The sequence below is a fragment of the Podarcis cretensis genome (genome assembly GCF_951804945.1).
Source record: "Podarcis cretensis genome assembly, chromosome: 4".
NCBI classification, from domain to species: domain Eukaryota; kingdom Metazoa; phylum Chordata; class Lepidosauria; order Squamata; family Lacertidae; genus Podarcis; species Podarcis cretensis.
Window position 1 is genome coordinate 10,181,777 of NC_137173.1, and position 115,454 is coordinate 10,297,230.

At 46.5% G+C, this 115,454-nt stretch overlaps 4 protein-coding genes and 2 pseudogenes across 12 annotated transcripts; 2 read left to right on the plus strand and 4 right to left on the minus strand.

Moving 5' to 3' along the window:
- Window positions 1–3,487: 3,487 nt before the first annotated feature.
- Window positions 3,488–5,125, minus strand: LOC307215083 (mid1-interacting protein 1-B pseudogene; annotated as a pseudogene). Its single transcript, XR_013843989.1, has 2 exons — window positions 4,597–5,125; window positions 3,488–3,847 (listed from the first exon to the last, which is right to left on the minus strand). The product of XR_013843989.1 is annotated as a mid1-interacting protein 1-B pseudogene (transcript).
- A 14,098-nt stretch (window positions 5,126–19,223) lies between these two features.
- Window positions 19,224–20,836, plus strand: LOC307214021 (mid1-interacting protein 1-B pseudogene; annotated as a pseudogene). The gene is made up of 2 exons (XR_013843990.1): window positions 19,224–19,748; window positions 20,502–20,836. The product of XR_013843990.1 is annotated as a mid1-interacting protein 1-B pseudogene (transcript).
- Window positions 20,837–28,127: 7,291 nt separating this feature from the next.
- NDUFC2 (NADH:ubiquinone oxidoreductase subunit C2) lies at window positions 28,128–32,601 on the minus strand. Its single transcript, XM_079974256.1, has 3 exons — window positions 32,340–32,601; window positions 31,189–31,332; window positions 28,128–28,337 (listed from the first exon to the last, which is right to left on the minus strand). The coding sequence occupies exons 1-3, from the start codon at window positions 32,491–32,493 to the stop codon at window positions 28,288–28,290; spliced, it is 348 nt and encodes a 115-aa protein (XP_079830382.1). The 5' UTR covers window positions 32,494–32,601; the 3' UTR covers window positions 28,128–28,287.
- Window positions 32,602–42,333: 9,732 nt separating this feature from the next.
- On the minus strand, window positions 42,334–55,205 carry ALG8 (ALG8 alpha-1,3-glucosyltransferase). Of its 3 annotated transcripts, none has more exons than XM_079973847.1 (13): window positions 55,099–55,205; window positions 51,241–51,319; window positions 50,607–50,800; window positions 50,172–50,281; window positions 49,849–49,916; window positions 49,568–49,694; window positions 49,195–49,298; window positions 48,018–48,138; window positions 46,190–46,329; window positions 45,027–45,166; window positions 44,332–44,429; window positions 43,299–43,371; window positions 42,334–42,739 (listed from the first exon to the last, which is right to left on the minus strand). In XM_079973847.1, the coding sequence occupies exons 1-13, from the start codon at window positions 55,182–55,184 to the stop codon at window positions 42,508–42,510; spliced, it is 1,572 nt and encodes a 523-aa protein (XP_079829973.1). In that variant the 5' UTR covers window positions 55,185–55,205; the 3' UTR covers window positions 42,334–42,507. The 3 variants fall into 3 exon arrangements, with proteins under 3 accessions (XP_079829973.1, XP_079829974.1, XP_079829975.1); XM_079973848.1 differs by having other exon boundaries at window positions 49,195–49,276; window positions 49,564–49,694; XM_079973849.1 differs by having other exon boundaries at window positions 51,241–51,308; window positions 55,099–55,156.
- Window positions 55,206–61,708: 6,503 nt separating this feature from the next.
- On the minus strand, window positions 61,709–73,813 carry KCTD21 (potassium channel tetramerization domain containing 21; the record flags this gene model as incomplete). Its single annotated transcript, XM_079973981.1, is given in 4 exon segments — window positions 61,709–62,990; window positions 73,446–73,569; window positions 73,572–73,786; window positions 73,789–73,813. Coding segments are annotated over 4 exon segments (1,176 nt in total). The 3' UTR covers window positions 61,709–62,178.
- On the plus strand, window positions 64,763–114,197 carry USP35 (ubiquitin specific peptidase 35). 5 transcript variants are annotated; one of them, XM_079973481.1, is made up of 12 exons: window positions 74,636–74,784; window positions 76,095–76,240; window positions 87,687–88,386; window positions 93,635–93,770; window positions 97,203–97,332; window positions 98,801–98,902; window positions 100,114–100,272; window positions 100,509–100,702; window positions 103,441–103,534; window positions 105,845–105,951; window positions 108,796–110,026; window positions 112,810–114,197. In XM_079973481.1, exons 3-12 carry the CDS (start codon window positions 87,705–87,707, stop codon window positions 112,972–112,974), a joined length of 3,000 nt encoding a protein of 999 aa, XP_079829607.1. In that variant the 5' UTR covers window positions 74,636–74,784; window positions 76,095–76,240; window positions 87,687–87,704; the 3' UTR covers window positions 112,975–114,197. The 5 variants fall into 5 exon arrangements, with proteins under 5 accessions (XP_079829605.1, XP_079829604.1, XP_079829608.1 ...); XM_079973479.1 differs by lacking the exons at window positions 74,636–74,784; window positions 76,095–76,240 and adding an exon at window positions 64,763–65,401; XM_079973478.1 differs by lacking the exons at window positions 74,636–74,784; window positions 76,095–76,240 and adding an exon at window positions 71,612–72,472.
- Window positions 114,198–115,454: the final 1,257 nt, after the last annotated feature.

Here is a 115,454-nt window from a genome sequence, read left to right on the forward strand (position 1 = left end):
AAGAGCTGAAGGGAAATGCTGACCCTATATCCCTTCCCAGCTCTTGCCACCAGGTGCAGTGAGTTACCAATCGGCCTCACCTGTGTGGCCGTGCCTTGCCTCTTCAGAATAAACTTAGGAAGGCCCCGGTCCTGCAAAGTCCTATTGGTCACAGGGCCTGGCTCCTGCATAAACACCTAGCAGGTTTGAATCCTACCGTCCAGAGCGGGAGAAAACAAGCTTGCTCCCTCCTCCATGTGACAGCCCTTCAGATATTTGAAGATGGCTATCCTATCTCTGCAGATGGTGACAGCAGCCACAAAATTAGAAGACGCCTGCTTCTTGGGAGAAAAGCAATGACAAACCTAGACAGCATCTTAAAAAGCAGAGACATCACCTTGCCAACAAAGTTTGCTTAGCTTTTTCGGCAGCCTGTCCTACCTGCTTTCTGTGAGATTATGAAGGTTAAAAAATAAAAAAAGTTCAATATAATCTATTTCATCTTCTAAGGTTAGAAGATGTCAGCAAGGTGATATCTCTTAAAAAGCAGAGACATCACCTTGCCAACAAAGGTCCGCATAGTTAAAGCTATGGTTTTCCCAGTAGTGATGTATGGAAGTGAGAGCTGGACCATAAAGAAGGCTGATCGCCGAAGAATGGATGCTTTTGAATTGTGGTGCTGGAGGAGACTCTTGAGAGTCCCATGGACTGCAAGAAGATCAAACCTATCCATTCTGAGGGAAATCAGCCCTGAGTGCTCACTGGAAGGACAGATCTGAAGCTGAGGCTCCAATACTTTGGCCACCTCATGAGAAGAGAAGACTCCCTGGAAAATACCCTGATGCTGGGAATGATGGAGGGCACAAGGAGAAGGGGAGGACAGAGGACGAGATGGTTGGACAGTGTTCTTGAAGCTACCAGCATGAGTTTGACCAAACTGCGGGAGGCAGTGGAAGACAGGAGTGCCTGGCGTGCTCTGGTCCATGGGGTCACGAAGAGTCGGACACGACTAAACAACTAAACAACAACAACAACAACATCTTATCTCCTTTCAGTCTCTTTTCCAGGCTAAACATACCCAGCTCTTTCAAGCGCTCCTTAGAAGCAGTGCTGTAGGATAGCCACCTCTGAATATCAGCATATCAGTTTCTACCTCCTCTCTTTCAAAAGACTGTGATTATTATTTTTTAAAGTTGTGGAATGGGAAGGAAGGGAACAGAGAACACCGCTGCATGCCCACTGTTATGTACCGAAGTTCTCACTCTGGGCCACCAGGGGGATACTGTAGATAGTTTTCACTCAGGTCCACGTCAGTTATTTTAGGCGGGAAACCCTGGGTTGTTGTTGCTACAATGTTGACAGCCGGCTGCCCATAAAAGCAGGCCGGCTGAGCTGTTTGCTGTTCAGTTCTGGTCCAGCTTACAAATAAAGAGCTGCTCTGGAGAAATCACTGTGTTGTCTGCTCTGTTCGCCCACAACTTAACACCCACATTGTTATGTGCAAAAGTGCACTGGGAGATAAAGGACCTCTGTTTATTTCAAATTATATGTGTGTGCACAGCCTAAATCGGTAGTGAGAGGGCTACGAGATCTGTCACACCATTGATCTCCAGGGTTCATCCGGCTATGCCATAGTCAATGAGTATAGCCCACAAAGCAGAGGAGCCTTCAGAAATTAATGAGAGCGTATCGGGGCATTGCACAGTGCTTATTGTTCAAACAGGGCTGTTACGAGCTATTTCCAACTGTGAAATGTTGGAAGGGGCAGGGACAACTACATGGCTAAGGCAGCAATCTTAGAATCAGGGACTTGAACAATGCTGGATTTACATATAAATTAAACAAGGTATACTCTCTTGGGGCCCCCCCAAAATTTAAAGAAAATAAAGGACTGGATGTATATTTCCAAAATATAAGATAAACAAATAAAATAAAACCTACATACAGCAACAGTGTTTTGTGTTATGTAGGCTCCTATGATGTAAGTCATGGGTTCCGCCTGCTAGCCTGCTCCCTAAAATATCACTGGTTTGTTCATTTCTATATATAAGGTGCTACATTCTGCATGTGCAATTGGCTTGAGATACCTATTAGGTCCATAAATTACAATACAGCATATATTCAATACAAAAAAAAAGTGACAATTTGTTGTTGACAAAGGACAGCTGGACATATAAAGGGCCCCATTACTTTCAGTAGCTTAGGGCCTCATCAAACCTAAATCCAGCCCTGGACGTGAATCCCGAACAGGGACAGACTCAACATGATGTTATGGGAAGGTGTTCTAGCATTTCTGGAAGACACACAGCTCTGTGGTATTACATGTGTTTTCCATGCAGGAGGTCCCAGAATTGATGCCTAGTACAGAGGTACCTCGGGTTACATACGCTTCAGGTTACAGACTCTGCTAACCCAGAAATAGTACATTGGGTTAAGAACTTTGCTTCAGGATGAGAACAGAAATCGTGCTCCGGCGGCACAGCGGCAGTGGGAGGCCCCATTAGCTAAAGTGGTGCTTCAGGTTAAGAACAGTTTCAGGTTAAGAACAGACCTCCGAAACGAATTAAGTACTTAACCCGAGGTACCACGGTATCTCCAGGCAGGGCTGGGAAGAACTCTGAAATCCTGGAGAGCACCTTGGCAAAATACCCTCTTGGGGGACCTTTCCTGACAGGCAAGGAGCAGTCCTCCTGTGAGGGAGCCATTTTGATTTATGCCCCTAACATGAAGTTGCTCCATGGAAAATTAAAAGGGCTGCCTCTAACTTAGGGCCCGTTCACTCTTTGCTTGTTCTGGGATTTTTCTAGTCACGGGTCTGAGAGGTTTTTGTCCCTTCACTTAAGCAGGGAAAACCCATTTGATGCTTGTTCCAATTCAGCAGTAAACAGCAGATTTTCCCAGTTAAAAACAGTGGGGTGGGGGAGAAATTGCTCAGACCCATGACTAGAAACCAGGTAGGGTTGCAATATTTGAAAAAGTGAAAATCTGGACACAAAAGCGATTTATTTTTTATTTTATTTTTGGCAAAGTTGGCAAGCTTTTTTGTTTGTTTGTTTTCTATTGGCCAAAGTTGTTGAGTTTTATTGGCAAATTCTAATATTTATTTTTTTTTAAAAAAAAAGTTTTTGAGCTTTTTTTTTTAGGAAATTCGCCAAAAAACCCCCACTTCTGATACAGGCTGCCATACGCCTGGATTTTCCAGAACATCTTAAAGGATTTCTGAAAATTGCGCCAGGACGCTGTTTTCAGCAGAAAGTGTGGATGTGCCCTTAATCACATAGCAAGACACACACAAAAAGGCTGAATTGTGGGCAGGGTACTGATGTGGGCCAGGGCACTGATGCCCTTCATTTCCTCACAGGTGCCATGTGGTGGCACAGAGCTTATCTCCAGTGAAAATGATTTCACATAGCAAGCATAATAGGCAAAGAATCTGGATGAGAGCCATTACCTGTCAGGGTTGTTGACAACTACAGGACTAGATGAAACAGTGGTCTAGGCAGCTTCAAACAATGCAAAGTGCTTTATTAGTCTGAACTAAAAGCAATATTTAAACACCAGAAAGCAATGGAAACCCAAGGCATACGTTTGCCATGGAGTTTATAGATATCCATAAATACCGTACAGATAGCCTTTTGGTCACAAATATAATATAGATAGCAATTACGTTCACAAATATAATATAGATAGCAATTACGTTCACAAATATCAGTGCTTGGCTTATTCAAGTAAAGTCCATGCTACACAATGTTGTGGGGTAGATGCTGCAGTCAAGGTCTCTAGAATGTCCATTGAGAGCCTTCTTTGCATGGCCTCAGACAGAGGACCCAAGTTGTACACATGTGCAGGTTCAGAAATTCAGGTTGTCCTGTAAAACGGAAAATGGAAAAGGTGTTAACAAGGTGGGTTGTGTCTTAATTTAAACCAAGGGTCCCTGTGACTCAGCTCCAGAACTTTACTGATAGCCAACTTGGGGTTCTCCTGGTGTTATTGGGGTACTACAACTCCCATATTCCCGGTCAACATGACCAGTGGTCAGTGATGATGGGAGTTCTAGTTCAGCAATATTGGAAAGACATCACGTTGGGTACCTGGAGCCTAAAGAAAGATATGTGAGCCCTCAGTGCTATAACATTGTTAACAGTGCCTGGATATGACCCCACTGAGAGCCCTGCTCTAAGCTTTCCATAGAATAAATAGTCTGTGTTCCAAAGCTAAGCCATGCAAGATGAGTGAAGAAAGAGAAGAAAGAGTACCTCTGAGACTATGCAGAGGTCCCAACCCTCACTTCTAGGCCTGCCAAATCAGAAAATGCCATTTCATCAGCCAGCCTACCCCAACCTGGTGGCCGCCAAATGTTCAGGACTACAACTCCCATCAGTTACAGGCAAGCTGGCCAAGAAATCTCTTCTGTGCAAATGAACCAGGAAGGAAGGAAGAGTCTGCAAGCATATTTTAAAAAGCTCTTTGACTCTGTTAACAGGCAGTGCAGCAACAGGAGACTACAAACGTAGAGGGAAAGGAGAATGTTTGTTGTAGAAAACCAAGCTGTTCCCACCAGATCTTATGGACCATGGCTCCCATAGTCATGGTGGCTGGGCTGAGTCAATAACTCACCTTTGGTGTCCTTGGCGTGTGTCTCACCAGCGGAGAGAGATTTCGTTCTGGTTGATCTGCCCCATGATTTCATTATATTTCGAAGTCACAGCGTTGGCCCTCCTCGTCAGCTGGGTGAGGACGCGGTGCAAGCCCGACACGTGGTAATGGAAGAGATCTTCCAGATCTTTGCTCTCCTCTTCCTTGAGGCTTGGATTCTGGAAGTCAAGGGGTGCTAAGCCACTCTCTGCCCTCCCCTTGATGGATTTTAGCAGAGTGTAATCTTCATACAGGTCTCTCTCGCTGGAGTCTCCGTTGCTCGAGTTGGTCTCGAATGTTTCAGCCTGGTCTTCCAAGGAGACTCCGAGGAGGAGGCTGGGAAACATCACCGTTTGCTCCATCTTGCGGACGGCAGAGACGTATCTTTCCATGGCGATGGGTCGAGAGGGATTCTCCGGATCTGAATTTGACTTCTTTTTCAGGGTCCCAATCTGCGCTGTGCAGGAAAGGTGAGATATGTTAGGTTTCAGCCTTGCTGGTGGCAATTTATATAGCAATCTTGGTCACTTTCAGAAAGCCTGAGTGGGATAGTTCCATGCCAGTTCCAGACCCTCCTTTCCCAGGGAGCCAATCCCAGCTTCCCGTGAATTGCAATAATTTGGCACTGACTCCTCTGTGGCTTGCAATGTGATTTTATTTACAATCTGGATTCTTTCCCAAACTCTTTTGCCCATATCAGCGACTTGGCATAAAGTTGGACGCTTGCGTGTTCAGGTTGTCTTTTTTCTCCCCCCACCCCATAATGAAAGAAAGAGAGACCTAAATTAAGCAATACTGGTACTAAATTAAACAGCTTTTGGCAAGCCACATTGCTGTGAAACCACAGAAAGACTGCCTTGGTTGGCACTGCATAATTTGCACTCAGTTTGTGATAGCTGGTTCACGCCACCATCTTGCTGCGGGGCACGGGAAGCAGAGATCTTGCAGACTGTTTTAAAACCACAGGGCCAGAAAAAGATGTTTGGCAAGCAACCTAAGTCTGGGAATCCATGTACCGTCTGAACATCTATACAGGGTCAAGGGCTGGGCACGAGTCTTTAGTCCAGTCTCCACTCTGTTTAGACTTCTAATTTCAGGGACTTGGGCAGAGGTCTGTCTTGCCACCCGCAACATGAAGATGCCAGATGGAAGCAATATTTACTGGCTAATCTCAGTAGTGATGTACAGAAGTGAGAGCTGGACTATAAAGAAGGCTGATCGCCGAAGAATTGATGCTTTTGAATTATGGAGCTGGAGGAGACTCTTGAGAGTCCCATCGACTGCAAGAAGATCAAACCTATCCATTCTGAAGGAAATCAGCCCTGAGTGCTCACTGGAAGGACAGATCCTGAAGCTGAGGCTCCAATATTTTGGCCACCTCATGAGAAGAGAAGACTCCCTGGAAAAGACCCTGATGTTGGGAAAGATGGAGGGCACAAGGAGAAGGGGACGACAGAGGACGAGATGGTGGGACAGTGTTCTCGAAGCTACCAGCATGAGTTTGACCAAACTGCAGGAGGCAGTGGAAGACAGGAGTGCCTGGCGTGCTCTGGTCCATGGGGTCACGAAGAGTCGGACATGACTAAACGACTAAACAACAACAACAATAATAATTTATTATTTGTACCCCGCCCATCTGTCTGGGTTTCCCCAGCCACTCTGGGCAGCTTCCAACAAAGATTAAAAATATGTCAAAATGTCACACATTAAAAACTTCCCTGAACAGGGCTGCCTTCAGATGTCTTCTAAATGTCATATAGTTGTTTATCTCTTTGACATCTGATGGGAGGGCATTCCACAGAGCGGGCGCCACCACCGAGAAGGCCCTCTGTCTGGTTCCCTGTAACCTCACTTCTCGCAGGGACGGAACCACCAGAAGGCCCTCGGCGCTGGACCTCAGTGTCTGGGCTGAACGATGGGGGTGGAGATGCTCCTTCAGGTCTACTGGGCCAAGGCCGTTTAGGGCTTTAAAGGTCAGCACCAACAAACTGCTTAGGAATGTAGGAAGCTAACTTATAGAGAGTAATTGAATTGGTTCATCTAGCTCCCACGGCAAGTGCTCTCAAGCTGATCGGCAAGGGGTCTCAGGAGTTTCAAGCAGGGTCATTGGACGAGAGACCTTGGGTATAATATACAGTGGTACCTTGGTTCTCACACTTAATCCATTCCAGAAGTCCGTTCCAAAACCAAAGCATTTCAAAAGGCACACTTTCCCATAGAAAGTAATGCAAAACAGATTAATCCATTCCAGACTTTTAAAAACAACCCCTAAAACAGCAATTTAACATGAATTTTACTTTCTAACAAGACAATTGATCCATAAAATGAAAGCAATAATCAATGTACTGTACTATAAAATAAATAAGTCAGTATTGTAAATGATAAAAAAAAAATTAAAAAAAATTCTTACCTGCACTGATGATAGTCATTGTTTGGATGGGGGTATTTTATCCATTTACACACAATCAATCAATCGGTAGCTGAACTGGGTTCCACACAGTCACAAAAACAAATTAACCGAAAAAGCCTCAAAAACAAAATAAATAGCAAAAACAAAAGTGCCAAACTTAATCCATTACGGAAGTCCATAAGACTTCCAAAATGTTCAAAAACCAAGGCACGGCTTCTGATTGGTGCAGGTGCCCCTGAAACAATAACCGACAGCTGCATCGGACATTTAGCTTCCGAAAAATGTTCGAAAACCGGAACACTTACTTCTGAGTTTTTGGTGTTTGGGAACCAAAGCGTTTGAGAACCAAGGCGTTTGAGAACCGAGGTACCACTGTACAACTTACAGCATCGGAGAAGTTATGGAACTGGGATTTGAAATTCACAGCATGTTACACTTTGAAAGAAAACTATATGAAAATGATGTTGGTATTTAACTCCTAGTAAATTAGCAAAAGATGTATAAAACAGGGTCAAATATATGCTGGAAATGTAAGGAAAAAGAAGGCACCTTTTATCATATGTGGTGGAATGTAAGGAAGTAAAAAAAACGGGGAATGATACATAATGAATGGGGGGGGGGAATGTTTAAAAAAAACCCAAAGCCTTTCTTTTAGGAATTCTAGGTGCCAAAATCCCAATGGAGCAGAAAAGACTTTTTATGTATGTGACCACAGCTGCTCGGATATTAATGGTCCAGAGATGGAAATAAGGCAAAGTCCTGGCCGGAGAAGAATGGCAGATTAATTTGATGGACTATGCTGAAATGGCAAAATTGACCGGAAGAATCAGAAATCAGGAAGACCAAAATTTTAGTAAGGAATGGGGGAAATTTATAATTTATCTTAAAAACCTTTGAAAACGGCTAAAAATCATTAGTAGGCTTGGAATAACACTGGTAGTTTAGTGTTGAAGTTTGGATATAACGGAGATGAAAAAGAATTAGCAAGGTAAAGGGACCCCTGACCATTAGGTCCAGTCGTGGTCGACTCTGGGGTTGCGGCACTCATCTCACTTTATTGGCCAAGAGAGCCAGCGTACAGCTTCCGGGTCATGTGGCCAGCATGACTAAGCCGCTTCTGGAGAACCAGAGCAGCGCACGGAAGCGCCGTTTAGCTTCCCGCCGGAGCGGTACCTATTGATCTACTTGCACTTTGACATGCTTTCGAACTGCTAAGTTGGCAGGAGCAGGGACCGAGCAACTGTGAGCTCACCCCGTCACGGGGATTCGAACCGCTGACCTTCTGATCAGCAAGTCCTAGGCTCTGTGGTTTAACCCACAGCGCCGATGCAGGAGGAAATATTCAACAAAAGGACCCACAAAGGGGGAAGGTCAGGAGATTCTTTGGAACCTTGTTTTGATGTTGGTTGTTGATAACTGACTGTAAAACTTTAGACTTAAAAACTAAATACGGTAATTAATTTTTTTTAAAAAAAGAGAGTTTCAACTTTTGTGGGTTTATTTACAATGCTGGAGCATGCCTTATCACTTCTTAGCCAGCTGCCTCTTAATAGGTAAAGGTAAAGGTACCCCTGCCCGTACGGGCCAGTCTTGACAGACTCTGGGGTTGTGCGCCCATCTCACTTAAGAGGCCAGGGGCCAGCGCTGTCCGGAGACACTTCCGGGTCACGTGGCCAGCGTGACATCGCTGCTCTGGCGAGCCAGAGCCGCACACGGAAACGCCGTTTACCTTCCCGCTGGTAAGCGGTCCCTATTTATCTACTTGCACCCGGAGGTGCTTTCGAACTGCTAGGTTGGCAGGCGCTGGGACCGAGCAGCGGGAGCGCACCCCGTCGCAGGGATTCGAACCGCCGACCTTTCGATCAGCAAGTCCTAGGCGCTGAGGCTTTAACCCACAGCGCCACCTGCGTCCCTCTTAATGGTCAGCAGCAAACAACAACCAGACAGACATAGACCCAGAATAGAATGTAAATACTTTTGGATGCTTGACCCCATCAAAACAGTCTTTGAGCACTGATGTTGTCTTTCAACGGACGAATGAGAAAGAGAGAAAGGGATGTTCTCTGTTTTGGGATGTGTCTCCTGAGCAGTTCATGGCAGGCCAGGTACACAAATGGCTGTCTAGCCAAACAGCCTGGGCTGACAAGTGGGGTGATAACTTGGGCAAAGGGTTTGTGCCACCTGCCCCAGACTGAGTGAGCATGTGTTTGCTGGATGATCATCACCCAACCAGACACCAATTGTCAAAGGGAACGCACAAGGTTTGGGAAAAGTTCAGGGATCTTTGTTGCATTTCTTACACCAGACAAACACCAGCCTTTGGGGACCTGGAATTCAGGGTTGTCTAGTGAGTGGATTGGCAGCAGGTACAGGTGTCAAATATAGACTTGATAGGTACAGGTAAAGGACCCCTGAACGGTTAAGTCCAGTCAAAGGTGACTATGGGGTTGCGACACTCATCTCACTTTCAGGTCGAGGGAGCTGGCGTAATTAAGGACTACACTGCCTTGCAGTGGTTTTATTAGGGAGTTAGAGAAATTCATGTAGGGAAGTCAATAGTACCAGGCCAAAGAGAACCTTGCCTGTAATGACCAGTGGGACGATACTTGGTGTTGGTGTTGATCTTTAAAGCCCTAAATGGCAGCGGTCCTGTATACCTGAAGGAGCATCCCCACCCTCATTGTTCTGCCCGGACGCTGAGGTCCAGCGCCGAGGGCCTTCTGGCGGTTCCCTCACTGCGAGAAGCAAAGCTACAAGAGGGCCTTCTCGGTAGTGGCGCCCGCCCTGTGGAACGCCCTCCCATCAGATGTCAAAGAGATAAACAACTACCTGATATTTATTTATTTATTTATTTATTTATAAATAATTTTTATTAAATTTTCCATTTTAACAATCCAATCAAATCACATTAAGTATTCCAAATTATACAAATACATACCATATAGTCCAAATATTCTGCCAAATTATAAATTTTTGTTGGGGCTTCCCACGCTTCAAGTTCAGTGGGGTTCCAATCATCTTATGTTTCTACTGCCTCGAGTTTCCAATAGTTCCTTCTTTAAATCTTCCTGTTGTTATCCTTCCTTCTTTTGTGGCCTCTGAGCTGTTTCCACAGGCGAGTTGAATTAAACAATAATGTGCTTCTGTGTGAAATTACTACCTGACAATTTAGAAGACATCTGAAGGCAGCCCTGTTCGGGGAAGTTTTTAATGTGTGACATTTTGATGTATTTTTAATCCTAGTTGGAAGCCAGCCAGAGTGGCTGGGGAAACCCAGCCAGATGGGTGGGGTCCAAATTATTATTATTATTATTATTATTATTATTATTATTATTATTATTATTAGACATGTCTCTGGTGGCAGGTAATCGAGCCAGACAGCTCCAGAAGGGGAACTGTGTCCATTTATTGCAGCAAGGAACAGCATTGTGCTACTTGGGGTGGTTGACAAGATGTCATGGACTGGCTGGATTGCAGAGGGTTAGGTGAAAGCCAGATGGCTAGTGCCAGCTTGCCAAATGGGAAAATTCCTGCCTGGCCCCAAATATGGCGGCCGACTTAGTCCATAGAAAAGTCAAAATGCCAGTAAAAGCAATCAAATTCAGGGTGGATAGGTGGGAGATCGGACAAAAGAGCAGGGAAGACTACCGGGCAGGCCACAATTTAACAACCCCTGGGCGTGGGCCCACGGGTCCCCATTAGCTGGTTGTGCCCACCGTCAGAGGAAAGCTCATTCAAGGTCTACTGGCATTGGCCAATAGCCAGCAGCTGGGCGATCCCAGCTGCCATTCACTGGATCACTTGTGCAGCCTGAGGCCTGGACATGACACCGCCCACCACAGAAGGTGAGTGGATATCCTCTAACTCCATTTTCCAGACTAAACCTGCCTAGCTCCTTCAACCATTCCTCATCAGACCTGGTTTCCAGACCCTTGATGATCTTGGTTGCCCTCCTCTGCACATGTTCCAGCTTGTCAATATCCTTCTTAAATTGATCCTTATTATTGAAATGTTTGCCGCCTTGTTTCCTTCAGGAGGAAGGGTGGAATATAAATTAAAATAATACTAAAATAATAATGGGACGCAGGTGGCGCTGTGGGTTAAAGCCTCAGCGCCTAGGGCTTGCCGATCGAAAGGTCGGCGGTTCGAATCCCTGCGGCGGGGTGCGCTCCCGCTGCTCGGTCCCAGCGCCTGTCAACCTAGCAGTTCGAAAGCACCTCCGGGTGCAAGTAGATAAATAGGGACCGCTTACCAGCGGGAAGGTAAACGGCGTTTCCGTGTGCGACTCTGGCTCTGGCCAGAGCAGCGATGTCACGCTGGCCACGTGACCCGGAAGTGTCTCCGGACAGCGCTGGCCCCTGGCCTCTTAAGTGAGATGGGCGCACAACCCCAGAGTCTGTCAAGACTGGCCTGTACGGGCAGGGGTACCTTTACCTTTAAAATAATAATATTAATAGGCCCAGCTGCAGGAAGAAGGAGCCCTCTAGTTTTCCCATTATGAACGCAGGACTTGCTTGTCTCTTTCAGCTTTAGGAACAAAAACCCTGCAGAGGGACATCCCAAATGGTATTCTTATATAGAACAGCTGCAGCTCGGATTTGGGTGGCAAAGGGGTGGAAGGAAGAAGTCCCAACAATAACGGACTGGCATAACAAGCTGCAAGAATTTGCTGAAATGGCGCAGTTGACAAATAGCCTGGGAGGCAATTCAAAGCAAAAATTTATGGAAAAGTGGGATAGATATAAGATATATATTCAAAGAATACAGTAAAGGTTCGCTATCTATGCTAGCATTCGATTGATGTTGGAGAGAGACTGAGTCGAGAAATAAGACCAAGGGTACATAACGATATAGGAATGTATTAGATAAAATGTAAAGAAATATACACTAATAAGAGTACAATCACTTGTAAAAAAGGAATATACAACGGGATAGACAGGAAGTCCAAAGTGTTGGTACATATATGATTTTGGAATAGTTTTTTGTCCCTGTTTCTTTTTCTTTTAGTATATAAACTTTGTATACATGCTGAAAATTATAGTATAATAAGCCTTGTGACGTAATATGAGAATGTTTACCGAGGTAACATAAGAACTTTAATAAATAAAAAAAAAATTTTTGACCTCACCGGGAGAATCCGCGACCAGAAAGAAGAGGAACATCAAGAAGACTGGAAGAAATTTAAAGACTATTTGAATAAATATTGTAATATTAAAGATATGTAACCACTTGAAAGAAACAATTAGGCCTAGGATTAAAATGGAATTAAATTTGTAAATAAGAAAATGTGTGATAAGGTAAGCTATGTAATATGATTAGGACTGTGATATGGTCTTTTGAAACTCTGATATTGGAAACTGCTACATATAATTACTAAGAAATTTGGTTGGAAGAGATTCGAGGAAGTCAAATACTATGTTTATGAAGATGGATGATACTTAATTTTCATTAATTAAGTGGTAGTATGTTGTATGTATCTTTTCTCTTTTTTTGCCTTTTCTCCTATTTTTTGTTTGTCTTTATTATTGTTAATCTGTTCTTTTTTTACTATGTTTATCTACTGAAAATAATAAATATTATTTGAAAAAAAATAAAATATTTTTTTTTTAAAAAAAGGAACAAAAACCCTGCAGAGATGAAATCTCCCTTCACCTTATTTTCCTGGCCTTACATCAGCTGTCTTCCAGTGCCCTATGGTCTGTTGGCAATGAAGAACTGCAGGCACAGCTGAACACTTCATGTTCTGGCAGAAGGGTTTCCAAAGTGTTTGGCCCATTCAATGCTGAGCGCTGCTTGGGCCAAAACGAATGGGTCAAAAGGAATTGGCTACATGCAACTTTTTAATTGTCGAGACAAATTTCCCCATCTCTGCATGCTTGCTCTGTTTGCTGCAAAGTGGCAGACGATTTCGCCAGCGCTCATCCTAACGCCCAGCACAGCTCTTGTCTATTGTCGAGCATTTGCAAAATTGTGTGGCCTTGCTGAGTCCCAGTGAAAGGGTCAAAGCAGTAGGCACAGTTCAGTTCTATTTTGGGGAGATCTGTAAATAAAGCCACATTGTTAGCTGCCAAGAAAGGAAACAGTTGCCTCATATGTTCAAGGATAAAGGTTGCGATTGCCTAAAACGGTGCTAGACTAGAGTCTTTTTATTGGCACTGAACCCGTCCTGATCACTCGTTGGGTGACTGAGCTCCATCCAGTCTTCGTTTCTTTTTTGAAAATAATTTATTTTGGGTTCTACAAATTTAAGATTATAATCATACCACATCAAATCCACAGTTAAAAGATTCCTCCGAATCTCTGGACTTCCCACCTTCCCCTCCTTGGGTTCTGTTGTTACCCCTTTTCTCCTGCATCTTTTCCTCATAAGCCAAGTTTTTTGTAACTCCATTATATCCCTAGTTTTCATTACAGTGGTACCTCGAGTTACAGACGCTTCAGGTTACAGAAGCTTCAGGTTACAGACTCCGCTAACCCAGAAATAGTACCTCAGGTTAAGAACTTTACCTCAGGATGAGAACAGAAATTGTGTGGCAGCAGCGGGAGGCCCCATTAGCTAAAGTGGTGCTTCAGGTTAAGAACAGTTTCAGGTTAAGAACAGACCTCCGGAATGAATTAAGTTCTTAACCCGAGGTACCACTGTACATTACATGTGTTATTGCAGTCCTGCTAGTGTTTTCAGCTGTTTATAGTGGTCTTCCAGGTAAATTATAATTTCCCCCCATTCCTTATTAAAGTTTTGGTCTTCCTGGTTTCTGAGCTTCCCAATCAATTTTGTCATAATCCATCAACACGATCTGCCATTTTTCTATGGTAGGGACTTTATCTTCTTTCCATCTCTGGGCTAACAGCATCCATGCAGCTGTCGTCACATACATAAGAAGTCTTTTCTGCTCCCTTGGAATTTCAGCACCTACAATTCCTAATAGAAAAGCCTCTGGGGTTTTTTTTGAATAAAAGTTATTTTAAACATTTTTTTCAATTCCTTATATATCATTTCCCAGAATGCTTTTATTACCTTACACGTCCACCACATTGGATAAAAGGTACCTTCTTTCTCTTTACATTTCCAGCAGATATTTGTACCTGTCTTGTACATTTTTGCTAACTTAAAAAGTAAAGGGACCCCTGACAGTTAAATCCAGTCGCGAACGACTCGGGGGTTGCGGCACTCATCTCGCTTTACAGGCAGAGGGAGCCAGCATTTGTCTGCAGGCTGTTTTTCCAGGTCATGTGGCTAACATGGCTAAGCTGCTTCTGGCAAAACCAGAGCAGTGCACGGAAATGCCGTTTACCTTCCCACCGGAGTGGTACTTATTTATCTACTTGCACTTTTTGGCGTGCTTTCAAACTGCTATGTTGGCAGGAGCAGGGACCGAGCAACGGGAGCTCACCCCATCGTGGGGATTCGAACCGCCAACCTACTGATCGGCAAGCCCAAGAGGCTCAGTGCTTTAGACCACAGCGCCACCCGTGTCCCATAAATACCAACAGTACATCATTTTCATGTAATTTTCTTTCAACGTACAGCATGCTGAGAATGTCAAATCTGTATTCTTTAACCTCTCCCAAGATGAGAGTTGGATATTATGTCCCAAATCCCTCACCCAGTGTATCATTACAGATTTAACCTGTTCAACCTTTGTGTGCCATTTCAAAATCTATCTTCTATACAGTCTTGCTGCATACATTGTCCTCAATAAGACTTGAAGATTTAACTACTCTCACCACTTACAGCCCACCTTGAATTGCATTTGGCACCTCAAGATACCTGTAAGCTGTAGACCAGGGGTCGGCAACCTAAAGCCCACGGGCCGGAAGCGGCCCATGGAGGCCGTGTAACCGGCCCCTGAGCCACCCCCAAACTGAGCCTCACGCTCGGCGAGTCCCCGCGCAATGCGCTAAACCAGCACAGCGCAGCGTGGGGACTCTCTTCTGTGGCTCCGGAAATTGCTTCTGCGCATGCCCAGACGCCAGAAATCGCATCTGCACATGTCCGTGGTGCCAGAAATCGCTTCTGCGCTATGGCCAGACACCGAAAATCGCTTCTGTGCAGGCACAATTTTCGGCATCTGGGTATGCGCAGAAGCGATTTCCGGTGCCATGGACATGCGCAGACGTGATTTCCGGCGTCACACTGTGCCAGCCCGGCCCACAGAGGATCTCCGCGGGAGTGATCTGGCCCATGCACTTGCTGTAGACGCAGGGAAAATCTCACCACCTAGCTATGGGAGGTAGATGGAGTACCTTCAGAAGAGCCAGACGGCACATTTGAAGCTGATTCTGATGGTGGCCAAAAGGGACGCGGGTGGCGCTGTGGATTAAACCACAGAGCCTAGGACTTGCCGATCAGAAGGTCGGCGGGTGAGCTCCCATTGCTCAGTCCCTGCTCATGCCAACCAAGCAGTTCAAAAGCATGTCAAAGTGCAGGTGAAATCCACGAATCAGTCAGCAGAAGACATTCACGAGGGGTTCAAAAACCAGGAAGCTGTTTTGTGCTGCTGTGAGGTCCTCCATCTTATACTCAGGTTGCATATAGGTGTTTCTTTCTGCTGCTGGTTTCCGTGGCATCTTCGGGGAGGGGCAAGATGTTGCAGGTGACCTCTGCCCCAGGCCCTGAAGAGGCAATGGACGTGCCAGTAAGAATACATGGAACCGGGCTAGATGAACATGTTGCTTGATCTGGGGCTAAGGCATCTTCCATTGCATCTTCCAACCCTTTGCCCTGACCCTGACCATGTATCAGTGTTCAGAGGGGAGCTGGATTTCCAGACTGAAGCCATTGCCAAACATCTTTGCCCACAAAATCTCTGCTTCTCATGACCCCCGCAAAATGGTAGTATGAACCAGCTATCACAAACGAAGCCCAAATTATGCAGTCATTCTCCTGGCACCCTTCCTGTGCTTGCTGAAGGCCAGGAAAGTGCCTTGCCAAACGTTGTTAGGAAATTTCCATTCAGTGCAAGCCCAGATGATAGCTTGATTTAGATTTCTCTGCCTCTCTCTGATTATTGGTCAGTCAAAAGACAATCTGAGCTCTCAAAAGCCCTAATAGAATCACAGAATTGTGGAGATGGAAGGGACCTTAAGAACCTTCTAGTTTAGCTCTTACCACCAGAAAGTTCCTCTTGATGTTTAGCGGACTCTCCGTTCTTGTAACCTGAATTCATTGGTTTGAGTCCCACCATCCAGAGCAGGAGGAAACCAGCTTGCTCCAACTTCCATGTGACAGCCTTTCGGATATTTGAAGAAGGCTGTCATATCTCCTCTCAGTTTCCTCTTTTTCCAGGCTAAACACACCCAGCTCCTTCAACCGTTCCTCATAAAGCTTGGTTTCCAGATCCTTCATCATCTTGGTTGCCCTCCTCTGCACACGTTCCAGCTTGTCAACATCCTTCTTAAATTGTGGTGCCCAGAAATGGACACAGTACTCTATGTGTGGTCTGACCAAGGCAGAATAGAGTGGGACTATTTCTTCCCTAGATCTGGACACTAGACCTTTTGATGTAGCCTAGAATAGCATTATGGGACGCAGGTGGCGCTGTGGGTTAAAGCCTCAGCACCTAGGACTTGCCGATCGAAAGGTCGTCGGTTCGAATCCCTGCGGCGGGGTGCGCTCCCGCTGCTCGGTCCCAGCGCCTGCCAACCTAGCAGTTCGAAAGCACCTCCGGGTGCAAGTAGATAAATAGGGACCGCTTACCAGTGGGAAGGTAAACGGCGTTTCCGTGTGCGGCTCTGGCTCGCCAGAGCAGCGATGTCATGCTGGCCACGTGACCCGGAAGTGTCTTCGGACAGTGCTGGCCCCTGGCCTCTTAAGTGAGATGGGCACACAACCCCAGAGTCTGTCAAGACTGGCCCGTACGGGCAGGGGTACCTTTACCTTTACCTTTAGAATAGCATTAGCTCTTTTTGCTGTTGCATTACACTGTTGACTCATGCTAAGCTTGTAGTTCACCAATAATGATGATGATGATGATGATGATAATAATAATAATAATATTAATATAAAATAATTTATTTATACCCCGCCCTCCCCAGCCAAGATCGGGCTCAGGGCGGCTAACACCAGATATAAAAACAATTGATTAAAATACAACTTAAAAACAAGATTAAAATACAAGATTAAGATGCAGCCTCATTTCAGTAGAAACTCAAATAAAAAACTTTTGGGGGATGAAAACCTCAAATCTTCACGAAGGCCAACTATCCAGACTGGTCCTACGTGGGCCAGAAAAAAGCCAGGGAAGTCCCCAAATAGGAGTTTCATCACAGAAGGAGAAAGGAAAAAGGAAAGAGGGGGAGGGGATCAAGTTGATTCCAAGCCAAAGGCCAGGCGGAACAACTCTGTCTTACAGGCCCCTAGATCCCTTTCACATGTACTGCTTGCGAGGCAGATGTTCCCCATCATAAATTTCTGCAGTTGATTATTCCTGCCTTACATTTGTCCCTGTAGAAATTCATTTTGTTAGTTTTGGCCCAATTCTCCAATCTGTTAAGGTCAGCTTGAACCCTGATTCTGTCTTCTGCAGCATTAGCTACCCCTCCCATTTTGGTGTCATCTGCAAATTTGATGAGCATCCCCTCCGTTCCTTTGTCCAAGTAATTTAAAATGAGGTTGAACAACCATTCATCACGGCACAACACTCACCACTTATTTCTAGGATGATAAGGAACCATTAGGGGGACGCAGGTGGCGCTGTGGGTTAAAGCCTCAGCGCCTAGGGCTTGCCGATCGAAAGGTCGTCGTTCGAATCCCTGCGGTGGGGTGCGCTCCCGCTGCTCGGTCCCAGCGCCTGCCAACCTAGCAGTTCGAAAGCACCTCCGGGTGCAAGTAGATAAATAGGGACCGCTTACCAGCGGGAAGGTAAACGGTATTTCCGTGTGCGGCTCTGGCTCGCCAGAGCAGCGATGTCACGCTGGCCACGTGACCCGGAAGTGTCTCCGGACAGCGCTGGCCCCTGGCCTCTTAAGTGAGATGGGCGCACAACCCCAGAGTCTGTCAAGACTGGCCCCTACGGGCAGGGGTACCTTTACCTTTACCTTAAGGAACCATTAATGAGTACTCTTTGGGTTTGGTCAGTCAACAAGCTACAAATCCACCTAAAAGTTACCTCATCCAGCCCACAATTTACCCACTTCTCTGGGTTATCATGGGAGACCTTACTGAAATTAAGATACAGTGGTACCTCTGGTTAAGTACTTAATTCGTTCCGGAGGTCCGTTCTTAACCTGAAACTGTTCTTAACCTGAAGCACCACTTTAGCTAATGGGGCCTCCCACTGCCGCTGCGCCACCGCTGCACGATTTCTGTTCTCATCCTGAAGCAAAGTTCTTAACCCGAGGTAATATTTCTGGGTTAGCGGAGTCTGTAACCTGAAGCGTATGTAACCCAACATGTCTGTAACCCGAGGAACCACTGTATACAATTGGATCGACAGTAGTCTGGCAGACGTTTTGGACTATGGGTGGCTTCCTACTCAAGAGTAGGGCACACTGAAATTTCAGTGGGTTAAACTTAGTTGGGTTCCCCTTTCATTGCTGGGCTGATCAGAGATGTGGTTTGAAACAGATGGAGGGTACAAAGTTGGGGATTAGGATCTCAGGCAGCCTGGGTTTATGGGGGGCGGGGTGCCCATAAAATGAACACATGCACAATGGGGCCTCCCACTGCCGCTGTGCCGCCGCTGCACGATTTCTGTTCTCATCCTGAAGCAAAATTCTTAACCTGAGGTAATATTTCTGGGTTAGTAGAGTCTGTAACCTGAAGCGTATGTAACCTGAAGCATATGTAACCCGAGATACCACTGTACATTATGTCCACTGCGTCCCCCTGATCCACCAGTTTGTAACTCTATCAAACAAAAAAGTGAGATTTGTCTGACATGACTTGTTTTTGAAAAACCTGTGCTGGGTCTTGGTAATCACAGCATCCATTTTGAAGCGTGCTCAGACTGACTGTTTAATTATCTGTTCAAGGACCCTGGTGGCAAGTAGCTGATAGAGGCAAGAGGGTTTGGGAAAGAATCTGGGAAAGAATCCAAACTGTAAATAAAATCACATTGCAACCCACAGAGGAGTCACTGCCAAATTCTTGCAATTCACGGGAAGCTGGGATTGGCTCCCTGGGAAAGGAGGGTCTGGAACTGGCATGGAACTATCCCACTCAGGCTTTCTGAAAGTGACCAAGATTGCTATATAAATTGCCACCAGCAAGGCTGAAACCTAACATATCTCACCTTTCCTGCACAGCGCAGATTGGGACCCTGAAAAAGAAGTCAAATTCAGATCCGGAGAATCCCTCTCGACCCATCGCCATGGAAAGATACGTCTCTGCCGTCCGCAAGATGGAGCAAACGGTGATGTTTCCCAGCCTCCTCCTCGGGGTCTCCTTGGAAGACCAGGCTGAAACATTCGAGACCAACTCGAGCAACGGAGACTCCAGTGAGAGAGACCTGTATGAAGATTACACTCTGCTAAAATCCATCAAGGGGAGGGCAGAGAGTGGCTTAGCACCCCTTGACTTCCAGAATCCCAGCCTCAAGGAAGAGGAGAGCAAAGATCTGGAAGATCTCTTCCATTACCACGTGTCTGGCTTGCACCGCGTCCTCACCCAGCTGACAAGGAGGGCCAACGCTGTCACTTCGAAATATAATGAAATCATGGGGCAGATCAACCAGAACGAAATCTCTCTCCGCTGGTGAGACACACGCCAAGGACACCAAAGGTGAGTTATTGACTCAGCCCAGCCACCATGACTATGGGAGCCATGGTCCATAAGATCTGGTGGGAACAGCTTGGTTTTCTACAACAAACATTCTCCTTTCCCTCTACGTTTGTAGTCTCCTGTTGCTGCACTGCCTGTTAACAGAGTCAAAGAGCTTTTTAAAATATGCTTGCAGACTCTCCCTTCCTTCCTTCCTGGTTCATTTGCACAGAAGAGATTTCTTGGCCAGCTTGCCTGTAACTGACGGTAGTTGTAGTCCTGAACATTTGGCAGCCACCAGGTTGGGATAGGCTGGCCGATGGAATGGCATTTTCTGATTTGGCAGGCCTAGAAGTGAGGGTTGGGACCTCTGCATATTCTCAGAGGTACTCTTTCTTCTCTTTCTTCACTCATCTTGCATGGCTTAGCTTTGGAACACAGACTATTTATTCTATGGAAAGCTTAGAGCAGGGCTCTCAGTGGGGTCATATCCAGGCACTGTTAACAATGTTATAGCACTGAGGGCTCACATATCTTTCTTTAGGCTCCAGGTACCCAACGTGATGTCTTTCCAATATTGCTGAACTAGAACTCCCATCATCCTTGACCACTGGTCATGTTGACCGGGAATATGGGAGTTGTAGTACCCCAATAACACCAGGAGAACCGCATGTTGGCTATCAGTAAAGTTCTGGATCTGAGTCACAGGGACCCTTGGTTTAAATTAAGACACAACCCACCTTGTTAACACCTTTTCCATTTTCCATTTTACAGGACAACCTGAATTTCTGAATCTGCACATGTGTACAACTTGGGTCCTCTGTCTGAGGCCATGCAAAGAAGGCTCTCAATGGACATTCTAGAGACCTTGACTGCAGCATCTACCCCACAACATTGTGTAGCATGGACTTTACTTGAATAAGCCAAGCACTGATATTTGAGAACGTAATTGCTATCTATATTATATTTTTGAACGTAATTGCTATCTGTACGGTATTTATGGATATCTATAAACTCCATGGCAAACGTATGCCTTGGGTTTCCATTGCTTTCTGCTGTTTAAATATTGCTTTTAGTTCAGACTAATAAAGCACTTTGCATTGTTTGAAGCTGCCTAGACCATTGTTTCATCTAGTCCTGTAGTTGTCAACAACCCTGACAGGTAATGGCTCTCATCCAGATTCTTTGCCTATTATGCTTGCTATGTGAAATCATTTTCACTGGAGATAAGCTCTGTGCCACCACATGGCACCTGTGAGGAAATGAAGGGCATCAGTGCCCTGGCAGGACCCACAATTCAACTTTCTCTCTTTCTCTCTCTCCCTCTGTGTTGGTTTACTGAGTCTAGGGGCCGCCATTTTCCATGGAGTGATGTCATCATAGGGGCATACATTAGAATGGCAGCTGCAAGCGAGAGCTGCTATTGGCTGTCCCTGCTAGGAGGCCCCACCCCCCACTATAGTATTTTGCTAAGGGATTCTTCCAACCTGGAACTGGCCAGGATTTCAGATTTGGATCCCTTCCCAGCCCTGGGGATACTGGGGATTGATGTTGGGACTTTTTGCATGTGAAACACACACCATACCACAGAACTGTCTTGCATCAGAAGCTGGGATTGCTCAGTCAGTAGAGCATGAGGCTCTTAATTTGAGGGTTAAGAGTCTGAGCCCCACGTTGGGCAAAAGATTTCTGCATCTACAGGGGCTTGAACCAGATGTCCCTTGTGGTTCTATGATCCAGAAATTTTGGCGGACCTTCCCATAACATCAAACTGAGATTTTAGCTGAGTCCAAGAAGGATTTCTCAGTCCCTGTTAGGGATTTTCCTCACCCACCGATTCTAGGATTGCCACCTTTCCCAGGTTAGGGTTCCTGCTCTTTTAAGAACGCCCTTTTCAGCCTTTTACAAATGTAAATGACTTGTGACATACCTGCTCTTCTAGCAGGAAGAACCTAAGATGTGTATAATCATTGCTGAAGTCTCCTCTGCTCCTCTCCTCCATGGGCTACATTTGTTAATGGGCCAGGCAGGAGCCAGTGTGGTGTAGTGGTTAAGAGCGGTAGTCTCGTAATCCGGTGAACTGGGTTCGCATCTCCGCTCCTCCACATGCAGCTGCTGGGCCAGTCACACTTCTTTGAAGTCTCTCAGCCCCACTCACCTCACAGAGTGTTTGTTGTGGGGGAGGAAGGGAAAGGAGAATGTTAACCGCTTTGAGACTCCTTAAAGGGAGTGAAAGGCGGGATATCAAATCCAAACTCTTCTCCTCCTCCTCTTCTTCTTCTTCTTCACTGCTTTAAGCTGTTGCGCCAACGTGTCCTCTGCAATGCTCTAAGGTCTTTCCCCCAGTGTGCTTTTGTACATACTTTGCAGTTCCACACACCATCACATCATCCAAAGCTCTTGTTATAAGAAAAACTGCTCCCTTTCCCTTATGGGGTATTCCAGAGCCCATATACAGTCCTTAAGTGGGTTCCCTATCTGTAGGAGAAAACAACAGAGGCCAACCAGAGTATATTGAGAAGCAAAGCGGCTAGTAAGCCTGGTCTTTATTCAAGGAACTGCTGCAACAGGGTCCCCACTCACCACATGCAGGAGGGAGGAGAACCCTGAACAATGGTGTGCAAGCCCTTATATAGACTCTTGAAATTGCCCACCCTGTAGCCCAAGACCACCACCCCAAAACCTCATACATACATCACAGAAGGAGGCGGGTCTACAGCAGAAATCCTGTCTGCCAGGCTACCTGATAATGGTCCCTGATTGCATTACCTGGGCAGTCTGGCCATTCTTTGGCGATGGTTAATACTTTAGTTCCTGAATACAGGTCACAGGCTCACCCTATTCATACACAAATACACCCTTAAGACAGGATTTGCAAGCAAAAAGACGATGGGAAGGTTTTCCCCATTTGCCTCCCTTACTGCAGAGGAATATTTGAGCTCATTGGGACAGTCGAAATGGCTTCAGGATTGCTCTCCTGTACTATTTCAGACACGCGGTTCATATATTTAGATATGTGTGTATTTAAGAATTATGGAAGTATTTAAAAAGTGACCAGCACTCTGAAACACATTCCAGGTTGAGCCACCTGGGCTCCTTTCAGGAGACACGAGAATTCATGGGACTCCAGAGTATGATGCGAAACCAGCAAAAGTCGATGTTATACAGTTATGGACAATATAATGGAGAAGCCAAAGAAACCCAAGGGCCAGTGTGGCGCAGAAGTTAAAAGTGTCACACTAGAACCTGAGAGACCAGGGTTCAAATCCCCGCTTGGCCACAAAGCTCACTGGGTGACCTTGGGCCAATAGGGTGTGTTAACAATTTTCATCTTTCAAATTCCCAAAATGAGGGGTGGAATTCAAACTACCTTTTCAATTCAAAAGACATTTTGGTTAAGTTAATGTAATTTTATTTTGCTCAGTAAGTGAAATATGTGTAAGGTTCCATAGAAATGGTTAAAAATGATTGACAAGTATTTCCAGTTATGTTACATATTAATATTCTTTTCATCTATTAGCATTATTATTATTTAGCATGACCTGACATTTTCAGAAGGAAAATTAAAATTCTTTGGGGGGTTCTCCCCCCAAAAGCAGTTTATGTGCTTCTTCACCAAATGTAGCCTTACTAAGCTAAATGTTGTCCAATCACAAGAGTAACAGCAGATTTGAATTCTGCACAGCCAAAAATGTATTTTGAAGATCCCTCACTGAATAAATTTGCAAAAATTAAGTTTTACCCACTCTGAAATGATGCACCCTATTTGTCCAGTAACTCACGCTCAGCCAAACCTCCTTTGCTGCATTGCTGTGAGGATAAAATGGGGAGTTGTTCTACGTATGCCTTATCCGTGGGATATAAACATAATTAATTAATTAGTTAATTGCTGGTATACAGAGGTACACTTTGCTTGAACATGGATGCTCGCTTTAGTTGCCAAAGACACCCATGGGCCTAAACGGCAGGAAATTTTTTTTAATAGCCATGCCTTGTGGCAGCAAATCCCATACATCAGTTACATATTCTGGGAAATAACATTATTCCCTGTTGCCTCCTTGAATCTGCTGCCAAACAGTTCCATCCAGCGATGTCAAATTCTGCTGTTATCCTGCAGTAAACTGCTCCAACCTTATGCCCCCATTGGTTTTTAATAAATCTGCACTGGCTGAGAGATGATCAACCTTCAGTCACATGCTTGGACTCAGCCAGCAGCTCCCAGGGCAGGTGACACCAACCCATGTCCCGAAACAAGAACTGATGGTACCAAAATATGTTTGTTTGCTTTGAAAGAAGCGCATGATTCCCCAGACTTGTCCTGTAGCCAGGAAATAGCTACCAAAACTGGCAGCAGGTCTCAGGGCCGGATTTAGGTTTGAGGAGACCCTAAGCTACTGAAAGTAATGGGGCCCTTTATATGTCCAGCTGTCCTTTGTCAACAACAAATTTCTGCTGCTTTGTTTGTGTTGAATATATGCTATGTGGTAATTTATGGACCTAACAGGTATCTCAGGCCTTATGCACATGTTGCCATGCAAGCAGTCCGTGCAGAATGGAGGCACCCTATATATAGAAATGAGCAAACCAGTGATCTTTTAGGGAGCAGGCTAGCAGGCGGGGCCCATGACTTACATCATAGGAGTCCACACAACACAAAACAAAACACTCTTGCTGTTTGTAGGTTTTATTTTATTTGTTTTTTTATCTTATATTTTAGAAATGCACATGCAGTTTTTCCCCCTTTACGTTTTTTTGGGGCCCCCAAGAGAGTGGGACCATAAGCTATAGCTTGTTCAGCTTATATGTACAGTGGTACTTCGGGTTAAGAACTTAATTGGTTCTGGAGGTCCGTTCTTAACCTGAAACTGTTCTTTACCTGAGGTACCACTTTAACTAATGGGGCCTCCCGCTGCGCCGCCGGAGCATGATTTCTGTTCTCATCCTGAAGCAAAGTTCTTAACCTGAGGTACTATTTCTGGGTTAGCACAGTCTGTAACCTGAAGCGTCTGTAACCTGAAGTGTCTGTAACCCGAAATACCACTGTAAATCCGGCAGGTCTGGAATATGGGACCCCCTTGTTTGCCTGAACAAGGAACAGCGTTAGAGGGGGAGAGAGGAAAAATGCAGTATTCTGGAGCCATGCAGCTGAGCCAGGTGCATCAATGGTTCGACTCTGCATACGGTACATTCCTGGGATCCTATAGCTTCTTAGTCTGCTGGTTTTGTTTTTGTACTAACCTTGTTGTTGTTTAGTCATTTAGTCGTGTCCGACTCTTTGTGACCCCATGGACCAGAGCACGCCAGGCACTACTGTCTTCAACTGCCTCCCACAGTTTGGTCAAACTCATGCTGGTAGCTTCAAGAACACTGTCCAACCATCTTGTCCTCTGGCGTCCCCTTCTCCTTGTGCCCTCCATCTTTCCCAACATCAGGGTCTTTTCCAGGGAGTCTTCTGTTCTCATGAGGTGGCCAAAATATTGGAGCCTCAGCTTCACAATCTGTCCTTCCAGTGAGCACTCAGGGCTGATTTCCCTCAGAATGGATCGGTTTGATCTTCTTGCAGTCCATGGGACTCTCAAGAGTCTCCTCCAGCACCAGAATTCAAAAGCATCAATTCTTCGGCGATCAGCCTTCTTTATGGTCCAGCTCTTGCTTCCATACATCGCTACTGGGAAAACCATAGCTTTAACTATACATCACTTTGTTGGCAAGGTGATGTCTCTGCTTTTTAAGAGACATCACCTTGCTGACATTTTCTAACCTTAGAAGATGAAATAGATTGTATTGAGCTTTTTTTTTATTTTTTAACCTTCATAATCTCACAGAAAGCAGGTAGGACAGGCTGCCGAAAAAGCTAAGCAAACAGGCTTCCAGGTCACTCCGCTCTGCTTCTTGAAAAGGCTTGTGGCACCCAAAACAAAGAGCAGTCAAAATTTGCAAATATGGGAGGTCTGTTTGAATAGGCAGCTTCAGCAGATGTGTGGTATGCAATGCTGGGTCAACATTGCATAAAACCATAAAGTTGGAGTAGGGCTTGAGGGCCACCTAAAAATTGAGTGATTTTTTTTCCAGACCTTGGGGTGAAAGGCTGGTAGAAAATCCCTTAAGTAAATAAAATCTAGTCCGTTTTGAAATGTTTTAAGAGGTTCGTCTATTCTAGCAAAGACAGGGGGCTGAATAAGGAGCTTTCAGGATATGGATTCCCCTGAAACATCATGAACTGTCTGTGTAGACTGGTTGTGTTGGCTATATATCCAAATGCATATCACGCTGCAATGTTCAGGCAACTAATATGCTCCCCAGTTGCTCCAGAGGAGTCTTCCGCAACTTGGTGCCCACCTGGTTCATGATCAAGGATGATAGGAATTGTAGTGCAAAACATCTGACGGGCATGATGCTCTGCAGGTTGTACAATAGAGTTTGAAGTTTCATCGCGGACAGAAATGTGAATATGCATCTCCAGCCCAGGTCTTTTAACTGTACTGGGCAACTATACCTGGGTCTGTGAAGCAGACACACACATTGCCTTTAGCTGGACCTGCGGGGAATTTAACCTCAGACCTTATAATACACCTTCATTACATCTCTTTGGGTGCGACATGCAAACATTCCTCTTTCCCCAGGTCTTTGGTTAATTAAACCATCTAGGGCATGGAGGGGGATATTGTTTGTCGTTGTGGTATGCTTTTTTGTGTATTTATACCGTAATATTGCCCAACCTTGATGGCAGAAAGTGAGGAGGAATTAAAGAACCTTTTAATGAGGGTGAAAGAGGAGAGCGCAAAATATGGTCTGAAGCTCAACATCAAAAAAACAAAGATCATGGCCACTGGTCCCATCACCTCCTGGCAAATAGAAGGGGGGGGGGGGAAATGGAGGCAGTGAGAGATTTTACTTTCTTGGGCTCCATGATCACTGCAGATGGTAACAGCAGCCACAAAATTAAAAGACGCCTGCTTCTTGGGAGAAAAGCAATGACAAACCTAGACAGCATCTTAAAAAGCAGAGACATCACCTTGCCAACAAAGGTCTGTATAGTAAAAGCTATGGTTTTCCCAGTAGTGATGTATGGAAGTTAAGGCTGGACCATAAAGAAGGCTGATCACCGAAGAATTGATGCTTTTGAATTATGGTGCTGGAGGAGACTCTTTCTGGTCCATGGGGTCACGAAGAGTCGGACACGACTAAACAGCAAGAACATTGTGTAAAATGCACAGGGGCGGGGGAATGGCACCCAAATCTAAACAAGTGCAAGATTGAACAGGTGCAATGAACATTATATATTAGGGTTACCATACGTCTGGCTTTTCCCAGACATTTTTGGAATAATGCACTTGGCAGTGGTGTCCAGGTGGGAAAATGTCTTGGAAAATCAGCTCAACAACTTTGGGCAAAACTGAGAAAAACTCAACAATTATATATGCTCATTGGATTAAAGATGCACTTTATTTCCCTATAGTATTTTCAAGTATGTTACATTTTTTATTCCTACCCAACTTAAGAGTCCAGTTCTTCAGGTACGGGTATCTTGAGGTTATATGAAAAAGTTTACACAACGCTTGGGAAGACAGACGAACTAATGCCAGTGTACTGGAAGAAGCAAAGATCACCAGTGTTGAAGCGATGATTCTTCAACATCAACTCTGTTGGGCTGGTCATTTTGTGTGTGGATGCCTGATTATCGTCTCCCAAAGCAACTACTCTATTCCTAGCTTAAAAATGGAAAGCGTAATGCTGGTGGTCAACAAAAAAGGTTTAGACTGTCTCAAGGCAATTTTTAAAAAAATGTAGTATAAGCACCAACAACTGGGAAACACTGGCCTGCGAGCGCTCCAGTTGGAGAACAGCCTTTACCAAAGGTGTCATAGGCTTTGAAGACGCTCAAACTCAGGACGCAAGGGAGAAACGTGCTAAGAGGAAAGCACACTTGGCAAATCCACACCGTGATCGACTCCTGCCTGGAAACCAATGTCCCCACTGTGGACGGACGAGTGGATCCAGAACTGGTCTCCACTGTCACTTGTTTATGGAAGACAATCTTACTCAGCTATGAGTGATCGCCAAAGAAGAAGAAGAAAATGAAAATGAAAAAACTTTTTTTTAATGCCACTGAAAGCTAGCAGGGCAGGGCAGCCTAGCCACAAAAACGGGAAGAGGGAGAACTATGTACACCAAATTGAGTTTCTTAAGAGGAAAGATGGGATATAAAGGTATTAATAAATAATATATAGTACTGCCTCTGAGCCTGGAAATACCCCTCATGACTGGTAGCCATCGTTAGAAATAATATAGTGTCACATCTTAGCTTGGCCCCAAAGCAGCAACTATTGCCATATCATTCAAATCCCATTTGTTAATTAAACCTGATTCCAAACTACCTTGTGACAATAAAAACACACATTACTTAGTCATAGCTTTAATGATAAGATTAAAGGTCCAAGTGTCTGAAACAAGTATTTCATCTCAACTACTGACATAGGTTATGCACATATCCCACGCTCGACAGATTACTTGTGGGATAACAAAGCAACGAGTGAGACACCAACTGCTTGCAAGGTCTTCAGCGAATTGGATGGAAATTCTCCAGAACTTCTGCCATGCGTTTCTTTTCTATAAAAAGAAGAAGAAACACTGTTTAAAAAAGCCAGTTCACATTACAATTAACGAGAAAAAGATTTCCGTGAAAATAAGGCAAGAACTATCCTCCCCCAAGCAAATGCAAACCTCAAAAATCACGCAGAATGACAAAACGGACCAGGAATTCTGTGCTAGGAACCCAAATTCTGCAATCAGGATCTACACAGGGAGAGTGTTGCTGGAGCAGACCTAAGGTTCATCTTGTCTGGCCCTCTTTTTGGAGACCAATCAAATGCCTCTGGGAAGAAGTTCACAGGCAGAGCATGAAGGTAATAACTCTCCCTTATTGTTGCTTCCTCTCTAGCAACTAGCATTTAATGGCATAGTCTCTCTGAACAGGGAGATCCCACTGGGCCACCACCTCTGACCAAAGCAATGGTCTGAAGTGATCATGCGACTCAAGGGTAGGCAAACTAAGGCCAGGGGGCCGGATGCGGCCCAATCGCCTTCTCAAGCCGACCTGTGGACGGTCCGGGAATCAGCATGTTTTTACATGAGTAGAATGTGTCCTTTTATTTAAATTGCATCTCTGGGTTCTTTGTGGAGCCTGCCTGGTGTTTTTACATGAGTAGAATGTGTCCTTTTATTTAAAATGCATCTCTGGGTTATTTGTGGGGCCTGCCTGGTGTTTTTACATGAGCAGAATGTGTCCTTTTATTTAAAATGCATCTCTGGTTTATTTGTGGGGCATAGGAATTCGTTCATTCCCCCCCCCCAAAAAAAATATAGTCCAGCCCACCACATGGTCTGAGGGATGGTGGACAGGTCCATAGCTGGAAAAGGTTGCTGACCACTGATGTGACTAACTGGCAGGAGATTCAGGACAGCTTCTACACAACCAACTGCAAGTCTAGAAGTCAGGGATGCAGTTGGGACGCATATCATATAGGGCACACAGTTAGAGCCCCGAGGCAAACCATCAAATTGAAATTTGTTCTTGCTCCTTCTCCTCCAGCCCACACATTCCTCAGCTGCTCTCTCCGCTTCTTAAAGAAGGAAAGGATTCCACACAGCCTGACTCGATGCTCTGAGCTCCAAACCGGCAAAGGAGATGGCTCTGCGGTATTCAGCAGCGCTAAGGCTGCATGACATCAAACATTCACATATCACAGAACTGATGGAGTGTGCATTATCTTCTCCTGGCCTTCTAAGATGAGGTGTCACAGCTATTAAAACCCTGACACAGACATATGTGCTTAAATCCATCGATTACACTGAGTTTAAGTATACTTTACTCTGCGTTGAACTGTGGCCTGTGCTTGCAGCTGTCACTGTGTCACTCTATTCTGCCTCCCCCCATCCTTTAAAATCAAATAACGGTATGTCACAATAGTGGCAGCAGAAGTACCCGGGAAGATCTGATTACTTGTAAGCAGGAAATACAAAGAAAGCAAACCCTATGTAAATCTACCTATCCTTAAAGGTTTAGCTGTTGTGGCCCCATTGCACATCCTGTTGCACTTGGGGACAAAGCGGGAAACAACATGCCTTCTCTGTGGTGCCACCCACCCACACCCTGCCGACAAGGAATTTGGTTATCTTTCTCTACGTTTTGTGTTCTGCAGGCAACTCAAAAACATTCATTTTTGATAGAAAGCTTTTCATTATGTTGCTCTTAATGTCTATATTGTGAGTGCTGGGTCTAGTTTTTTGCTCCTTTTTGTTTGATAATTTGTTGTCAATCGACTTGTCATTTTGTTCGGTAATCATTGTTGTTTCAATGCTTGCTTTTTATATTTTTAAGCCGCTATGAGCAACACCTGAAGGAGCATCTCCACCCCCATTGTTCTGCCCGGACACTGAGGTCCAGCTCTGAGGAACTTCTGGTGGTTCCCTCCCTGCGAGAAGTGAGGTTGCAGTGAACCTGGCAGAGGACCTTCTCAGTAGTGGCGCCTGCCCTGTGGAATGCCCTCCCATCAGATGTCAAGGAAATAAACAACTATCTGACTTTTAAAAGACATCTGAAGGCAGCCCTGTTTAGGGAAGTTTTTAATGCTTGATGTTTTGTCGGTTTATTTTTATTTTTATTATTATTCTGTTGGGAGCCACACCGAGTGGCTGGGAAAACCCAGCCAGGTGGGCTGGGTATAAATAATAAATTCTTGTTGCTGTTGTTACTACTGTACTACTACTACTACTACTACACCATTGTGCAGAAGAAAAGCAGAGTATAACTTATTTATCATAAATAATACAGCCCTCAACACGTATGTTGTATGAACTAGCCCTGGGTTTTTTGGGAAGATGGACAGCAGAGAACTCTCTCTCTTTCACCAAAGCTGCCTTATTTCACATATATCTAAACAGCAGCCTTGCAGAACACATTCTCTCTGAGATTTGGGGTCTTCCACTGCCACATTCCCATACAGAAAACATAGGGAGGTACATTTTACTCCATACAAACCAGTGAAAAGGGCTGGAACTCTGATATATGGTTCACCCAGAGGGGTGTTTGGTTACTTTCCAGGGAGAGGTGGATCAGCTTTGAACACTCTAGCATGGCTGTCTTTACTTCCCTGGAGAGGCCTTTCCTACACTTTGAGAACCACGGGTAGGGGTGCGCATGCAACATATACAGTATGTGTGCAAGCACTGCTTTCCTACACCCCCTTGTGGCGTTTTTGTGCAGTAGAACGGTGATGTTAAAAGCCACTTGCTTAATCGTTGAACAGCAAGCAAGGCTTGCTTGTAGTGGACCTGAAAAAAGTCTTACAACTGTGTGGGGACAAGGAAGTTTAAATCTCTGCTACCGTTGTTCTGACATCACATCATATATCCATGGGAGCAACGGAGGCGCATACCCAACAGCTTATCACAAATGTACCTTTTTCCTTAAAGTCCTCAGGATGGTGCCTTATGTATTCTGAAAGTTGTAGATCCTTTAAAGCGTATTCGTAATTGGCTCGCTTACTGAGGTAATAACCTAGATAGAAGCCAAGAGATGTGAGCAGGACTTGGCGATGAACTCCTGGAACAGGACAAAGAAAAAAGAGGGGGGAAATAAGGGAGAGCAGGGGTAGCAGTTTAACAGGCTGAACGGAAACCTCCATGAAGCATGCGCAGAGTTGCGATTTCCCTCACACCAAACCCTGAGTTGTGAGCGCAAGGCAGGACAGAGACCCCCCTGTGCACCCACCTCCACTCGGACCATAGGAACCAACTCCAAGGGGCTGAGGTGTCTTTGTCCATCCCAGCCCCCCATGATTAAATATTTAAGGGGGGCCAGGGGTCCCAAAGTTAACGGTCACTGCCATTCAAATGGGGTGTATGTGTGTGGCTCCCCCAGTGCCGGATTTACGTATACACTAAACAAGCTGTAGCTTAGGGCCTCACTCTCTTGGGGGCCCCCAAAAAAATTAAAGGGGAAAAAAAACTGGATTTACATTTCCAAAATATAAGATAAAAAACAAATAAAATAAAACCTACATACAGCAACAGTGTTTTGTGTTGTGTAGGCTCCTGTGATGTAAGTCATGGGCCCCGCCTGCTAGCCTGCTCCCTAAAACATCACTAGTTTGCTCCTTTCTATATATATGATGCCTACATTCTGCATGGAGGGGTTCCATGGCAACATGTGCAAATGGCGTGAGATACTTATAAATTGCCATTTGGCATATATTCAACACAAAAAAACAGCGACCATTTTGTTGTTGGACAAAGGACAAATGCACATATAAAGGGCCCCGTTACCTTCAGGAGTTTAAGGCCTCATCAAACCTAAATCTGGCCCTGGGCTTCCCCCACCCGCCCCAATATTTAATGCAGGTTGGCCCCGCTGACTCTGACCATGCACAGAGTGATTTCCTTGGATGCCCTTTTGCACAGCCCAGGGAGACAGTTCTTCCCCTGGGGGGAATCCCCTCAAACCCGGGCATGCGCAGAGCGGTTTCCCCAGCACCAACCACCCCTCCCCTGAGCATGCACAGAGTGCATTTCCTCAGGAACCCTCCTTCCTTCCCGCCGGCCTCGACCCACCCGTTCCCAGGACGGGCCTCTGTCTGATGGCGTTCTCCAGCAAGACGCTGATCCAGCCCAGGAAGCCCAGGTAGACCGAGCCCCTGTTGAAGAGCCGCGGGGGCGGGATCGACCGAGCCTCGTCTGGCAGCCGGAGGTACAGCGGCGACGGCATGGCGCAGGCCGGGGACAAGGGCGCGCAGACCCAGCAGCAGCGCCGCTCGAGGAGGGCCTGGCTTCAAGGGCAGGGGGAGGTCCGCCCCGCAACACCGTCCCCCGCCACTCCCGGCCCGCGACGCCAAGGTTCCGCGGCTCTTTGGTTCCCTCGCCCCTCGACGCGGAGCCAAGGGCAAGGGCGGTCCCTCAGCGACGTCTTCCCCCGCTCCGCATTGCACGCGGCCAGCGATGCGAGGTTCCGTGGCTCTTTGGTTCCCAGCTTCCTAGCCGCCCTCCCAGGGCCGGATTTCGGTTTGATGAGGCCCTAAGCTACTGAAGGTAATGGGGCCCGTCATATGTCCAGCTGTCCTTTGTCAACAACAAATGGTCGCTGTTTTTTGTGTTGGAACATATGCTATATGGTAATTTTTGGACCTCATAGGTATCTCAAGCCATTTGCACATAACAAAATATGTATTTTATCAAAGTAATTGCTGGACTGAAATACAGTTAAGAAGTATATTAATAGCAAAACACAATTAAGAAGTATATTGTAGTGAGGACGTGGGTGGCGCTGTGGGTTAAACCACAAAGCCTAGGACTTGCCGATCAGAAGGTTGGGGGTTCAAATCCCCGCGACGGGGTGAGCTCCCGTTGCTCAGTCCCTGCTCCTGCCAACCCAGCATTTCAAAAGCATGTCAAGTGGAAATAGATAAATAGGGAAGGTAAATGGCGTTTCCGTGCGCTGCTCTGTTTCGCCAGAAGCAGCTTAGTTATGCTGGCCACATGACCCGGAAGCTGTACGCCAGCTCCCTCGGCCAATAAAGCGAGATGAGCGCCACAACCCCAGAGTCAGCCACGACTGGACCTAATGGTCAGGGGTCCCTTTACCTTATATCTCCTCTCAGTCTCTGACGAGAACCTGCTCGCCATCAGTAATAATCAGTCTCACACAAAGATGGGTTGAAGAAATCTGACTGCTCCAGGAGCTGCTGCAGCCAAACATTTATTGTGTGTAGCCAAAAAGATACAAATACCAAGAAACAACTTTTCCCTCAGCCGGCAGATAAGGACAATGCCATGCCATCACACCAGGCTATGCTATGTGGGCCAATCATCGGGACAGCATGAGCTGTCCACGCGTTGTTCATGCTCCAAGCGATGCCTTCTGCTATGAAATCACCTTGCAATAATAAACTTTCGCCCATGCTCTTATGTACAAACAACCATTTTCCCACAAGTCTCCTCCTTTCCAGGCTAAACATACCCTGCTCCTTCAACCTTTCCCCGCAATGCTTGGCTTCCAGACCCCTTGATCATCTTGGTTGCCCTCCTCTGCACACATTGGCAACATCCTTCTTAAATTGTGGTGCCCAGAACCAGAAACAGTATTCCAGGTGTGGTCTGACCGAGGCAGACTAGAGTGGTACTATTACGTCCCTTGATCTGGACACTAGACTTCTGTTGATGCAGCCTAGAATGGCATAAGCTTTTTGCTGCTGCATCACATTGTTGTAGTTTACACCAGAGGTGGGCAGATTCCAGCCTTCTACATTTATTTATTTTTTACTTGAACCTAGTGGTCTACAAACCAAAGCCAGGTACCACTGAGCCTCTTGGGCTTGCCAACTGGAAGGTCGGCTGTTCAAATCCCCACAACGTAGTGAGCTCTTGTTGTTCTGTCCCAGCTCCTGCCAACCTAGCAGTTCAAAAGCACGTCAGTGCAAGTAGATAAATACACTGCGGGGGGGGGGGGGAGAGAGTATTTGATCCACTGCTAAATTTGCCCATTTGCCCTCTGATGAAGAAATGACTAGTCCATAATTTTAATGGTAGGTTTATTGTAGCTGAGAGAGACAGAATAACAACAGGAAAACCCCCAAAAACCCTGAAGACAAAAGTCAGAGATTGATGTGCATTTAGGTGGAAAATGTTTGGTTGTTGAGAATCAATGACCCGCAACCCGCGTAGGGTAACTAAGACACAAGGACACATGTATTTTAGGTTAATGGGCTAAAGAAGGCCAATACTTTATTGGGTACATACAGCATGAGAGTGGTATTGGCTTAGGCATCGGATCAAACAACATACCGTATTTTTCGCTCGATAGGATGCACCGGACCATAGGAGGGGGAGAACAGGGAAAAATTTTTTTTCCTTGTTCACCCCCTCTAAAACAAGGTGCGTTCAAGGTTCATTCACCCAATGCCTCGGGAGTGCAGCGGGAGGCTGCACTCTGGAGCCTTCAGGTGGCTACCTTGGAAGCCTGGAGAGCAAGACTCTCCTGGATTCAGCAAAAGGAACCCGAAGCCTTTGGAGCGCAGCGCGAGGTCCTGCTGTGCTCCAAAGGCTTCAGGGATCTATGAGGCGGGGGGGGGGGGGCAGCACTTCCCCCCACCGCCAGCCCCACAAGCTGCTGATGTGGGAACAGCTCCCGCTCACAACACCTCCCCTCTGGGAGGGGAGGCTTTGTGAGTCGAGGAGCTGCAACGGGTAAATAAGACACAAGGGCACATGTATTTTAGGTTAATGGGCTAAAGAAGGCCACAACTTTATTGGTTACAGCATGTGAGTGGTATTGGCTTAGGCATTGGATCAAACAACCTATATATGACCCCACACGACACATATTCCAATGCCTAACCGCCACCTGAGCCAAAGAGGCTCGCCGCCAAATACCCTCACAGCTGCAAGCAATCCCTAATGCTACTGATATTGGCCAACCACACATCATTTCCTTGATCAGACAAATGAACGCCATCGTCTCAACAGGGCCACCTCGCTGAATCTGATGTCAACATGCTTGATCCCATGGCTGTTAATAAAACACAATTTACGGGCCACCACACGATTCCTGGATTTGTCGATGGCAACGACTGCCACGCCAAACTCTCCTCTTCAGAAGGGAGGACCAAAACAAGGTAGACTCTGGAAATAGAGCAGCAAGTTCGTCTAAGTCCTTTTTTATGTTCAATAACAAGTCCAAGCTCTTCCTGAAGGCCAAGTCGTTGCTCCCCAGCTGAATGATCAGGATGTCTTGAAATCCAGGAAACTCTCACTTGCAGGCAGTTCCAGGTAGTTGCCCAAGCCGCAATCTTTGGCTCGTTCCCGAGCCCAGTGGACAATACTGTGACCGCAGATCCAAACTTGAATGTCAGAAGAAGCTGACGGTAAGAAAACAAGAAGAGGTAAGTGTTTGCGTTCTAAAAATTCTTTCATATGTACCCTTTGAATGCACCTGACTTCTAGTGGCCCAGTTCCTTGATTCTATCTGTTGGGTGGCCTAAATGGGCGGCCATTGCGGGCGCCCCAATCCTGAAAGAGTCGGCAACATATTCCTTTGCAGGGAAACCACAGGCATCAATCGCTTTGCGCAATACTCCTATGAACTGATGCCTCATCAAGCAGGAACCATCCTCGTGTATGAATAAAGGGCCACAGCCAGGAGGTCTAAGATATAAGTACCGCCTAGTGTCTTTTACTGGGCATGGACCCTGGTTTTCGGAAGCAGAAAGTTTGATCACGGCACCCTTTCCCCGTTGGTCAGTTTTTGACCGCTGAGTGCATATTATTAACTCGGAGTTGGATAACTGTATGTCATTTAAGTGGAGGCCACGAGAGGAACCATCTGGTTGGGCCTCAGACACAACCTCCCCAACACTCAGGGCTCCGAAGGCGGCAATGGAGAATGCCGCGGAAAACAAACGTGCTTCATATTTTGACCAACATATTGACCTAAGTTTCTGACGTATCAGGCAGAGGAGATCAAACGTTACCAGCTTTCTGCTCTCGCCATTTGCAAGTTGGAGTCTGCCCCAGCCCTTAATTGCTCTACGAACGATAAAATCAGCGCAAGGGTCAGCTGAGAATATAACTTTGCTAAAAAAGCTGATGGCAGCCGAATGGATTCTTAAGGTTTCTGCTGCACATCCCAAATTATGCAGGTGCGCTAGGTACTGTAACACGTGATCAGTAGTGGGCGGGATATTGGGGGCAAGAGCTGAAACCTTGGACCTGAAATCCAGGAAATCGCACCAGGCTTTCTTATACGACCTGAGAGTAGAAGGTTCCAGTGAGGCTAATACTCCCTTGATCACTTCGCATTTCCAATACTCCAGAGGTGGTCCGAGAAAGGTTCCGGCAGCTGCTGGGCCGAAGATGCTAAGTGGAAGCAGTTCATCTGACTCCTCATCCGTATCCCGCGATCTAGACTTCTCGCAAACGTGTTTCTTCTTGGAGCGTCTCTTCCCTGCCGGCTTATCTGTTGTGGTGGGCTGTTGCTTGTCTGATGCCTGAAGCTGCAACTCCTCACCATCAGAGATGTGAAGTTGAACCCCTGGTTGCAAGCTCTGAAGAAGACTAGAAGACTGAGACATAGACATGTTATTGGGTGGAGCAGAAGCCGACCGACCTGAAGCACGTGTTGCTGCTGACAAGGCGTGGGCCATTCGGGACCTCGCACGAGTCTGTGGAGGTTGATTAGCTGACAACATAGCCTGCGTAGATGTGCCAGGCAGCTCACCATCGAGGGATGGGGCATCAGGCGCCGTGCCAGGAATAAAACTAGGAGAAGGGGAGGATGTTGGCGAACGGTTAGCAATACGTTGTTCAAAATCATTCATAAAACACTTGAAAGCATTAAATAATTGAGAAATGTTTTTAGGATCAGAATCTTCCTTACGCGACTCCGGATTGCTTGAGGTAGGGCACTTTGCCTTAGAAGTGGGATTCTTGGCAGGAGCTTTCCTCTTTGGCGCCATTGGGAAACGGTTACAGTGCTAAACAACACTATATACAGCAAAATGCAGTAGTGTGAATTATACTTCTTGTCTCTTTTTTATTGATTGATCGATTGGATCTTGTTATTTATTTCTATTTAATGATTTTTTATTTCTTTATTATATATCTTTTATTTATTATCACTTAAGGCTAGCCCTATAAGCCAGCTTTAAGGAAAAGGCAGCAAAACTATGCCAGCAACAACTAGACAAATTAGCTGTGAAAGCAAAACCAAATTATTGAGGCAAAATAACCGCTTTGAAAAACCCTGTAAAACTGGCAAATGTGCTGCAGCACACAACAGCCAGCTATCCGCAAGCCTTAATTAACTTAGTCCCAATCCCAATTTAAATACGACTAATGCAATAATTCTAGAACCCCTAGTTAATTTAAACTCAAAACCAAGTGAAATAAATTTGCAGCTGTTACTTAGCTCGGTGTTGTTTCAGGTAAACTTGCGGCTTTTAATAGAGCTCCAAGCCGCTAGAAAATAAACTGTAGCCAAAAGATTTGTACGTAAACCTTAAAATTAAAATGAACCAAGATCAATTGTAGCCAAATCAATTCAAAATAAAATGATCCAAAGGGAAGCAAGAAGTAAGGGCCCCCCTAAGTTCAAGAACTCTGAAGCCTTGGCAACCCCTGATAATAGGGCAATGGGGAAAGGAGGATAAACAATGGCAGTGAAGCGATTACTGGCAAGGCAACTGGAGGGCAATTAAGCAATTTTGGGTAACAAAGGACAAAACGCAGGAGCAAAGGACAAAACGCAGGAGATGTAGGGGAAAGGGCGCTGGAGGGAAAAGCACACCCGTTCAGGCAATGCTCCTGCTCCCCACAGCAACCCGCAGAAGTAGATGATGTTTGGAGGAAGAAGCCCCTTTGCTGTGGGAGAAAGGCCCTAGCAAATAAAAAACCGGGCCGGTAAGGCTGAAGGGGGGGGGGGGCTGAGAAAGAAAAGAGATGGGGGGTTTCGAAGCCCACCAGGATGAATGGAGCCAGCCAATATAAAACCCCAGAGGAACCTAGAGAGCCCTGCAAAGTAAAAAGGAAAACAGGCACGCTCTCTCCTCTGAAGGGCAGGGGGAAGCCCCGGCAGGGGAAATCCCAACAAATGACGCAAGGGCTGGGTGGGTGTCCGTGTGGGGTAAGGTGTGTAGGTATGTTGATATGTATAGTATAGGTAGGTATTGTATAGAGTAAGGTCGGTATGTTTTATGTTAGGAAAATAAGGTGTGTTGTGTATGTGTAAATGTATGTGTTTTATATGTTAGGAAAATAAAAAAGGGGGTGGATACAAGGGGGGGGGCTGGGGGAAGCTAAAACAACGCACTAAGGTTGCGAAGGGCAAGCCCCGGTAGGGGTAAAGGTAAAGGTAAAGGTACCCCTGCCCGTACGGGCCAGTCTTGACAGACTCTGGGGTTGTGCGCCCATCTCACTTAAGAGGCCAGGGGCCAGCGCTGTCCGGAGACACTTCCGGGTCACGTGGCCAGCGTGACATCGCTGCTCTGGCCAGAGCCAGAGCCAGAGCCGCACACGGAAACGCCGTTTACCTTCCCGCTGGTAAGCAGTCCCTATTTATCCACTTGCACCCGGAGGTGCTTTCGAACTGCTAGGTTGGCAGGCGCTGGGACCAAGCAGCGGGAGCGCACCCCGCCGCAGGGATTCGAACCGCCGACCTAGGCGCTGAGGCTTTAACCCACAGCGCCACCTGCGTCCCCCGGCAGGGGAAAGCCCAACAAATTCGCTTTTCTGACTGTGCTCCAAACCTCCCAGACCCGGGCACAAACACCGCAGGAGCCTGGTCAGCCCTCCCCCCCCCCAAAGCAGCCTCCAAACCTCGAGGGGAAAAGAGAAGAGAGTTGCTGCTCTGATGAGGAATGGAGGAGAGCGCAGCTGGCGAGGAAGACGCAGAGATCTTGATCGGACGACTCCAGGAAGCAGAATGAATGAGGCGCAGGGTTGCCGCGTGGCCGCTTGAATGAGGCTAGACTCCGCCCCCAAGCCAACCCTATTGGCTGGCTTGACCGTCAAGGCATTCGGGAAAATGACGCAGGGGGCCGAATACGCTCCTGCTCTCACTACCTCCCCTCTGGGAGGAGAGGCTTGGCGTAACGTGGGAATCAGAAACTGCAGATTAACTGCAAATCAGTCGGTAGACCTCCAGATCATTTCTCCTTTTGCCCTAGGAGCAGTTGTCGCAGGAAACCCCCCCCCCCCAACATTCAGTTTGTACAAACTTCACACACACTCACACCCTACATATGTTACGCTTCTGTTATAAATTCATAGAAAATCAACCATACATCGGATTTGCACTGTTCCACTTTTGATTTGTTTGGGACGCAGGTGGCGCTGTGGGTTAAAGCCTCAGCGCCTAGGGCTTGCCGATCGAAAGGTCGGCGGTTCGAATCCCTGCGGCGGGGTGCGCTCCCGCTGCTCGGTCCCAGCGCCTGCCAACCTAGCAGTTCGAAAGCACCTCCGGGTGCAAGTAGATAAATAGGGACCGCTTACCAGCGGGAAGGTAAACGGCGTTTCCGTGTGCGGCTCTGGCTCTGGCCAGAGCAGCGATGTCACGCTGGCCACGTGACCCGGAAGTGTCTCCGGACAGCGCTGGCCCCTGGCCTCTTAAGTGAGATGGGCGCACAACCCCAGAGTCTGTAAAGACTGGCCCGTACGGGCAGGGGTACCTTTACCTTTACCTTTTTACTTTTGATTTACTCCATGAAGGAAGGACTACAGAATGGGGGAGGTTTGATACAGGGCAGCCATAATCCCTTGAGCATACCAGCACATAGGCGCCCTGCTCAGTTGCTATGCCAACCCTGATGGTCCTAGACAGAAGACCATCAAGGACACAACAAACTGCCTATGTGAGTGGATTCAACAGGGACTGCAACAAAGGAACAGTGATTGGATCTTCCCTCAGGGGGCAGGAAACTGCAACTTCCCTTTTGTCTTCTGGAAGTGACTCATGGGGAGGGGCAGAAGGGGAACCGGCCAGGTGTCATGATACTCAGGTTACCTCCACAACCCCTCCCTTAACCCCTCCTGTTTTTGATGTAGTCATGATGTAGTTATAATGTATTTCTAGGGGTGTAGTTTGGGGGATTAGGAACTAATAAAAGTTGGGGTCTTCTTTTGTTCTGGGCTTCCCTTTTGCTTCATCTTGAGAGCCAGTGTGGTGTAGTGGTTAAGAGCGGTAGTCTTGTAATCTGGGGAACCGGGTTCAAGTCTCCGCTCCTCCACATGCAGCTGCTGGGTGACCTTGGGCCAGTCACACTTCTTTGAAGTCTCTCAGCCCCACTCACCTCACAGAGTGTTTGTTGTGGGGGAGGAAGGGAAAGGAGATTGTTAGCCGCTTTGAGACTCCTGAAGGGGAGTGAAAGGCGGGATATCAAATCCAAACTCTTCTTCTTCTTCTTCATCTTGTTGTGGGTGGGAGTCCTGTCGCGACAGTATTCAGTAAAGGCCAAGCCTACAGGCTGCTGTTTTGCTCCAAGTTATGCTGGTTGGTGGCGCTGTGGGTTAAAGCCTCAGCGCCTAGGGCTTGCCGATCGAAAGGTCGGCGGTTCGAATCCCTGCGGCAGGGTGCGCTCCCGCTGCTCGGTCCCAGCGCCTGCCAACCTAGCAGTTCGAAAGCACCTCCGGGTGCAAGTAGATAAATAGGGACCGCTTACCAGCGGGAAGGTAAACGGCGTTTCCGTGTGCGGCTCTGGCTCTGGCCAGAGCAGCGATGTCACGCTGGCCACGTGACCCGGAAGTGTCTCCGGACAGCGCTGGCCCCTGGCCTCTTAAGTGAGATGGGCGCACAACCCCAGAGTCTGTCAAGACTGGCCCGTACGGGCAGGGGTACCTTTACCTTTACCTTTTATGCTGGTTGGTGTCTTTGTTTTTGTCCAAGGGAGCCCTCGGATTTTCCCCGTTAACACAGTGAAACAGCTGAATTGTGATGAAGTTCTTGGGACCACAATAGTTCCCCCTCCATTACATTTGTTAGTTAATGGAAACATTGCAGGGGATTGGACTTCAGATTCTATGATTGTTGCTATTATAAAGGGTCACCATGCTTCTTTTGTACTTTCCAGCTCTAATTAAACTATCGCTCTCTGCACTTTTTGTGTTGCATTTCTCTCTCACCCAAAGCTTTCATTCCCCCCTGCAATTATATTACAGTACATGTATGCATATGTGTCTCTGTTATCTTATATCAGCACATGAAGGAAACTTGGGGGAGGGGAAAATCATTTTTATGCCAGGTTCAGACTTCCTGAGGCCCTCCAAGGACCACAGGCTGAGAACCCTTAGCTTCACGGGAACCCAAATATTGTACATAAAAAAGGCAACGCTACAATCATCTTTACAAAAGCAATTATGGTATATTTTATTCACATCTTTCACCCCGCGTTTGTAACGGACAGTGCAATCCTACCCATATCTACTCAGAAGCAAGTCCCACTGAATTCAGTGGAGCTTCTGCCCAGATAAGTGAGGTTAGGCATGCAGCCTAAGTTTATTGTCTGGAGGACAGTCCCATAATACATACAAGTAACCTTACACATTACATGCAAGGACAGACCCGTTAAACATAACCAGTGATTGCTTCAGCTCAAAGTGAAAGTAAAAAAAGAAAGTCCAATTCCATTTTTAAAAACCCTCCAATTAAGCATCCTTTTGTAAACAAGGCTTCTCCTGCAATTCTCTTTTCATGCCAGGAATCGCCCCTGCTTATTTAAGGGTACAGTGGTGCCCCGCAAGACGAACGCCTCGCAAGACGGAAAACCCGCTAGACGAAAGGGTTTTCCGTTTTGGAGGTGCTTTGCAAAACGAATTTCCCTATGGGCTTGCTTTGCAAGACGAAAATGTATTGCGAGTTCCCGCAGGTTTTTTTCCGCTTTTTCCGCCGCCGCTTATCAGCTGATCCGCTGATAAGCCACTTAACAGCTGATCGCTAAAAGCCGCTAGACCGCTAATAGCGCTAATCCGCTAAGCTGTCAATGGGCTTGCTTCGCAAGACGAAAAAACCGCTAGACAAAGAGAATCGCGGAACGGATTCTTTTCGTCTTGCGAGGCACCACTGTATTTGCTCACTAATTTCTTGCTCCCACATCCTTAAAGAAACAGCAGCTATTTCTGGAGCACCCCTGCATGAACAGCACATGGCACCATGTGTGGCAGGAGCCACCACCGTTTAGCATGATTTGGCGGCTATTCTGGAGGTATCGTTGTTGACTCAGGTATGTTGTAAGCATCGCTATTCTTTCTTTCGCCTGACAGCTGGTGGTCCCGCGAAGGCAGAGATGTACAGTTTGAGCCAAGCGTATGTGACACCTACAGAACAATATACAGAAGTGAGCAATAAAGGGAGGAAAGGGAATTTGACTATCCAGGTGGTGAAAGGCATCACAATTTCACACAAGATTTCCAGAGGTATCAACCCAATGAGGTAGATTGTTTCCAACCAATTAAGCAGAGGCCCTTCTTTTCTGCGGAGAGAGAGAAAGCAGAAAAAAGGATTTTAATATAATCACTTCACAAATTATCACTTTGAAATAGTTACTGATATCTAAAATCAACCCCTCTTTTGCAAAGCAGAGCAAGCATGTCTTATTCTGGAGGAAATATCTAAATTGGGGATTGAGAACCAGTGACCCTCCAAATATTTATGCTCCGCAGCTCCCATCATTCGAGACCATTGACTGATGAGCTGGGAGTCCAAAAACGCAACTAAAAGGCCACAGGTTCGCTATTCCCAGTCTAAATGCAAGAGCAGGCAAAGACTTGCTAGGATGACTGGGAACCCCAGTCTAAAATGTGAGCAGGTTGTGGGCCCCACCTCTCAAAGACAACCAAATGATGAACTAAGGCTGGTGGCAGGTGATGGTACTCAAGAGACATTTGCAAGCCAAGCAAGCCCTGATGGAAGCTCACCTTTGCGAAAACATTTAGGCTGAATCCTAACCCTGCTTACCTGGGAGTAAGGGCCACTGAACCCAACAACTAACTCGTGGTTAGACACGGTAAGATTGCGCAGTTGGTCATTACCTGAATATGGCCTTCAGTGAGGAGAAGCTATACACCGTGAAGAGCAGCATGAGCAAGATTTTAATAGGCAGTTCTGAAACACAACAAACAGTTGGCAGATGTTGTATATGGCCAAAACAATAGGGGGGGAAATACTCTTTGTATTTTGACGTTTATTTTGTTTAACAAAGTGCATATACCACCTGATTAAAAAAAAATGGGGACGCGGGTGGCGCTGTGGGTTAAACCACAGAGCCTAGGACTTGCTGATCAGAAGGTCGGTGGTTCGAATCCCCACGACGGGGTGAGCTTCTGTTGCTTGGTCCCTGCTCCTGCCAACCTAGCAGTTCGAAAGCACGTCAAAGTGCAAGTAGATAAATAGGTACTGCTCCTGCGGGAAGGTAAACAGCGTTTCCGTGCGCTGCTCTGGTTTGCCAGAAGCGGCTTAGTCATGCTGGCCACATGACCCGGAAGCTGTACGCCGGCTCCCTCGGCCAATAAAGCGAGATGAGTGCCACAACCCCAGAGTCAGTCACGACTGGACCTAATGGTCAGGGGTCCCTTTACCTTTACCTAAAATAAAAATACAACACTCTAAGCAGTGTACAAAACGTTAGCAGCAGGCACATAGGAAGCTGCCTTATACTGAGTCTGACCACTGCCCCATCTAGTTCAGTATTTCCTACAATGACTAGCAATGGCTCTTCAGGATTTCAGATAGGGTTCTTTCCCAGTCTTACCTGGAGAAGGCGAGGAGTAAACCTGAGACCTTCTCCGTGCATAGTAGGATGCTCTTCCACTGAGCTAGATCACCTTCTGAGAAGAGGCACCTGCTGTTTCAGAAGTACTTACATTAAAAATAAGGCACTCCCCCACTAATCGGAGAACCCTTTTATTCAATTCAAAGGAGTTTTAGTCAATGAAAGGAAGCAGCCCTAAATGACGTATATTCTCGATGTGTCGACGGCCCTTCATGTACATCAGTAATCTTTGAAAACGAATGTGTAAGCCAGGAAATATTTTAGGCAGGTGGTGAGACATAGAAGGTACTTACCTGGTGCTGTAAACAGTAGAGGAAAAAGGGAAAGATGTCCTGTAGTAGACAGAACCAGATAGGTGCCAGCATCTCTGGATCTCTCCACAGCCAGCAAGCTAAAAACGCAAACCAAAAACAGGAGATTTTGGAAAGTAGCCGTTAAGCTGTTCAAGGAGGAGATCATTTTCTTCAAGGTCCTCCCTCACTGCTGCCACCATGCTCCCGGCACAACGCTATGCATGTCTACCCAGATGTTTCACAGAGTTCAGCTCTAGTTAACCATGTGAAACGGGGGTGAGAAACTTGTAGCCTTCCCAAGGTTTTTGAATTACAGTTCACACCATGCTGGCTGGGGCTGAAGGGAATTGGGAGTCTACCTTTGCAGCACTACCTGGGATCTTCCTGCAGCAGCAGGGGGAACAAGGAAGTCAAGTTCCAAAGCTGCTTCCTTGTTTTGCTCTTCAACTGCAAGAAGCTGCTTTACCCCTGACTTGTTTCTAAGATATCACAGAAACAGGCCCAAGATCCGCAGGGAAGTCCTATGTAGCCATGGATTTTTTCAAAGAGAAAATCAAATTAAGAAAACTACACTCTTTGGATTCTATTATGTCATTTGAGGTGTGATATTTGTGATATCTTGTCCAGAAAGGGGTCCAAGTGTGAAGACAGGAATTTATAAAAATGCAACCTGAACCCCTTTCCATCCCTCTTACCTCAGAGGGAGAATGGCGAGAAGGACTGCTTTCTCATGCACATGCCACCCAAACATGAAGGAGCTCAGCGCGCAGAGAACCAGGCATCGTAGAAAGCCTCTGGGCCCTTGGGGTTTAAACCAAAGACAGAAAACAGAGGGCTAGAAACAACAGGCAGAAAACAAAGCTTCAGTGGTGCATTTCAGCGCCGGGAAGACAGGCTTATCATTCAGTGGGAGCTCAGCAGTTGCTAAGCTCTGCATTTTTACAGTGGTGCCTTGGTTGTCGAACTTAATCCGTTCAACCCCAGAACTGTTCGAAAACCAAGATGCAGCTTCCGATTGGCTGCAGAAGCTTCCAAAGTTCCAAGTTCAGCTTGGAAAACATTGGCAAAACTGAACACCTACTTCCAGGTTTGCAGCGTCTGGGAGCCGATTTGTTCAGGAGCCAAGCCGTTCGACAACCAAAGTACCACTGCATTATTCTGCTTTGCATTGCCAGAAAGTGTTAAATTGCCTTTTTGAGATTCTAGGTACCATCTACATTACATGCCAGTTTAACTGACGTGGGTCCCAAGCCAAGGAACTCTGGGAATTGTAGTTTTGAGGATAATGCTGAGACAATCTTGTACCCTATACTTTTCAAGTGATGGGTGTGTCAGTGGTGCCACAGCCATCTTTTAAAAAGCAGGGGTGGGGGAGATGGAGAAAGGGTGACAAGCAGTGAAATTTAAGAGAATCTGTAAAAACAAAATCCAGAACATTGGAAGCTGACCTCATGTTTCAGATTTCAGTTAATGGTGGTTCTTGGGTCTGAAGATTTTGCCCCAACTAAGAACATAAGAGCAGTTTGCTCCTGACTCTTTAAAAGCAGTCTAACACAGGTGTGTGTAGATTTGAAGCTTTCCCCATCCATGTACTTCTAACCCAGGAAAAGCTTCACCTGTTGAATTTTCACATGTCAGGCCACTGTTAAAGGCATAAAAGAAGTAAGCAAAACCAGTGGTCACTCTGTTTTTAAAGGCATAATAGACTGGCAGGGACCAGAGCGGGCTGAATATTCAATGCAAGCAAGCTGGCGCTTTAACAGGGGAGCATTCATTTTAAATGGGGAGAAATTTATTGTGGGCTATGCTTGCAAGCAGATGAAGATGCGCTCAGAGGGGTAGAGTGATATGGATTTACCAGCATAGAGATGGCAGTACAAGTCAAAGTTGCCAATGGAGTCACTGAAGGAAGGACGGTATGTTGAAATTCCTGGACTAGCCCTCCAGTCATGGCAGCCTTGGGAATCTTTGCAGGGTCAAGGAATTTATATTTCAGACCTGGAAGTTATAATGAAGTTTGTAAGAAGGACAGGCACATTGTCAGCCACACTATACCCACCCTAAATATATGTGGAAGCAAGTCCCACGGCTTGTTTCAACGCTTGTTTACATCCAGAGAAATTTTAAATTTTATTTAAAGGTTTATAAGCCAGTTTTTGAGCAAATGCTCCAAAGTGTCTCACAGCACAAGTAAAAACCCAAAGCCGAATATAATATAAAATATAATTTAAAATATTATGTTTGTGCTAAAAACAGCATTAAAACCAAAATAAAATCAGGTTTAACAGAGTCAGTTTATAATCACAACCTATATTACATAGGATTATAAAAATATAGGGTTATTAGGGACCCTGAAGATCATCTGCTCCAACCCCCTGCAATGCAGAATATGCAGCTGTTCTGTATAGGGATCTAACCTGCAACCTGGGCGTTATGAGTACCATGCTCTAACCAACTTCACTGAATGGGTTAAGTCTCAAGGAAAAAGCGGGTCTTCTAGGCCTATTTAAGGACTAAGGGATGAAGCTCGCTTAAGTTCAACAGGCACTGAATTCTACAGTTGTGGGACCACTGCTGAGTGCCCAGCAGCCTAATTGTCCTCATGTGCAGTCATGCAAGGACGCTACACAGCCCAAATGGTTTTTTAAACAGTTTACTAAAAATCTCCTTTTAGACATAACAAGATGTCTGAGGCACACGCACATAACCAACTCCACTTTAGTAAACAGTAAGCTTCTGAGAAGATATTTAGGATGGTTTGGAAGTCATCCTCTGAGTGTGCACACACACTCATGAACGCCATTTCCAACTCCTCAAAAGATTCCATCAACGGTGCCTCCAAAATTTTTTACACATCTCTTGGGAAGACAGGCGAACTAATGCCAGTGTTGTGGAAGAAGCAAAGATCACCAGTGCGGAAGCAATGATTCTTCAACATCAACTTCGTTGGACTGGTCATGTTGTTTGGGATGCCTGATTATCGTCTTCCAAAGCAACTACTCTATTTCAAACTTAAAAATGGAAAACATAATACTAGTGGTCAACAAAAGGTTTAAAGACTCTCTCAAGGAAAATCTAAAAAAATGTAGTATAAACACCAACAACTGGGAAACACTGGTCTGCAAGTGCTTCATTTGGAGAATAGCCTTTACCAAAGGTGTCATGAGCTTTGAAGATGCTTGGACTCAGGACAAAGGGGAGAAACGTGCTAAGAGGAAGGCAGGCTTGGCAAACCCTCACCATGATCAACTCCCACTCTAGAACAACGTGTGGATCCAGAATTGGCCTCCACAGTCACCTACGAACACACCATTAAGACCATGTTCATGGAAGCCAATCTTACTCAGCTACGAGTGATCGCCAAAGAAGAAGAGTAAACACAGTGGTTTAGGAGACTATGAAGATGAAGAACTTGCATGGAAATCTCTCTGCTGCTGTCATATCTGATGACTGTCAAAGGCAAGAGATTGGACTGGACATCCCACTTACCCAACCCAGTTAAACAGTCCTCATGTTTATATATTCTTTTGCATACTTTCAAAAGATTAATAATAAAATGTAAGGAGAGGAACTGCTACTGTGCTGGTCAGACACAGCAGGCTTCTCCTACTGAAGATTTCTAAAAGGGAACAAGAATCACCAAACAAGTATTTGCTATGAATACATGCAGGGTTAAGATACTCTACCAATAACGGAGAGCGCTTTGTCCAGGGCGTTGTACAGTGCCCAGAAGTTAGGAGCCCAGTATGCATGGCATAGGCCTCTTCTGAAAGGGAAGAGACGAGAGAGGACCTGAGGCAGCTGGCCCTAATGGAAGAAAAAGGAAGTTAGAAAGTTAGTCAAAGATTTTTCATTTATATTAAGTAACACAACAATACATTTATGGCTGTGGCTTTATTGCTTTTACTGGTCATGCTGTTGCATTTTGTTAAAATAATTTTAAATGATTTAAAGCTGCTTTCAGAGCCTTTGGATAGAAAATCAGCTTATAAATCCAAGTAGAAATCACAGAGTAGCAGAGTTGGAAGGGACCACAAGGGTCAACCCCCTGCAAAGCAGTTATCTTTTTGTCCAATGTGGGGTTCAAACCCATGGTCCTGAGATTAAGAGTCTCATGCTCTACAGATTGAGCTATCCTGAGCTAATAGCCAAATCAAGAATGTTCCCCACACCCAATCAGCTTATAAAGCATATTATTCATACAGTGGTGCCCCGCAAGACGAACGCCTCGCAAGACGGAAAACCTGCTAGATGAAAGGGTTTTCCGTTTTGGAGGCACTTCGCAAAACGAATTTCCTATGGGCTTGCTTCGCAAGACGAAAATGTCTTGCGAGTTCCTGCAGGGTTTCCCCCCCCCCCTTTCCCTAAGCCCTAAGCCACTTATCAGCTGATCCGCTAAAACGCTAATAGCGCTAATCCGCTAAGCTGTCAATGGGCTTGCTTCGCAAGACGAAAAAACCGCTATACGAAGAGCCTCACGGAACGGATTAATTTCGTCTTGCATGGCACCACTGTACATATAGTAGCTACCCTTTGAACAGTGGTATCTCAGGTTGCAAATACCTTGGGTTACAAACATTTCGGGTTACAGACTCCGCTAACCCGGAAGTAGTACCTTGGGTTAAGAACTTTGCCCCAGGATGAGAACAGAAATTGTGTGGCGGAAGCAGGAGGCCCCATTAGCTAAAGTGGCACCTCAGGTTAAGAATGGTTTCAGGTTAAGAACGGACCTCCAGAACGAATTAAGTTCGTAACCAGAGGTACTACTGTACTCGCTTATGGGAACAATTAGTAAAAAATGTCTTGCATACAGTCATCACTCAGGAAGCAGGTGCATGTTTTAAAGAGGATCAGGATCCTTACCCAAACAATAAATAGTCCCAGTGAAAGTGCAGAAACAAAGCAGACAATGAATCCCAGGGCAACTAAGCGAAGAAAACTGAAACTGCCCCATCGGAGGGATCCATCTGGAGAAAACAAAAATATTATGATTAAAACAAAAGGGTGTGTGTGAAAGAAACAAAAATGCTTTGGCAGTGTGTTTTAATTTCCTTCCAATTATAAAACAAGATCCTCCTCTGAGATAGTTTAATTATTGCCATAGATCAGTCTTTCCCAACCTGGTGCCCACCAGATACTGTGGACGAAAACCCCAGCCAATATGGCAGTCTTCTTTTTCACCTGGCAGTGTATCCAAACCCTGGTCGTTCCCCCTATGAAATCATCAATAACTTGCCTGAATTATTTGCAGTGAAGCAGTAGGACCGGAGGAGGTACACACCATATGCTGGGGCGACATAGAGGTTGATGTGCTTGAAGTGCAAGAGGACGGCAAAGAGAAAAGCCCCTTCCAAGTGCCTTTTCTGAAAGGGAGTGTGGGGCAACAGGGAAGAGAAAGGTCAGGCGGTTATTTGAAGGAACAAAGAATCTAAAGCCCACATAAACAGAATGTACACTTAAGAGCTGATTGAGACTTCTAGAACAGGAATTGGGCATGGCCGCCTCTTAATACACTACCTGGAATAGTCGTGCAATGGAAAGCAGCATGAATCCAGACAGAAAGCCATTGTACTGAAAATGAATGTCTGTGATTGAGTTAAGGAGTAACGTCCACTACAGAAAGATGCCCTAACCCAGGAAACATTTTAAACTTTAGTGCTTCATTTCAACTTCCATGTTGATTGACCAGTTGTAATTCTTATCAGTAGCCAATTTAGCAGTTCCAATTCTCATTAGAATTTGATAGGTATCTCCCCACTCCCCCCAAACCCAACCAAATGTTGATGTTTGGTTTAGGTTATCTGAACAGATTTCTTTTGACACCTGAGTTGGAAGGATACGGTCCACAATTAAGAGGCCAAAATTCCATAAGAGGAGAACTGAAAGGACAAGCTGAGGGTTCTCCAGAGGTTCCTTTGTACCTCGCTTCCCATTTACACATCTACAGCACCTGAGCAGAGGAGAAATAAAGAGACAAGACAAAATCCAAATCCCTTTGTTCTTCCATACACATTTCTTAAAGATCAGGTGCAGTTTATAGGTTATGTTAACACTGTTTTCTCCTCCAAACAGGTTTTTTTTTTTTGTTTTAAAAAATACTCCATCTATTCCATCTAAAATACTCCATCTATTCTACTCTTCAACACATTTACTGATTTCAACAAGAGGTAGGCTGAATGATTTCTTTCCAGATTCCAGTAGCTTATCTTCCCTTCTCCCAAAACACAAAACATAAAGACTTCTTATTTAAAAACAATAAAGGGGCACCAACATACTCGCGAACTGCGTAGATGAAGAGCACATCTGTGAAGATGACCGAAAGCCTTTGGAAAAGAATGGTTGGGTAGCTGGAATAGTTGAGGTTCTGGATGACCAGCATCTCTTTGTCAAAGTATTTGGCAACATGTGAAAGCCCATACTCAAACCATGCAAAGAAGGGAGGGTAGTCCAAGGTCCACTCAGAAGTTGCCTGTAAACATGGGGAAAGAACGCAAGTGAGAAGGCAGGTGTCAATCACTGGACAACCTTAAACTGTAGGCTAGTTCACATATGCACATTCAACGCCTGGCAAGTGCAATATCAAGTGATCTCTCGTTTCGTGAACAGCCCATCACAAATCAAATGGTTTGCAGTCATTAGAGTGGCTTTAAAAAAAATGTGCAAAGGGGAACGATCTGGATCAGTTGGCTGTTCTAAACCAGACAGAGACCTTCACTTTTACTCTAGGAAGCCTGGAAAAACAGGCAAAAGACATTTCAATTGCCTGCACTGGAGGTCCATTCAGCTTCCAGTAACAAGGAAGGGATATCTGACGGCAGCCTTTAATCATCTGCAAAACTCCACAAGATGCTGCACCTCACTGTTCTAAGAACCAAGCACACTTCTGGAAAGGCAGAAAGACACACTTACCTCATAATACCACTGAGAGACTGGTAAGCTATGGGTGATGGCTAGCCAGTTCCTATGCACTTCAAAATCTGTGGAATGACTACAAAAAGTTAGATATTAGTATCTGGATCATACCACATAGCTTTCTACTTTGTAAAAGGCAAAAGATTTATATGATCTGAAGAGAAACCAGAGCATTTCTACTTTGCATTTTCCAGTGAAATAGTAGGTAAATAAGAACCGATGAGGAACTCTCTGCTAGGTTGTTAACAAGAGACAAACTTTCAGCAGTTGTGCTCATGCATTGACATGTATGTCTATGCATCTCTGTAGGTATCTGTGCATGATAGCTTTCCTACAGTTAATTCTGTTTCCTAATTTCATTACTTCTGCCACATTTTAAATTATGTTCCAGCAATTCAATTACTGCTACATCTACAACTCACATTCCCATTTATATGTAAATGTACACAGCAGTGGATGACCAAAAGGTAAGGAGGATTTTCAGAGCGGCACTCGGTGGGCTCACAGAGCAAACCGACAAAAAGGTGGACTGGGCTCATACACCATTAACACAGAATCATAGAAAGTTACGTAGAAGAGGACATTTTGATCCCTGGATGTCAGGACAAGCTGCAACTGCCAAAATTTGCAACATGTAGAGAGACAATGGAGTGCATCTCTGGGGGTGAAGTCAAACCGCTGCATTAGCAGCACTGAAGTTGCCTCCCAAGGGTACAAGCCTGGGCAGTATGTATAGAGGTCCTGAGCTGCTCAGATGACAACACATAGCCCTCTCGGCTGGGCTGCAAGAGTTGCCAAAAGGAGGCATACAAGGCACCATCGAACCATCTTAGGGATTGCACTCCAGATTTGTGTCAGGATTATGCCTTAGCCCTTTCATCTCCCGAATATATCCAGCAAGGCAGCAGAGATTTAGGATCTTTTTCTTCTACTTGGGCTACCTTCCCAGGTTGATGAGCCCTATCTGCCCCTCACTTCTCTCTACAGCACATGCAGAAACTGCCTTCTGGGCCGTTGGACCCACTATTAGTATCATCTGCTCAATACATTGGAGCTAATCCTTGCATGGAGGGGAACTACACCTGTAAATATCAGCTGCTGGGAACTGCAAGTGGGGAAGAGGGCTGTTGTGCTCATGAGCAGTTTCAGGGCTTTCCAACAGCATCTGATTGGCCGCTATGAGAACAAAAAGCTGGAATACAGGAGACTTTGGTCTGACCTTGTGGGGTTTTCAAACGTACTTAATGTACAATTGGGCCAAAGCAGTCAATCATAACAGCCTTCACTATGTGAACTGATGTTTTCTTTTTCTTTCTTTTTTGTTAAACTTGCTATAAAACATAATTGCACTGATTACCAAAATATGCTCCGTGAAAATGTTGTTCTTAGTCTGACCACATCCTGCAATAGTCAACAGTAGAATTGGTGTCCATTTCCCCAGACACAGCAACATACTTTAGTGCTTTGACAAAACCTGCATCTCCTGCATTATTAAGCCTAATGGGCATTTACTGGAATTGATGCAGTGCTTTTTTCCATTTTATCACCTGGAAGCCCAGAGGGCTAACTAATATTCCTCCTCTTCAGTTAGAGCTGTATCCAATCCCTCATGTTCTTCATAAACTTGGTATTACTGCACTTCTGAGTTTGACTCCACTGCTAACTAGGGTATAATTTCTTGTAGATAGATAATCTGAAGGGGTCTCCGGCAGAGAATTAGAATAAAGATAGATAGATAGATAGATAGATAGATAGATAGATAGAAACAGGGAAAGAACAAGGGCCAGGGAGGAAACAAAGGCATTGAAAGAATGCTATTATTTTAATCACACATACTTTGGGTTAAGGTAGGGATACCTAGTAAGGTACCCACTATATGTTTCATGAACATAAGAAAAGCCTGTTGGGTCAGGCCCATCTAGTCTAGCATCTGATTCTCACAGTGCCCAAGCAGATGCCTGTAGAAAATCTGTAAGCAGGATGGAAGTATAAAAGCACCTTCCCCTCTTGTGACGTCCAGCAATTGGTATTCAGAAGCCATTTACTGCCTCCCCAACTGTGGAGGCAGAGCACGGCCACCGTGGCTGGTAGCCACTGATAGTCATATGCTCTATGAATTTGTCTAAACTTCTGTTAAAGTCATCCAAGTTGGTGGCCCATCCCTGCCTTTTGGTCTATAACTCTTTGCCTCGAGGGATAGCTCAGTTGGTAGAGCATGAGACTCTGAATCTGAGGGTTGTGGGTTTGAGCCCCATGTTGGGTGAAAGATTCCTGCACTGCAGGGAACTGGCTTAGATGATCCTCATGGTCCCTTACAACTCTATAATTCTGTGATTTTGTGAACTCTCATTTGTCCCAGACAGCATGAGGTCACCATGTTGGCCATCCCTCCAATAAGGTATAGGGAATGGGGTGTGATCCAAAGAAGAAAAGTGAGTTTTAAGGAAAACATTTTCCACCCAAGGGCAGCATGTTAAATAGAGTGGGTTCTCTACTTGCTTGATTGCAAGCAAGCCGAAGTATACCTGATCGAAACAATTCCATATTCCTCCCACCTACCTATGTCTTGAAGTCCCTCCCCTTCCTGTGGGTCCAGTGGCCTGGGGTTCATTTTATGTTACAATCCCCTCAGGGCAGAGACCTGTCAAACCTGTTCTTTGTAAAGCACACGTTCGCATGGGACTGCACTGATTGTTGTGCAATTCACACATATGTCTCCTAACCTTACACTTACTGGAGCTTTGCTTATGAAATGTATATTTTGTTGTCATTTAAAAGTTGCAGCATAAGTTCTACAGAGTGACTCTCAGGTTTCCCACCCTCTTTTTTTGACATTACAGGCGGGTCGGAAGAATTAGGAATAACATTAAGAATAGCCTACTGGATATAGTCCAGCATCCTGTTCTCACAGTGGTCAACTAGATGCCTGAGAAACCAGCGAACAGGATTTGAGCACAAAAGCGCTCTTCCTTCCTGCAAGTGGCATTCGGAAGCATTGCTGCCTCCAGCTGTGGAGGTACAGCATAGCTGGCTAGTAGCCCTTTCCTCTTCCTTGACTTTGTCTAATCCTCTTTTAAATCTGTCTAGGGTGGTGGCCATTGCTGCCTCCTGGGGGAGCAAGTCCCATAGTTTGCCTATGTGCTGCATGAAGAATCACTTTCTTTCCTCTGTCCTGAATAAATAATAATTCATTTATATGCCTGCTGCCCACCTGACTGGGTTTCCCCAGGGACTCTGGGAGGCTACCAACAAATTAAAACACAGGTAAGACATCAAACATTAAAAACTTCCCTGTACAACAGCCCATGAGGCCCTTAATCTCAGGGTCGTGGCTTCCAGCTCCACCTCGGGCAAAAGTTCCCTGCGTTGCACGGGGTTGGACTGGATGACCCCTGGGGATCCCTTCCTAAAATTATTCCACGATTAAGAGGGGCGGCCGGGGGGCGATGACATTCCTCTGCCCACCTTCTCCGCGCCACGTATTCATTTCATAAGATACCAGTTACGGAGCGAGGTTTCTCAAGCGCGTGGGCCTCTGGCAGTTTTTAGACTACAACTCCCATCATCCCTAGCGAGCAGAACCAGCGGTCGGGGATGATGGGAGTTGTAGTCCAAAAACTGCCAGAGGCCCAAAGTCTGGGAAACGCTGCTGTAGAAGGAAGCCCTGCAACGGGGAACCCAAGGCAGACTCGGAGAGAGAGAGAGAGACAGAGAGGGACCAGGCAGCAGGAGGGCAGAGAGGCCCCTGCGAGGAACAGCCGCGTTCATCATGGCGGCGCCGGAAGCCCCCTCTCGCCCGCCCCTTCCCCGCCAGAAGAATGTGAGGGGGAATAATAACGAATCCGGGCTCCTTACTACGTGGGGATGAGGAGCAGCTTGAGTAGCGTGACCCCGAAGGCCAGAGCCGCGAACCAGCCGCCTGCGCCTCCGCTCGCCGCCATCACGGCCCGCTCGCCTCAAAGGGCCGGCGGGCACTGCGCATGCGTGGGGGTGGAGGCGAGCCGTTGCCGCGCCACAACGGTTTCAACCGCCTTCGCAGCATCCAGGCGCCTGCGCGGGAAGACGGGCGGGCGGGAAAAGTACTGCGCCTGCGCGCTGGCTTTACTCGCGGCGTCCTGGCTCGCCACACCCCCTGCAGGCGGGAGTGTGTCAATGCAGCCGCCTCGACGCGGGCAAGGTTTCAATGCCGTTTGCAAATCGATTCTTTGCTTGTCCTGTGCAGTTGGTTCCAAGTCTAGTTCCTGTAGAATTCAGTGGGGCTTATTCCTGGCAGACTGTGATAGGGTTGCAGGCTTCTAAATGTGCAGTAGTCCCAAGTCTAAATCCTGACCTTGTAGAATTTATTGGGCTGTTTTTATTTTGATTATATATATATATATAGAGAGAGAGAGAGAGAGAGAGAGAGAGGTGTTTTTATGTTGATCTATTGTGTGAACCTAGGCTCTGTGGTTTAGACCACAGCGCCACCCGTGTCCCCATGGGGTGAGCTCCTGTTGCTCAGTCCCAGCTCCTGCCAACCTAGCAGTTCGAATGCACGTCAAAGTGCAAGTAGATAAATAGGTACCACTCCGGTGGGAAGGTAAACAGCGTTTCCGTGTGCTGCTCTGGTTCGCCAGAAGTGACTTAGTCATGCTGGCCACATGACCCGGAAGCTGTACGCCGGCTCCCTCGGCCCATAAAGCGAGATGAGCGCCGCAACCCCAGAGTTGGCCACGACTGGACCTAACGGTCAGGGGTCCCTTTACCTTTACCTTTATTCTGTAAACCACCCAGGTACAGTGGTACCTCGGGTTACATACGCTTCAGGTTACAGACTCCGCTAACCCAGAAATATTACCTCGGGTTAAGAACTTTGCTTTAGGATGAGAACAGAAATCGTGCAGCGACGGCACAGCGGCAGCAGGAGGCCCCATTAGCTAAAGTGGTGCTTCAGGTTAAGAACAGTTTCAGGTTAAGAAGGGACATCCAGAACGAATTAAGTTCCTAACTCAAGGTACCACTGTATAGGTACAGTATAGGTAAAGGTCCAGTTAAGTCCAGTCGCAGACGACTCTGGGGTTGTGGCAATCATCTCACTTTACTGGCCAAGGGAGCCGGCGTTTGCCTGCAGACAGTTTTTCTGGGTCATGTGGCCAGCATGACTAAGCCGCTTCTGGCGCGATGGAACACCGAAACCAGAGCAGCACATGGAAACGCCGTTTACCTTCCCGCCGCAGCGGTACCTATTTATCAACTTGCACTTTTTTGGCGTGCTTTCGAACTGTTAGGTTGGCAGGAGCTGTGACCGGACAACAGGAGCTCACCCTATTACGGGGATTCGAACCGCTGAGCTTCTGATCAGCAAGCCCAAGAGGCTCAGTGTCTCGGTACAGGGCAGTACAGTTGTACCTTGTTTTGCAACCGGGATCCGTTCCAGAGCCCCGGCCGCTAGCCGAAAAGGATGCAGGAAAAAGCGCCGCGTCTGTGCACACGCGGAGTGGTTTGTGCTTTTGTGCATGCACAAAGCGCGGTTTAGCACTTCTGCACATGCGTGAGTGGCAAACCCAGAAGTAACCCATTCTGGTATTCCGGGTTTGCCATAGACATTCGCAGGAACAGACGCTTGACGAGGTAGATGTTCGCGGAGGTATTACTGTATATAAATTCATTTAATAATAATAATAATAATTTGATGGGAGTTATTCCTGGCAGACAGTGTATCGGGTTAAACATGGGGTTGCAGGCTTTTACTATATGGATCTCACTGGTTTGGAACTGGAAGTGTTAAAGGAATTTGCAGCATGTTTACTGTTCAGTCCCACTGGACATATTCCTAAATTTAAATGAATAGTGTTGCCACCTTAATTTGTGTCGTGAAAAAGCTGTTTCTTGACTGGCAGAGCACAGCACTGGGGCACAGGAAGCTGTAATAACAGGAATGAATGAAACTTTCACACTTTGCATGCAGACCATAGAAAGGTAAAGGGATCCCTGACCGTTAGATCCAGTCGCGGGTGATCCTAGGGTTGCGGCGCTCATCTCGTTTTACTGGCCGAGGGAGCCGGCGTACAGCTTCCGGGTCATGTGGCCAGCATGACTAAGCCGCTTCTGGTGAACCAGAGCAGCACATGGAAACGCCGTTTACCTTCCCGCTGGAGCGGTCCCTATTTATCTACTTACACTTTGACTTGCATTCGAACTGCTAGGTTGGCAGGAGCAGGGACCGAGCAACGGGAGCTCACCCCGTCGTGGGGATTTGAACCGCCAACCTTCTGATCGGCAAGTCATGGCTCTGTGGTTTAGACCACAGCACCACCCGCAGACCATAGCAAGCTGTTATTGAGAATGCTTGTGCTTTAATTCTTTTTTTGTATTCACGCTGAGGATTGATTGCAAGCTCATTGCATGAAGGACAGATAAATATAATAAACAAATAAATAGTAACGTGAGCTCGAAACCCCTCACAGCTTCATATGTGCTAGATAAATTATTGCTGTTATTGTTCTTCATTTTGCCAGAGCCGCTTGAATTCCACGCAAACCTAGGATCTGAAAATTGGTGCGAAACTTTGCACACCAGAAATATACAAAGTTGTCTCAACTGTCTAATGGGGAAGCACCCTGACAAATTTATTGTCTGTCTGAGCAAGTCAGAAAGTGATTGGAACTGACACCCCATGATTTGAAGACTTATCCTGCAGCTGTTTAGCTTGCTTTCTCTTTTAACCTCACTGGTTTCATTTCAGCCAGCTGTGGAGAATCTTTGGCTCTCCAGGTTTTTGCTGAACTACAACAAAGGTGACCAAGATGATAAAGTGTCTGGAAAGATAGAATGGGTGAAATTATAAGATGGTAGGTTTCTGTTGAATATCGGGAAATGATTATTGAGAGGGGTGGGGGGAACCTGAAGCCCTCCAGTTGTTTCTGGAGTACAACCTCCATAGTTTATTTTTGACTAAAGAGCCAATCTGCCTGAAGCAGAAGGGAGTTGGAGTCCAACAATATCTCGCGGGCCACAGGTTCCCCACCTGTGCCCTAGCGGCTTGAAAACCAATCATCGCTTTGTTTTTTTGTACCCGGAGACTATTGCAGGCATAGGCAAACTCGGCCCTCCAGATGTTTTTGGAATACAACTCCCACCATCCCTAGCTAACAGGACCAGTGGTCAGGCATGATGGGAATTGTAGTCCTCAAACATCGGGAGGGCCAAGTTTGCCTATGCCGGCACTATTGTATGCCCATATAATATTCCTGTTGTCTCATTCCACCCTTCTTCCAAAAATCACAGGGCAGTTTACGGTTAGTGATGCAGGGGCTGTATTCGGAATTAACTTCAGTTTTCTGGAGACTTTCCAAAGACAGACCCATATGTACAATTTATTACAGTCATCTATCCTAGATGTCAGTTTAACAGAAAGGCAGTGTTGTTCAACATGATCACAAAGCCCCTGATGCATAGAAAACCACAATCTATCTGTAAGAGGCTGCCATGCCAGTCTGTGTGTCTGAAAAATGCTCTTTAACAAATCTGATCACCCTTTTAGTCAACGAGGGCCATGCAACTTGGGGGTGGGGTGAGGACAGAGGTCACGCTCCGTCTTCTACTTTTGTCATGCAATAACTACTTGTGGGATATTGCAATCTGTCATAAACCAAGCCCAGACACACATGCGGAATTCTCAGAGGCATGTTTCTGAAGTTAACAAGCACATTTATTATAAACATCTGTTAAACCCAATATGCTTTTAGAGAGAGTCCCAAAGACCCTGTAACTCTGCAATAAGATGTCTTTACAGGATCTGTCATGGAGTTTGGCATTTATTGCAGAACTGAACGCCATTCGTAATAATCCTCCACAGAGTATCGAGTGTCAACGTCTAAGGACACCTTTCAAAGGGTCACTTTGGCATCCCGATGAAGCAGATTTCAAAGTCACCCTCTACCTGGCTCTGAATTCTTTCCAAGAAGTGGTGAACTGAAATCTCAAAAGAGTTTCTGTGCACAAAAAAGTCAGATGTTTTTACAATGATTGCAACCAATTTTCTACAGACATCTTTGGTCCATCCTGAGACAAGCTCCCTCTATCCTGACTGCCCACTCTGCTGTTATACCATTGGCCAGGGGACCAAGATCACTGCTGGACTATGACTACAGCCCCAGGAAGTATAGCTGATAGCCAGGGATGATGGGAGTTGTAGTCCAACAACAAGCGTAGGGTACCATGCTATTATTATTAAATGTTTTTATATATGCTGGAAGGCACCCAGAGTGGCTGGAAGCCGCCCAAGGTGGCTGGGGCAACCCAATAAGATGGATGGGGTACACATAAATATTATTATTATTATTATTATTATTATTATTATTATTATTATTATTAGCTACCACTATTGGCGTCGGTTGCATGCCTTCCTAGAGAGAGATGACCTGGTCATAGGCACCCATGCCCTAAAAACACTCCTGCTTTTATAAATTGCTTTCGTGCATTTTAGTCACTATGGCTTTAAAACAATCTGCTGCTCTGTTGCTTCTACTGCTTTCCATTATGCAATATATTTATTTTTTCGTTAAGCCCTCTGGAGACTTATGCAAAAGATGGGCAGTAAATTCCTAACAGCGCCCTCCTACGCACGTTTATTCGGAAGTTAAGTCCCCGCTGTGTTCAGTGGGCTCACTCCCAGGTAAGTGTGAGTGGGATTGCTGCCTCCAATGAATAAATAATAGAATTGCAGAGTTGGGAGGGACACCGAGGGTCCTCCACTCCAACCCACTGCAATGCAGAAATGCAATCAACTCCAAATGGAGCACAGGGCTAGTGAGCTATGTTTTCTTTGGGGGTGAGGGTATCACAAGTTGTGCAGGCCTGATCTAAACCTAGGCCCCTTTATGCTTTTTTCTTTTTGCTCTGAGGAGAAACCATGTCCAACACCCCTTCTCAATCTGACTACTGCAATGCGCTCTACGTGGGGCTACCTTTGAAGGTGACCCAGAAACTACAACTAATCCAGAATGTGGCAGCTAGACTGGTGACTGGCCGCCGAGAACATATTACACTGGTCCTGAAAGACCTACTTTGGCTCCCAGTATGTTTCCAAGCACAATTCAAAGTGTGGGTGCTGACCTTCAAAGCCCTACGCGGCCTCGGCCCAGTAGATCTGAAGAAGCATCTCCACCCACATTGTTCAGCCTGGACACTGAGGTCCAGCGCTGAGGGCCTTCTGGCAATTCCCTCACTGAGAGAAGCCAAGTTACAGGGAACCAGGCAGAGGGCCTTTTTGGTAGTGACACCTGCCTTGTGGAACGCCCTCCCACCAGATGTCAAGGAAATAAACAACTGTCTGACTTTTAGAAGACATCTGAAGGCAGCCCTCTTTAGGGAAGTTTTTAATGTTTGATGTTTTATTGTGTTTTAAATATTTTGTTGGGAGCTGCCCAGAGTGGCTGGGGAAACCCAGCCAGATGGGCAGGGTGTAAGTAATAAATTATTATTATGAGTGCTGGGGTAACCAGCTGCAAAATGCTCCGTTTGCTGGCTGGTTCTGGAAACACTGGAAGGAGATATCATGGCCCTAAGCCATGTAGCTCAGCCCTGAGCCATGTGGCTCTTAATCTCAGGGTTATGAGTTTGAGCCCCACAGTTGGGGGTTGGACTAGATGACCCAAATAGTCCCTTCCAACTCTGCAATTCTATGATTCCATGATCTTGCATTTGTCTAGTGCCTGTTAGCTGCACTCTCCACATAGACACTAGGCAGTTTTCAGATGCTTCCTTTCTCCTTTGGAACAAACAGGGTCATAGGAAGCGTTTTACCAAGACCATTTGTTTCCCTAGCGCGGTATCATCCACACATACCAGCAGTGGCACTTCAGTTGGGGATATTCCCACTCCTATCTGCAGATGCTGGGGACTGAACCTGGAACCTTCTTCATGCAGAACCTTCTACCTAGCAGCCAGCTAGCAGAGACAGATACCCCCCAATAGCCTAGTACCATGAAGCCATGCTCCATTTTGTACCACAGGCAAAAGACCCAAATATCCCGGAGGCCGCCTCTTCAGACCGTTTGAATCTTACAACAGGCCAGTGACATTAAAGGAAACAGCGACAGCATGGAGGCAAACTGCTGCACTGGGGAAACTTGGGCAATTTCCTATCTACATGCCAGAGACGTTATGATGTGACTGAGGAGGGAATCAACTCCAATGGCTATCATGCCCTGCTCGGGTCAGAAAGTCTCTCTCGCCCCGAATCCTCTAGCTCTTGCACAGACACAGACATCCTTAACCACCTTTAGCCGCTCGGCTGCCCTTTATAGTAAGTTAAGATTGCACAAGTCTCTTCCCAGTGGGAAAAATGAGGCAGAGAGGTTAAAATGATGAGTCACCCGTCATTAAACAAAATGTGGGATCTCTTCACAACTCCCAGTCTCTGTGTAAACAGTTCAATATTGCTATTTTGCCCTGTCAACCCCACAGATAAGGGATGAACAGCTTCATTCTGGCATTGTGCCGTTTGGGAAACAGATTTATCCATCAACATTCCCCCTCCCTCGCCCTTTCTGCCTCTTCCTCGCCGGGCACAATATAGCATCGAACATGCAAGGGGGGCAAACAAGGGCAGTACATAATGCCCCCAGTGCTGATGTCATTGCCGGTGCCCACAGGAAGAGACTCGTCCCTTCCCGATGATGCATCTTAGAAGAAAGGCAATTGGTTGACACGGAACCAGAGATCTTCCTCAGTCCCTGCTACCACCTGGCCCACAAACCAATCTGTCACACATCCCTAATCTGGAGTTTCGACATACACTGGTTAGTCTGTTAAGCAGAAATCTAGCTTCGTAATTCCGGTTATTAGCGCACGATTCGTGAAGTGGGCTCGGAAAGGGACACCCGTGTCCAGACACGAACCTCAGCACATCGTTGCTATGTGTAGTGGAAAGGGGGGGCGAAGAGTCCCCGCCTACTTGTACCGTATTAGCCGGATAATTTTATTGTTCATAAAATCCGAGGCGTGCGGGTGAGAGGAGTCGACGCAGAAGCCATCGCTCATGGCGATTTTCAGTACCTCCTCTACAAACACCTGGAAACTGTTGATCTGCTTCTTGGCTGGCAGGACCCACAACCTCTTTAAGTTCTGCCTGGTGTACTCCTCTTCCGGCAGCCCTTCCACGCTGGCAACCCAATCCAAGGTCACGTGGTAGGGATCCTGCAGGTAGCTGGAGATCGAGGACAGGTTGCCGTTGAAACAGTAGTAGAGTTTGGAGCCCAGAAGTTTGAGGAACAAACTGGAGGTGCTGAAGATGTGAGCATTGAACACCTCCATGTTGGAAGAGGACAAGCTGTAGATCTGGGGAGCTTCCCGGACGGTGAAGTGAACCGTCTGAGTCCTCTGGTCCAAGCTGATGTTGAGCATGGCGTTCTTCTCCGCCCTAGAGAGCTCCACCTCCTTCTCCTGCAAGGCCTCGATCAGCGGCTGGACCTGGTAGAAATCTGCTTCTCGGCGGAGCAGGCCCATTTCTTGGAAGTCCTCTGGGAGGTCCAGGTGGGAGGTTCTCAGGAAGTTGAGGATGTAGCGGAAAACCTTGCCGTCCCGGTCGATGAAGCAGTTGCCTTGGCTGTCCCTCTTGGTTGGCAGGTTGCCGCTGAACATGGCACCCAGCATGGAGTCTGGGAAGCTGGTCAAGGTGGACAGCGATGTTGTGTAGAGCTTCCCACCAACGTTTAGCGTTATAGGCTCTGACATGGTGGGAGGAAGGGACGTCCGGAGCAGATCTGGGATGGAAGGAATGAGCATCAGACATTAGCACATGCATCGTTTAGGGGTGGGGTTTTTTTTGGAGGGGGAGAAACTTGAGTGCATTAAAATTCTTCTATTTCCCTCCCTCTTCAACCCTCTTCTGGTGGAGCAGGAAAGTTGAAGGAACATGAGGAGGAGAAGGTGGTGTGAAAGCCCTTGACTCTCCACCAGAAGGACCCATCCCTCTTGTCCTCCTGGACCTGGTCTTCACTCTCCAACCCTCCAGCTGATCCTGCCTGACTCTTGTCTCCTGGCTGTTACGAGCTCCCCCAGATCCCTTCTTCCTTCAGCTTCTAATCCCCTTTTCCCCAGTGCCCCACTCCTCAGTTTCACTAGCCACCACTCCTCAGTCTCCAGCCAGTCCCTGACAGTATCAGCAGGAAGTCTTCTCCTGCAGAGCACAATAACAGGTTGGGTATCTAAGGGGTGAGATGATCTTTTGAGAGCGAGTGTGATGTGGTGGTTAAGAGCGGTGGACTCATAATCTGGTGAACCGGGTTCGCTTCTCCGCTCCTCCACATGCAGCTGCTGGGTGACCCTGGGCTAGTCACACTTCTGTGAAGTCTCTCAGCCCCACTCACCTCACAGAGTGTTTGTTGTGGGGAAAAGGAGAATGTTAGCCACTTTGAGACTCCTTAGGGTAGTGATAAAGTGGGATATCAAATCCGAACTCTTCTTATTTTGGAAGCTGATTAGGGCTTCGCACACCTGTATTAGCACCTAGAAGGCTGTATTATGGAATCATAGAATTGTAGAGTTGGGAATCTCAGCTAAAGCATCCAGGACAGATGCCCACCCAACCTCTGCTTAAAAACCTCCCAAGGAAGGAGAGATCATCACCTCCCGGAGACCGTTCCACTGTCAAACAACCTGAGGACCCACTTTCTAGGTATTTGGTTCCCACGTGCAAGATCGTAACTGCAGCTTTCAGCGTCGGCTTGCAAGTGAGAACAAAACTCCCACAGGTAGAACTTCTACGTCTCCAGAAAACAACACTTTTCAGCATAGCTACTTTGCACGTTCAGATGTCACCAGGCTTCCAACTTCTGAGTAACGCAGTGAAGAGGAAATCATCTGACGGTATGAATTTGTGTGAATGAGTTTTTGGGTACAGGGAAATGGAGACCCGTAGTAACTGGTCATCAGTCTTGAATGCCAGTTTGCCTCAAAGTCAATGACTATTTCCCCGTTGGAAATCTCAGGGCTGTAAATTCAAGAAGCTGCACTCAAGTCTACCACTAGGTCTTCTGCCGAGAGCAGATACCATTTGGAGACAAGGTACCTTTACAACGTCTGCTAATTTATTTATCGGCACAAAGCCAGCATAGTTAGAAAGTCACACTAGGACTTGGGAGACCTGGGTTCAAATCCTCGCTCACAGGGTTATTGTGAGGATGAAACAGAGGAATGAAAACCACGTATGCCGCCTTGAGCTCTTGTGGGGTATACATGCCAGGAAGAAAGGAAGAGAAATTTGCTAACGAAACTCCCATCCCCCCTTCTTGGCTGGGACTGATGGGTGTTGGAGTACAATGACAATCTGAGGACCCTACTTAGGGGCCTTGGTTCTCAAATGCCTTGGTTCTCAAACACCAAAAACCAGGAAGTAAGTGTTCCGGTTTTCTAACGTTTTTCAAAAGCCGAACGTCCGATGTGGCTGTCGGCTATTGTTTCAGGGGCAGCTGCACCAATCAGAAGCTGCGCCTTGGTTTTTGAACATTTCGGAAGGGATTAAGTTTGGTGCTTTTGTTTTTGCTATGTATTTTGTGTTTTTGTTTTTGAGGCTTTTTCGGTTAATCTGTTTTTGTGACTGTGTGGAACCCAGTTCAGCTACTGATTGATTGATTGATTGATTGATTGTGCAACTGCGGAAATGGATAAAAGCCCCCCATCCAAACAACGACTATCATCAGTGCAGGTAAGATTTTTTTTTTTTTAAATCATCTACAATACTGACTTATTTATTTTATAGTACAGCACATTGATTATTGCTTTCATTTTATGGATCAATGGTCTCGTTAGTAAAATTCATGTTGAATTGCTGTTTTAGGGGTTGTTTTTAAAATTCTGGAACGGATTAATCCGTTTTGCATTACTTTCTATGGGAAAGCGCGCCTTGGTTTTGGAACGCTTTGGTTCCAAATCCGGAACGGATTAAGTTTGTGAACCAAGGCATCACTGTACCAGGTTACGGAAAGGTGTGTTAGGAGTCAGAACTTTCAGGCCCTCTTCAATCCATTATGACACGGTGCGCTGAACCCTTGCATGTTATGGAAGAGAAGAATAACAGTTGGCTGCGTGGATGGGCCTTTCCTCATGACTCTTTTTTCACTGTGTCAGGTGAGATCTGAGGCTGGAAAGAGCATTTCACCGACCTATCCGTGAGGTAAGACCACTTGGGCAAAGAGTGATCTTGGAGAGAGTAAGCCAATTAGGGTGTCAAGGGAAACACGAGGGATAAGAAATGCAAGAACTGTTTTGCTGGATGAGCACAAGTTTTCCGTCTGCATTCTAAGGCTGGATCTAGACACATTTAAAAAAAACGTTTTGGAAAACACGTTGCAAAGATCATAATGGGAAATCACATTAGCGAAGGATCAAACTCTACAGCTCCATCTGGTGTCATGGTGTTATAACACATTTAAAACTAATGTAAAAGGTAAAGGGGCCCCTGACCATTAGGTCCAGTTGTGACCGACTCTGGGGTGGTGGCGCTCATCTCGCTTTATGGGCCGAGGGAGCCAGCATACAGGTCATGTGGCCAGCATGACTAAGCCGCTTCTGGCGAACCAGAGCAGCGCACAGAAACGCCGTTTACCTTCCCACTGGAGTGGTACCTATTTATCTACTTGCACTTTAAGGTGCTTTCGAACTGCTAGGTTGGCAGGAGCAGGGACCAAGCAATGGGAGCTCACTCCGTCACAGGGATTTGAACCGCCGACCTTCTGATCGGCAAGCCCTAGGTTCCTGTGGTTTAACCCACAGCGCCATCCGCGTCCCAAAAACTAATGTAGCTGTGTCCTAAGTCCAATAGTGGTCAGCCATATATTCCTAAGAAGGTTGTCCACCATCTAATTCTCACAGTGACCAAACAGATGGATGCCTCTTATGGGAAGTCGGGAAGCTGGGTCTGATTTTTGCTTTGTTTATGCTTTTATTGTTAAATTGCTTCTAAATGTTTTAGAGGAAGGGATTAATAAATGAACAAATAAATAAAACAATGTGAAAAATGTGTATACTGCTCAAAGGAAAGTATCTAAGTGGCAAGGAAAGGCATGTAAAAATATGTAGGACCGATCATCGAAGAAAATTAGAAATCATAATAACAAAAACCCTTCGTTGTACGTTGTATCAGCCGTAAACTGATAAACAACAATTCAGCTGGAGACGACGTGAGTTGTTGTTGTTGTTAAGCCTCTGAAGCGCAAAATAATAGGTGCCATTACCAAGGGGACAAAATGCCATTATGCTGGTGCATAATTAAGAGGCATATACAGTGGAACCTTGGTTCCTGAACGGCTTAGTTGCCAAACAAATCAGCTCCGGAATGCCGCAAACCAGAAAATAAATGTTCCGGTTTGTGAACGCTTTTCAGAAGCCAAATGTCTGATGCGGCTTCTGCTTGGGTGCAGGAGCACCCAATCGGAAGCCGCGCCTTGGTTTTCAAATGGTTTCAAGTGTCGGACGGACTCCCGGAACAGATTAAGTTCAAGAACTATGGTACCACTGTAATAATAATAATACCCCACTCATCTGGCTGGGTTTCCCAGCCACTCTGGGCAGCTTCCAGCAAAATATAAAAACATAATAAAACGTCAAACGTTTAAAAACTTCACAATACAGGGCTGTCTTCAGATGTCTTCTAAAAGTCAGGTACAGTAGATGCTCGGGTTGTGAACGTGATCTGTGCGGGAGGCACGTTTGCAACCTGCAGCATTTGTAACCCGCAGCACCGCGTCTGCGCACGTGCAGATTGCAATTCGGCACTTCTGCGCACGCGCAAAGCACGATTTAGCACTTCTGCACATGCGTGACCGCCGAAACCCGGAAGTAACCCATTCCGGTACTTCCGGGTTTTGGCACGTCTGTAGCCTGAAAAAACGCAACTTGAAGCATCTGTAACCCGAGGTATGACTGCAGATGTTTATCTCCTTGGCATCTGGTGGGAGGGCATTCCACAGGGCGGGCGCCACTACTGAGAAGGCCCTCTGCCTGGTTCCCTATGGCTTTACTTCTCGCAGTGAGGGAACTGCCAGAAGGCCCTCAGAGCTGGACCTCAGTGTCCAGGCTGAACAATGGGGGTGGAGATGCTCCTTCAGGTATACTGAAGTTTAGCCATCCCTGACTTGAGGCCTACATAATACCTGGAGGATAACTGAATCACAGGTAGGAAACTGGCCCTCTTGGGTGAAGAATGTTGGTGCGCATATGAGTCAAAGGTCGCTGGTGAAGGGCCTTTGAGTCCTATGTGGATATTTGCTTCCTTGACCTGCTCTACGCTTGTGATCCGAACCGACGGCCCAGCTTTGAAACAAGTGGCTGTGTTGATGAATTTGCTCCTGCGCAAATTCCACCCCCTTTGTTTTTAAAATAACTCTGCAAAGCAGGGGCTTAACTGACCTTGAAAAAATGTCAAACAACTGGTCAGAGCTGTTCTGTATTTAACTTGGAGCAAGGATACACCTCTGTGTGGAGTGACGGCTAACTTGGGGGACGCTTTTGTGCCTGTCTACATAGGAAAAGCTATGAAAGAGCCATAGCTCAGTGCAAAGGAATGAGACTTGTATGCATATAGTTATCTGAAGTTTAACATTTTAGTATGTTTTTATATATGTTGGAAGCCACCCAGAGTGGCTGGGGCAACCAAGTCAGATGGGTGAGGTGAGAAAAAGAAGAAGAAGAAGAAGAAGAAGAAGAAGAAGAAGAAGAAGAAGACGACGACAGTGTTGGAGGGTAAGGGTGAATGGCTAGATACAGAAGACTCTTACTACAGTCGTCCCTTGGAAGTCAAACGGAATCCATTCTGGAAGTCCATTCAACTTCCAAAACATTCGGAAACGAAAGCGCAACTTCTGATTGGCTGCAGGAGGCTCCTGTAGCCAATCGGAAGCCGCATCGGATGTTTGGCTTCCAAAAATAGTTCGCAAACCAGAACACTCACTTCTGGGTTTGCAGGGTTTGGGAGTCAAAGCGTTCGAGAACTAACTGCTCGAAAAACAAGGTGCGACTGTATATTCTTATGTTCTGAAATCCCTGGAGTCATTGTCAGTCAGTGCAGACCAGGTGAGTAACCTGCGGCACTCCAGATATTGCTGGACTGTCTCCCAGCATCCCTGACACCACCACTGGCCATGGTGTCTGGTGCTGATGGGAGTTGTAGTTGCAGTCCAATATATCTGGAGGATGTCAAATTGTCAAAAGCCTTGTTACAGAAGTGCCACCTGCAAAAACAACCTGCAGACATTGATGTAAGTTCCCCCTGAGCCCTGGGGTGTACAAAAGAGGGTTAGACATGTAAATACATAAGCAACATTAAGGCCACCGCAGCCTCAACCACACTTTAAAACCCACCCTAAAAAAAACCTTCCTTCCAAAATATCTTCCATGTTTATCTTTGGGGTTGTATCGTAAGGCAAGGCACAGCTAATCAAGGTATATTTGCACATATCCTGTCTGATATTTTTGGCCCCATCTCGTTATACCTTTAATCCCTTAAAACCAGTCCTACCTTTAATGATAAGATCATAGGTAATCCAGGTTGGTGCTTTTAGATAAAAGGAACCAGCCGTGTAATAACAGATGATTTACCAATTCTGGCTTGCCGTCTGCCTTCAGACACAAAAACTAAAAAACTGGTTCAGCCATCAGGGTCTGCTCCCTGGCCCGATCCCAATCATGATTACTCAGAAGGAAGTTTCCGTGAATTCAGCCAAGCTTACTCTCAATTAAGTGCAGAGATCGTCGCAACCTTAATTTAATTTTACCTTGCCTCTAACAAGAAATCTCTACGTGGGACAAGAAGCTACAGTTAGAACTGAATGTGGAACAACTGATTGGTTCAAAATTGGGAAAGGAGTATGACAAGGCTGTATATTGTCTCCCTGCTTATTTAACTTATATGCAGAATTCAACATGCGAAAGGCTGGGCTGGATGAATCCTTAGCCAGAATTAAGATTGTCAGAATAAATATCAACAACCTCAGATATGCAGATGACACAACCATGATGGCAGAAAGTGAGGAGGAATTAAAGAACCTTTTATTGAGGGTGAAAGAGGAGAGCGCAAAATATGGTCTGAAGCTCAACATAAAAAAAACGAAGATCATGGCCACTGGTCCCATCACCTCCTGGCAAATAGAAGGGGAAGAAATGGAGGCAGTGAGAGATTTTACTTTCTTTGGCTCCATGATCATTGCAGATGGTGACAGCAGTCACGAAATTAAAAGACGCCTGCTTCTTGGGAGAAAAGCAATGACAAACCTAGACAGCATCTTAAAAAGTAGAGACATCACCTTGCCGACAAAGGTCCGGTTCTCGAAGCTACCAGCATGAGTTTGACCAAACTGCGGGAGGCAGTGGAAGACAGGAGTGCCTGGCGTGCTCTGGTCCATGGGGTCATGAAGAGTCAGACATGACTAAACAACAACAGCCTCTAACAAGCCTGGTCTAGCTACATTCATCTTCCCAAGGAGCTGAGGTCCTGCAAAAGGCTTTGCGTGCAGCTCAGGTCTTGCAATTATCTTGGCTTTCAACAACTTCGCATTTAGAAGAAATTCTAATGTGGACCCAGCAGACAAAAGTCATATTGAAACAGATCTGCCAGAAGGTATAGCATCCCTCCTTCTCCCTAAGATAGAAGAAGTTGTCAGACTATTTGCCCATTAGCTACTATTTCCTACTCTGACTAGGAACATCGCTTCATCGTCTCAAGACAGAGCATCTTTACCCTCACCTGTAACATGTAACCTGGCAGTATCCCATTAGTGTTTAAAAGTTCTAAATGACTTAAGCTCCAAATATCTGAAAGGCCTTCTCCTTCCCTAAAGATCCTCTTGTGTGTTATGATCTGCAGAAAGAATCCTCTTGGTAATTTTGCTGCCCTTGCAGGATCAAGGTGGTGGTAGTGGGTGTAACAAGGGACAGGGTCTTCTCTGTGGCGGCCCCTAAACTATGAAATTCCGTCCTCACAGAAGTGCATTTATGACTTCATTGTAAAGGTAAAGGGACCCCTGACCATTAGGTCCAGTCGTGACCGACTCTGGGGTTGCGGCGCTCATCTCGCTTTATTAGCCGAGGAAGCCGGCGTACAGCTTCCGGGTCATGTGGCCAGCATGACTAAGCTGCTTCTGGTGAACCAGAGCAGCGCACAGAAACACCGTTTACCTTCCCGCCGGAGCGGTATCTATTTATCTACTTGCTAGGTTGGCAGGAGCAGGAACCGAGCAACGGAGCTCACCCCGTCATGGGGATTCGAACCACCGACCTTCTGATCGGCAAGCCCTAGGCTCTGTGGTTTAACCCACAGCGCCACTCGCGTCTGACTTCATTGTACTACTATGAAAACAGCAAACAGTCGCAGGGAGAAGGTCAGGCGGGCTAAAGCTCAGAATGAGCTCAAACTTTCAAATAATAATAATAATAATAATAATAATAATAATAATAATGTTTTTTCGGATAGGTTCAAAGCAAGAGGAAGAACAAGCAAGCAGTAGGTCCTCTGCATGGAGAAGACAGAGAAATACTATTGGGTGAAAGAGGGAAGGGAACATACTATAAACAAATTCAAATCTCCACCCAAGCTGCACCCAAGGGTACTAAAGGAACTTGCGGATATAATCTCAGAGCCTCTGTTTACAATCTTCGAGAATTCTTGGAGAACAGGTGAGGTTTCTGAAGACTAGAGACTAGAGATAGGCCAGTGTTGATCCTGATAACTAGTGAGAGATCAGCTTGACGTCGATACCAGGAGAAGTCCTAGAACAGATAATTGAATGGTCGGTCTGTGAGCACTTATAAAAGGATGCCTTGATTACTAAGACCCAGCATGGGTTTCTCAAAAACAAGTCATGCCAGAAGACAGAGTTACAAGCTTTGACAGAGATACAAGCTTGGTGGATCAGGGGAATGCTGTGGACATAGTATATCTTGATTTCAGACCTTGACAAAGTCCTCCATGATATACTTGTGCTAAAGCTGGTAAAATATGGGCTGGACGAGGTAACTGTTAGGTTGATTTGAAGAAGAAGAAGAAGAGTTTGGATTTGATATCCCGCCTTTCACTCCCCTTCAGGAGTCTCAAAGCGGCTCACATTCTCCTTTCCCTTCCTCCCCCACAGCAAACACTCTGTGAGGTGAGTGGGGCTGAGAGACTTCAAAGAAGTGTGACTGGCCCAAGGTCACCCAGCAGCTGCATGTGGAGGAGCGGAGACGCGAACCCGGATCCCCAGATTACGAGATTACCGCTCTTAACCACTACACCACACTGGCTGTCAATTTGGAGTTGACCAAACCCAAAAACCACTCACTAATGGTTCCTCATACCATCCGGGGGGGGGGGGGGGGAAGTGACAAATGGAGTGCTGCAGCGTTCTGTCCAGGGCCCACTGTCGTTCAATGTCTTTATAAATGACTTGGAAGCAGGAATTTAGGGGATGCTCATCCAATTGCCAGATGACACCGCAGAAGACAGAATTTGAATTCAAGATTCCCTGAAAAGATTGGTGAATTGGGCCAAAACTTAGTAACAAAATGCATTCCAGTAGGGACAGATCTAAGGTTCTAAACTTAGGCATTCCCAACCTGCGTCCCTCCAGATATTTTTGCCTACAACTTCCATGATCCCTAGCTAACAGGACCAGTGGTCAGGGATGATGGGGATTGTAGTCCAAAACATCTGGAGGGCCGAAGGTTGGGGATGCCTGTCCTAATCCAACCCTCTAACCCAGGCACAGGCAAACTCAACCCTCCAGATTTTTTGGGACTACAACTCCCATCATCCCTAGCTAACAGGACCAGTGGTCAGGGACGATGGGAATTGTAGTCCAAAACATCTGGAGGGCCAAAGGATGGGGGTGCCTGTTCTAAACTTAGGCAGGAGTAACCAGCTGCACAAATATAAGATGGGGGACATCTGACTTGACAGTAGTACATGTAAAAAGGTTCTTTCACATTACCAATTCATTTTTCAAAACTGGAGATACCTGGGGCCTTCTTGCATGTGAGACGGGTGTTGTACAAATGAGCTGGTCTCCTCCTAGAGTTAGGATGGTATTGTGAGCAGAATGAGAGTCCTGAAATTGCTGAGAGGCTCTGGGCAATTTTTAATCATGGTTTCCCTTCTCCAAAACAGAAATAATACGGTCTACTGCAGAGGGTTTATTTATGTCTCATTCATGGCCTGCCTGCCTGCCTTTCCTCCAAAGCAGGTGGCATTTTCATGCAACAACAACTTTGCGAGGTAGGTTAGGCAGAAAAATAGTGACCGACCCCATAGCCCCCGGTCACCTTCACAGCTAAAGCTGTGGCATAAAATTGTGTCTCAAACTTCCAAGGCCATCTCTCTAGCCACTGGACTATCACAACTCCCTATAATGAGTAAAAAAGAAGAGAGTCTAGGTTATAAATGGGTATATGTTTATGTCTCTACGCAAACACATATCTGAACGATCTCAGTAACTTAGAGCAGAAATAAGTACTGCAAATAGCTGGAGAAAGTAAAGGCATTTGCATGCAGAGATTGAATAAAAAAAATGATCAGACAGCACAAAGTCTAAAAACAACGAGGTTTTAAGATTATGGGATGACAGCAGACTTTGTAATAGAGCTGGGTCCTTTTATGGACTATTGTAAGATAACATGGTGGGGGAAATAATATGAATATACCTTTTACTGTTGTGTAGGGGCCTTGTTGCTCTGTATAATTTCAAGAGCGGTTTACAAACTTGTACATAATGTTGGAAGACGTTTAGATACGGACATGTTGCCTTGATATCAACAGTTTATGTAAGCGTGTATACGCGGTCGGCTTGGGAGCACCTTTGGGTACCAAAGTGGAAGGACAAAGTCAAACCGGAAAAGGACCTGGCACACGTCTGCTACTTTGTCACCTTTAACTGCCTGACAGGCGGAAACTCAACAGATGCAGCTCTCATTTCCCTAGTGCCAGAGGAACTTTCCAACAGTTTTCGTTAGAAATGTGACTTCTGAGCCAGCTGGGTTTTAAAGCCCCCCCCCCTCCCCAAACAAACAAACCAAAAACCCTATCAAGGTGTATCATGAACCTTGAGCCAAAGGCATGCATCTGAGGGGCCCAGCCTTTGGGATCCCCCTGCTGATCTCTCCTGCGGCCAGCCAGCGTCCCATTCATTGGACGGCTTCCCCCCGGCATCCTCCGCCCTCTTTTGCGCACCTGGATCTTTCGCATCACTTACCTGTCGCGCTGCCCACCTGCTGGACCGCTGTCGCAGATGCTTCTTTGGGGTGGGGAAAGGGAAAGAGAGGAAAAAAACACGATGGGAAAGACTGGGTGGACTGGGGAGGGGGGGAAGAGAGAGAGAGGTGGATCTGCCCTGCCTAGGAGACGAAGGGAAACCCCAGCCGGCCGCAATGTTCCGTGGGAACTGTATTTCCTGGGCGCCTCCGGTGCCAGCGCCGCGGGCCGGGGACGGGACTACAACTCCCAGCTGGCTCCGGGGCAAAGGCGGCCGGCGATCAGCTGGTGTTAAAGGGGACGCAGCCCTGGAATTGGGACTCGGGGGAAGGGAGGGGGGAGAAAAACAAACCCACAGAGCGAGCCCATCTCCGAAAGCAGCCGGAGGTGGTTCCCTGGTGATGCGCGCCGGCTGCAGCAAAGCAGCTCCTGGGGCGCTTTCCCTCTGCACCACCAAATCTGGGTTGGTTTGTTTTTTTGCAAGCGGGGCGCTGGAGGAAAAGTGGGGCTTTGCTATTATTATTATTATTATATTTGCAAAGGCGTCTTCAGCACCTGGAGAGAGAAGTAAGTGCACGGCCGCCTCCCTCCCTCGCTTGCTTGCTCGCGTCCCTGTTTTGCGCAATGGTAACGCGCGCGTGCAGTGCGGAAGGCTCCTCTGCGAGGAAGCGCCGCTGGGTTTTGCAAGCGGGAGGGGAAATTGCTGCCAGGTAAATGGGCGCAGGGTGGCCCCATCTGGTCCTTCGGGTTTGGGGCGCTTCCTCGGCTCAGAATCTCAGTGCGAACCCCTCATTTTGACCCCTCTTTCTTCGTAGAGTTGGAAAGGGACCCGACGGGTCATCTAGACCAACCCCGTGTAATGCAGGGATCGCAGCTGAATTCATGGAGGTTAGATGCGGCTCTGCTAGCAGCGCAGAGAGCCTCCATGTTTAGCCGCAGTTTACCCCTGAGTGCTTGACGCTGGGTTGCAAATGACAGAAGAGGGCAGTTGCCCTGTTGCCCCCACTTTGTGGTCTTTCTGGACGGGTCCGGCAGGGAAAGTGACCATCGATCTTGGGGTTAATGCAGCTGCGCTCTTCCTATGTTGTCTTCTAGCTGCTTAAGATGCACTCTGCACATGCTCCGTGCTGCTCTTTTTTCCCTGGAGGGTGACTTAGAATCATAGAGGTGGAAGGGACCCAAAGCAGGAACTTCATCTCTGTCAAGGCCGAGATGTGGTTTTGGGAACTGATTTTGGAGCACCAGTTCTTGATTTTTCGTTCTGGTCACTCGTCCTTTTCCCTGGGGTTGCCGCCCTCTTGTGAACCAAGCAACCGTGTGGTCAGGTTTTGGCGAGACAGGTGAGTCTGCGGAGGGAATAGCAAGTGTGGAAAGATGGAGGAATGTTCCTGCAGCAGAACAAACCCTTGGCAAAAGCAAAAAAGTTGTTAGGCTTATTGACATGATGCAAGAAGTAGTCCAGGGGGAGCGCCAGTGGCGAGGTTGCCTCGTTGCTACCTCAGACTGAAATTTATGCTCTCTTCATTCTGTCGCCACCACGTACTTCTGTAATAAGAACTGCTGCAGAATTAGAGCCATCAGAGAAGTGCGGTGCAGTAAATAAATGCATTTATTTATTACGTTCTGCCATTTCTTTAAGGAGCGCACAGTATTGTGAAAGGTTCTCCAGTAGAGGTTAGTGTGTCAGACTAGGACCTGGGAGACGGGTTCAAATCCCCACGCAGCCTTGAAGCTCACTGGGCTTCCAGTCTGTCTAACCTACCTGGCAGGTTTGTTGTGAATTGGGAAGTGGGTGTCGCCTTGAGCAAATTGGAGGAAAGTCAGGATGTCAATGCAATAAGAAATAGATGTGCACTTGTACGTTTTATCCTTGCAATAATCTCTTGGTTGGTTGGGCAGAGAGAGTGATTGGCGCAAGGTCCCCCAATGAGCTATGTGACGAGTGGGGATTTGAACCCGGAGCTCTCTGGGATACTAACCACTGTACAAACACCAGCTCTAAGTCAAGTCTCCTGTGAGGGTGCTGGATTAGATGGCCACTGGTCTGATCAAGCAGTGGCATGGTTTAGGGGAGCGGGGAGGTCCTGGGGGCCATGCCCCTGGGTTCAAAATTCTGAGGGGGTGCAACCAGGTGCCCCCATGCAGGCGCTAGCTTTTGGGGGATCCTCGCTCTACCCCGGCAAAGGCAGCAGAGCAGCCCAAGCCAACAGTGGGCAACCCCGGCGCAGCCCGGCCCAGCACTCTTCTTCGTGGGTGTCAGGATGAGTCTCCCACCAAGGCCTGCATTGGTGGCCAGGCTCCTCCCTGTACGGGTGGGTGGGTTGTGTGACATGGCCCTGCTTGGCTCAGAGTGGGGGGTACCTTCTGGTGCCATCGGTGTCTTGCTTGCCCTGAGCACCAGCAACCCACGTTATGCCACTGTTGTTAAGTTCACTGGGCGTCCTCCAGCTTGGAGCTGCAGTCCCAAACATCTGGAGAGCACCAGGTTGGGGAAGATGAGTGTAGGCCAACGAAAAGAAGCCACCACACTTTGAACTTATTGACTGTCTTGGCATAGGTGTTATGGCTGTTATTAAGATGACTTGGGCGCTTTCATGAAGGCTAGGTCTGCCATTGACTATATTAACTAAAATTGTGTTTCTGTAAATAGGGGCATCGGTATACCTGTCATTACTGGGCACCAGCAGGGTAAGAGAGAGAGACAGAGACTGAGACTGGCCATTTTCATTATACCTGACTTGAAGGCTTCTCTGAGTTATTTGACTGCACACTGCCGGAGACATAGATCTGGGAGTGGTAGGACTTTGACCCGATTCAGCATGACGGTTATGGTATTTCTGAGATCTGGTACTCAGCTTTATACTGAACAAAATACTCGCCCTCTTTTTTTATGATACACACTTTCTCTTCGCCAGAAGTGTCATATAATTATGGTATAAAATCCTTTCATTTCAAGTTGTGCAAGTGTTCCATGTTCACTCCTTCTCATTTGTTGTGTTTGTGGAATCCGCAGAGATTTCTTCCAGGTCTGTTTGATGAAAGAAAATGATGGTTTTGTGAGGCAAAGCAAATTGATTATTCAGAAATGGTAACAATAAAAACTTGTGATCATATGCAGACTTGCTTGGGAGGGAAAAGCCCACCACTGTGGGACTTAACTACTTCTTCTTCTTCTTCATCATCATCTTTTTCTTCTTGTATTTGTACCCTGTCCATCTGACTGGGTTGCCCCAGCCACTCTGGGCAGCTCCCAACAAAATATTTAAAACACAATAAAACATCAAACATTAAAACCTTCCCTAAACAGTGCTGCCTTCAGATGTCTTCTAAAAGTCAGACAGTTGTTTATTTCCTTGACATCTGATGGGAGGGCGTTCCACAGGGCAGGTGCCAGCACCGAGAAGGCCCTCTGCCTGGTTCCCTGTAACCTCAATTTTTGCAGTGAGGGAACTGCCAGAAGGCCCTCAGAGCTGGATCTCAGTGTCCGGGCTGAACAATGGGGGCGGAGACGCTCCTTCAGGTATACTGGGCCAGTGCCATTAATCAGAAAATGTGCACAGGATTGTTGATCTTCAGTTTTTGATTCAAATTCTAACCTTCCTTCTAGGCACTGGTGGAGAAAGAGGGGTGCGGGGGGAGCGCAGTGCCCCCGACAGTGCGATCCCGGTGGGATGCTATCGTGGCTCCCCCTCCCTGCACTGGGCACCCCACTCCACAGGCACGTGTCACGCCCCCAGGATGCATGCCATGCCCCCAGGACATGCACCAGCCCCGCCCCCGCCTGCCCCCCCCCCCCCGGTGCTGGAGCATGAAGGTCCGCCACTGCTTCTAGGATGCAAAGGAGGGAATGGATCTAGGGTGCTTTCTTTGTCTCAGAGTTATGATATGAAATCACTTTTATTTTTAATTTATTGTTCGTATATTACAATTATATCCTGCCCTTTCTCCCAAAGGAAATGTGTGTCATTTTTCAGGAACGCCTTGTCTCTGCTTTTGCTTATTATGAAAGAGTCTGCCTTTTGCAAAACCTTATTTTGTGAAGACTGCTAATTTTTTTAAAATTAAAATCCTTAATACAAGTTGGCAGTATTCAAGGAATGTAATGGGAACGAAATCGTACAGAATGTGAAGTAAAATATCCTGAAAGCATGGGACGACCTGTCTTGAGTTAAGCATTCTTTCAGTCCAGTCCTATGCGTGTTTCTGAGCACAATTCAAAGTATTGGTGTTGACCTTTAAAGACCTAAATGGGCTCGGCTCAGTAGACCTGAAGGAGCATCTCCATCCCCATCGTTCTGCCCGGACGCTGAGGTCCAGCTCTGAAGGCCTTCTGGCGGTTCCCTCACTGCGAGAAGGAAAGCTACAAGGAACCAGGCAGAGGGCCTTCTCGGTAGTGGCACCCGCCCTGTGGAACGCCACTCTGAATTTGTGCAGCAGTTCCTCCTGAGCCTTTTAGTCTCCCAGAGATATCCCACAAGGCAGTGGAGGTTTAGGGCCAGAGTTTTCCTTCTTCTAGATGGGCTCCCTTCCCAGGCTGACAAGCCCTTATCTTCCCTCTACAGCACAGGCAGAAATTGATTTCTTGATCGTTGGACCCAACCACTACTGGTGTTCCCTCCTCAATCCTCTGGAGCTTGTCTTTGCTTGCAAGGGAAACCCCTAACTCATGGGTAGGCAAACGAAGTCCCGGGGGCCTGATCCGGCCCAATCACATTCTAAATCCGGCCTGCGGATGGTCCGGGAATCGGCGTGTTTTTACATGAGTAGAATGTGTCCTTTTACAGCGGTACCTCGGGTTAAGAACTTAATTCGTTCTGGAGGTCTGTTCTTAACCTGAAACTATTCTTATCCTGAGGTACCACTTTAGCTAATGGGTCCTCCGTGCAATTTCTGTTCTCATCCTGAAGCAAAGTTCTTAACCCGAGGTACTATTTCTGGGTTAGCGGAGTCTGTAACCTGAAGCGTCTGTAACCCGAGGTACCACTGTATTTAAAATGCACCTCTGGGTTATTTGTGGGCCCTGCCTGGTGTTTTTACATGAGTAGAATGTGTGCTTTTATTTACAATTCATCGCTGGGTTATTTGTGGGGCATAGGAATTCGTTCATTTTTTTCTTCAAAATATAGTCTGGCCCCTCACAAGGTCTGAGTGACAGTGGACCACCCCCCTGCTGAAAAAGTTTGCTGACCCCTGCCCTAACTCAATGAGGGCTTGAGACCTGGTTTAGCTGGCCAGTCGAAGCCATTCCAGAGTGCGGCTGCTGTCACATACTGACAGCTTTTAGGAGCCACAGGTGAGAGCTGTGTGCAGGGTGAGGACCAAAGATGGACACACTACCCAGAAGGAGCAAAATATGTTCCCCACCAGAGGAACTACCCCTCCCCTAACAACCCATACACTCTTCTAGGGTATTAAGAGAGAGGAAATTAATAAAGGTTTTTCTTTTCTTGGCAAGGATAGGTAATGAAGGGAAAGCTTTGTGCATCATTTTGCAGTTAGTTGCACAGAATAAGGCCTAGGGGAAATGGTGATGCCACAGTCCTGATCATAAATTTTGGATGCAACCTTCTTTCAAAGCTTCACATTTGAAAAGCACAGACTACTGTAGATGTTTCCTCTTTTGGAGTGCAAATGTATGGCCACTCTGGGATGTGCTGTTTGTTGGTTTAACTTGTTTGTTGGTTAAAGGGGGGGAATGCTAGGTATAATAATAAAAAATAGAATTTCCTGGATGCCGAGATATGAGTTCGGGGCAAGTACTCTTTGATGAGAGAACCCCAGCAGAGAATTAAAATCACAAAAACATGCAGCAAAGTAAAGCGTGGAAATATAGCCTATTGAAACCTTTAAAATATTCCCTTCTTCCAAAGTCCCCCACTTCTCTTAGCATAGGAAGAGACCACACGTTCGACAAGTTGAAAAGTGGTTTACTTACAAACTCTTCAAAGGTCAGATTCATGTGCTTTCCCATACAGCAGCAAGAAAAGACCGGCAGTAAAATAGTAAATGCTTCTAAATGATTTGTATAGAAAAACAAAGATGGCTTGCTTAAGCCATGCAATCTAAGCTTGGCACATCTTGGTTAGACCCCCTTACTGGTAGGGTTCACATGGTGGAAGAGAGGGAACAAAGAGATTGGTAGGAGGAGTGACCTAGCTAAGCCTGGCAGGACAGCTTACTCTATGGTCTTAACCCCTTCATGCATTAACTAGAGTTAAGCATCTTGATTATATGAGGCTGATTGATCCCACACTGGTTTCCAAGGTTTAGTGGCCAGACCATGTCACTTGAGAGGGCACTAAAAACCCCACAGATTTGCAACCATTGTTGACCAGGCGAAAAGGACAACATGTCTGCATAGCTGCACCTTCAACTTGCAAGATCAGGGGTGGGGAAACTCTGGACCTCACCATCTGTCCCTGACATCCTCTGACACCATCTGTCCCTGTCATCCTCTGGAGCCACCAGTCCTGCTTTTGACCTTCCATAAGGGGTTTTGCCTAACTGGAATGTCCCCTTGAACTCTGAGGATGCTTCTTGTTTATCTGAATGGTTGTCTGAATGTGTATAAAAGTGTGTTGGACAATCCCCCATTCCTTTCCCCCACCTTGTGCTTTTGGCTCCCGTATCTCATTTTGTGTAGAAGCGAGCCTACTGAACGGTGTCAGAATTCGCATTCGTAGCCCTGCCCGCTTTCTCCTCTGGCCCCACCCAGCAGTGACATGCGGCCCCCGAAACGCTGCCCAAAAGGGAATGTGGCCCTTGAGATGAACACTGTTTCTCACTTCCTCCTTTGCAGCACCCCAAAGTTCCCAAGGGTTTAAGCCAGCAGCGCTGCCCATAATTCCCTTGGGAGTCCAGTTCTCTCAGTGAGTCCAGATTGCCCAGCAATCTCGACGATGCAGAAAGTCAGTGATGTAATAGCTTGGCTGGCAGAGCAGGAGGTGGCTTTGGAAAAGGATTGAAGGACAGGGAGGGTCACGTTTAAATTTCCTCTTGGCTCTTTTCTTTGCTGCTGCAGAATGGAAGGGGGTGGAAAAAGCTAGCGAAAGACTCTCCTCTTCCCGCACACCCCCTCAACCTCAACCCCATGCAGAAAATTGACTATGTAAGCAAGGAAGCAAGCAAGCACTTCTGTTTTTTTTTGGAAAATAGTATTTATTAAGAGTTTAAAAATTACAAAAAGAAAGAAAAAGAATTAAACAAATCAATATAATACAATACAAAAACAGAAACAAAAACACTACATAAAACATTGAATTAACAAAACAAAACAAGAACAATTAAAAACACTTCCAATATTTTCAAGCTTATCTTTCATTCACTTGTTTCATTGATTTCCTCACGCCTCCCTTTTTGTATTCCACTTCAATTAACTGTTTCAGCAACTCCTTTCCATCTTCCTCTGTTTTCTGTCCTGTAATTAATCTTAACATATTCTAACCTTGTTTTTTCCCTTTAATACATTAACAGTCTATCTGTACCTAGTTCCTTATAACATATCTGCCAAAGCCATATAACTTCATTCCACCATTTTTCTAAAGCTCATTAATTTTACAGTATTTCTGTAAATCATCTTTAAATTTTTTCCAATCTTCTGCAAGCAAGCACTTCTGTCTTCAGGATATGTTTTGATTTTATTGGGTTTTTCTTCTTAAAGGAACAGCATACTTAGGCTGAGATAATGGCAGGCCATAAAGATGAGCAAAGTTGAAACAGAGAAGTATTTTATTCCAAGGCTGCTGGGTCATTGTGCATGTGTTCATTTTATGGGCACTCCGCCCCCCATAAACCCAGGCTGCCTGAGATCCTAATCCCCAACTTTGTACCCTCCATCTGTTTCAAACCACATCTCTGATCAGCCCAGCAATGAAAGGGGAACCCAACTAAGTTTAACCCACTGAAATTTCAGTGTGCCCTACTCTTGAGTAGGAAGCCACCCATAGTCCAAAACGTCTGCCAGACTACTGTCGATCCAATTGTATACAGTGGTTCCTCGGGTTACAGACATGTCGGGTTACATACGCTTCAGGTTACAGACTCCGCTAACCCAGAAATATTACCTCGGGTTAAGAACTTTGCTTCAGGATGAGAACAGAAATCGTGCAGCGGTGGCGCAGCGGCAGTGGGAGGCCCCATTAGCTAAAGTGGTGCTTCAGGTTAAGAACAGTTTCAGGTTAAGAACGGACCTCCAGAACGAATTAAGTTCTTAACCCAAGGTACCACTGTAATAATAATAATAATAATAATAATAATAATAATAATAATAATTTATTTATACCCCATCCATCTGGCTGGGCTTCCCCAACCACTCTGGGCGGCTTCCAACCAAATATTAAAATACAGAAATACATCAAACATTAAAAGCTTCCCTGAACAGGGCTGCCTTCGGATGTCTTCTAAAAGTCTGGTAGTTGTTTCTCTCTTTGACATCTGGTGGGAGGGCGTTCCACAGGGCAGGTGCCACCACCGAGAAGGCCTTCTGTATAGGTGTGTGTGTGTTTTAAAGAAATGTCACTAAGCCACCTTGAATGCCATTTGGCATGAAGGTGTCCTACGAACCTTTCAAATGAGTAAATTTGGGGGGGGGAGGGATAAACATGGCTGAATGTGTCGGAATAGCTCTGCAGTAATAAGAGGATAATTGTACGTCAACAAGAGAAAGACCGTAAGGTCGAAGTGTTGGTGCTGACCTTTAAAGCCCTAAACGGCCTCGGCCCTGTAGACCTGAAGGAGCATCTCCACCCCCATCGTTCAGCCCAGACACTGAGGTCCAGCCCCAAGGGCCTTCTGGCGGTTCCCTCACTGTGAGAAGAGAGGTTGCAGGGAACCAGGCAGAGGGCCTTCTCGGTGGTGGCGCCTGCACTCCTCTTCCTCCACCAGTGCCTAGAAGGAAGGTTATAATTTGAATCAAAAACTGAAGATCAACAATCCTATGCCCATTTTCTGATTAATGGCATTGGCCCAGTAGACCTGAAGGAGCGTCTCCACCCCCATCGTTCAGCCAGGACACTGAGGTCCAGCTCCGAGGGCCTTCTGGCGGTTCCCTCCCTGTGAGAAGTGAGGTTACATGGAACCAGGCAGAGGGTCTTCTCGGTAGTGGCGCCCGCCCTGTGAAACGCCCTCCCACCAGATGTCAGGGAAATAAACAACTCTCTGACTTTTAGAAGACATCTGAAGGCAGCCCTGTTTAGGGAAGTTTTTAATGTTTGATGTTTTTTCGTGTTTTTAATATTCTGTCGGAAGCCACCCAAGAGTTGCTGCGGCAACCCAGTCAGTTGGACCGGGTATAAATAATAAATTATTAGTATTAGTATTCAGAAGCACTTCGCCTCTGAACCTGGAGGAGGCAATACGTAGGTACAATGACCCGTAGCCATTGATAGCTTTATCATCCGTGATGCTCAAAACCTGGCTTGCAGGTGGAGCGACACAGGTGTGACATAGCAACAAACGTCATTGGCCAAGGTCACTAATCCCCAATCCTTTCTGCAAGTATGTGTCTCCCTTCCCTCAGTGACCCCCCCCCATGAAAACAGCAAGAACGGACTCAAAAGCTGACTGAATATGCGGAATTAGATGGTCTATCAGAAAAAATAAAAACTAAACCAAAACATGAATTTGTTTCGAAATGGGAGGTCTTTAAAGTATATTTGAAATATAATTATAGTAGTTGAAAGTCTGTTGCAGCATTCGAAGAATTTCAGTAATAGTTTCAAGTTAGATATGAGACCTAAGACATATCTAGAATTAGTTCGATCATGATAAAAGTGTGTATGGGCAACAAGTAATACATAAATGAAATAAATAATGGACGGGAGGTTGGGTCTATAGTTCTAAGACCAATTTTTGTTTTATTATTTTGTCAAGAAGAATTTGTGTTTATTGTTATTTTTGCTTGTTGTTGTTTTTTGCTTTCTTTCCTTTTTGCAGTTGTATCGATAAAATTTTGTGTTCTAGAATGAAAAAAGAAAAAAAGAAAATAGCCGGAAAAGACTGCATGCTGATATACTGCCCCATGTTTTCTCAAATTTCTCCCACAATTTTCTGGGTTAAGGAGGCTGTAAATGAGGATTATCTCCCCTGTAAAACACGACAGCAATAATTTTATTATTTATACCCCGCCCATCTGGCTGGGTTGCCCCAGCCACTCTGGGTGGCTTCCAACACGTATAAAAACGTAATAAAACGTCAAACATTAAAAACTTCCTGATCAAATACAGGCAACTCCCTGCTTGTGTGGGGATCTTGTTCTGGGTCATTGTGCATATCGGCAGAGCATGCGTAAGGCAGTGCTGCCCCATTCCCGCCCACATCCGGGGCAAAAAGCGGTGTGCATGTTAGCCGTTGCGCATGCATTGGATGTGTACAAAATGGTTGTTCCTTCTATTATGGAAATGAGCGCTAAGCATCCTCTGTATTCCGTCCGTTTTCTAAAAAGCGGCTTTTACATCCTATTAAAGCTCTGGTGGCGCGGGTGGCGCTGTGGGTTAAACCACAGAGCCTAGGACTTGCCGATCACCACAACGGGGTGAACTCCTGTTGCTCGGTCCCTGCTCCTGCCAACCTAGCAGTTCAAAAGCACATCAAAGTGCAAGTAGATAAATAGGTACCACTCCGGTGGGAAGGTAAATGGCATTTCCGTGCGCTGCTCTGGTTCGCCAGAAGCGGCTTAGTCATGCTGGCCACATGACACGGAAGCTGTATGCCAGCTCCCTTGGCCAATAAAGCGAGATGAGCGCCCCAACCCTAGAGTCGGTCACGACTGGACCTAATGGTCAGGGGTCCCTTTACCTTTACCTAAAGCTCCAGTAGAATGTGGAGATCAACAACTAGGGAAGCATTAGGAAAAGGGGATAAACTGCCGTGTAAATGGAACTTGACTGAAAGTGCTTTCCGGGGTTTCCGATGGGAGCTGGGAATCGAACCTGGAACCTCTGACATACAGAGCAGATGTTCTGCTGCTGCTGCTGCGTTGCATCCCTTCCCCTAAAACGCTTGCTCACATTTACTGGCTTCCCGAAAGGAAAGTTCACAGTGGCAAAAATAATATTTTGGCCTTTTGTACGCAGTTCAAGCTCCCCGTCAAGTGAGAGCTTCGTTCTGACTAGTAGTTCTAGTGAAATCCCAGTGTTTTCAGCAGATTTATTACCTCCCCCCTCTTCTGTTTTCGTTGCTAATTAATGAAAGAGTTTCCCCATTTTCACTTCCCTTCCCCGCCGCCACTTCATACTTTAATTGGAAAGAAACACAATGGTTTCATTCCTAGCCCTGGAGCACTAGCGAATTTTGGCAAGGACAGGCGGCTCATGCTGCATGATGCTGCAGAATTATCCTCTCATCTGAGTGACGGTGCGCGATCAGCAGAAAGCCCAGACTTTCCTAACGAGGAGCCAGTAATTGCCTTTGAAACATGAACGGCCATCTGGGGATTCATGGTCTTGATGTGGGGGGGGGGGGGGAGAGAGAGCTGTGCAGCTGGCGTTTTGGCAGGCCAAATCGGAGCAGGTCCGCGGTGCTCTGGGCCGGCCCTGCCGTTAGACAGAGTGAGGCATCTGCCTCAGGCGGCACGTGCCAAGGGACAGGCAGTGACGCAGAGAGGGTTTGAAGGACAGAACTGTGTTGTGCTACATGGCTGGCTGGCCTCCGAAAGAGGGTGCTGTCCCCTCAACTTTTAAGTAAGGTTCGACTGTCCGGTTAGCTTCCGTTATGTGCCATCTTGTTCTTGCCTCAGGCAGCAAAGTGTCTTGGCCCGGCCCAGGTGCCAGCGCCCAGCGGGATCTACTGTTTTCCCTAGTTCTCTCATCAGCACTGTGTGGATCGATATGGGAGCCGCCATTTACTTTCCTCACAAATGCCAATGATAGAGAATTGGCCAAGGGCATTATGGGAAATGCAGATAACTTCTCTCGGCTCCCCAGAGTCAACTGGAACGCTGTGTTATCACTACCAGGTGAACCCATCCGGGCTCACCCACACAGGAGACGGTAATGAAGGGTATGTTTAGCCTGGAAAAGAGGAGGGTGAGAAGAGAGAGAGAGATGATAGCCATCATCATCATCAACAACAACAACAACAACAACAATAATAATAATTTATTATTTATACCCCGCCCATCTGGCTGGGTTTCCCCAGCCACTCTGGGCGGCTTCCAACAAAGTATTAAAATACAGTAGTCTGTTAAACATTAAAAGCTTCCCTAAACAGGGCTGCCTTCAGATGTCTTCTAAAAGTCTGGTAGTTGTTCTTCTCTTTGACATCTGGTGGGAGGGCGTTCCACAGGGCGGGTGCCACTACCGAGGAGGCCCTCTGCCTGGTTCCCTGTAACTTGGCTTCTCGCAATGAGGGAACGGCCAGAAGGCCCTCGGTGCTGGACCTCAGTGTCCAGGCAGAACGATGGAGGTGGAGACACTGCTTCAGGTATACTGGGCTGAGGCCATTTAGGGTTTTAAAGGTCAGCACCAACACTCTGAATTGTGCTCGGAAGCGTACTAAAGCAGGCTTCCTCAACCTCAGCCCTCCAGATATTTTGAGACTACAATTCCCATCATCCCTGACCACTGGTCCTGCTAGCTAGGGATCATGGGAGTTTTAGGCCAAAAACATCTGGAGGGCCGAGGTTGAGGAAGCCTGATCTAAAGGGTCACATTGAAGATGGAGCAAGCTTGTTTTCTCCTGCTGTGAATGGCAGGACTTGAACCAATGGCTTCAAGTTGCAACAAATGAGATTCTGACTAAACATCAGGAAGAACTTTCTGACTGTAAGAGCTCTTCAGCAGTGGTCTCCCTCAGGAGGTTGTGGACTTTCCTCTCTGGAGGTTGGGTGGCCATCTCTCATGGATGCTTTAGCTGAGATTCCTGCACTGCAGCGGGTTGGACTAGATGACCTTTGGTGTCCCTTCCAACCCTACAATTCTATGATTCTAATTCCCAAATGCATCTCTCTCAGTCACACACACAGAGCACAGTTGTGCACCCCATTCAGAAAATCTCTACCAGTGAAGGAAGTACTTGCCGTTTCAACCCTCTTATTAAAATAAATAAATCCTGACTCCCCTACAAGAGCAAATACACGAGGGCCACCCATCTGGTGCCTACACCCATCAGCCTGCACTCGAGTAGGACCCTGGCAGAGACACATGCCCGACTGGCATGTTCCCTCCCTCCTGGTCGATCGTTCGGGAGCTTCAAAAGCTTTCTTCAGCCCAAACATCACAGCGACCGATGCCAACCGACATTGGCACACTTAGGGATCCGCAGAGTTTGCGCATCCCGCGTGACAGACCTCAGGAACTCAGCATTTTGGCTAATCTACTTTATTTACATATAAACACACACAGAACACTGCAACATGGCTCCCTCTCTAGCATCAGACAGCAAAGAGGAAAAAAACAAAGGACAATAGTCCTACTTCACGGAACACAGTAACACAAAATCCTGTCTCCATCACTTCCCACTTGGTGGAGTCAAAACGTATACTGTCATGTGATAGACAACAATCCCATGACTGCAATCATGGAGCAGGAATTCTAACAGTGCCCACGGGTGCTGTGTTGGCAATCCCTGGCCTACGGCATTCTGATTTTATTTCCGCGCTAGGGAGAATCATAGAATCATAGAATCATAGAGTTGGAAGAGACCACAAGGGCCATCGAGTCCAACCCCCTGCCAAGCAGGAAACACCATCAGAGCACTCCTGGCATATGGTTGTCAAGCCTCTGCTTAAAGACCTCCAAAGAAGGAGACTCCACCACACACCTTGGCAGCAAATTCCACTGTCAAACAGCTTACTGTCAGGAAGTTCTTCCTAATGTTTAGGTGGAATCTTTTTTCTTGTAGTTTGGAACCATTGCTCCGTGTCCTTTTCTCTGGAGCAGCAGAAAACAACCTTTCTCCCTCCTCTATGTGACATCCTTTTATATATTGGAACATGGCTATCATATCACCCCTTAACCTCCTCTTCTCCAGGCTAAACATGCCCAGCTCCCTTAGCCGTTCCTCATAAGGCATCGTTTCCAGGCCTTTGACCATTTTGGTTGCCCTCCTCTGGACACGTTCCAGTTTGTCAGTGTCCTTCTTGAACTGTGGTGCCCAGAACTGGACACAGTACTCCAGGTGAGGTCTGACCAGAGCAGAATACAGTGGCACTATTACTTCCCTTGATCTAGATGCAATACTCCTATTGATGCAGCCCAGAAACAAACTCGTAAACTAAACTTGTCGTTATTTGATTCTCTTTTAGCACACGAGGTGCGCCAGCATGGACAAGATTCTTGAAGCCATTCTGATGTCCTCTTACCCCGACCACATGAAACAAGGGCTGGTGCGGCGAGTCATCGAGGCTTCGAAGCAGTCGATGGACAGCGAGCAGTGCTGGCTGATGCTGGAGCTCTCGACGAAGCTGTTCCTGGTGGGCGACACAAAGTTCAAGAGGTCCGTCGGCAAAGAGGTCCTGGAAGCCTACGGCCATTACCACCGGGAAGCCTTCGAAGAGTTCTTCAACGCCCGTTTCCTTCTGAGCCTCTTGCAAGAGGGTTATGGGCCTCTTGGGAAGAGGAGCATTTACGTACTAGATTATATCCACCTGGGGCTGCCCTTTGTCTCGGACGGCCCCTCGGCCAACGACATCTTCAGCCTGCTCAGGACGGAGGTTCTCCGGAAGGTCTGCGAGAGGCCGGGCCTGAAGCAGTGCGTCCGAATCAGCAAGCTCTTAACCCAGTACCCGCAATGTGTCCCCATGGGCAAGCGCCAGGCCCTCTTTTGCCAGCAGCTTGTAAGGTGCATCGGGCAGTTCCGCCCTGCCTCCGGAAGGGAAGAGGCCATTGTCGACTTCCTGGACCAGGTGATCAAAGTCAGCGCCTTGCTGCAGAAGATCTGGAAGACTCAGGTGTCTTCCATTCTCCCATCCCTGAAAGAGCTCTTCACTATCATCTCGTCGACAGGTGAGGGGGCTGCACGGGCGGAACATGTTTCGTAGCATCAGTGCTAGTGACAATCATGGTTTGTGGTGATGTGTGTGTTCATTATTTCGGAGAGTTTTGATTTTATTATTATTATTATTAGATTACACTGGGCAATAATTTTTTACTTTTTGAATGTTGTCTAGATTTCTACAACTGATTTAGGGTATTTTTGCACTGCTGAATCAGGAAATGACATCCGTTTCTCTCCATCAGGTCAGGTTTTTGTGCTATGTTGATTTGAAAAAAATCAGATCTTGTGACAAAATCTATTACATTTTTGTGGCATTCTCAGCTGATTTTTGTCAACACATATCATCCTAAATATGTTTTTTAGAGAAAAAAATGTTTTTCCAACAACATATATTGATTACCTGATAGAAACATCGATTACTGTAAACTGAATGGTGGGCATTGATAAAGGTAAGTGCACGTAAATTGCATGTTGCTTCACCATTTTTCAAACTTCAGGGCTTGAACTTCCGTTTCTTGGAACTCCTGGAATGCTCAGGGGCAGGGAGGTCTCTCTTCAGAGTCCAACAGTAGTCAGCCATCATGACTGCATCCCAGTGACCCTGATACCTGGTCTCCATCTCTTTCATCTCCTGATGGAATCTCTCCCCCTGCTCGTCACTCATTGAACCCAGGTTCTCAGGAAACCGGTCCTTATGTGAAAATAGGTAGTGCATCTTGACGCTCATGTTGCAGCCCAGGTTTCTGAAAGCAGTCAGCATGTTGTTGACAAGTTCTGCATAGTTTCTGGCCTTATTGTTGCCAAGAAAGTTCTTCACTACCAGAACAAATGCCTTCCACGCTTCCAGTTCCACTTCGTTCATTGAGTTTCCGAACTCTGGATCTCTGATGAGCTGACGGATCTGAGGACCGTCAAAGATGCCAGCTTTCAACTTCTCCATGGTCAATCCTGGAAAAGCCTGGCACAAGTAAGTGAAGCAGTCACCATCCTTGTCCAGAGCCTTGGTGAACTGCTTGATTAAGCCGAGTTTGATGTGCAGCGGTGGGAAGAATATTCTGTCTCTGTCCACCAGAGGGTCATTGATGACATTCCTTTCTTTGCAAGGCACCAATTCCTCCTGCACAGGCCAGTCCTTCTTCGTGTAATGCTGAGCACCAATTTATGGAACATTTCAAGGTTTTATGACTTCAAACTGATCCCTTTTCGACATAATCACCCAGAACTATCGGACCTGAATACTTCTTGTCATTAAAATAATCATTTCCAATCAAAACAATTATTTGACATGGCATTTTACCACCACCAACTTCTTCTAAAATGCTCCACACAAGCGTACATGTGAACAAAAACATTAAAAAAAAGACATGTGGCCATAGCTCAAAAACTTGACCTGATTGAGCAAAACCAATGTGATTTTTTAGTTCAGCGCATCAGATTCGTCCTAAATCAGCTGAAAAAATGCAGACAACAAATTTGTTGTTGACCAGTGTTATAGATTATGATGGGGGTGTTTGGGGAGGGATAGTACCTCTGTTGCAGGGACGCGGGTGGCGCTGTGGTCTAAACCACAGAGCCTAGGGCTTGCCGATCGGAAGGTCGGCGGTTCGAATCCCCACGACGGGATGAGTTCCCGTTTCTCTGTCCCAGCTACTGCCAACCCAGCAGTTCGAAAGCACGTCAAAGTGCAAGTAGATAAATAGGTACCCTTCCGGCAGGAAGGTTTGCGTGGCGAGTTCCTGCCCCCCCTAGTGGAAATAAAGACACATGACACAATTATTAAGGTTAATGGGCTAAATAAGGCCACAACTTTATTGGTGACTGGTGATGAGTGGTATTAGCTTAGGCATCGGTCCTAACCGACTATATCCGGCTTCAGCTCATCCGCTTGAAGTCCGGGAAGAGTTAACCAGCCGTAGGGGGAATCCTGCTGATGCACATCAACTAGGAACTCCCCTGGGGTCACCACTTGGGGGGGTGCCTTAGGCCCTCACCTCCATAGGCTTCGGACAGGGCCACCCCCCCAAATCCTTTATCAGACTACCCTTCAAGAACAGCTTGTAGGCGGCCAAAGAGGGAGATCCCGGGGCCGCGCCTGCCTTAAATAGGGCAGGCCATGCCCCCAGAGCCAGCCGATTGGCTGGCCAGGGGGTGACATGGCCAGGGATCCCCCCAATCGCGTGGGGGCTGGGCTGTGAAGCCCGCAACCCCACCTCCTCTGCAGGGCAGAAGTGGCTAAACGGCGTTTCTGTGCGCTGCTCTGGTTTCGCCAGAAGCGGCTTAGTCATGCTGGCCACATGACTCAAAAGCTGTCTGTGGACAAACATCAGCTCCCTTGGCCAGTAAAGCGAGATGAGCGCCGCAACCCCAGAGTCGTCTGCGACTGGATGTAACTGTCAGGGGTCCTTTACCTTTACCTTTAGTACCTCTGTTGGAGGACATGACATGCTCCTTCTCAGGTAGTTTGTCCACCTTTGGTCCCCACTCTGCACTCACCTGTCACCTGTAGCTTGTAGAAGCTGCCAGCGTGCAACAGCGGCCATACCTGGGAAACAGCTTTAGCTGGCCGGCTAAACCAGGTGAGGGTAGCTGATGGGTCTCAAACCCTCAGGGAGTTAGGGACTTCATGAGAAGACAGGCTCCCGCGGATTGAGTGGACAGGACCAAGAGTGGGTGCAACGGTCAAGAAGGCGATTTCTGTAGATACTGCAGAGGGATGTGAGGGGCAGATGGGGCTTGTCTTCCTGGGTAGGGAGCCAAACTAGGAGAAGGAAAACACTGATACTAAAACCTGGCTGCCTTGTGGGATATATTTGGCTAAGGAATAAACCAGGCATAGGCAAACTCAGCCTTCCCTTTTTTGTATATATATATATTTATTCATATATTTTTTATTCATATATATTTATTTAGGGGACGCAGGTGGCGCTGTGGGTTAAAGCCTCAGCGCCTAGGACTTGCCGATCGAAAGGTCGGCGGTTCGAATCCCTGCGGCGGGGTGCGCTCCCGCTGCTCGGTCCCAGCGCCTGCCAACCTAGCAGTTCGAAAGCACCTCCGGGTGCAAGTAGATAAATAGGGACCGCTTACCAGCGGGAAGGTAAACGGCGTTTCCGTGTGCGGCTCTGGCTCGCCAGAGCAGCGATGTCACGCTGGCCACGTGACCCGGAAGTGTCTCCGGACAGCGCTGGCCCCTGGCCTCTTAAGTGAGATGGGCGCACAACCCCAGAGTCTGTCAAGACTGGCCCATATGGGCAGGGGTACCTTTACCTTTACCTTTATATTTATTCAGTTTCCAATACAAGATTTAAACATACATTTTCAGTATTATCACAGATACATAATTTTGACTTCCTTCAGCTCATCCGCGAATCTTCCGTTTTCTAATCTTCTATCCGCAATTCTAAATTTAACATTGCCTTTTGTTTTAAATAAAACCTATTCCCTTATTCCCTTTTTTACAGTGTTTCTAATATTATTTCTTCACAAAGCTTCCTGTAAACCAGCAAATGTTACTTGCGTATCACAAATGCTTTTCATATAGTCCACAAATTTATTCCAGTCCTTGGTAAATTTGTGATCTCATCGGTTTCGGATCCTTCCTGTTAATTTATCTAATTCTGCGTAGTCCATTAATTTCATTCTCCATTCTTCTCCATTCCCATCATTCCTGACCACTGGTCCTGTTAGCTAGGGATGATGGGAGTTGTAGTCCCAAAACATCTGGAGGGCCGAGTTTGCCTATGCCTGGAATAAACCCTACACAAGTGCAGTCTCTTATGATGGTTGGATGGCACCTTGTACGCCTCCTTCCGGGAATTCCTGCAGCCAAGCTAGTGCCATGCACATTTTTTTTTTTTAATAAAATTTTTATTAATTTCCAATTTTTAACAAACACAAAAACAACATGAAAACAAACACAAAAAATCATAATTTCTTAACCTTATTTCCATAAGCCTCTTTTCTCGGACTTCCCCATACCTTCCCCTTTTTGCATCCTTTATTTTTAACAATTGTTCAACAACCCTTTTAGCCAATTAAATATAAATTCATTCTCCTTTTCAATTTCACCCTAAACTAAACACAATTTACCGCTGTAATTCTACGTCTTCCTCTCCCTTAGCATTTTAGCACTCCTCAATTTTATAGTAGCTCTTAAGATATATTTTAAACTTCTTCCAGTCTTCTTCCACAGTCTCTTTCTCTTGGTCGCGGATTCTGCCGGTCATTTCTGCCAGTCCCATAAAGTCGATCACTTTCGCCTGCCATTCCTCCAGCGTGGGTAGCTCTTGTGTCTTCCAATACTTTGCTAGGAGAATCCTTGCTGCTGTAGTAGCGTACAAAAAGAAATTTTTATCCTTCTTCGGCACCAGCTGGCCGACCATACCCAAGAGAAATGCCTCTGGTTTCTTATGAAAGGTGCATTTAAGTACTTTCTTAATCTCATTATAAATCATTTCCCAGAAGGCCTTAATCTTTGGGCAGGTCCACCAAAGGTGGAAGAAGGTACCTTCAGTCTCTTTACATTTCCAACATTTGTTATTGGGCAAATGATAAATCTTCGCAAGCTTGACTGGAGCTAGTGCCAAGCACATTGCCCTGCTTTCCTTTGGACCCCATCAGCGAGGCTGAGAGGGGGGTTTTGTCGCCTGGGCAGCCCATGACCTCCACACACACTGCCCAGGCTTGTGTCCCAGTTTGACTTCATCCCCCGGAGGCACACTCCATTGTCTCTCAGTATAACTGGCGGAGCCATACACATTTCAGATATAATAATAAAAAATAAGAATCAATTTTATTTATACCCCGCCCTCCCCAGCCAAGACTGGGCTCAGGGCGGCTAACACCAGGTATAAAAACAATTGGTTAAAATACAACTTAAAAACAAGATTAAAACACAACATTAAAATGTGGCCTCATTTCAGTAGAAACTCAAATCAAAAACGTTTTGGGGTTGAAAACGTCAAATCTTCACCAAGGCCACCTATCCAGACTGGTATGCTCATTTAGGTTTGCCCTGGCCTCTGTTTCCCTTTTCTGGTGTGTGTGGGTGTGGGTGTATGTGTTTGTGTTTGTTTGTTTGATTTGTGAGTTGCCTGGAAGTCCCTGCATAGGTAGAAACACACGGCACCGCAACCCTAGAGTTGTCCGCGACTGGACCTAATTTTCAGGGGTCCCTTTACCTTTACCTGCGAAGTACACTGTCTTAATTCTTGATGCCACTTGTTTTTTGGACTGCTTCTGCCTTCGACGGTCTTGTAGATGAGCAGGACCCACCATCGATTGCCTTAGCCAGCGTGGTCCAGTACGTTCCCCTAGAACTCATGGATGGCATCCTTAGAAACCTCACCAACGACGACAGCATAACGGATGTACAGATGATGATGGCAATTGGCAGGTAAGGAATGCCGAGGGAGAGAAGTGTTCCGCAGAGAGTACTTGCAGGTTGGGCTGCTTTCACAAATGGTACTAATAATACTTTTTTTGTGGTGCATGCAAAGAAGAGGGTCCTGCAGGGATAAGGCCAGTGGTTACCCCTTGTAGAATTCTGTGTGTGTTTTTGTGCTTAGGCCAGCCTGCCTTCCACCCCACCAGTCCCAACAGACAGAAGTCACTAAAGCGTTTATAAATATGTATTTTTATGCATATTCCCCTGCAGATTTCTTTTAAAAACAATAGATTGTGAGAACCGGGTGGGATGGGTTTGTGGCTGAACACATGCAAAAATGGCACGGATTTGGGAAATACCGCATTTTTCACTCTATAAGACGCACCTTTTCCTTCCTAAAAAGTAAGGGGAAATGTGTGTGCATGTTATGGAGTGAATGCAGGCTGCGCAGCTATCCCAGAAGCCAGAACAGCAAGAGGGATCATTGCTTTCGCTGCGCAGCAATCCCTCTTGCTGTTCTGGCTTCTGGGATTCAGAATATTTTTTTTTCTTGTTTTCCTCCTCCAAAAACCTGGTGCGTCTTATGGTCTGGTGCGTCTTATACGTTAGATGCACCCATCTCTACTCATAATGTTCTTGGTTTTCTCAGGACAGGCGTCCTCCTCTTCCTCCTGGTTCTTTTCTGGGAACACTCAATTCTTTGTTTTGCTGTGTCCAGCAAAGCTAAAAGTGCTGCAGAGAACATGCACACCTCTCAACTTGGTTCAATTATTGTTCTTTCTCCTTCTTCTTTCCCTGGGCAGCTAATGGCAGATGCTTGCTAGCGATGTTGCTACTAAAAGGCATCTGGCTTCTATAATTAGCCCTCGGAAGATCGATGGCCTCCCTTTCCCTTTTTAAAACAGCCCCCGTGCTGGGGCAGAATTGGGAGAGACATGAAGCAGAGCCCACGAAATGCAATTAGGCTCACGCGAGGGCTGGGCGGGTGGTTTGGAGGAGGTTTTGAGAGCCAGCCGGCAGGCCAGATAGCGCCTGCCAGATCGTCCTTGCGTCTGGGGCTCCTTTCCAGGCACTCGCCTCCTCCTGCGTAGACTGCGCAGACTCTGGGCAGCCGTCCAAATGACGTCAACGCAGCAAGCGACCCGTTCCTGGCAAATGGTTGTTTCCTAGCAGCCGGACAGATACAGGAGGCAGTAGCTGGCAGGCACAGAGGGATAGCCCCCCAACCCTTTTGACCTGTAGTCAGAGATGTTGGGAGTTGTAGTTCAGTAAGATCCCACCAGGTTGGAGAGGGCTGTTCTTCTTCTAGGGCAGGAGTAGCCGGTATGTGGTGTTGTATGTGTGTCTTGAACTATAGCTCTTATCAGCCCCAGCCAGAACTATAAAATGGTGGTTTTCTTGAGTCAAAATGAGAGTACCCCTAAACACTTTTTTTTTTAAAAAAAAGCACTGATTTCGCCTAATGTGGGACTCGAACCCACAACCCTCCTGAAATATACTCGGAGTCGAGAGTGGATTTCATGCTCTTTATTCAACTCATAGTGGTGAGGAGGAATGGAAGTTCCCCCAGAATGTCTGCTTTATATACATTATTTACACAATGGGCCCCACGTGATTGGCTAATTCCGGGATTCACCCGTAGGCCAATCAGGTTGCGGATTCACATCCACCTGGAGCTGGATTGGGTGGCTCCTGTAGACCAATCAGACTGCTGCATTTTGAATCCTGTTGTTTTAGGGCCAATCAGACTGCTGCATTCTGAATCCTATTGTTCTAGGGCCAATCAGACTGCTGCATTTTAGATCCTATTCAACTCAGTACATAACACCTGAGATTAAGAGTCTCGTGCTCTACTGACTGAGCTACCCCGCTACCTCTCTGCTGATGCATCACGATGTTGAAATCAAAGTATCACCCAGCCCTAGCTTAAACCATCAGAGGGTGAGCTGTAGTGCTAATCCTAGTGGCAATTGGCTTAGCTATTTCCCCTGTTGGACTTCCAAGATGAGACATGAATCCCAAACTCATAAGAAACCCAAACTCACTGAAAACCCTGCCTACACGCAGCGGGAGAGTCCTCTAAACTTGTTAGTCCTTGAAAGCAGTTAGAAGTTCAGTTTAAAAGTTATTCAGTTAAAAAGTTATTATTGTGGCTTTCACTGTGCAATTAACAAGAAAAATGAGTCCCTGGTAGGGGATGGTGCTGTGGACCCTCTGGGTGTGCTCTGCGGATCCCCAGGGGTCTCCAGTCCCCTAATTAGGAACCACTGCTTTTTAGAGCAGGGTGTGGCGATCACACAGGGCCCCCGGACATTTGACGGTCTGTTGACCCTGTGCCACCACTGCGATTGCATTTTCCTCTGCCACCACCCCATATCTCACTGGGACACACGGAGTCCAGTCAGTTGTTAACATTAACAAATAGTCAAGTTTATTTTTAAATGCAGGAACAAGCTTATGGTTTCAGTAAATTTTTCCTCTTGTCAGTTTCTTATTCTTAGTTCCTAACAACTTCAAACTGATTATTCCCAACTATCTATCTGACTCCACCTAACAATTCCTCTCACTCTCTCACAATACAACTCTACCAACCCACACCTAATCCTCCCTCTTCCTTCTTCAATTCCCAAACCTCAACTGACTTTCAAAACCTCCCACTCTAACTTTTACTCCTCCCTTGCATTCCCACTGGCCAATCACATCACACACCCATTTAACCCTTTCCTTATGACCCATCCTAGGAGGCAAACGCCACACAGGGTTTCCCAAACTTGGGTCTCTGGCTGTTTTTGGACTACAAATCCCATCATCCCTGACCCCTGGGTCCTGCTAGCTGCAGGTGATGGGAGTTGTAGTCCAAAAACAGCCGGAGACCCAAGTTTGGGAGACTCTACCTTAGAGGATCAGGTGGCGCTGTGGGTTAAAGCCTCAGCGCCTAGGACTTGCCGATCGAAAGGTCGGCGGTTCGAATCCCTGCGGCGGGGTGCGCTCCCGCTGCTCGGTCCCAGCGCCTGCCAACCTAGTAGTTCGAAAGCACCTCCGGGTGCAAGTAGATAAATAGGGACCGCTTACCAGCGGGAAGGTAAACGGCGTTTCCGTGTGCGGCTCTGGCTCGCCAGAGCAGCGATGTCACGCTGGCCACGTGACCCGGAAGTGTCTCCGGACAGCGCTGGCCCCTGGCCTCTTAAGTGAGATGGGCGCACAACCCCAGAGTCTGTCAAGACTGGCCCGTACGGGCAGGGGTACCTTTACCTTTTACCTTTACCTTAGAGGAAGCCACGTTGAGAGCAACGGGACTTAAATTCTGAGTAGGAATGAATAGGATTGCATTGCCTGAATTTGGCATTTAGAAATCAGGTTTGTCTGGACCGGGCTTGCACCTTGCAAAGTTATTCTGCGTATCCTGTCTTGCGGTACCTGCTTCCCTCTTTATCTTTGCAGGATGATTGAATGGGTGTCTTGGCCTCTGGGGAAGAACATCGACAAATGGATCATAGCGTTGCTGAAGGGTTTGGCTGCAGTGAAGAAGTTCAGCATCTTGATTGAAATCACGCTGTCCAAAATTGAGAGGGTCAGTTTGCTTCTTCTTGTAAGCCTGCATTCAAGGGACTAACATGTATTTAGCACCGGCAGGGAAGTTTTCTCTGCCCTCAGGGGAGCCCATTTGGGAATTATAGAAACATAACTCAATTTCTGGCACACGTGTGTGTGTGTTTGAGTCATTCTTCAGCCCTCTGACATCAGCGCTGCTGTGCTATTATCTTCCAGAAATAATTCAAGGGGCTGTTTTTTTAACTTATAAAGGCTTAAATGGCTTATGTCAGAGGGGAAACATTTGGAAATAATCAACAGTTGTGGGTCCTCACAAAATACCCACGGCACATGTTGACTGGGGCTGACAGGGATGTTCCTTGCTGATTTAAACCAAAGCCCAAAATTCTTTGCAGAGGTTTGACTCCACTGTCTCTCAAGACAGAAGGATGTCAACAACAACAATATACGCTAATGGCCAAAATTGTGGAAACCTTTTGGAAAAAGTGTATTTCTGAGGTTTGATGGCTCATAACACCTAATTGACTCTATAAACACGCATGCTCATTGGCTACATTCAAATGAATGCATATCAACCTAAGCAAGTTGTGCTCCCTTTTTCTGGTTATTTGGCTATAACTTTTGATAGAATACAGATAATTGAACAGACTTTGCGGCATTACATTCTTCATTAAATTATCTTTCCTTTGATATATAATTTTAAGGTATTACTCCAAAAAAAAGTGGTGTTCTGAGCCATCAAACCTCAGAAATACACTTTCCCCAAAATGTTTCCAAAATTTGGCCACTAGTGTAACTCAGGGGGACGCAGGTGGCACTGTGGTCTAAACTGCTGAGCGTCTTGGGCTTGCCGATCAGAAGGTCGGCGGTTCGAATCCCCGCGATGGGGTGAGCTCCCGTTGCTCTGCCCCAGCTCCTGCCAACCTAGCAGTTCGAAAGCATGTCAAAGTGCAAGTAGATAAATAGGTACCGCTCCAGCAGGAAGGTAAACGGCGTTTTCGTGCGCTGCTCTGGTTTCGGTGTTCCGTTGCGCCAGCAGCGGCTTAGTCATGCTGGCCACATGACCTGGAAAAACTGTCTGTGGACAAACGCCGGCTCCCTTGGCCTGTAAAGCGAGATGAGTGCCGCAACCCCAGAGTCGTCTGTGGCTGGACTTAACTGTCAGGGGTACTTTACAGTAGTACCTCGGGTTACATACGCTTCAGGTTACAGACTCTGTTAACCCAGAAATAGTACCTCAGGTTAAGAACTTTGCTTCAGGATGAGAACAGAAATTGCGCAGCAGCAGCGCGGTGGCAGTGGGAGGCCCCATTAGCTAAAGTGGTGCTTCAGGTTAAGAACAGTTTCAGGTTAAGAACGGACCTCCGGAACGAATGAAGTACTTAATCCAAGGTACCACTGTACTTTAGTGTAACTCAAGAGCCGTTGGGTTGTGGGATCCTGCTCACCCGCCATGTTAATAATGAGCCCTTCCTCTCTTCCAACAGGTGTTTTCCAAGTTGCTGTACCCTATTCTGCGAGAGGGAGAACTCTCTATCCTGCGTTATATGCTGTTGAGCTTCCAGCACTCCCACGAGGCATTTCACTTGGTAAGGCAAAGCATGTCATCGCTCATGTTCAAACGTACAGGCGTTCAGTTAAGAACCAGGTAGAATAGGAATGTCCTGGAACTCCAGATGTTGCTGGACTTTTGCATCATCCCAGATCGTTAGCCAAGCTTGCTGGGTCTGTTGGGAGCTGGAGATCCACAAGATCTGGAGAGCCACAGGTTCCCCATCCCTGACACAGAAGCAGAGATCTGATGCTAGAGACAGCCAAAGTTCTGATAAACTGAGATATGCATTTGTAGGTTCTGGATTGAGTGGGAGGCAAACTTTGCCTTGCGCACATGCAAAGTTTAATGTGGGGCAGGTGTTTCTTTTGGAATGAAGAGGTGGGGTCTTCTTCCGCCGAGTCCTTGACGATTGGCCAGTTGTGGGATGAGTGACAGCAAAAACGAGTGACATTTTAACCCTTAAGTATCTGGTGAGCTCTCGTTGCTCGGTCCCTGCTCCTGCCAACCTAGCAGTTTGAAAGCACGTCAAAGTGCAAGTAGATAAATAGGTACCCCTCTGGCGGGAAGGTAAACGGTGTTTCCGTGCGCTGCTCTGGTTCGCCAGAAGCAGCTTAGTCATGCTGGCACATGACCCGGAAGCCGTACGCCGGCTCCCTCGGCCAGAAAAGCAAGATGAGCACCACAACCCCAGAGTTGGCCACGACTGGACCTAATGGTCAGGGATCCATTTACCTTTACCTATCTGGTAACTGCCTCTCCTGGTATGTCCCACAGAGGACCTTACGGTCTTCAAACAAAAACATCTTGAAGGTTCCATGCCACAGAGAGGTTAGGCTGGCCTCAACTAGAGCCAGGGCTTTTTCAGCTGTGGCTCCGATCTGGTGGAATGCTCTGTCACAAGAGACTAGGGCCCTGGGGGACTTGACATCTTTCCGCAGGGCCTGCAAGACAGAGCTGTTCCACCAGGCCTTTGGCCAGGGCACAGTCTGAGCCCCTCCTTTGGCAATCCTCACAGAACTCTAGCCCAATGGTTGCCATCAATTTGATTTGAATTAATTTTATAATGAAATGATTTTAGAATGTTGTATTATTTTATTGTTGTTAGCCGCCCTGAGCCTGGCTTCCGCTGGGGAGGGTGGGATATAAATAAAAATTATTATTATTATTACCCGTGTAGCTCAGCCCTGCGGCTGGTTTTTTGCTGGTTTAGGCTGACTGTACCTCTCCCTTTTCTCTCTCTCAAAGCTTCTCCCACACATCCCAAGAGTGGTTGCTGCCCTCCACAAGGAAAACTCCAACTCTGCGGCGAGTTGCCTGGAACAACTGGCTGAGCTAATCCACTGCATGTTCTTCCGATTCTCAGGATTCCCAGATCTCTATGAACCTGTCGTGGAGGCGATAAAAGTAATTCCTCTTTTGGGGGTGGGTGGGTTGGTTCTGTATGCATGGAAGAAAGCTTTGGGGGAGGAGGAATAAGCTTTCAGCTTCATGCAGCTGAAATGAGATGCTTATTAGAATTGGCGTTGGGGGTCAGAATGATAGCATGAGACAATCCTGCTTTTTTTTACTTTTAAACCAAAGGAGCTGTGAACACTGCAGACTTAACCCTGACTTTCCCCCCTTGCTTTATTCCTCGTGAGACCCTCCCGATTCCAAATGAAGACCGAATCAAATATCTGCTCGGGCAGAACGCCTGGACTTCCCAGAAGAACGAACTGGCCAGCTTTTATCCTCGACTGGCGTCCAAATCTGAAACGGGGAAAATAGGGTTAATCAACTTGGGGAACACCTGCTATATGAACAGCATCATCCAAGCCCTCTTCATGGCCTCTGAGTAGGTGTTCTTCCTACCCCTTTTGCCTCTGCTTTCCCCTCCAGCCTTACCTGGTTTCATATTTAATGATAGGTTTGGAAGTTCTGATTTGGGGTATTAAAAGTGCCACATGTTAGCAGCCCATTTTCTGTTCCGGCTGCATTGCTTCTCACATTTTAAAGCCTTCAGCAACAAATCACCGTGAGCCAGTGTGGTGCAGTGGTCGAGTACCTGATTAGGTTCTGGGTTCAAATCCCCGCTCGGTCATAAGTGATGTTCACTCGCGCCAGTCACTGCCTCTCAACCTAACCTACTGCACAGGGTATTCAGTGAGCAGGGGGAGAGAACAGTGAGTGCCCCCTTGAGCTGGGTGGAGGGGGAAATGTAGGATAATAAGAATAAGAATAAGAATAAGAATAAATTCTATTTATATCCCGCCCTCCCCAGCCGAAGCCGGGCTCAGAACGGCTAACATCAAATGTATAATACATTAACATAAAATCAGACAATCAATTAAAATACATCCTCAAATCAGATCAGGATCAGAATAAAATCCAATCGGATGGCAACCCACAGATTAAGGGTTGGGGACCTTCAATGCTCACCAGGCCCAACTGTTTGTGCTGAACTTATATGGGCCTGTGAGAAAATAATAATAATAATTTATTTATACCCCGCCCATCTGGCTGGGTTTCCCCAGCCACTCTGGGTGGCTTCCAACAGAATATTAAAATACAATAACCTATTAAACATTAAAAGCTTCCCTAAACAGGGCTGCCTTCAGATGTCTTTTAAAAGTCTGGTAGGGCGTTCCACAGGGTGGGTGCCACCACCGAGGAGGCCCTCTGCCTGGTTCCCTGTAACTTGGCTTCTCGCAGCGAGGGAACCGCCAGAAGGCCCACGGAGCTGGACCTCAGTGTCCGGGCAGAAGGATGGGGGTGGAGACGCTCCTTCAGGTATACTGGACCGAGGCCGTTTAGGATATAGATGCAATAAACAAATAAACAAATAGTTGAATGTTTGCTCCTGAAGGCTTCAAAGCGAGAGAAGCAGTTCAACCTGAACAGAAGCAAATAGAAGTCGTAATCACCTGTTGATTGCATTGGTGAACAAATTAAATACACTTGTGGGAATTTCGGGTGGGGAAGAGGGACTTTGAAGGAAGTATAATAAGGGAAAGGAATTGGTTAAAATAATAGTTGATGGCATTTGTCTGTCTCGAAAGACGATGGAGTGCACCTCTGGGGGTGAAGTCTACTCCAGCCGAATCTGGGTTAAGAGTTCCCCAAGAAGAAGGGTTGGTTGTTACACTACTCTAGAAACTTGAAATGGAATCAAGAGTGGATTTCATGCTCTTTATTCAGCTCATAGTGGTGAGGAGGAATGGAAGTTCCCCCAGAATGTCTGCTTTATATACATTATTTACACAATGGGCCCCACGTGATTGGCTCATTCCGGGATTCTCCTGTAGGCCAATTTGGTTGTGGATTCACTTCCACCTGGAGCTGGATTGGGTGGCTCCTGTGGACCAATCAGACTGCTGCATTCTAAATCCTATTGTTCTAGGACCAATCAGACTGCTGCATTTTCATAGAATCATAGAATCATAGAGTTGGAAGAGACCACAAGGGCCATCGAGTCCAACTCCCTGCCAAGCAGGAAACACCATCAGAGCACTCCTGACATATGGTTGTCAAGCCTCTGCTTAAAGACTTCCAAAGAAGGAGACTCCACCACACTCCTTGGCAGCAAATTCCACTGTCGAACAGCTCTTACTGTCAGGAAGTTCTTCCTAATGTTTAGGTGGAATCTTCTTTCTTGTAGTTTGGAGCCATTGCTCCATGTCCGCTTCTCTGGAGCAGCAGAAAACATCCTTTCTCCCTCCTCTATGTGACATCCTTTTATATATTTGAACACGGCTATCATATCACCCCTTAACCTCCTCTTCTCCAGGCTAAACATGCCCAGCTCCCTTAGCCGTTCCTCATAAGGCATCGTTTCCAGGCCTTTGACCATTTTGGTTGCCCTCCTCTGGACATGTTCCAGTTTGTCAGTGTCCTTCTTGAACTGTGGTGCCCAGAACTGGACACAGTACTCCAGGTGAGGTCTGACCAGAGCAGAATACAGTGGCACTATTACTTCCCTTGATCTAGTTACAGATAGGTAGCCGTGTTGGTCTGCCATAGTCAAAACAAAATAAAAAAATTCCTTCCAGTGGCACCTTAAAGACCAACTAAGTTAGTTCTTGGTATGAGCTTTCGTGTGCATGCACACTTCTTCAGATACACAGTCAAGTTCCCTTGATCTAGATGCTATACTCCTATTGATGCAGCCCAGAATTGCATTGTCTTTTTTAGGATTTTGGATCCTATTCAACTCAGTACATAACAAAACTGTAGCTCTGTGTGGTGAATAGGTGTCTTCTAAAAAGTACAAGCGCCCTTTAATGAACTACAGCTCCCAGGATTCCTTGGGGGAAGCCATGACTGCTTAAACTGGTCTCATAGCACTTCACATCTGTAGTGTGAATGTGTCCGGTGATGTGTTGCAGAACACACACACACACAAAAGCACCTGTCTGGAGAAACCCTGGTTTCGCATGATTGTATGTAAAGTTTTGTGTTGTAGTTTGGTTGTGGGGTTGCCACTGTCGATCGGGGAGCTCAGGCTTCTCATTACGACGCTCTTTCGTTTCTGTTTTCTATACCACCTCAGTATATTCACTGTGTCTAAACGTCTTTCAAAACTTCCTTTTCAAGCTTCAGGCGTTCAGTGTTGAGCTTAGCCGAAAACAGTTCCCAGCCCTTGATGGCGAAGCTGCAGTGGCTGTTTGCCTTTCTAGAGCACAGCCAGGTAAGTCAGTGCATTTCCCAATTCCTGCATTTGCGTTATGCTTCCCTTTGGAACGTTCAAAGCTCTTTTGTTGCATTATGCCTGCAACAGCTCCACAAGGTACCTTGGTCAATTTTGTTAACCTCCACATCCCAGATGGGGCAAGGAGGAAGGGAGTTGAGCCTCAGATATGGTGGCTTGCTCAAGCACCCATGGTAAGATTTGAACCCGCTGCTTCTTGGCTCAAAGGGGCTGTTCAGTTTCCAGCTCAGGTTGAAGTTTAGAGGCCTGGAGGATGAGCCTCAAATTATATACTTTGCCTCAAACCAGGAATGGAATTAGGCAGCTGCCGTGTCCGCAATAAGGGGACTGATGGACTTGAGGCTTCTTGCTTGCTTTGGTTCATATTCTGTTTTTACCTCACGTTTCCTCCAAAGGGTGCAATACGTGCTCTTCTCTCTTTTATCCTCACTGCAACTCTGTGAAATGGATTAAGCACACAGAGTGACCGGTTCAAGGCCATTCAGTGAGCTTTGTGGTGGAGTGGGGATTCGAACCCAGCTCTTGCCGGTCCTAGTCCAACACTTGCAACCACTGCACCATGCTGACCACTCACAATGCCAGAACCACCACCGCACAGCTGCTGTTTTGCTTAGTGTTGAGCAGAACAGAAACAGCCAGCATTTGCAGATTTTCAGGTGGGAGTGAGCAGGTTAAGGAATGTCATGGCAGCCCTTAAAGCAGCTGAGGAAACTGGCTGATACAGTGGTACCTTGGTTCTCAAATTTAATCCGTTCCGGAAGTCCGTTCCAAAACCAAAGCATTCCAAAACTAAGACATGCTTTCCCATAGAAAGTAATGCAAAATGGATTAATCCGTTCCAGACTTTTAAAGACAACCCCTAAAACAGCAGTTTAACATGAATTTTACTATCTAACGAGACCATTGATCCATAAAGTGAAAGCAATAAACTGTGTACTGCAGTCACACAATCTTTTTTTTTTCCTGCATAATTTTTATTGTTTTTTAAATCATAACAAACAAGAAAGTAAAACAATTTACGCCTTGTTATCACAGATTTCTTTCTATAAGACTTCCTTCAGCTTCCCCTGAAATCATCCATACGCTAATTTAACAAATTCACACAAATCCTAGCTTATATTGACATTATTTTCTCTTTCCTTCTTTTTCTCTTTAGACAATATTCCAACCTTTTCACAGAGCTTTTTTAAAACCAACTAGCGTTATCTGACCTTCACTTATATTTTCCAGATATTCCACAAATTTCCCCCAATCCTCAATGAACCTTTGGTCTTTTAAATATCTAATTTTCCCCGTCAATCTGTCCATCTCCGATTGCGCAGGGGCCATGCTAATCTTCTCTGTATCGTTCCAATTTTAGTATATGTGCTGCCGAAGCACAATCAATCAGTAGTTGAACTGGGTTCTTCCACACAGTCATAAAATAAATAAAAAAAAGAGCTGCAAAAACAAAAACGCAAAATAAATAGCCAAAACAGACAGACCTCAGCGTAACACTCAAATTGGAAGTGTGGCACTCTAATCAGAAGCGTAACACTCAAAACAGAGCATGTTCAGCTTCCGAAAAAAGTTTGCAAACCAGAACACTTACTTCCGGATTTGCAGTGTTTGGGTTCCAAGTTGTTTGAGTACCAAGGCGTTTGAGAACCAAGTACCACTGTACTTTTATTATTTTAGGGATTTGTTGGCGACTGTCTACCCCAGCTTTCTAGCTAAAATGAAGCAGATTTCGAAATTTAAAACCACCTAATATATAAATTCAGGGACGCAGGTGGCGCTGTGGGTTAAAGCCTCAGCGCCTAGGACTTGCCGATCGAAAGGTCGGCGGTTCGAATCCCCGTGGCGGGGTGCGCTCCCGCTGCTCGGTCCCAGCGCCTGCCAACCTAGCAGTTCGAAAGCACCTCCGGGTGCAAGTAGATAAATAGGGACCGCTTACCGGCGGGAAGGTAAACGGCGTTTCCGTGTGCGGCTCTGGCTCGCCAGAGCAGCGATGTCACGTTGGCCACGTGACCCGGAAGTGTCTCCGGACAGCGCTGGCCCCTGGCCTCTTAAGTGAGATGGGCGCACAACCCCAGAGTCTGTGAAGACTGGCCCGTACGGGCAGGGGTACCTTTACCTTTACCTTTAATATATAAATTCAGCAGTCTAAAAATCAGCTGGGGCCATGATTTGAACTATAAAAAGCACAGGTGAAAAAGCGCAGGCTTTGGTATCCGAACGGCAAATGCTTTGTGTCTCTTCACCATTTCTCCTTCTGTTACCCACTTACCTTTCTTAAATCTCTGTTAGCGGCCTGCCATCTCTCCCGAAAGCTTTTTCTCTGCTTCCTGGCCTCCCTGGTTCACCAGAGGAGCTCAGCAGGACTGCTCCGAATACCTCAAGTACCTGCTCGATCGGTAAGATGCATCCTTCTCAGATAAAATATGCTTTGTAAAAAAAACACCCAACATGAATATTAGGTAAAATAGTATGCAAAAAATGTCTACCGAGAAGGGAAGGGTCTTCTCGGTAGTGGCACCGGCCGTGTGGAATGCCCTCTCATCAGATGTCAAAGAAAAAAAACAATTACACAACTTTGCAAAGACATCGGAAGGCAGCCCTGTATCAGGAAGTTTTATTTTATTTTTTTATAATATTTATTAAATTTTAGTTTAACAATATAATACATAGATGGTAACACAGTCTTTTCCAGTATCCACATTTCACATTCATCTTTGGACTTCCTCACGACCCTTGTTCCTGCTTTCTAAACTCATAAATTTTACCAGCAAATTATTAACTTAATTTGATTCATATAATATAAATTTCCAATATTTAATGTCTCAAATTTGGGATTTAACATACTCTTATTGAAGCTTAATCATAAAATATTACTTATCCACAATTTATCTTTTCATCTTCCAATTAAATTTAAATTTATGTTCTTTATGACTAGTTTGTTGGAGCCATGTTTTTGCTAATCTTACATCTTTCTTAACATTCATACAATTTGCAATATTTTTGTAGATAGTCCTTGAATTTCTTCCAATCCTCCTCCACCAGTTCTTCTCCCAGGTCTCGGATTCTGCCAGTCATCTCGGCCAGTTCCATATAGTCTATCAGTTGCATCTGCCATTCTTCCAATGTGGGTAATTCTTGAGTTTTCCAGCTTTTAGCGATGAGTATCCTTGCTGCTGTTGTAGCGTACATAAAAAAGGTTCGATCCTTCTTTTGCACACTCTGACCAACAATGCCCAAGAGAAAGGCCTCTGGTTTCTTAAGGAAGGTATACTTAAATACCTTTTTCAGTTCATTATAAATCATTTCCCAGAAAACCTTCACTCTAGGGCAAGTCCACCAGAGGTGAAAGAATGTTCCTTCAGCTTCTTTACACTTCCAACATTTATTATCAGACACATGGTATATCTTTGCAAGCTTGACTGGAGTCATGTACCACCTGTATATCATTTTCATAATGTTTTCTTTCAAGGCATTACATGCCGTAAATCTCAGACCTGTGGTCCATAACTTTTCCCAGTCAGCAAACATGATGTTGTATCAGGAAGTTTTAAATGTTTGATACCTAATTGTGTTTTTATATTATCTTGGAAGCGACCCAGAGGGGCAACACAGTCGGATAGGTAGAAGTATACGTAATAAATGATTACTGTTCTTGTTAGGAGAAATATGCAGTTTGGATTTGATATCCCGCCTTTCACTCCCTTTAAGGAGTCTCAAAGCGGCTAACATTCTCCTTTCCCTTCCTCCCCCACAACGAACACTCTGTGAGGTGAGTGGGGCTGAGAGACTTCAGAGATGTGTGACTAGCCCAAGGTCAGCAGCTGCATGTGGAGGAGCGGGGAAGCGAACCCGGTTCCCCAGGATTACAAGACTACTGCTCTTAACCACTACACCACACTGGCTCTCAGTAAAATGCTGCTGAATTTTCAGGACTTTAAACCAAATAAATAAATTGTGAACTGATCTAGAACTTAAAACTGGAAAGCCGAGAAACTGAAACTGGCATGTTTGCCTATCCTGTCTCCACACACACCCTGAAGATTGCCCAAATGCCTGCTCTCTTCACAGCCTGTGAAAGCTCAGCCCTTAAAATTGCCCTATACATTTGGGAGAGATTTGTTTGTTTGTTTTGAGGGAGAAGGGAGATTCTCTGAATACAGCCACTACTGAAGATGGCAGGTGTGTCCTTGTCCCCTCTCCCTCTGCATTTCTCACTGGACATCCTTGTGGCCGCAATCCACGGTGTCAGGATACGGATTGGTTCAACCAGATTTTTGAAATAAGAATGTTAAGTTATTTGCCTCCTGCTTTATCAGGCAGCTTGCGTGTAAAAGCATGAGGCTAACACTGAACTTACTGCAGAAATGCACTCAAGGGATAGAACAAATTGAAACACAGTTGATTTGTGACATGGATTTGTCAATTAGATTAATAATAACAATTTATTATTTGTACCCCACCCATCTGGCTGGGTTTGCCCAGCCACTCTGGGTGGCTTCCAACAAAGATTAAAAATACATTAAATTGTCACACATTAAAAACTTCCCTGAACAGGGCTGCCTTCAGATGTCTTCTAAAAGTCTGGTAGTTGTTATACTCTTTGACATCTGTTGGGAGGGCATTCCACAGGGCGGGTGCCACTACCGAGAAGGCCCTCTGCCTCTTTCCCTGTAACTTGGCTTCTCGCAGTGAGGGAACCACCAGAAGGCTCTCGGAGCTGGACCTCAGTGTCTGGGCTGAACGATGGGGTTGGAGACGCTCCTTCAGGTCTACTGGACCGAGGCCATTTAGGGCTTTCAAGGTCAACACCAACACTTTGAATTGTGCTCAGAAACGTACTGGGAGCCAATGTAGGTCTTTCAAGACCAGTGTTATGTGGTCTCGTCAGCCTCTCCCAGTCACCAGTCTAGCTGCCACATTCTGGATTAGTTGTAGTTTCCCGGTCACCTTCAAAGGTAGCCCCACATAGAGCGCATTGCAGTATTCTAAGCGAAAATGATTTATAAAATGCCTTCCAGAATATAGGTTTCAATGTCTGTCTGGAGAGGCAGCTTGTCCAGTTTCCTTCTAGGAGAAAATTATATGATTCTGGTACTGCCGTTCATCTTGAGATGCAGGGCTTAGATGTTGGCAGGTGTCTAAGAGCCTAGTAGCACCTCCTTCCGTGGTTGGAGGGATGGTTTTACTGGTGACATTCTTCAGTGTATTTCTCTTCTTCTTCCCCCAACCCCCCAAAAAAGGCTTCATGAAGAAGAGAGAACAGGAAGGCGAATCTACCAGAAGCTCAAAGAGTCCACGCTGATATCTCAAGCTGAGCAACAGCAGCCTGCCAACAAGACTTTAATTGAAAAAATGTTTGGGGGCAGAATTAAGACGAAAATCCGATGTCTGAAGTGCCTGAAAGTCTCTTCCAGAGAAGAAGCCTTCACGGACCTCTCCTTGGCTTTCCCACCAGCTGATAATCATGTGCCTATAGCCAGTAGCAGTACCTCTCTTTTACCGGTAGAAGAAATGGGCCCGCAGGCCATTCAGTCGGGCATAGAAGTGCCAAGCAGGACATGCGATTCGCCAAGGAGGTTCGCTAAGCCGGCTGCACCGGGAGAGAATCATCCCCAAATATTGCCCGTCGAAACTTTGGGGCCTGGAAGTCAAGAGACTCCTTCCCCCCCAAGGGCTGAGCAAGACGCTACTGGCGCGAAGCCCGACGAAGACTTGGCGTTGGCTCTGAGGGAGCAAATTCGCGGGCCCACGGCCTCCAGATCCGTCCCCGACCTGATCAATTATTTCTTATCGCCCGAGATGCTGACGGCGGAGAACCGCTATCACTGTGACAACTGCGCTTCTCTTCAGGACGCGGAGAAGTTGGCTGAACTGACGGAGGGGCCTCACTACCTCATCCTCACCCTGCTGAGGTTCTCCTTTGACCTGAGGGCCATGAGGAGGAGGAAGATCTTAGACAACGTCTCTGTCCCGCTGGTGTTGAAGCTTCCGGTCCTGATGTCTTCAGAGGACCCAAGCGGCGGAGCGAACCCGCCACGGAGCGCCTCAGCACGCAAGGCTTTCGCTTCGGTGGTGTACGACCTTTGCAGCGTGGTGGTGCATTCCGGGGTCTCCTCTGAGAGTGGCCATTACTATTGCTACGCCCGGGAGTGTGAGGATGTGGTGGCCGAAAGTAACCTGAAGGACACCTCTCGGAGCGGTGCCCCAGAGAAACCTCCGGATGTTGCGATCCAATGGTACCTCTTCAACGACACCAGAGTCTCATTCTCGTCTTTCGAGTCTGTCAGCAATGTGACATCCTTCCTGCCCAAGGATACGGCTTACCTGCTGTTCTATAGGCAGAGGACGAGCCAGTCGAGAGACACAGGGCGTGGGGCCACCGGAGAGTCCGGCCGGGTGAATGGAGACTTGCATTCTCCAGACAAAAGCCTGATGGAAGCCATTGCGAAGGATAACATCCTGTATTTGCAAGTAAGTGTCAGTTTGCATTTCTTGGTGCAGGAAGTATTGATCTGATGTGCAGAGATCTTTCCTATTCTACTTAATTCTGGAAGCTTCTGGAACCTTCTCTCCGTGAAAGAAACAAGCAGAAGGTTCATGATGTTTGGGTTATTCCTTCCGAGAAGCTGAGTACAGCTGGCTTAAACTAGTTCTTGTATCTCTTTCTGTCAAGGTCATGCTAACTATAAAAGTAGGGCCAGAAGGAGCCTGGGTTTCACTTTCTCTTTCTATCTCTTTTCCTTCTGGTGTGATGTTCTCTACATAGTATGCTTAGTGTCAAGGTTTAGACTTATTATAAGTTATTGTAAGTTTAAGTTGAGTCTGCTGCAACTGGATTTCTTATGGACAGGGCCAATCCTTAATGTATTGGATTTGTGACCATTATGCTCATTTGCCTTCAGTGGCAGCAAAGATCTACTGGATGAAATATTAATGGCCTCTGGTCTATTTTTGGGGAATCTTGCAACGTGTTTAAGTTTTGACTCTGCTAACTATACATTGAGAATCTGCTCTGGATCAATATTGAGTAGATTTCCATGACAGTAAGGTATGCCAGCTCCATCACTGTAGTTGTATATTCAGGGGTAGCCAATATGCTGCTTTTTTGACACCCAACTCCCATCAATCCCAGCCAGTATGGCCATTGGTCCAGGATGATGGGAGTTGTAGTCTAGTGACAGCTAGAGGGCGCTACATTGGCTACCCAGATACAGATTTAAGACTTTCCGTGCTCATGGAGATGAGCTAAAACCATGCTGCTTGCACACAAGTAAGATATCAGCAGCCTCTGACGGTTATATCCGACAAAGCACTAAGCTAAATCACTTAGCTGCTTTTGCTGGTGAAATGTTTTCTGCCCCCAGAGTGCTATTACGCAGGAGACTCCATGCATGGTGGTTGGGAGACAGCCAGGTCGTGGTGGGGAATAAAATGGATTAGCTGCAGCAGGAGCAGAGAAATGTTTACATATAAAGTGTGGAAAGAATGCATATAGGTGACTTCCTAGTCTATTCTGTTTTTGAATGTATCCTGGGAAGAGAGAGTAGTGGCCACATGCATCACCTGAGAAATTAAAGAACTTAATGGATTTAGGATTGGGCGCAAGTCTGTCCACCCCTCCAAAAACAAACAAACCCACAAATGGAGGTGGCTGTAGGGGGGACACCCCAAACAAGCCAGTGAGGACTGTTCATGCTCCATGGGGATGGAATACTGTTGGGACTGACCGGGGTGGGGAGAGGGAGCAAAACCATTGGTTGGTTGGCATCCTTCTGCCTTGAGACACAATGAAGTGCACCTCCAGGGGTGAGGTCAAATTGTTTGGCACCAGCTTGGCTGCAGGAGTTGCTGGAAGGAGGCGAACAAGGCGCCACCTGAGGGACTCCACTCCAAATTTGTGCAACGTTCATTCCTTGGCCTTTTCTTTTCCTGAAGATATCCCTCAAGGCAGTGGAGGTTTAGGATCAGAGTTGTCCTTCTCCAAGATGGGCTACCTTCCCAGGTTGATGAGCCCCATTTGTCTGGTGGCGGTAGTGGATGACTTGGGGTGGTTGAAACCCTGGACGGAAGCACTGTGTGAGTGTCTGGAGGCGTTTGGAGGATGGATGGCGGCTAACAGATTGAGGTTGAATCCTGACAAGACAGAAGTACTGTTTTTGGGGGACAGGGGGCGGGCGGGTGTGGAGGACTCCCTGGTCCTGAATGGGGTAACTGTGCCCCTGAAGGACCAGGTGCGCGGCCAGGGAGTCATTTTGGACTCACAGCTGTCCATGGAGGCGCAGGTCAATTGTGTGTCCAGGGCAGCTGTTTACCAGCTCCATCTGGTACTCAGGTTGAGACCCTACCTGCCCGTGGACTGTCTCGCCAGAGTGGTGCATGCTCTGGTTATCTCCCGCTTGGACTACTGCAATGCGCTCTATGTGGGGCTACCTTTGAAGGTGACCCGGAAACTACAACTAATTCAGAATGTGGCAGCTAGACTGGTGACTGGGAGCGGCCGCCGAGACCACATAACACCGGTCTTGAAAGACCTACCTTGGCTCCCAGTACGTTTCCGAGCACAATTCAAAGTGTTGGTGCTGACCTTGAAAGCCCTAAATGGCCTCAGTCCAGTATTCCTGAAGGAGAGTCTCCTCCCCCATCGTTCTACCCAGACACTGAGGTCCAGTGCCGAGGGCCTTCTGGTGGTTCCCTCATTGTGAGAAGCCAAGTTACAGGGAACCAGGCAGAGGGCCTTCTCGGTAGTGGCGCCCGCCCTGTGGAACGCCCTCCCACCAGATGTCAAAGTGAACAACAACTACCAGACTTTTAGAAGACATCTGAAGGCAGCCCTGTTTAGGGACGCTTTTAATGTTTGATGTAGTATGGTATTTTAATATTTTGTGGCTGGGGAAGCCCAGCCAGATGGGCGAGGTATGAATAAATTATTATTATTATTATTATTATTATTATTATTATTATTATTATCATCATCATCATCATCATCATCATCATCATCACTCCATACTGCATTGTTTTGTTACAGGGTCCCACTTGTTAGCTGAGAGTCAAGGAGGTTGGTGGTCTCCAGATATTGGTGGCTTCCACCAACTCACCTCAGTCCCAGTCAACATGGTGGCCCAAAGTTCAGGGATGATGCACCATCTTGAGGGTACCATGTTGGCTAACCTTGAGGGGGTTATTTGTTGTTGTTTATTTAACAGATTTGAGGTGTATACCATGTCTGAGCTTTGTTTTGTTTTCCCGTGCCACAGGAGCAAGAAAAGGAAGCCCGAAGTAGAAGTGCCTACATCTCGGCCTTGCCCAAGTCCCCTCTGTGGTGGAAAGACTTTGATGGGGACGATGATGATAGTTCTTCGGGGGGTTGTGGGCATGACCCCGGTGGAGGGTCAAGCTCTTTCCATGGACTCGTCTTCTAGCCATTGTTGACCCGACACAAAATGGCCGACACTGTCACCACCAAGCAAGGCTCCACTGTGCTCAATGATCCTTTGGCCTTTTTAATCTTCTTAGCAACAGGAGAGCTGGGCCCACCGTGGCCGAGACAGAGCACCACAACCGTTTGAACGGCCTGGCCCTACCGCTCCATGGAATTCTGGGAAATGTAGTTCTCTGATGGGTGCTGAGGAGGGAATTCTCCGCTCCCTCATGGAACTACACTTCCTAGGACCGTCAGGAAGACTGAATTCAAAGTGTCCTGAGGTACTCCACCTATATCTTCTCCCCGTGCGAAAAGGTGGAAAATCCTTTTGCAAAACTCCTCGAGAGGGGCGTCTTTTCAGGGAGGACAGTGCAGCAACCTGGACTCGAAGGCATTTCTGCTGCCCTGTGATACATTTTCAAAGCAGAGTGGCGGCAGGTTCTGAACCCCTGTTCTGTTTTGAGTCCTTGTTGGCCATGGATATTTTGAGTGGAACTGAAAGAGAAGTAGTAGCTTTGGGGGAGGGATAGAACAATATGGCGGCTTAGAATAATTCAGGCCACAGGGCAACACCATTGTTGATCAGCACTGGCCTTGGGTTTATCCGTGTGCTGCTAGGTTGAAGATTAAAATGGTGCACATGCCCTCTCTCATACTAGATCTTGAAACTCCTGGATGTGCTACTCCCCTTCTCAAGTATCCAACCTCAGCCTGTGGTATGTTAGGTAGCAGGTCTTACCTGCGCTCTATCACAGAGCTCAGGTGAGTCATGCCCCCTGGCTGCCATCACAGAAGAAGCACTCTCTCCTCGTTGACCTAGACAGCCACCTAGGGAAGAATCATGTTTAGAAAGGCTGGTCCTCTTGACATGAATCTTTCCTTTGCCGATTTCCCCCGTTTCTTATTCTAGGAATCGCAATGTCTGGGAATATAGTCCTGGCTGAGACTTGTCTCCTAGCGCCTCCACTCCAAATCAGTATGTTTAAGACTGTGGTTCATGTGGTGCCTCTGCAGTATATGAAGGCAGAGGTTGCAATCGGATTATTTAGCTGATTTTTAAAAAATGCACACCCATGGCTGTCACTCAGAATTTTTTTTGCTCTGGGAAATCGCTGCTCTCGGGCTCAATTCATTGGTTGTCCAAATCCAGAGTTACCGATGGGCTAATATTTTAAACTTCTGTATAATGGAATACACAAATACATACACATGCAAAAACCACCTCATTTTCTTTCTATTTTGCGCCTTGATGAGAGCAGGAACTCAGCGGAAATTTCGTTCTTTCTTCTCAGCTCTGCAGAAATTGAAATTCTTAATGGCAGCCGGACAGTGGAAGTTTCCGTAGGGGCAAGAAAGCAGCTCTTAACTTTGAATCCCTCTCTCAGTGCTTTCTCTACACCTTTGGAGAGATCTGGTGTTTTCCTATGGTCTTTGGCACACCTTCCCAGGGGGTGTAGGACTTACTGCCCATCTTTCACTTAAAAACACGAGCTAGGACAGATTATGAATGGTCGCATCCACACCAATCTGCTTGTTGTAATGGCCATGACTTACCCCCAAAGAATCATTGGAATGGTACTTTCTCAAGGTTGCTGAGAGATGTTATCAGGACCTTTGGAAAGCTAGTTTCCAAGATTCTTTAGAAGAAACCACGAGTGTCAAAGTGGTTTAAAAGCAATTTCAGTGCATGGTTTGGCTGTGTCCATTCCTACTTGCGTAGTATAGCACCTGTCTCTCTGTTGGCATCCATCTGTATCAGGAGACAATGGAGGAGTGCGCCTTTGGGCGTGAAGTCAAAGCTTTGGAGAGTTTCAGGCCTGCAGTGGCTGCAGAGACCGATACAGGTGGGACATGTTTCGTTGCAGCTGGGGCAGATGAAGGCGTCCAGTTGTGCTGCTGCCGATCCACCATAGCGTTTATTCTCTCTGCTCTCCTCCCAGTGGTCATTCTTCCTGTGGTCATTGCTATGGATACTCAACCTGTCTGTCTCCAGGCACTGTGGTCGCCTGCAAGGGATTTAGCGCTCTTCTGAACACTTAAAATGCACCGGCGAGTACTTTAATTAGCATTATAAATAGCAACTCCCTCGACAGCCTGCTCTCCTAATTGTGCTAGTTAATAACAGAGAGACAGAGAGAGACACGTTTTTTTGCTTTTAGGCACAGGTCACATTTATTTAACAGCAAAAATAAGAAGTTGCTTTTCTTTAAAAAAAGTATTATCTAGGTTAAGCGCAAGATCAGTTTTACAGGATAAGTGTGTCAAAAGTGTCTTTTTTTATAAACAACAACAACAAAAAACCCCTCACAAAGAATAAATTAATAATTTAAGGGATTAGCAATCCACAGCGACTAGAAAAATTAATAGCCAGCTCAAATGGCAACACCACAAGACAAACACGCTGTACACATTTTTTAAAAGAGACTATTTTTTTGTCCTCCTAAAAAACCCCCCCAAAGTATTCTTATGAAATAAAAC

What these genes read in the sequence shown, in the direction of transcription:
- NDUFC2 (XM_079974256.1), bottom strand. Translation starts at nt 32,493, where the DNA reads ATGCCGTCGCCGCTGTACCTCCGGCTGCCAGACGAGGCTCGGTCGATC. An exon ending in GAGGCCCGTCCTGGGAACGG is followed by an intron (nt 31,333 to 32,339) that starts GTGGGTCGAGGC and finishes GTCCTGTTCCAG; the next exon opens with GAGTTCATCGCCAAGTCCTG. An exon ending in TGAGGACTTTAAGGAAAAAG is followed by an intron (nt 28,338 to 31,188) that starts GTACATTTGTGA and finishes TTCTTTTTATAG; the next exon opens with AAAAGAAACGCATGGCAGAA.
- ALG8 (XM_079973847.1), bottom strand. Translation starts at nt 55,184, where the DNA reads ATGGCGGCGAGCGGAGGCGCAGGCGGCTGGTTCGCGGCTCTGGCCTTC. An exon ending in TTCATCTACGCAGTTCGCGA is followed by an intron (nt 50,282 to 50,606) that starts GTATGTTGGTGC and finishes TCCTCTGCTCAG; the next exon opens with GTGCTGTAGATGTGTAAATG. An exon ending in CTCGCCATTCTCCCTCTGAG is followed by an intron (nt 44,430 to 45,026) that starts GTAAGAGGGATG and finishes TTGCGTTTTTAG; the next exon opens with CTTGCTGGCTGTGGAGAGAT.
- USP35 (XM_079973478.1), top strand. Translation starts at nt 72,452, where the DNA reads ATGCAACAACAACTTTGCGAG. An exon ending in CCCACGAGGCATTTCACTTG is followed by an intron (nt 98,903 to 100,113) that starts GTAAGGCAAAGC and finishes TCTCTCTCAAAG; the next exon opens with CTTCTCCCACACATCCCAAG. An exon ending in CCTTTCTAGAGCACAGCCAG is followed by an intron (nt 103,535 to 105,844) that starts GTAAGTCAGTGC and finishes AATCTCTGTTAG; the next exon opens with CGGCCTGCCATCTCTCCCGA.